The sequence below is a fragment of the Schistocerca piceifrons genome, chromosome 5 (assembly GCF_021461385.2).
Source record: "Schistocerca piceifrons isolate TAMUIC-IGC-003096 chromosome 5, iqSchPice1.1, whole genome shotgun sequence".
Lineage (NCBI taxonomy): Eukaryota > Metazoa > Arthropoda > Insecta > Orthoptera > Acrididae > Schistocerca > Schistocerca piceifrons.
This window is the reverse complement of record NC_060142.1, coordinates 249,630,224-249,774,402: the sequence shown is the minus strand read 5'-3', so window position 1 is coordinate 249,774,402 and position 144,179 is coordinate 249,630,224. Positions and strand designations below refer to the sequence as shown.

At 39.0% G+C, this 144,179-nt stretch overlaps 1 protein-coding gene, 1 non-coding gene and 1 pseudogene across 2 annotated transcripts; all 3 read left to right on the top strand.

Annotated features, from left to right (window-relative positions):
• Positions 1-29,985: 29,985 nt before the first annotated feature.
• Positions 29,986-87,720, top strand: LOC124798037 (transmembrane 9 superfamily member 4). Its single transcript, XM_047261257.1, has 10 exons — positions 29,986-30,135; positions 31,184-31,418; positions 40,238-40,406; positions 40,750-40,905; positions 57,060-57,337; positions 61,622-61,825; positions 68,065-68,222; positions 80,782-81,041; positions 85,341-85,524; positions 86,054-87,720. The coding sequence occupies exons 1-10, from the start codon at positions 30,133-30,135 to the stop codon at positions 86,291-86,293; spliced, it is 1,887 nt and encodes a 628-aa protein (XP_047117213.1). The 5' UTR covers positions 29,986-30,132; the 3' UTR covers positions 86,294-87,720.
• Positions 87,721-113,535: 25,815 nt separating this feature from the next.
• On the top strand, positions 113,536-113,610 carry Trnat-ugu. Its single transcript has one exon. It is a non-coding gene; the product is annotated as a tRNA-Thr (tRNA).
• Positions 113,611-122,361: 8,751 nt separating this feature from the next.
• On the top strand, positions 122,362-122,538 carry LOC124799702 (annotated as a pseudogene).
• The last annotated feature ends 21,641 nt before the right edge of the window (positions 122,539-144,179 follow it).

Sequence of the window (144,179 nt, the reverse complement as noted above, 5' to 3'; positions counted from 1 at the left end):
TCGTTTCTTACTGGTACAGACAGATCCTTTTCAACAGTACTGTGGATTTTGTACACACATTTCATAGGTATCATAACAATTTACAGTCGATTTCTGGAATGAAAGCTTAGAGCTTTGAAGAGAGAAAAGCCTTTATGCAACACGTGTAACAGCTCAAATTTTCCTGTTTTCTTTTTACCAATATAAATTCACCTTTCAGAATTTTTTCGCAAATATAGAAGTATTGGGCTGCTATATATCTTGATTATCGATGATATTCATATTTTTTTTTGCTAGTTATAATGCTGTAGCATAGTACAGTACTGTTGGACGTTGTTATGGAATTTCAACTAATTCAGTTAGTAAGTGCTGTAACCAAGTTAATTCTTTAGCTCTTTCACTTGCTGAAATAATTTCTGCTTCAGTCGTAGCTGTATCTACTACCCTTAGCAACTGACTTGCCATGATATTTCGCCACCAGAGTATTTTGCTTGTTGTATACATTGTTTGCTTGTCACCAGTGAAATCAGCACACTGTAAATTCTCAAATCTTCCTCTCTATCATAAACAATAGGATAATCCAATGTGCTTTTATGATACCACAATATGCCATTTACATTATTCCAGTCTTCAGTAGTTGATTTTTACACCAATCGAGCAGCTTTATTCGCAACAAAAGATATGTCTCGATGAGCTACTATTGAAAGATGCACGAGACATCCAGCTGCTTTGTGACAGGGAACAGAGGACAAATGTACTTTATTTTAATAGTTCTCTTCATGTCCAATGGAAACAGAGATCATATTGGAACCCACAATTTGAAATCCTTCCAATAATTGTTTCACGGATTTTCTTGGCTTGTTATAATTATTCCATCTTTACTTGGCCTTACTTTTATATCAGGGAAACTTCCAGCTGTACCTGTTATTATATCAAACTATTGTTGTAAACTATTTAGAGAAACAGTAGTTTCTTGTCATTACAAACAATTACGTCATACGCAACATGAATTACTATGTAAAGTTAATGTTCATTGTGTCCTGATAAAAAAGACAAGGATCTGCATCACTGTTATGAAAACACACTTTCTTCATAACTTCCACGAAACTTTTGGTCCAGTAACATACTGCTTGCCTGACTCCACAAAACCTCCACTTCAAGAGAAACATTTGACCCGTATTATCTTAGAAACCTTCTGGTTGTTCCAGAAATACTTCATGTTCAAGTACACCAATCAAAAGCATATGCTTTCAGGAATTCTGTAGTTGTTTGTTAAGCCAGTTGATACCTGACTTGCTCCAGAATGAATTACGCCTAATTTGTCTTCAGGAAGCCGACTGCCTATGATATTTGCGTTCTTCTGCTTTGGGTACCAAATTCAACAGTTTCAAATCTGGGACTTCTAACCAAGAAGTATTAGATTCAAAATGATCGCTATGGAAACTACAAGTTGTATCCATCTTAAATTTTACATTATGTCTCAAGACTGCTTTCTTTCAGAAAAAAATCCAGGCAGTGAATCCATATTTGTCAATGATGTAGCCAACATGTTGTCCAAAAACCGCAATGTTTGTGTACAAGAAAATAGCAACATGAACCAAACTTACTGAAATGATCAAGTTTTCCTACTGATCGATTGTACTTCAAGATATAAGAGGTTTTATTTGAAACTGAAGACATTTCAATGAGATTTAAGATGTAGACTAGTTTGTTCATGAACATTTGTTCCAGGAGTGTGACACTTGCTTGAGTCCATACATACTTCGTTTCAAGAGATATGCTCCACCTGTATTGTCTTTGAAACCTTCTGGTTGTGCCAGATATACTTCATCTGCAAATATTCTATTAAAAAGCATCTTGTCTAAGGTATTCTGTTGATTCTTTCTTACAGTCAGTGGATAATTGATTTTCTCCAGAATCAAGTGCGCCTAATTTTTCTTTCAGAAGCAGACTGCCTATAATGTTAACCTTCTCCTGCTTTTGGTGTCACATCTGACCATTTCAGATCTGGAAATTCTTGCTGAGGAATATAAAATTCACCATGAGAAATATTTGTTTGCGCATAACTGTTTTCTACATCAAAACATCGTCTCTAGCATAGATGATGTTCTATGAGGAATTGTGTCTCTAATTTACTGTGTCGTTATATGCAGCTGAAGGTACTCAATTTTGATTACATTCCATATAGCTACTAAATGATAGTAATATAAAGCCTGATGTGACTTCTTTGAAATAAACACAACAGTTTGATAATCCATATGAGAAGAAATGACCCAGACTGTCATATACTTATCTTATTTGCAGATGAATTTTACTTTGGAAATACAGGGTGTTCAAAAAAAGTGTTCAATACTTTGAGAGATGGTAGTGCTCATCAAAACAAGAAAAATAAGTCCAATAAACATGGGTCTGGAAACGCATACTTTCTGGGATAATCCAGTAAACATGGTCCAGAAATGCACATTTGCTGCAATAAACACATGTTTACAGGAGGTGTTCAATGTGGCGTCCGTTCATGGCAATGCACCCCTCTGGCCTCCAGTGTAAGGAATGATGCATCCTTTGAGGTATACACTATTGTTGTGGTACCTGTTGGCACACAGTGAAGATGCGACCCTATAGTGCCTGCACATCGTTGATTGGGGTCGTGTAGACCAATTCCTTCAAGTGTCTCCATACCCAAAGGTCTAGGAGACTGAGGTCTAGGGAATGAGCAGGCCAAGGTGCCCCTGTCCCCCCAATAAATTCAGCAATTCTGAAATGTGTGCACACATTGTGATGAGAGTGTGCTGGTGCGCCATCAAGCATGAACCACATTTGTATTCGTTGCTGCAGTGGCACAGCCTACAGCAAGGTAGGCAATAAATGAATTACAAAGTCCAGATAATGTGCCCTGTTAACCCTTATGGTACCACACATGGCCCTATTAATGTTTTGCCAAGTATGCCTGCCCATACATTGATTGAGAATCGGTATTGATACCCTCTTACCTGAACTTGCCCATACATACCAGTTATGGAAATTCACAACACCATCTCTAGTGAACCCTGCCTCATCGGTAAATAAAATCTTGGATGTGAACAGTGGATCTGCCGCACACTTCTGTAACAGCCATTGACTAAACATCCATTTACAATGATTATCCTATGGCCTAAGACCTTGAATGTGCTGTACATGATATGGGTACAGCAATTGTTCAGGAAGTACCCCTCCAGATAACACAATGAGGCAGGCCATCTATTGCTGCTAATCATCACACACTGGTCCCAGGCGTTTCGTCATTGAACATAGCACATGCTCCTCTATGTCATGTGTGCAGACTGTGTGGAGCCTTCCACTGTCAGTCTTCCAAGGTGCAAGGGTACCTGTGACCCACAGACGCTGGAAAAACATGCTGTACAGCTTATCAGAGGGCACTGTGCACTGTGGATATTTTTCAGCATACACGGTATGAGCTCATAGGCTATGTTCATTTGCTAAACTACAGAAAATATCATATGCGCCATTTCACTTGTCGAGTAGTAGGTTTCTATTGCTAACAAGTGGTGGAAGAGAGAACATATAAATGTTCTACACGAACAGCGCCATAACAGTAAACACATATCTGAATCCGCGTTTCGAGGGAGGTAAAATACATGATACGTACCCAGGGTTGACAATACTGTATAATAACGCACGCAAACATAATGAAAACTATTATAGCTACAAGACAACTCGAACCATACAACTAACTGCATCCCGCCTAATGGTAGGTAGAGTACTGTGAGTAAGACATCATAACATCCTGCCAACACATTTGATGGAGCGCCAAAGCAAAGACTATGCTAATATCTGCATCCAAGCATCGCACACCCCTTCCTATAAAAATATGCTTATCTCGCAAAGCATGCGTTTCCAGACCCATGTTTATTGGGCTTATTTTTCTTATTTTGATGAGTATTACCGCCTCTCAAAGTATTTTACACTATTTGAACGCCTTGTACATAATCAAACAGTCACTCAAATTAAACTTTTCATCATATTGTGTCCTGATATTTTCTAGCAGACACAGTGCCTTTTAAGGTCACTTCACACACAATCTGTCTACACATATCACATCTGTGCAGACAGATCATTGTATCTGGACAGGAGATCTGTGCAGTTATGAGATGTGCGCACTGAGAGTCTGAGGTAAGCTGGCTTTTTGTTCATTTTAGTGTTTCTTGTGGTTGCATACACAGTGAATTCTAAGATGTTTGATGCGTGTCAGTGCTTTATGGAGTTTATTACTGGGTTTATTGAAATTTATAGTGGTGTGCATGTTTGTGGAAAGCTACAACTAAGAATTACAGCAACTGAGTTAAGATGGCGGCTGTTTATAATTCTTTAATAGAGACAACAAGAGCAGTTGTCCCTATAGCAAACACAGAAACAGTAATTCTAAAGAAAAATTGTTGTGGACTTAACCAAAATCACCTTCTTTACATTTTTAAATCTATCTCATTATGACGACCTGAATACATGATTGCAAGCATACTTCCACACAGTACTGTCCTATGCCATAATCTTCTGCAGCAATGTAGATAAAATACAAACAAATGGATTTATTATAAAGAAGAATGCAGTCTGAATATTGTCTTAAGTTGATAAAAGAAGGTCATGCAGCTGTGTCTTCAGGGACATAGTGAAACTTATTTGTCAATATATTTGCTGCTAAATGGGATACATGGTTCATAACGTGTATTAAAGAAAAACTGTACAATTCACCACTACAGTATTAAAAATAATACATTCTATATGTATCCCTATTTCAAAGTTGAGTTTCATAATCTGAAGCAAAAGTTTATAAACAGGATGCTGGTGGACTTCAGGCAGGGACTTTAAAATACCCATACATTCAGAAAAAAAGATAAAAGGTACCTCATTGGCCACGCCTGCAATTTATGAGAATGTATGAAATTCAAAACACATCTAAAATTTAATCTGTAACTTGTCTCATCATCTGACGTGGGTTGCATCATATTTGCTTGGAATCTCACAATAAGAGTGGAGCTAATGTGGGATTTGAAGTCATCTGTCTTTGACATACAAGCAATTATTTTTAGAGTTGAGAAGGTGATGGAAGTTTTTAGGTCTCTGTGGTGGGATACAGGGCAAAATGACGGAGATGACAGGCTAAGAAGGTGGATATGGTGTGAATGTGGCGTTGAGACTCAAGGGTTCTTTGCATTTATATCTGCACAGACAGATCTGTCTTTAGTAAAGTAATTGTAATTACAGCTTAGTGATGCTTATCTGTCGAAAGTACCTTTTTCTCCTTCTGTGTGTTTCGATTTGCATCCGTAGAAGAAACCATTACTTATCATTGCTGTTACCACATTGTAAAAACAAGACAAACGCTTGCACTATTATAGTATTGGGATTGGGACAAACTGTAAACTTGTTGGAACTAGCACAGAAAAATAAATAATTCTGAAAACGGAACATGCAGAAATACGGCAAGCTATATTTTAACATCCATTACATAGAACAGTGCATTTACAATCGGCAGTTAAGGTAATGGCACAGAATATGCAAAGCAGTCATAGAGGTCTATTATAGTCTGTGCACTGCACTTTATTGCATACATATTCACATACGAAATTACTGTTCATATATCCCCAACAACCCCCTTTGAACAAATATTTTTCGTGCTACTTTCGCAAGTCAAACCGTATTGTCTATCTACCAAAATTTCTCCTTGTTCAAGGATTTGATTAGCAGATCAACTAACATCTCTTCTATGTATAAACTGACTACTTCAGTGTTCCCTTGCTCTATGTGATCCCTTATAAAATTGTGCTTTGTATAAATGTCTTTGGTTCTGGAACTAGTAACATTATTTTTGGCTAAATTTATAGTTCCCCTGTTGTCATACAATATCTTGATGGATTCTGTACTGACATTACGCTTTATATCTGTCATTGGAGTTCTGATCCACAATGCTTCTTGGATTATGTGTGACAGAGCCATATACTCAGCTTTTACCATACTCAAGGGTACTGTTTTCTGTCTCCCAAGTGGTGCATGTTAAACTTGGTTTTTAATTGTCTTTTAAATTGTTCACCTATTCTTCATCTTTTGTTAGAAAGAAGAAATCGCCCACCCCTATAGCCATTATTGTGACCTCTTCATTACTTCTTCTATAATAGAGACCAGGATCTGCCTTAGAATATTTCATACTCATCTTTATCAAGGTTTCAGGCAGACATCTGTTCCAACAACAGCCACTCTGTTTCAATCCATAAATATTGTTCTTCAATCGCCAAACCTTCCGTTTTTCTAGACGAGTTTTTCTGTCTTCTGGTGGGATCACATACATTTCTTCATCTAATTTCCCATTTAATTAAGCTGTCCTCACATTCATTTGGTGAATAAGTAAATCTTTTTTTATTGCCAGGGCTAAAAGTTAGCTGTGTAATTCATATATTACAAATGTCTAAAACGTCTATCTGTAGTCTATCCCTTCTTTTTGTGATTATCCCTTGACTACAAGTCGTGCTTTATATTTTGGTGTTGCTTTCTGAGGATTTTTTATACTACACACCCATCGTGATTGCAACAGTTTTTTATTTCTGGCATTTCAACCCATTCAAAAGTTTCGTTTTAATAGAATGACTCTAATTCACTTTCCATAGCTTCTCTCAATTGTTGAGAATTTGTGCCACTCATAACCTCTTCAACTGTTGTAAGTTCATCATTAAAGATTGGGCTTTATATGTTTTACAATTAGGGTATTCTTTAGGCTTAGGTACATGAGAAGAACATCTCAAAACATTTTATTCGTCTTTTTCATCCCCAAGAACTTCATCTTCATAGAATGTATCTATGTGTTCATTGCCATCTTCTTATACCTCTTCTTCATTTACTATTTCTTTTTCAGAATTAGTATTTCTTGAACTTGACAACATTAATGAAGAGACTGTATTCTCTAGATGATCCTGTTTAATTTCGTTTTTATTATTCTCAAGGAATGCAACATCTCTACTAGTCAGTATCTTCTTATTCATAGGGTTCATGAGTCGGCAACTCTTTTAGTCCTCTCAATAGCCTACAAAAGTATATTTCGTAGACTTTTGATCCCATTTTCCCCTCAGTTGTTTTGGGAACCGTACCATACCCTCGCATCCAAAAACATTTAAGTTGCTTAGATTTGGCTTCTTCCCTGCACACACTTTGTAGGGTGTTCTGTTCCTTATCACTTTGGTAGGCGATCGATTGATCAAATACACAGCTGTCGGCACCACTTCTGCCAAGAACATTTAGGTAACCCAGCATCAGTTAACATACCTCTCGCTTTTTCAACAATAGTCCTATTTGCTCTCTCTGCATCTCCATTCTGGGCTGGACTGTGTCTGATGGTGGTTTGGTGTCTAATTCCTACTTCCTTCAAACGTTTCTTGAATTTTTGATTGGTATACACTGTCCCATAATCAGATGTGACAATTTTAAACTTCTTTCCCTTTTCTCTTTCTTCCATATTACAAAAGTACTGAAAAATATCACTCACTTGATCTTTAGAAACATGGTTATAGCTGCCGCCATTGGATAAGCAGCTGCCAGCAGCAAGTCGTATACTCTTAGCTCACTTATTTGTTACATAGTTAAATTCTTAATTTCTTTGCGTGTTTTTGGGTACTTGCATTGTTTAATTCGTAAATTTTGGGCGTATTATAGTATTCACGAGTTGTAGAATCACGTTTTAGTACCTGAATAGCGTAAATTCGCGTAGTCGTCTGTCTTCTGTTTTTGTTTTGAACGGCCAGTCTCGGTTGGTCACAGCCAGTGTGCTCCCTGCCGCCGTTAGATAAGCAGCTGCCAGCAGCGAGTCGTATGCTCTTAGCTCACTTATTTGTTACATAGTTTAATTCTTAATTTCTTTGCATGTTTTTGGGTGCTTGCATTGTTTAATCCATAAATTTCGGGCGTATTATAGTATTTGAGAGTTGTAGCATCCCGTTTTAGTACCTGAATAGCGTAAAATCGGGTAGTTTCCTTCTGCCGCCGAGTAGTGTGTCAGCATTGCGCAAGTAGCAGCATTACTGCATTTACTAGGCAATCTTGTATTTTAATAACCGTTTAAATTTTGTGTCGAATTGTTTGTGCTCTCTGTAGATTAGTTCAGATGTTCTTTGCACAACAGTATTTAGCATGGATAGGGATTGCGACTGCTGTGTTTGGATGCGGACTAAGCTGGCATCCCTTCGCTCCCAGCTTCAGGCAGTGTTGGCTTCGGTCACACAGCTTGAGGCTGTTGCCAATGGGCATCACTATAGGGGTCCGGTTGGGGGTTTGTCAGGGACGGCCAACTCGTCCCATGCATCCCCCGATTGGACTACCGCTGTGGCTGCCCGGGATACTGCCCACACTGAGGTTGACCCCTCACCCGTGGTAGAGTGGGAGGTCGCCTCGAGGTGTGGCAGGGGGTGAAATACATTCCGGAGGGCTGAACAGAAGGCCTCTCCAGTTTGTCTGACGAACCAGTTACAGGCTCTGTCTCTGGCTGATACTGATCTTTGGCTGGACATGGCTGCTTGTCCTGATCCAGAGGTTACCCCTCAGTCTGCAAGATCCGGGCGGTCACAGCAGGTGGCCTTACTGGTAGTTGGAAGTTCCAACGTCAGGCTCGTAATTGGGCCCCTTAGGGATATGGCAGCAAGAGAGGGGAAGAAAACCAAAGTGCACTCCGGGTGCATACCGGGGGAGTCATTCCAGATGTGGAAAGGGTCCTTCTGGATACCATGAAGGGTACAGGGTGCACTGATCCGCAGGTGGTCTCTCACGTCGGCACCAATGATGTGTGTCGCTATGGATCGGAGGAAATCCTCTCTGGCTTCCAGCGGCTATCTGATTTGGTGAAGACTGCCAGTCTCGCTAGCGGGATGAAAGCAGAGCTCACCATGTGCAGCATCGTCGACAGGACTGACTGCAGACCTTTGGTACAGAGCTGAGTGGAGGGTCTAAATCAGAGGCTGAGACGGTTCTGCGACCATGTGGGCTGCAGATTCCTCGACTTGCGCCATAGGGTGGTGGGGTTTCGGGTTCCGTTGGATAGGTCAGGAGTCCACTACACACAGCAGGTGGCTACACGGGTAGAAGGGGTTGCGTGGCGTGGACTGGGCGTTTTTTTTAGGTTAGATGGCATTGGGCAAGTACAGAAAGGGCAACAGCCTCAACGGGTGCAGGGCAAAGTCAGGACATGCGGGGACCAAGCAGCAATCGGTATTGTAATTGTAAACTGTCGAAGCTGCATTGGTAAAGTACTGGAACTTCAAGCGCTGATAGATTGCATGCAACCAGTGGTGGCGTGTTTGTCGTTGTTAGTAGTAGTTTATTCTGTAGTGAAGTAGAAGTGGATAGTTCCTATGAATTAGTATGGATGGAGGTTACACTCAACAACCGAGCTAGGTTAATAATTGGCTCCTTTTACCGACCTCCCGACTCAGCAGCATTAGTGGCAGAACAACTGAGAGAAAATCTGGAATATATTTCACATAAATTTTCTCAGCATGTTATAGTTTTAAGTGGAGATTTCAATTTACCAGATATAGACTGGGACACTCAGATGTTTAGGACGGGTGGTATGGACAGACCATCGACTGACATTATACTGAGTGCACTATCCGAAAATTATCTTGAGCAGTTAAACAGAGAACCGACTAGTGGAGATAACATCTTGGACCTACTGTTAACAAACAGACCCGAACTTTTCGACTCTGTAAGCGCAGAATAGGCAATCAGTGATCATAAGGCCGTTGCAGCATCCCTGAATATGGAAGTAAATAGGAATATTAAAAAAAGGGAGGAACGTTTATCCGTTTAACAAGAGTAATAGAAGGCAGATTTCAGACTACCTAACAGATCAAAAGCAAAATTTCTGTTCCGACACAGACAATGTCGAGTGTTTATGGAAAAAGATCAAGGCAATCGTAAAATGCGTTTTAGATAGGTACGTGCCGAGTAAAAGTGTGAGGGACGGGAAAAACCCACCGTGATTCAACAACAAAGTTAGGAAACTACTGCGAAAGCAAAGAGAACTTCACTGCAAGTTTAAACGCAGCCAAAACCTCTCAGACAAACAGAAGCTAAACGATGTCTAAGTTAGCGTAAGGAGGGCTATGCGAGAAGCGTTCAGTGAATTCGAAAGTAAAATTCTATGTACCGACTTGACAGAAAATGCTAGAAAGTTCTGGTCTTACGTTAAATCAGTAAGTGGCTCGAAACAGCATATCCAGACACTCTGGGATGATGATTGCATTGAAATAGATGATGACACGCGTAAAGCTGAAATACTAAACACCTTTTCCCAAAGCTGTTTCACAGAGGAAGACCTCACTGCAGTTCCTTCTCTAAATCCTCGCACAAACGAAAAAATGGCTGACATCGAAATAAGTGTCCAAGGAACAGAAAACCAACTGAAATCACTCTACAGAGGAAAGTCGACTGGACCTGATGGGATACCAATTCGATTCTACACTGAGTATGCGAAAGAACTTGCCCCCCTTCTAACAGCTGTGTACCAAAAGCCTCTAAAGGAACGGAAGGTTCCAAATGATTGGAAAAGAGCACAGGTAGACCTATATCTCTGACATCGATCTGTTGTAGAATTTTAGAACATGTTTTTTGCTCACGTATCATGCCATTTCTGGAAACCCAGCAGACCAGCTGTGTGGCTGGATTGAAGAGTTTTTAGCAAACAGAACACAGCATGTTGTTCTCGTGGAGAGACGTCTACAGGCGTTAACGTAACCTCTGACATACCACAGGGGAGTGTTACAGAACCATTGATTTTCACAATATATATAAATGACCTAGTAGATAGCGTCGGAAGTTCCATGTGACTTTTTGCGGATGATGCTATAGTATACAGAGAAGTTGCAGCATTAGAAAATTGTAGCGAAATGCAGGAAGATCTGCAGCGGATAGGCACTTTGTGCTGGGAGTGGCAACTGACCCTTAACATAGACAGATGTAATGTATTGTGAATACATAGAAAGAAGGATCCTTTATTGTATGATTATATGATAACGGAAAAAACACTGGTAGCAGTTACTTCTGTAAAAGATCTGGGAGTATGCGTGCGGAACGATTTGAAGTGGAATGATCACATAAAATTAATTGTTGGTAAGGCAGGTGCCAGGTTGAGATTCATTGGGAGAGTCCTTATAAAATGTAGTCCATCAACAAACGAGGTGGTTTAAAAAACTCTCGTTCGATCTATACTTGATTATTGCTCATCAGTGTGGGATACGTACCAGGTCGGAATGACAGAGGAGATAGAGAAGATCTAAAGAAGAGCGGCGCGTTTCGTCACAGGGTTATTTGGTAAGCTTGATAGCGTTACGGAGATGTTTAGCAAACTCAAGTGGCAGACTCTGCAAGAGAGGCACTCTGAATCGCGGTGCAGCTTGCTGTCCAGGTTTCGAGAGAGTGCGTTTCTGGATGAGGTATCGAATATATTGCTTCCCCCTACTTATACCTTCCGAGGAGATCACGAATGTAAAATTATAGAGATTCGAGCGCGCACGGAGGCTTTCCAGCAGTCGTTCTTCCCGCAAACCATATGCGACTGGAACAGAAAAGGAAGGTAATGACAGTGGCACGTAAAGTTCCCTCCGCCACACACCGTTGGGTGGCTAGGAGAGTCTAAATGTAGATGTAGATGCAGAAAATAATGGCTTCCTCCTATAGATTCACAGTCGATCGGACCACAAACATCTGCTTTTATTAATTGCAAGATGTCTGTACTTTTGCTTTGCTAGACTTAAAGTGTAGTCTAGTCTGTTTCCCTGTACAAATATTTCACGTATTTTTTTACATTTACCACAATCTTCCAGTCTTGTCATCACATCCATTAGTAACGACATGCCTTTTCTGTTTAGGTGCCCAAATCTTTTGTGTCATAATAAACTTTTTGCAGAATGCACAGAATTTACAACTTCATCTACATCTTTAGCAGTATCTAACTTCAAAATTCTCCTTACATTTGTCGCCATAGCTATAACTTCCCTGTATTGATTAACTATTTTTGCTCCATTATATCGAAGGTTACTCTGTTTCCCTTCCTGAATATCTCACAGATAACAAGTTAGTTGCGACATCTTTTACATAGTAAACGTCATGTGCCATAATACTTTGTTGTTCTCCATTTACAGTTATCTTAAGATCAACTTTCCCAGCAAGCTCACACCGTAACTTGGAACCATCCACTGTGTTTTATCAGTAACATCATAAAAGGCAGCAGCCTTTTCAGTAGTTGCAGGGGCAACAGTCGGGATGAATGACTGATCTGGCCTTGTAACACTAACCAAAACAGCCTTGCTGTACTGGTACTGCGGATGGCTAACAGCAAGGGGAAACTACAGCCGTAATTTTTCCCAAGGGCATGCAGCTTTACAGCTTTACTGTATGGTTAAATGATGATGACGTCCTCTTGGGTAAAATATTCCAGAGGTAAAATAGTCCCCCATTCAGATCTCCGGGCGGGGACTACTCAGGAGGACGTTGTTATCAAGAGAAAGGAAACTGGCATTCTACGGATCGGAGCATGGAACATCAGATTCCTTAATCGGACAGGTAGGTTAGAAAATTTAAAAAGGGAAATGGATAGGTTAAAGTTACATATAGTGGGAATTAGTGAAGTTCGGTGGCAGGAGGAACCGGACTTCTAGTCAGGTGAATACAAAATCAAATAGGGGTAATGCAGGAGTAGGTTTAATAATGAACAGGGAAAAAGGAGTGCGGGTAAGCTACTACAAACAGCATAGTGAACGCATTATTGTGGCAAAGACAGACACGAAGCCCAACCCTACAACAGTAGTACAAGTTTATATGCGAACTAGCTCTGCCGATGGCGAAGAGATTGGTGAAATTTATGATGAGATAAAAGAAATTATTCAGATAGTGAAGGGAGACGAAAATTTAATACTCATGGGTGACTGGAATTCGATAGTAGGAAAAGGGAGAGAAGGAAACGTAGTAGGTGAATATGGATTGGGGGGGGGGGGGGGGGGGGAAGAAATGAAAGAGGAAGCCATCTGGTAGAAATTTGCACAGAGCATACGTTAATCATAGCTAACATTTGGTTCAAGAATCATAAAAGAAGGTTGTACACATGGAAGAAGCCTGGAGATACTGACGGGTTTCAGATAGATTATATAATGGTAAGACAGAGATTAAGGAACCTGACTTTAAATTGTAAGACATTTCCAGGGCAGATGTGGACTCTGACCACAATCTATTGGTTATGAACTGTAGATTAAAACTGAAGAAACTGCAAAAAGGTGGGAATTTAAGGAGAGGGTACCTGGATTTACTGACAAAACCAGAGGTTGTTCAGAGCTTCAGGGAGAGCATAAGGGAACAATTGACAAGAATAGGGGACAGAAATACAGTAGAAGAAGAATGGGTAGCTTTGAGGGATGAAGTAGTGAAGGCAGCAGAGGATCAAGTAGGTAAAAAGACGAGGGCTAATGGAAATCCTTGGGTGACGGAAGAAATATTGAATTTAATTGATGAAAGGAGAAAATATAAAAATGCAGTAAACGAAACGGGCAAAAAGGAATACAAACGTCTCAAAAATGAGATCGACAGGAAGTGCAAAATGGCTAAGCAGGCATGGCTAGAGGACAAATGTAAGGATGTAGAGGCTTATCTCACTAGGGGTAAGATAGATACTGCAAACAGGAAAATTAAAGAGACCTTTGGAGAAAAGAGAACCACTTGCATGAATATCGAGAGCTCAGGTGGAAATATTGGAACACGTGAGGCAATACTGACCCTACGGCTTATCTTAGAAGCTAGATTAAGGAAAGGGAAACCTATGTTTATAGCATTTGTAGACTTAGAGAATGCTGTTGACGATGTTGACTGGAATACTCTCTTTCAAATTCTGAAGGTGGCAGGGGTAAAATACAGGAACCGAAAGGCTATTTACAATTTGTACAGAAAGCAGATGGCAGTTACATGAGTCGAGGGACATGACAGGGAAGCAGTGGTTGGGAAGGGAGTGAGACAGGGTTGTAGCCTCTCCCCAATGTTATTCAATCTGTATATTGAGCAAGCAGTAAAGGAAACAAAAGAAAAATTCGGAGTTGGAATTAAAATCCATGGAGAAGAAATAAAAAACTTTGAGGTTCGCTGATGACATTGTAATTCTGTCAGATAGAGCAAAGCACCTGGAAGAGCAGCTGAACGGAATGGACTGTATCTTGAAAGGAATATATAAGATGAATATCTACAAAAACAAAACGAGGATAATGGAATGTAGTCGAATTAAATCGGGTGATGCTGCGGGAATTAGATTAGGAAATGAGACGCTTAAAGTAGTGAAAGAGTTTTGCTATTTGGGGAGAAAAATAACTGATGATGGTTGCAGTAGAGAGGATATAGCATGTAGACTGGCAATGGCAAGGAAAGCGTTTCTGAAGAAGAGAAATTTGTCAACATCGAGTATAGATTTAAGTGTCAGGAAGTCGTTTCTGAAAGTATTTGTATGGAGTGAGGCCATGTATGGAAGTGAAACGTGGACTATAAATAGTTTACACAAGAAGAGAATAGAAGCTTTCGAAATGTGGTGCTACAGAAGAATACTGAAGATTAGATGGGTAGATCACATAACTAATGAGGAGGTATTGAGTAGAATTGGAGAGAAGAGAAATTTGTGGCACAACTTGACTAGAAGAAGGGATTGGTTGGTAGGGCATATTCTGAGGCATCAAGGGATCACCAATTTAGTATTGGAGGGCAGCGTGGAGGGTAAAAATCGTAGAGGGAGACCAAGAGATGAATACTCTAAACAAATTCATAAGGATGTAGGTTGCAGTAGGTACTGGGAGATGAAGAACCTTGTAACCTCCCCACAAAATTTAATAAATAATAATAATAATACGATTCTATTTTTTGCGTAACCTCAGAACAAAATTGGTTCCCATTTATAACCTCCCTACAGAAATTCATTCACATTTAACCTCCACACAAAATTTGTTTCCCATTTAATGTACCCACAAAATTCTTTTCTCATCTAATGTAAGCTCGAAACAGAAAAATTCCTAAACCTCGTAATAAAAAAATAAATTCAGTAACCTGGTAAATTTTGGACGACAGCAGTGCTGCGTCATGGCCCTATAAGATCATTCTGAATAAAAAACAAAAATTATTACCTTAATAAAGTCTGCAACTATCTGCTCTTACAATAGCTTTTTCCGGCACAGCTCTGTGCAATGCGGCCTATAGATTTGTCATTTATGAAAGGAAGCAACTGATTTTTCTTTTGCAACAATCGGAATGATCATGGATTGGAGAAATTAGTAAATTCTTTAAATTGAAATGAATGCTTGTTAGAAATTACTTCATATGACAAAGATTATTATTAGGATATTTTTAAAGGATTTACATGGGAGTTCACATAACATTACTAGATATGCGCGAGGCTGCTTTTACCTTATACTATAATGCTCAGGCTCCGCCATCGCTGCACCACGACCGGCCCAGCCAACACGATACACCAGACTGCTCGCTAGCAACAACTTACTGCTACACAGTTCCTACTGCATACAACACTGCTCTTTCGTCTCAGATTCTCTTATAGCTTACATATTGCAGGCAGCGCATACCTCTTACATAACCCTCCACTGGGGGGGGGGGGGGACAAAAATTTGGCAGCGATGGTGAGTCAATTGGACTTGCCATGAGCAACAATTTTTTCTAAAATCTACTTAATTAAGTTGACAGTCACAGAGTATATACATATATATATATAAGTGCAGAACATGAAATGAAATAGAGTGCACATGCACTGAGTACAGAACACATCAAGAAATTGCACTGTAGAACTCTTTAGCATTTTTACATAACATATCATGGAGTGAAATAAAGTGCACACGCACTGTAGAAGTCTTTAGCATTTTTACATAACATATCATGGAGTGAAATAAAGTGCACATGCACTGTAGAAGTCTTTAGCATTTTTTACATAACATATCATGGAGTGAAATAAAGTGCACACACACTGTAGAAGTCTTTAGCATTTTTACATAACATATCATGGAGTGAAATAAAGTGCACACGCACTGTGGAAGACTTTAGCATTTTTACATAACATATCATGGAGTGAAATAAAGTGCACACGTACTGTAGAAGTCTTTAGCATTTTTACAAGAACTAGGAAAGGAATGGGAAGGATTGCATCATGGTTGTAGCACAGTAGGTTGCACGTAGCTGCACTGAAAGTCCATATCTTTCTACAGAAGCACATCACCAAGTGAGACTATCTGAAGTTCTCTTCCCTGAAGTATTAATCAGTGTAGCCAAGACACTGAAATGTCGTATTAATATTCAATGTTATCATTTTGGTAGTACATTAGGTACACCAAACAGTGAGACCATAATAACGTCTCCATCGTTCAAGGTGGTGGACAGCATGATGTGCCAACACCACACTCCTGCAGAATTGATACTTTTTCACCAACGTAGAATTAGTGCAAAATGCAAATATAGTGCTCCATGATCATAAGGATGGACAGGACAAACGGCTATTGCAGTAATTTCTGGTAATTATATCAGAAGGTGAAGGACATTAAGTCTTATGCTAGTCATCATTGAGAATTGCACTAATCTATCAACCGATTTTAGTAATTGGTGGCACTCATCACCTAGTTACTAAACATTTCTGTACTATGTATGAAGTATTACAGAACAGTATTCATAAGTCATCTGATGACACCAAATATTGGCACTCATTGGCCAGTTACAGATCATATTTATGCATTGTTCAGAAGTCATCATTCAAAGCAAGAGTTAATTAATGGCATAGTGTTTACATAATTCATCTAATTATAGTAATCATTGGCACTCATTGGCCAGTTACTAAACATATAGCAAGTATTGAATATTACAAAACATTTTTCGTCATTCAAGTGACATAAGAGATATTTAAAATAATTATTGGCACTCATTGGCCAGTTACAAAGTATTCTTATATTTTTATAAAACATTATTCAGTATTATTCAGAAGTCATTATTCAAAATGTGAGTTAATTATTGGCATAGCATTTATAGAGTATAACAAAAATATTATTTACAGAAATTATTGGCATAGTATTTATGCATTATTATAAAACATCATTCAGTGTTACTCAGAACTCATCATTCAAGTGACATAGGACATATTTAAAATACAACACACTATAACTATTACTCAAGGTCTGTGGTTAGAAAACATCATTCAGTATTACTCAGAACTCATCATTCCAGTGACATGAGACATATTTAAAATGTAACACACTGTAACTATTACTCAAGATCTGTGGTTAGAAAACATCATTCAGTATTACTCAGAACTCTCTTAAACTGGTAGCATTATTTGGGACTGGTAATACATTTTTCTTTTTTGTCCTAGCAATGCATTGCGTTGGGATCGATAATTAATTGCTGGGGTATGAAAATATTTGCTTTTGACTTATTGCTGCAAATAATGATTAGTAACATCATTCATCATGAGTCAGCTGTAGCAAGATTATGAAACAAGTGGAGTATATGTGATCACATTCATGAATGACACACATAAATGTGTAAAAAATGCAAGTACTAGAACAGGTTTAATGACTAACTGCTTATAGCACATTAATTTCATGAATAGCTTCTCCTAGAAAAAAATACAAAATGGATTATTAAGCTGAAAGAAGAAACGCATATTATGCTGAAAAGTAGTGAACTTCGAATTAACAGGTAATGAAACGAGTACTCAATATGTATGTACTCTAGCTGTCCTTTCCAAAACATTCAGTCATTATACCATGTGACATAAGACATACTGTCAAAATGAACTGCAACAAATACTTAAGTAACTACATAGCATTTCTTAACTAATAGTAAATATATAAACTTCTCTCATCTGCAAAGAAAAACTTCATTATTCATATTACCATAACTTCATTACTATCATCACCTGCAAAGAAAAACTTCATTCTTCATATTAGCATATTCTTCATATAACTATTCATCATCATTCATTATCATCTGCAAGACACTTCATTATTCATTATTCATATTACCATTTACTTCATACAACTATTCATAGTATAGAGTTTCTTATTTCTAGCATATCTCATCACTAAAACTAAGATGTGAGGGACCGATGACCTTTGCAGTTTGGTCCCTTTAATCTTTAAACGAACCAACCAACTAAGATGTGTAGTTCTGTCTGACAGCCTGCATCAATCGCCTCGTATTCTGAAAGAAAAAATTAGTTAAGACTGCTATCATACGATGTGTATAGTATATTCTTGTTAGTGTTTTTAATTCTGATCCATTTACTCTTCGTGACGAGGTATTCCATCTTCTTTCGTTCATTCCGAAGGTGAAATTCCCATTTCATAGTAATCCACTGTGGTTTGTTTAATTTATTTCTGTTACACGTTATTGCTTTCTGAAAATGATGAATAGGCATTAATATCTTGCATTTAAATCATATACCCATTAAATAAAAACTGGTTTCTAGTGATATAATTAAGCATACAACATAGCATGACAGAAAACGTTTTATGTCGAAAACATGGACAGTGTTGAGGTGCAAAAATGTACACAGAGCATCATAATGTAGTAGCAAAAAAAAATGTAAAATAGTCACGATGTTGAGATATCGTAAGGCAAAATGTCAAAGTCAACTGGTGTTTGTTACATCTTAAACATTTCATAGTGCATACAAACAAAACAGGAAAACAATCATACATACATGAAAAATGGAAAATGTGCACGGTCTGATATATAACGACAAGAAATGACTTTCTTTGTGTTCAGCTTGTATGTTGTGTAGTTGATAGAGGCGAGAGTTGAAGACTTTAATGGAGAAAGAATTTGATAAAATTAATATGTCACTAGATAAAATTGCATAATTGGTCATAAAATATGTAAGTTTATCTGGAAAAATGTGCACGGTCTTATGTGTAACGACAAGAAAAGCGACCTGCTAACCTTACCTTGCCGGGCACTTGCCAAGAAAAAAATACGATAATCATCAGTAAGTATTCATATATAAATATAATTGCATAAGTGGTCATATAAAAATCAGGAAATGGCATTACAGTGTGATAAATCATAAAGTATGTTCATTCAATAAAGGGTTTAATATTGGAGACACGGTGATTGCCTTTGCTTTTCCTGGTTCTCAAAGTTTTGACGTGTACTACATTGGGGTGAGGAATGCTGCGAATTCGATATGGACCAGCGTATAGAAGCCCCAATTTACTGCATCTATTCTTTCCTCTGTTGGATAGATAGTGTGTACGTACTAATATCTTCTGTCCAATGTGAAAGTCACAGCGTGTACAAACCTGTTTTTGCTGTCTTCTCCAGCGCTCTGCGGCACGTTTGATGTTGTTCAGCGCAATGTCAATTATTTCATGGTATCGTAGTCGACGAGATGTAGGAAAGGATACTAATTCTTTAATTTTGTTAGGTGGTTCAACATTTTTCATTATAACAGTCGGAGATAGCATAGCGGATTCATTTGGTATGGAGTTAATTACATACTGGAATGAGAGTATGTGTGTGTCCCAATCAATATGTCTTTTATGGCAGTATATTCTACACAGTTTACCAATTTCTTTCATTAGACGTTCACAAGGGTTCGAAGAAGCGTGATACTTGGATATATAGATCGGAGAAGTGTTTCTAGCCCGTAACATATGTGTCCATATAGCAGATCGAAACTGTGGTCCATTGTCTGAAATTACTTTCAATATGTTTTCAAAATGTTTTATAAATGCTTTCGAAACAGATTTAGCAGTAGCTTTGCGTAACGGAGTGAAGGTAACAAATTTCGAAGTGAGTTCAACTGCGACAAAGATGTAGCAAAAACCACTATTAGTTCTAGGAATCGGACCAAAAATGTCTACAGCGGCCATGTGTCTCAATTTAACAGGTACAATGGGATGTAAAGGAGGAATATGTGAAGTCGTATCTGACTTAGCTTTCTGGCAGATTTTACATGACGCTAAAACTCGTCGAATACGTTTCTCCATGTTGGCAAAATAACAGTTCTGTCTCAGTATAAGAAAACATTTTCTGGCTCCGTAAATGTGCGTAACTTAAATGAGTATACCAAATTAATTTGTTAACAAGCTCGTCGGGAATGCATAATAACCAACTGTTGCTGTCAGGGTGAGAGCGACGAAACAGAATATTATTGCGTACAGTGTAATGGTTTCTAACGGTAACATTATTCCTATCTTGCCAAAGGTGTTTAATTTCTTTCCATACGTTGTCTTTACTCTGCTCTTGTGCTATGTCTCGTAATGACGAAAAAATGAAATTTTCAAATGCAACTTGTTGAATATACATGACGCTGAAATTTGCTTTGCAGAAGTTGGTTGCGATGTCTTACTGATTGTTACTGAGAGAACGGGATAGTGCGTCTACTACAATATTTTGTGTACCGGGAATGTGAACAATTGTAAAATTAAATTCCTGTAAATAAAGTTTCCATCTGCTTAACCTGTCGTGTGTAAATTTTGCTGAAAGTAAAAACTGTATCGCTCTATGATCTGTGTAAACGGTCGTATGTCTTCCATAAAGAAAATGCCGAAATCTCGTAAACGTCCATACAACACATAATGTTTCAAAAGTTCTGTGACAGAATAACTGCGTTCAGCAGGTGACAGAATGCGACTCGCAAAGGCGATGTTTTTAATTACTGTAGTACCATCGTCTCCAATTTCCTGAAAAATGTGTACGCCTAAAGCGGTGTTAGAACTGTCGGTGGCAATGGAAAAATTTCTAGTAAGATCTGGATGTGATAAAATTGGTGCATTCAACAAAGCTTGTTTCAGATTGACAAATTCAGAATGTGCCTGGCTATCCCAGGACCAAATAGTGTTTTTACCCATCAATTGACATAATCTAGGGGTGTCTAAAGCAGAGTAACGAATAAATTTACGAAAAAAGTTAATTGAACCCAAAAAGCTGCTTAGTTGTTTCTTCGTCGTAGGTACAGTAATGTCACGTAAAGCTTGAAGTTTTTCCGGATCAGGTGCAATGCCTTCTGCTGAAATTACATGTCCAAGAAATTTTATAGAAGTTTTGCCAAAGTGCGATTTACTGAGATTAACTGTGAGTCCTTGTGCACGAAAAGTTCGTAACAGTTGTTCAAGAATCAGATTGTGTTCAGACCAGTTAGCTTCTGCAATAAGAATGTCGTCTACATACGTTGTGATTCTGCCTTTAAGTTCTGTCGGGAGTATAGTATTCAAACCGCGAATAAATGCTGCTGAAGAAATAGTTAAACCGAACGGTAATTTACAAAATTGATAACAGTCACCAAAACAGAGAAAAGCTGTGTACTTTCTGCAGTCACGATGAAGCTGAATTTGCCAAAATCCCGATTTCAAATCTAACGTGGAATAAACAGCAGTACCATGAAATTTCTGTAGAAGTTCTTCTAGTGTTTGAGGGTGATCTGTTTCATTAATAATAATGTCACTGATGTGGCGCGAATCAAGTACGAGACGAAGTGAACCATCCTTTTTTTAGCAATATGGAGCGGGTTTATGTACGGACTAACTGCTGGTTCAATAATTCCTTGGTCAAGCATAGCTTGCAATTCTTTCTTAACTTGTTCTCTGTGAATATACGGAATGGGATAATGTTTGGCTTTAAACGTGTCGTGCTGTTTAACTTGAAATTCATACATAAAACCGGACATAGTACCAGGGACGTTGTCAAAAACTGGAGCTTGCTGTAAAAGAATTTTGCCTAGTTGCGTGCGTTCGTCGTCTGTATTTGCACTGCTCTGTTTAACTTTATCAGAAATCATTTGTATAACGTCATAGTCGGCTTCGACTGGCGTATTATAGTTGTGTACGTACGTATCTGTGAACAATGTGGAATGACAGTCTGTGTTACGTGATGCGGAAATGACCTCAGTACGATTAATTGTTTGTTCTTCTGCAGATAAAGAGTGCTGAAATTCTAAAGCCAGTTGTACATTTTCATCCTTTAACATTAAATAGGAGTTTTGAAAGTCAATAATTGCGTCGTGTTCTACCAGAAAATTCGTACCTAAAATAACGTCTGTTGTCAATAAGGGAACAATCCAAAAATTTGAGTGAAATGTATGACCTGCAATACAAAATGATAAATGTGTCTGTAATTTTACATCTACTCCTTTATCAGATACTGCTCCTTTTACTTTAGTTTTGCCTAATGGTAACGTAGGATAGGTATTCTCTTTGTTACATTCGTTGAAAGTTTCCTCATTTATAACTGACATAGGTGATCCAGAATCGATTACTGCTGAAAATTTGGATGATCCAATCTTTACTTCAATGACAGGGTGGGAAATGGTTTTTTGAATAACTGGTCTTCCCTGCAAAAGAGTGTCTCGGATGTCGTCAAAAGTAATAACATTTTCGTGAACAAGAATCTGCATGTCAAAAGTATTGCTTGCGTTGCTGGAAGATGCAACCTGTACTGTATCTAGTCAAATTCTATCTGACGTGCTGTTATTTGCGGGAGGATGCTGTGGCATTTCGACTATTTGAACTGTTCTGTTATTTCGTCCTGACGTATTACGTTCGGGATGATATCTACTGTCTGGTTCATTCATGATAATCTGTTGTTGCGGATGATTTTGCTGCTGGTAAGACCGACTGTTATTAAACGTACGCTGAAAATTGTGCTCATTACTTTTACGTCTGTCATGATAGTCATTTCTATACGGTGCATTGCGATATGAGTTGAAATGGTGTGTTTTCTGCACGTACTGATTTCCTTGTTGCTGTGCGTTACTATTTGGGGGACTCAACGCTATACGTATAGGCGGCGAAACATTAAAGCTTGGTTGACCTTGCAGACTGCATTGTTGGTTTGGTATGCTAACCGGTTGGTTTTGTTGCTGTTGTTGGGAAAAACCTCTATTGTTACCAAAATGTGGTTCCTGTTGCTGATAATTTTGACGATACTGATAATTAAAATTTTGTCTGTTATTAAAGTTCTGGTGGTTGTCGTTCCTGAAGCGTCTATTACCTTTGCTATTGAAATAGCGTGGCTGATCGTAATTGCTGTATGCTTGTTGACCTTGGTCATTACATGAAAAATTTTTGTTTATGAAGGAATAATCTGATTGCTGAACTTCCAAAAGCTGTAACAGATCTCTGAATGCCGAAATATTTTCTTTCTGCTGACCCGTTAAAAGTGATACTCCTAATGATCGTGGTAATTTAGAAATACATAATTGAATAAGTGCAGATTCACTGTATGTTTCACTTAAGTACTGGTTTTGTTGGACCATGTGTTCAAAAAATTGCGTGTCAGTGGAAAAATTTGAGTTCTCATAATTCGGTAAACTAATTAGTTGATCCTTGATTCCGCGCTATGTCGTCTTCGACCAATACTCTGACAGAAAAGCATTCTGAAATTCTTCTACCGAATAGCATTGTCTTGCGATTGGTCTCATACGAGTTGCCGGTTTGCCTTCCAAAAAACTGCAAATAAATTCAAGTTTGTGTGTTACGGGCCAAGTCGGTGGGAAAACAAAGCTAAAATGTTGTATCCAACCCAATGGGTGAATCTGTGTTCTGTCATTTTTAAATACCTTAAATTTTCTCACGGATAGAAAGTGCTTGTAATCAAAATTATCGTCTCTGTATGTCTGAATAGGTTCAGCATTGTATGATAATCTGTTTGTCTGCGACTGTTCGGAATCTAACTCACGTACTCTTTGTAAATTACCTAAATTATACTTGCTGGGTGAGTCTGACAAATGTTCGCAAAGTGGCGTATGCTGTGATGTGTTAAAGGCTGAAATATTTTTCATCTCCGTCACTTCGTGCTGTAACGACGACAATTTTCTACGTAATGTATTATTGGACGAACCTATCTCACTGATCATCTGCTGTAAATTTTGGAATTCGGGTGTTTGATTAAACGAAACTGGTGACGTATCGTCTGATTTGGTGTCATTATTACTTTCGATAACGTCAACACGACTGGAGAATTCATCATATTTTTCAGTCAGTGCTTTTACCTGATCATCGTTTTTAGTATCACAAGCATTAATTTATTTTTGTATTTCACGTTTGGTTTTGTTCAGTTTATTAACGTCTGCTTTGATCGCATCCGGATCCTGTATTAGTTCCAACTTTTGAAGTCTGTTGGTCACTGTCTGAAAGTCCACTGTGTGTGTGCGTCTGTCTTTGTTTTAAGATCAGAGATGTCATCATGTAATTCGGTATTCAACTGTTTGATAGTATTAATTTCGTCTGATACTGTAGCAATATTGTTGTCTACGTATGTTTTTGCTTTTGTAAACAATTTACGCTTATCTTCCTGTCTTTGTGCAGTAAATTTTTTCCATGACTTGTCGTTTTACTTTATTCTGTTCCTGTATAAATTTACGGTAACGCGTTTCACTGTTTTCTAGGTGGTGATTAAAAAGTTCGTCAATTTGGCTGTTCTGTTGGTCAAATTTCGTATCTACTTTCGCGTCCAGTGTGTGTGAAAGTTCTGCTGACATTAATTTAAACTCGTCGTGTAACTGTGTTGCGTTTTCAGAGCATTGTTTAGCGACTGCACTAATTTTGTCTCTAAGTATTTTAGTTGTGGCTGCATGTGTATTATTTAATTCTTGTGCCACAGATCTAATTTCTTCACTACTGTTCCTAGCACAAGCCGTAATTTCCTCAGGTAACTGTTCTTTAGTATCATGACATTGCACCGCAATGGCTCTAATCGGTTCACTAAGCTGTTTGGAATTGTTATCTACTTTTTCATTAAGTTGTTTAAAGTTGTTGTCTTGTCTTTCATTAATTTGTTGTTTGAGATTTTCATTAAGTTGTTTGTTCGATTCATTGAGTCATTTGTAATTGTCATCTTGTTCTTTCTTCGACTGTTTGAAATTGTTGTCTATATTTTCATTAAGTTGTAGCAATACTGCCATAACTTGATCCCAGCCAAAATTAGCGACTCTATTTTCTATGCTGTGTGTTGGTGTAACTGCATTTGTCACGTTTTCTGTAACCATTTGGTCATTCTGTAATTCTTGAAAAGGTTTGCCAATTGAATGTGCACTATTGGTCACTACACCGGAATCAAATAAATCTGACATTTTCTGAGTACATTGTTCACCTTCTTTAGAAACAATTATCTGTTCGCTACGTGAATTTTGCAAATTAGGTGTGTCAAACTGAGCAGCATTCATTGTATCGGAACGTGCCACGTCATCAATTGTTACATTTACTCTGGACATAATTGAATTTGTTTGCTCATCATTAGAATTAAAATCATTACTAGTGATCGGTACGCATTGATTGTCTGTACATGGAGGACTAACATTAAGACACCGAGTGCCGCAAGTATTATCGGTCAAATTGTTCGAGTCAGCTATTTCACTCATTGCACATCGCGATGTACTGTTAAGAGTTTTTCGCGGCACTTTTCACAAATCAAAATTGAGCACAAAAATGAAACAAAGGCAAAGCAAAAATGGAACAAACACAATTACAACAAAGAGCAATAAATTGCCGATGATCTGTGAAAGAAAGCGTGCCAAATTAGTAAATGCGTTGTGCCAGATGCAAACTACATTTAAGTAAATAAGAGCAGATATATGACTACTTCTCAGAGATTCACAAAGAAATACGATCCTGGCCGGTTGTCGCCAAGTGTAACCTTCCCACAAAATTTAATAAATAATAATAATAATACGATTCTATTTTTTGCGTAACCTCAGAACAAAATTGGTTCCCATTTATAACCTCCCTACAGAAATTCATTCACATTTAACCTCCACACAAAATTTGTTTCCCATTTAATGTACCCACAAAATTCTTTTCTCATCTAATGTAAGCTCAAAACAGAAAAATTCCTAAACCTCGTAATAAAAAAATAAATTCAGTAACCTGCTAAATTTTGGACGACGGCAGTGCTGCGTCATGGCCCTATAAGATCATTCTGAATAAAAAACAAAAATTATTACCTTAATAAAGTCTGCAACTATCTGCTCTTACAATAGCTTTTTGCGGCACAGCTCTGTGCATTGCTGCCCTATAGATTTGTCATTTATGAAAGGAAGCAACTAATTTTTCTTTTGCAACAATGGGAATGATCATGGATTGGAGAAATTAGTAAATTCTTTAAATTGAAATGAATGCTTGTTAGAAATTACTTTATATGACAAAGATTATTATTAGGACATTTTTAAAGGATTTACATGGGAGTTCACATAACATTACTAGATATGCGCGAGGCTGCTTTTACCTTATACTATAATGCTCAGGCTCCGCCATCGCTGCACCACGACCGGCCCAGCCAACACGATACACCAGACTGCTCGCTAGCAACAACTTACTGCTACACAGTTCCTACTGCATACAACACTGCTCTTTGGTCTAAGATTCTCTTATAGCTTACATATCGCAGGCAGCGCATACCTCTTACAACCTTGCACAGGATAGAGTAGCTGGAGAGCTGCATCAAACCAGTCTCTGCACTGAAGACCACAACAACAACAACAAAAGCAACAACAGGATAGGATAGAGGGCTTGTCTGCTTGAGTTTTGTCTCTAATAATATGTACTGATGCTCCTGAATCTAATCTCCATTCTGGTTCTATATTACTCATTACTCCAAAAGAGTAATAAATGGAGAGTGCCTTAGGTTGATCAGCATTTCTCCTCTCTGGACTATTTGCGTCATAGCTTTTTTCCTTTGTACTTGGCCTTTGGTGGCAGTGGGATACGATGTGACCCATCTTCTGACAGTTTTAGCTCTTGGCTGGTTTTTCCTTTTTCTTCTTGAAATAAGTGCTGTAGCTGTTTCCTTCTCTGAAGTTAAGATACGCTGACGTATTTTTCACGACCTGGAGGATCTTCACTTTTATTGTGTCCCTCGTAACTGATATGCCTACACTTTCTAAGCCTATAATCATGTGTGCATATTTTTCGGGCAGCCCTGCTAACAATAATGTGAATACCCGTCCATCGGCAATATCGAACCCAATGTTCCTTAATTGATTCGATGTGGATGTTATCTGTTGAGATACTCGTCCACATTCTCGCAGTTATCCAGTCAAGATGTGACTTCTGGTAAAGGAAGACATGGAATTCGGTGGGCGCAAGGTCCGGGCTGTATGGCAGATGGTCCAATACATCCCATTTGAATTGTTTGAGTAGTGGTATGGTTACGAGCGCTGTGTGAGGCCGAACGTTGTCATGAAGCAAGTGGACTCCACTTGTCAGCATTCCCCTGCGTTTGTTTTGAAGACGTTTCAAAGTCTGGCAATATGCAGCAGCATTAATTGTCGTTCCAGGAGGCATAAATTCCAACAGAAGACTGCCTTGTCCGTCCCAAAAAACAAAAGCCATGATTTTCTTCGCTAAAATCGACACTTTGCATTTCTTGGCTTTTGGTGAATTCGAATGGCGCAATTACATTGATTGTTCTTGGATTCAGGTGTGTGGTGATAAACCCACGTCTTGTCACCTGTCGCAATTTGATCAAGGAACGCATCACCTGCTTCAGCATAGCGTGTGAGGAAGTTGAGTGCAAAGCTCATCCTTTTCTATTTGTGTTCTTCCGTTAACAGTTTTGGAACGCAGCCGCACACAATTTCCTGTACCCTAACTTGACAGTCACAACGTCATAAAGAGTTGTCATTGACACGTTCGGTATGATCTGAAGCAATTCTTTTAATGTGAGACGTCTATTCGCGCAAATTGCTTCCTCCGTTCTCCGAAGAAGGGTATCAGAGATCACAGATGGCCGACCTGTTCTTTGTTCGTCATGAACTTCGGTCCTACCTTCAGAGAAATGACGACACCATTTCGTTACATTTTGTCGATTCATAATGTTCCCATAAACCGAAACAATTTCTTTGTGAATATCCGCTGGTCGCTGACCTTTTGTATGTAGAAAACGTATGACGCAGCGCACTTCGCATTTATCGGGATTCTGAATCGGCGCAGCCATTTTAAACACGACCTACTCCAAACGGAAGCAACGTTCAACTGCCGAACGACCGCGAGGAGAAAGCTAACGGTTCAAGGTTAACACCAGTGTTGCCAACTTGCTCTCCAAAACTCTTCTGTTGCTCTGGCGTACAGTGTATCTTTACTTTCCGAAATACCCTCGTATATATAGTTCACTAGATCAATCAATAATACCACTTTTGATCTCGCGTTCCGGTCCTTATCTGCGTAATTTTGCCCAGTGGACTTCAGTGTACCATTCACTATATCCAGTAAATCATCCAAGCATAAGTATGGTTCCACAGCAAATTGCCATATAGTGTAGTTCTTACGACCTACAAGTCTCTCTATCTGCAGTATTTGTGTCACACTCATTTTCACAATTACTTTTAGTGTTAGTAAAGACAGTATTAAACTACGCCGCAATAGGCTCGTTCCGATAGCTGTCACTACGCACTTCCAGGACTGTTTCGACGACATTTCCTTCTATATGTCAGAATACTTCATGCAGCGCATTCACTGGTGGTAATTCTGAGTACGGAAAATGCATGAATAACGCAAGCAATATTTTAAAATCCATTACATAGAACAACGCATTTACAATCGGTAGTTGAGGTAACTTTGCCACATACACTTTCACATATGAAATTACTGTTCATATATCCTTAACAAAACTGATGCTGGCTATGTTGGCGACATGCTGAGCACACCCTGTTCACCCCATAGATATTCCTACTATACACAAAGCAAAGAAAAGATTCGCATTCTGGGCCACGTAGGTCAATGGGGATCGACCGACTGCCACGTCATATTCTGCCAGTGGCGTCATTTGGATGCAATATGGAGGGGTGTGGCGCCAACACACCACTGTACCAGACGTAACGACTATTCTCACTATGGAGCCGCTGGATCTCACTCCAGTAGCTCTGAATTAGAGCCTCGAGGCTGAGTGTACCTCATTCCAGTCCTGCAACTGAGGAAAAATTCCTCTCATTGCCGGAAATAGAACCTGGATACTCCACACAGCTGCTAGACATGCTAACCACTAAGTTATGGAGGCGAACTGTTTCAACCATATGACCGACTGCTACTATTTTATTTCAGTTAATGTAGTGTCTTCTATTTCATCCTAATGTAAATGATACAGGAATTGTCATGTGTGGAGAGAAAGGAAGAGGTAGGTAGATAGACAGATAGCCAGATAGATAGAAAGAGAGAGACGGAGAGAGAGAGAGTTTACAATTTGTAGCTAGAAATATTTATCAAATTAAAAAAAAAAATCAATATGCCTCTCCACTCCACATACAATACTCCGCCTTTTACACTATATTGTGCTAACATCAATGTAACTCGAACATAGACAAATATAATATGAGCAAAATGTGTATGTATTAGAACTTAATAAGTTCATCCCGAATTTCACAGGCACTACGCATTTCACAATTCTGGCACAAGGAAATTTCATCCGTCTTGAAATTTGGTTGGTAGCGTTTTATCCGATTTCTTTTTCGAAAGTTATACTGCTATTGTCGTAAACAATGCAACTTAAATAATAAACATCAATAAACTGTTAGAAACTGCTATAGATCCTTGTACCACGACGTGAAAATGACAACTCGAAAGAATGTGATCAAAAACATATTTCATTCATTATAAAATTGGTCTCTTTCATATAAAATTGAAACAATGTAATTTGGACGGAACTGATAAACAGATGTAACTACACTGGCTTAAGTAAAAACACTATGGGTCATCATGCAATTCAGATATGAAAAAGAATTTAAAAAAATCTCACAACTGTGATTCTGCGTTGTCTATGAAGTTAATTTTTAACTATGAACTAAAATAAAATGTCTTGTCAGTTCCTGAAGAATAATTTATATAGTCACTCTGTGATATACCCTGCCTTGTATGATTTAGTAGACCTAATTACAACAAATAAGTTATAAATATTCTAACCTTTTCTGTGATGTTTTTAACTATCTATCGATTGCAATATATCGCTTATACAAACGTCAGTGATGGGGGTCGGTGTATGTATATCTCTTCCAAGCTATTCGCCTGTGTGTATACGAAATATACATGCGAACGTAATCAGTGTTTTGGTCATGAGGTTGTAGCAGTAGTTTTATGACACGGTGGCAATTAAAGTTGGTGTGAATATTTGTTAATTATGGTTAGTGGATCTCGTATGTTCTACTGTCGTAATGATACAGATTAGCTGCAGCGTTACCTCATGGAAGTTGTTATCCGTATTCTACGATATTTGCTTGTTCCACTGTGATATTTTCATTTCACTAGACAGGGAACCGGTGGATACGTAGCCATGTACTCAGCTTATCCTATGACTGGTTAAATCATATTTGTCAACATAGTGATAGTTTGTTGGAGCAAGTGTGAGATATCAATGACAGGACGTTACCGCATAGCATACCGTTTACTAAAATGTGAGAGATTCAACCAATAGAAGTTTTAAAGATGGATAATTTGGCATTTTACTTGAGTATATATATGTTAGGTGCCGTGAAAGCCGGCAACCCTTTGTCTTGCCTTAGCATGTTTGCTTACAGCTCTTCTCACCGTTTTATGAAAGTTATACGATGTGTGGTTTTTTTTTTTTTTTTCCAGAATTTGTACACTTAAGTAGTCAACAGATTCCTTGACGGGATACAGTATTTCATGCAATAGTTTTTCTCGTAGTACAGCGTGAAAGACGTAATTTTGATTTTGATTTGCTCTTCTTTGTTGTAAACTTCACGTATTATCGTTGAGGTTAAGAAAGTATTCGTAATTAATTCGCGTTAGTTGGAATTTTTTGTAGGGGCATTTACGAAGTTCCATGTGCTCGACATGTGGCATTTTTCTCGATAACTGTTCCCCCCTGCCTCACCCCTCACTGCAGAGGCAACCTGGCCGTGTAGAAATAAACTTTTTAAAAAAAAAAAAATGCTGTAGAAGCGAGCAAAGGTCGTTCATAACGTTCATTGTTGTATTACACTATTTTTATCCTATTCCTCTTGACACTTGCGTATTTCATATATTGTTTTTGCTTCTTATGGTGGCTGTTACAAAAAAAGTGTAATTACTGGAAAGTGGTAATAAATAAATTAGTATGACAGTGTTTTGGTCATGGGCTTGGCCTTTATTGCTATTTGTTTTTTGGTTGTATTTATAGTTCATCTTGGCTTTTGTTGCTTTGTGTTTATGTTGATTCATTTCTCTAGTTACAGGTAATGGTGAGAAGTTATCTGACATTGGTTTCGGTACTAGTGTGCTGTCATGTTGGAGAAGCATTTTACATACCAGGTGTTGCACCTGTGGAATTCAAGAAGGGATCTCGGATAGATGTTAAGGCAGTGAAAATGACCAGTACTCACACACAGTTACCATATGAATATTATTCTTTGGATTTTTGTCGCCCAAAGAATGGGACCATTGTATACAAATCAGAAAATTTAGGTAAGCCACTTTAATTTACAAATTGTTTTGCAGGACTTTTAGAGCAATATGTTTCTTCTGCAGTTACTTTGTTGTGTAAATCTTGTACTTAAGGTGTCGGTAATCTTTTGTAAGTCTCTCTGCCTGCCTTCTTGTAATTTATAATTATTAAGTTTCCTTTACTTTGATTGAAATTTTGTATGTGTGTATCACATAGCTCCTGCTATGCTCTTAAATGCAGGTAGCCTAATACTTGCACTGGGAGCAACGTGGTTTTCCAATATGTTGACTTTATTTTTTCATGTACTGCAATGCTGATAAATTAGTTTTATAGTTCATTAGACAGAACCAAAAGTCAGTATAATCAGCACTTATTGCAAAGTATGGTAAGAAAATATCAACATGAAAATGGCTGTGCAAAGTATAGGATTAAAGATAGAGTGAAAAGGAAGCAAAAGGAAACCTACAAACCCACAGGGGAGGTGGGGTGACAAGACTGAAAAAAAGGCTAACAAATACCAGTGATTATTGCTGGTATTTGTTTTATGAGCATATGTGGAATCTGTGGATTCAGGAAGGCTATGCTCAATGTCATGCATCATTTCAAGTGCCCCAAGGGGCTGCCACCTAAAAGGACAGTCACATGGTTCACTCAGCTATACAGGATCATAAAGCCATGTCACATACCTCGAATCAGGAAATGGGTTTGTTTGCAGCAAGGCAAATATCCACATAGACATCACCACATTATTGGAAGCACCACATACTGTTAGTACAGTGTCCGTTTTATAGCTTCTGTTGATGTGTCAGTGGAATGTGGTGGGCCAACAGGGGTTTCCCACTGGCAACACTGACACTGGAGTAGCATCACATTATCTTTACAGGTGAGCACTGGCTGTGCATACAGCATCACAAAAACTCTGTGAAGAAAGCATAGTGCCCCTGTAACTAAAATATAAAAGTTAAAAATAAACACATACAAGTAGACCAGTACACTTTCTCTGTTGCAGTTCCACAAAATTCTGTTAGCTGAGAGTTATGAAGAAAACTCTGTGATAACTAGTTTACATTATCTCCACAAGGACTTAATGAGTTAGTGATGTGGCTAACACCCTCAACTGGCATAGGAAAATGCTGGGTTCAACCTCGGGTTGGCCATCCAGATAATGGTTTTCAAAGGTCATCCAATTCACTCCATGCAAATGCTGGGATCGTTTCTTAAAAGAGCCGTCGCCACTTCCTTTCCTCTCCAATAATATGAAATCAGAGCCAAGCTTTGTCTTTAACAGTCTTAACTGTGGACAGGACATAAAACGCTAACCTTTCTTCTTGTTGTGTCTCGATGTTAGAAGAACAGATCCAAGCAAGTCATTTTTGTGAACAGTGGTGAGCAGCCAGCCGATACTGCACGCCAACACTGTAGCACAGTCTGTAGGAGTGGACACTTCCAGCTGCCTTGTGGCACACGATATTGATCATTTGCAACATTTAAAAAAATACTGGCAGTCCGTCATAGCAGCTTCTTTAAATTCATTCATCCTGTTGGCAGGAGGGGGGGGGGGGGGGGGAGACAAGATAGGTTTTGGCATTACAGGATGGAACATTCCCTTGTGAGTAGTATAGGATACCGAGAGGGTATTTTAACTCTTATTTCATTCTTTAATCATTGGCTTGATGACTGGCAAGTGAAAGCCCTAAGGCTCCTGATAATTTTTGTCTTGTCCTTGACTCTTGACCAGCATTCACTGCCACACTGCCTGCAGCCCATCAATCGGGAACTGCTGATCTACAATACAATCACCTCTTCTTACAACAACTGATATTTGGTCTACAAATATTACATTTCTGAACTGTTAAGGGTGGTGGTTGAGCCCTGTCCTTGTGTCCTACATGTCATTATTTTTCAGCAAGATGATATTGGATTTTGTCACCCATGCTTTCCTGACCAGCATTGACGAACAGAGTATTCGACTTTTGCCTCGGCCATCAGTTCTCCAGATCTCTCACCCAGTGAAAGCATCTGGTAAAGGATTATCAAGATACTGGTGCACCAGCACTCACTACCCATTGTAATCAATCACATGGGGTGCAGAGTTGCGGCAGCAATGTCGTTCCTCTATTGGCCACCTAAACTCGGTTCAGTTCAATGTCCCGCCAGATTAGGGCCATTGTTGCTGCTTGAGGTGTCAGTTCTGTGTGCTGAATTTTGCAGGATGTACATCCCCAATTTCCGTACAAATTTAGTTGTGCACTTTTTATATTACACTGCAGACCCACAGTACGTAAAATTTATTGTTTTACTGTCCTCCATGAAGTTGCATTTTCAGTAGTAGTGTAGGTGTTGTTAGTGGGACTGATTTCAATAGAAATTGGGATGTGGTGTATAGTTGGCACCAAAGCAGAAGAATATGAATTTGTAGTGCCTCATCTTTCAAGCTGTAACCATCATGTTTCCGTAGGGCTATAAGCATATTTTCTGTTGTCCTCTGCTCAGAGACTAGTTGGAGAACCTGCACCAAAGACTGATTAAAGATTCTCTCATTCTCTAAAAACCCAAAGGGAGTTGCGGAAAGCAGGTAACATGATGATAGTATTCAGTGATCACCATATTGGAAATAAAAAATGGGCGGGGGGGGGGGGGGGGCAGGAGACAATATCTTGGAATTTCAGAAATTTAACCAGTTACCCAAAACACACAAATAATTAGATAAATGGAAAATATGTATTTAATTTGTGTTGCAGTCCATTGGCATATATAAAGCAACATTTCCTAGTGCACATTGCCAGTGTACTGTATTGATGATTAGTTGATTAGTTGTGTAGAAATACACATACATTTAAGTATATATAAAGCAGTCAGTTTAAATATATGACCTTTATAATGTTTTTTTTTTTGTTCTTGTCCTTGTAACATTTCATCCCTAAGATAATTTTTTCTTCGCTTTACACTCCAAAGACAGAGATTTCCACTGGCTAATAGAAAATAATGTATTTTATAATTCACAACAAGAAAATAAAATACAAAGATTAGTTTAAAAAGTTTTAATTGCTTTATCTGAAAAATATTACTCAAAGCAGAGTTTGAGTGCCTTGCAGCAAACACAAAACATGGGAAGAAACGGCAGCTATTCAAATGTGTGAGACAATCAACTGGAGGAAAATTCTCAGAGTTCTGGTGGTTGTCAACCATCCATAAACTGCCTGCAGCTGCAGCTTGGACAGCTCACTGTTGTCACAAACAAGTGGGTGGAGTCAGTGATACTGCCCAAACATCAGTTTTGCTGTATGTATTTGCATGACAGTTTCAGACTGTCACTTCAGCAGTCCTTTGTGGTTGATTCTTTATCCATTGTCAAGTTGTCCAAAAAAACAGCAGTCATTAAGATGCTTGGAAGAAGTGGGATTTACATCCCCGTTGAATCAAACTTTTGTTTAGATTATTCTGTGTTTTCCTTATGTTGAACCTACAGTCACTCATCAAGCCACTTCATGGTGTGTGTGATGAAGGTTGCTTTGTGCACCTCTATCACTTTCTCTCCTATTATAGTCGTGAATGGTTTTCAGGAAGAATGATTGTTGGTAAACCTCTGTGAGCTTGAATCTCTCTGATTTAACGTTCATGGTCTTTTCTTGAGATATACGTAGAGGGAAGTAATATATTGGCTGATTTGTTTAGTAATTTTAACAGGAAACTACACCGTGAAGCAGGACACCTCTTTTACACCATCTATCATTGTGCTTTCAGCGATGGGGAATACTTCAAACCTATTTTTGAGGCATAAAGGGCACCCATGTGGCAAATACCCACCTCTGCCTTCCACCCAGAGATTTGCGACCCCTCTGCTGTTGGCCACTCACTGTCAGGAGAGTGTTGACCAGCCAGTATGAGAAAATGGAAAGGCAGTCTGGTATTGGAAGTGCTTTGTATAAATGGAAACTACTGCTATGCATAGTGCTTCTGGTGGTTGTAATGGTGGTGGTTCCTTCACCCTGTGTCCTGGTGTTAAATTAGTGCACTTAGAATCAGTAATGAATAGTGCCTGGATTTTAATGATAAGTCATAGTTTTTTTTCTTGAATGTTACAGTGAATTTTGCAACAGTTTCTGCATGAATCCAGGAATTGTAGGCCTAGTGTAGAAAAAAGTTCTTTTTATTGTGCATATAAAGTCATATTTTGGCCAAAATTATATGCGTTTTGCAGTGGTCCAGGTGATATTGTCACAAATTAACACAAACACAATTACGATAAAGCTTTATGTATCAGAACTTTAGTACAAAAGCAGCGTAACAGACTAGTTAGTTTGCTGAACTTAAGACATTTTTATGGGTGTTGACAGAACGATCTCAGCTCTAACAAAAGTGCCTTCTGACATAATAAACATCGCACATGTGGTCATACTATTCCGTTTGAATATAAGCTCCTTCTGGTTCAACTTGCCAAAAGTAAAGTTCTCCAATAGCATGAAGTTGCAAGATTTTGTTCACGATTTTGGAGAGTTTTTCAGCACTAACCAAATGGGGAAACATTATTTTGTAATCTGTGTGAAGTTAAGGTTAAGGCAGAAAAGCACTTTATGTGCAACAACACTAATATTACCAACCACAGCAGCTGTGTGAAGAGAAGTTCTGGAAATGACAGCAGACAATTGCTATATTTGAGTGGACAGGTCGAACTTCAACTGTGAAATTATTCTTCAAGGACTTGTGTGAGATGATGGTGTCTTGTTACATCTCATTGGAGAAGCTGAAGAATCTACACTTCAGCCAGTTCTTCGAGAAGAGCACAACAGATAAAGTTCCAGGTGAATCTACGCTGAGAAAGAACTGTTTACCTGTTTGGTATGATGAGGAGCTCAACAAATATAAACTAATGTTACTGACCACAAGGTTTGGATGTCCATAGTTGAAACAACTGATGTGAATGGGTTTTATGTTGCAAATGTTGTTCGTGGTGTTTTAAAAGTTGGCAGACCTGGAGTAATGTTCCTTCTAATGTGTGAAGATCTTGAGAGAGTTGCCATTTTGTTTGACAACTCTATGAAGCTGCTGTGGCCAGCTGTTGTGAAAAGAATCAGTGTTTTGCTGCTACTAAGAGATGGCTAAAGCAGCAAAGGGGCTTCAGAGTCTCTACTCCAGTTTGATTTTTCATTGCACATGCATGCAAAATTGCAGATGATGTGTGGTCAGATTACTGTGATGTGGACAGATTAATTTCCTGTGGCAAGAAAATCTAAGAGAATGCTCCACTACATGTGCAGAAATGAAAGGAGAAGTACCTTCACTGTCCTTCCCCCCTCAGCCTGTTCTTAGATTATGGGCCTCTTGGCTTAATGCAACTGAGTATTACTGCATCAGCTTCAACAAAATAAAGATAACCATTTGTGAAATTGATAGCGATGAATTGGGTACTATCAAAACTGTGAAAGCACCCTTTACAGATACTTGTATGAAAACTTGGCATACATCAATGTCAACTTTTCAGTATTATCAAAAGCCACTGCACAACTGGAAGCCACTGGTACTCAATTGTGTCACACCCTGGTTGTTGTGCAACATGTGTAGAATGAGCTGGGTTGAGCTCTTGGTCATGGGGCTCAGAAAGTGAGCGACAAATTGCAAAATGTTCGCCAGTGGGATCCTGGATACTGTGTGCAGTATTAGTGACAGGCCTTCTGGAAAAGCCAGTACTTGAAGGCAGTGAATCAAAGCAAGCCTGCAGTGATCTCACCACCTTCAGATACACTCCTGTGATGTGGAGAGGAGCTTTTCTAAATACAAAGCTATCCTCTGCATCAACTGTAGATCTTTGAAAATAAAAAATTTGGAAATGCGCAATGTGATCCAGTGCAACATTGCAGAAAGTAAAGATGGGCACAATGTCGTAACGATTTTGAAATATTTTCAAACAGGTGATGTGCAGCAGTAAAAACATGGTCTTATTGTGTGGATAGGTGTTATTGTTTTCACTGTACTTCGTGTTTTTTGAGACACATGCAGATATTTCAAAAATAAATTGCAGTTTCAAACACTGCAAAAAGTAAGTACTATACTAACAATTAGTTCACAAGTAAATTTTGTATTATATGAGATATAAAAAATTCAACAAGAATGTTTTTAAATAAACTTACATTGTCATATTTTATTTGTAACGTCATATTTGTACAAATTTTAGGTTATAGATGCTTGCATATTTTGCTATTTTTTTCAGTCATTAAAATCTGGGTCCTAGTAATGAATGTATGGGACTTCGGGGTTACATTTAGCTCTTGTCTACAGTAGTGGGCCTGTAAATGAGCACATGCAGTGCTGAACCCAATTTTATGTCAAAATTGACTGCTTTTGTCGTGCCAAAAGTGCCACTGTGTGTGAGAATGTAGTATACCAACTTTCTTTAATTATTATTAAATAAATAATTAAATTTTTCAATCACATTACAAACCTTAGCTGCTGTGGCTGATCAAATAACTTCATACATAGGTTGCATGATGATTCATCATGAGTCTCACGTGGCCACAGTCTTTCCTGAATGATAATTTTGTGGGTCTGTCTTTCCAAATTGGATTTTACATTTCAACATGAGAATGCTGTGGACACACATGCTCCACTTTGCCTCCTTTTGCGAAAGTTAAATGTAAAACAGTTATTAAAAAGATAGTTTATCAGGGAAATGGAACTCTAGACACAACTGTAGCCGACCTTGTGGAATTGCCTGTTCCTTCTGCAATCCCTCGGCCATTGTACTCCACTTCTTCTTAGGTCTTTATGTGCTCTGTTAAAAACTTTTGGGTCGACAGAAGCGTCCGATCCAACGCGTCGGCTTTGACCCGTGACGTAAGGGTGTTGTAGTGTGTGACGTCATGACGGTGCGGAGTTTGGTTTGAGTGTGGCTGTCTCCAGTTCTGTTTTATCTTATTTTATTTACTTTTCTGATCTGTTCGTTCTATCCCGTGAGATTTTTTTTAAAAAAAGACAAAAAACACTAATCAGCTACTGAAGCATCTTTATCTTCTATGGGTTGCAGGGGTTACGACCCCTGGGGAGGTGGGTGGGTATTCATGCATGGCTGTCTTCACTTACACGTTGTAGCTACGCAAGGCGTCTAAATTTGTTTATATTTAGTTTGCCCCCACCCAAAACACCCCATTTCCCGCGCTTGTCCCGTTAGTGTCATTAGGCTTCTTGTGGAAAGTGTGTGTGTTTGTTTTTGTTTCCGCCAAATTTGTGACGTCATGGGTCAAAGCAGACGGGTGGGATCGGACGCTTCCATATTTCCAAACTTTTGCTGTTAGGTGCAATCAATTTTTTGTCTTCCTTTAATTTGCATGGCAGTTGGAGTGGACTAATCAAGGGCTGAGTAGGAAAATCATAGGGAACTCATGGCTAGGGAGGCACAACAGGAATGAAATCGGTTTAATTTATTTATTGATATATATATTTTACTGTATGTAGGAAATGCTGCCTGCTGAAAGCTCCCCTTCAAGCGAGGTTTTGCTTCTGCATGGATCAGCTGATGCCTGATAAGCAGAAACCCAATTTGATTTATTGTTTGATATTTGTGAAGGAAAGTAAACTACCACAGAAAACATTTTTTTAATTTTTTATTGTTTATTATTTTTAAATTTTTAAAATTGTTTTATTATTATTGTTGTTATATTTTCAGAGTACCTTCTTTAATTTATTTGTATTTGGGTTGACAATACACCCCTCTCCCATGCCCCATCCTTTGGTTCCTCTGTAGGCCTACTTAACCACCAGTATCATCAGAAGAAAATACTTGATGTATTTTGTGATGGACGTTTGGTTAGTGGTGTATTTCATATTCAAGTAATTTGTGCCATAAACATTTTGTTACATTTGACAATACCTGTAAGTTAACATTTGAGTAAAGTTTTCCAAGGAAATGCTACACCTTGCGGCAACGTGTCTCATTGATAATTTTTCTTGATTGATAATTCATGAATAATAAATGCCTAGAATTACTTTTGGAAGAACTTACAGTACTAAATCACATTTTCCCTCTATTGTTAGGTTTGTCAGATGCTCACATGCTGTCAATAGTGGTCTTATGACAAATTGGAAATATTTTTAACATTACAGTGCCAATAAATCACACTTCTTATTTTCTTGCCCTTGGCATTATTTTGTTGTTACTTACGAGGTAATACATGCTTTGATGTTACTTAGAAAAGCCAGTTATGCGAAGCCGTGTTTCCTGTGATCTGTATTTCTGTGGACTACTGAAATGTGCATACCAGTTGTGTGTTACAAGTGGATTATGGAGGTATTAGGGCAGTCTACATGGATTACATCCAGATAGATTTTGTTTTTATAACACAAGCAAATTTCGTCTTGTATGGTGAAGCAATTTGATTACTTTTCCATTATGGAGTGTTGTTTATTTGTATACGTACTGCTGTAAATTGCAAGAAAGAAGTAAGTCATCCAGTGAGTGCACTCATATTGGTGGGTGGTCAACATTTACCATTTATATGAACAGTGTGTTCCTGTTGTAATAATTGTTCATAATCATGCATTCTCTTCCCCAGATGGTATTTGTTGGTAGTACAGTGGTTTATTAACAGTAAATGTTATAACATGACATGTATTAAGGAATTGTGAATGAAATCCATCTGGTGATGTCTTGACCAGAAAACATAAGACTTTTTATTTAAAAAGTAATTGAAGCAGTAAACGAAAGTTGTTCCTGTGTATTGCATAATCAGTTGCAGTCATTGATAAACATTCAGTTGTGGATGAATTGTATATTAAGGTACATTAATGAAGTTAGTTTTCATTGTTTAAACTTGGGGTTAATGGACTTCTTGTATCTGTTTTTCAGGTGAAGTGTTAAGAGGCGATCGAATAGTCAACACACCATATGAAGTTCGGATGGCTGAAAACATTAAATGTCGATTGCTGTGTCATCCTTCTCATGGACCAATGAACTGGGATGCTGAAGCTTCACAAAAGGCTATCAACCGAATACAGCATGAATATTTTGTCCACCTGTTAGTACTGTGTAGTTTCTCATTTAATAAGATTATTCTTTTCGGTATCACAGTACCTCCCTTCACTAATTTTTATAAGTAAATGGTGACTGTTATTGCTGTATTAAAGTTTCACAATCGTAAAATAATAACAGCTGATTTGTCAGATGGATAAGTATTATGTCATTCTGTAAAGGTAATGATGTAGGTGTAGTCAGTATGCACTGGAATTTTAACATTGAGAGAATGTATGCTCAGGAATTGTAGAGTAGAGTTTTATGTTTTAATAACATTCTTAAATATTTTTATATTGGTCTGTGTTTTATAGTGAAATGTTGTTTCCTTAAAAAAAATGTATCAACAGGCTGGTAGATAATCTCCCATGTGCCACAAAGAAAAGAAATCCTGAGACTGGAGAAGTGCAGTACGAGCATGGCTACCGGCTTGGTGGTAGCACACGTGAGGGAGTTTATATTAATAATCATCTGAAGCTAATCCTGCTGTACCACACAGAGAATAAGTAAGTTATATTCTGGTTATATTCTGTTCCTGTTCATTTACAGATAAGTTTCATTTTTTGTTGGGTTTGTTGCTTTATCTGTGCCTTTATTCTGTCATGAAATTATACTTGAGCATTGAATGTTTTAAAAGATGCAATTGAAAACATTTAATTCCCAAAAATCTGGATTGTGTGTTAGTGACACAGCTACTTTGGACATTAAAATAGAACAATTTTGCATGTATTGGCCAAACCATTGAAGCTTTGAGGACAGTTGAATGCTCATCCCCCAGTAGATAGACTTTTTGGCTTGTGAGATAGATATCTTTATATAACACATTCTGAAGTTTTAATGGTGGGTTGAGATCAGTAGTTTCAAAACGTTGTTTACACTTAGTCTAATATAATTTTCATGTTTGGAGTTATGAGTGTTAATTTGGCTTACAGATGCAGTGAAAGGGAGTGCATCACTAAATGAAATTATTTCTGACAAAAATATGAGGGTCATTGATTAATAAGGAGACGAATTGGTCTGGGGAAAATTCTGTTAGTAGGGCAAGTTTGATACTTTTATGGCTTTAAGTTGACATCACTGGGATGAGCCCTGATCAGCTAATATATCAACGTTGTTTTGTTTATAACCTCAAAAGTACATTTCAAGTTGGTGAGTCTGCTTGAAACTTCCACATTAGTTGAACAACATTCTATTATTCGTTTTTTACTTGATGCAGGTGAGAAACCAGTGAATATATACTGTAGAATGTCTAAAGATTATGGTGAAGGTTGTATGAATTGTGCAAATTTTTACAAGTGGGTAGAGCAGTTCAAAAATGGTCGTGACTCAGTAGTGACTGATGAACACCGTTCTGGCCGACCAGTTGCAGTTTCAACTCCCTCACTTGAAAGTCAAATTGATGACATTATTCGTGCTGACCGCCATGTGGCTGTGGAAACTAGTAGTAGTAGTAGTAGTAGTAGTAGTAGTACAGTTCATAACATTATCTGTAACAAGCTCAAGTAATGCAAAACATGTGTAAGATGAGTCCCAGAGGAGTTGACACAGCTACCCAAGGAAACAAGGTTGAGAGTGTGCACAGAGCTAAAGGAATGTTATGAAATAGAAAGTGAGCACTTCCTCAACAAAATTTTAACTTGTGATGAAACTTGGGTTTACTTTTATGAGCCAGAATCTAAAAGACAATGCATGGAGTGGAAGCACACCAACTCTCCTATCAAGAAAAAATTCAAGACCCAATCATCATCAGGAAAAGTCATGTTGATGGTGTTTTGGGATGCTGAAGGTCCAGTTTTTTTGTGACTTATATCGAAGAGCAGCGTACAATGAACAGCCAATACTACTCGATTTGCTTTTAAACAGCGTGAGAGAGAGAGAGAGAGAGAGAGAGAGAGAGAGAGAGAGAGAGATGTTGTGGATCTCAGAGGAGAGGTGTGATTCTCGAGCAAGACAACAAATGTTCTCATTTTGCTCACCTTACCTGTGAAACCATTCCCGTTACAGTCCTGATTTAGCACCTAGTGATTTCCATTTGTTTGGTGCACTGAAAGAGGCATTACGTGGGAAGAGGTTCCAGGACGACAAGGTCGTGAAAAAGTTTGTGGGAAATTGGTTCAAACATCAAGATAGAGAGTTATTTTGTAGCCTGTTGGAACAAGTGCATAAATGTTCAAGGGGATTATGTTGAAAAGTAGGAAAAGTATTGTTTTGTAAAATAAATGCTTTTTTCTCCATACCGATTTGTCTTTCTAATTATTGAATGACCCTCGTATAAGCAGCTTGAAAAGAGCTTCAGCTTTTGTCATTCCTCCTCGCACACAACTATTACATACACAAAGGGTTTTAAATGGACTAGAGATAGTATTCAGTTGTCATTTCAATTTGAACTTGATTGATTTTAAAGTGAAGAATAATTTTATGAATTTTAAAACTTCATTGAGGTTTAAGAAACTCACAGTAACTGTCAGTTTCCAAGGCTCATAAAAGCACTAAGACACTAACTGTTCTTTCACACGTCAAACATAAGCTTATTTATTACAGACTGTACATTCATTGTTTGTGGGCTGATCCGAAAAGATTATTTCTGATCACAAGATTAGGTAGAATGTAACATATGCTCACAGGTTGAGCTTTCACGTGCCATCTTGTGGCAACTATTTGTGCAGTCACACAGACGTTACATAAAATTCTCCACTTAGTGTCTGTCTTAGGTATCTGTGTTCACAGATCTAAGGAGAAATTATTTAACACTGAGACAGGAGTGAAGGAGAATCGATAATGGTACCAAGAGTATGAAAAATACTCTTGGATGAAAGTTTGTAAGTGGCCTCCTTTGTGGGTGAATTCTGCTTCTTTATGTTTTGTTCAGTAGATTTGTTTGGCATGTGTAATTCATAAAACTAAATGTGTCTGGTTATTCCTTATTGAATCACACCGGATGGGCTTTTCTACATAATTCTCAGTTGACTGATTCCAGTGCTAATGGCGTAATCACTTAAATCCTTTCATATACCCGTACAGTAGTAGTTCAGTGTAACTCAGTTGTTGGGTGACACGCTTTACTCACACATTATAGCGTCAACATGGTATATCGAGAGTGAGGCTTGTAATGAGAAACTACACATGGTAAGTTGAGAACAACATGTAATGCAATATTGTACACTTGGTACTATACTGTATTTAATTGTAAAGAACATTAGAAGTAAAACATTTCAGAAACTTGCCAAGTAGAGTACAGCAACTAGACAAACTTCATTCAAACATTGACCAAACAATAACAAGAGTTTCAGTACGGTGTATACAGTACACTGTCAAGTACAGTATGAAAATTTGCATCACTGCCTACAAGCTACAGTATGTCATTATTCTGCTGTTTTCAATAGTCTGTTAGCTTTCTTTGGTAGGTCATTTCATGCAGTTTCCTTAGTGCTTATTGTTTTATACTCATCAGGTACAGCTACTCAATTTGGTTTGATTCGCTTTGTCACTCTGTTCACTTTGTCGCTCTATCCATTCTAACGCTTTGAATGACTTTAAGTGGTGAAGTATGTGTGTAAACACCCACTTCTTTAACGATACGACTTACTTGAGATTGTCAACTGACTTTCCATGCTGGTTAGCTTGCTGCTGCAACCTCCTTTTCTCTTCTTCTCCGAAGTATATTTGCTAGGACCAGGAATTTCTCAAGACTCTTTCTTCTTATAAAATAAGCAGATGTACGCAGTTTCTTTTCCTTCACTTACTGACGTATATTTGAACATCAGACTTTTACAAATCTGTTTCCACATCTCCAAAGCATAGAAACAAAGTAGATTTACAAATAAGGTAGGGTTGGCTTCATAACCATGTTCTTTTTCAATATGAATCTGAATACACGTCTTGTCCTTTCAAAGTCCAAAACAAGCATTAATTAACAATATCTCAACTGTTCTTTTTTTTCCACTACAATCGTCAAAGTTACAAAACAGCACAGAATGCATAAACACTCCTTGTTCTTTCACTACAGCTTCCATGGCGCGACTGGCAAACACTTGCTGGTGCCGTTCGACAGCCACACCTATATCATCTCACGATAAACTTCAAACCTGCACACACAGAAAGGTGATGCGCAGTAAATAGGCTCTCTCTCACTTATATTTAAAATATTGTGTCTTCGAGATGGCCGAGTGGTTCTGGAATTTATGCGGAAATTCTCAAAGCACTACACTATGTAATCACTTTACTTATGTTATCCAGTACTTCACGTGTACTGGGAAGATCATGTATACTTTCATCTTCATCACCCTCACCCTTGACTGCTTCATTCCTTTCATTTCAAACACCATAAAAAATTTCCTTGTCATCTGTGGTTTCTGAAATTGGTTCTTCGTTGTGGTTCAAGTCTTAAAGATCTGCAGAACATCACATGCAGACTGGATATCATTGCTGTTGAAATCTGTCACTACACCATTCATCTTTTGTATTTTCTTCAATGGAACGCTTCTTCCAGCAATTCCTAACAGTGGTTGGACCGATGCTTTTGATGCTTTGCCATGCCAGGCCTACTGAATATGCAACACTCTCAAGATTTGCAGATTTGAAGAACATTTCCGTTACCCCATTTGAATTTACTGTTGAAGTGGGCAGTTCATGGCCATAAATGCTCATATGATGCCCTGTAATCAAAACGTCCTGGGTTCGAATCCCACCACTGCCGAAATTTTGATTAATAATCAGCATTGACGTCCAAAGACTTCCGGCATAAGAAGTCATCCTCATTCTGCCAACGGCCTTGTCAAAGAGAGCGGAGCAACGGACAGAGGCTGAGGCACACTCTTGTCCTAAGGGTGGGAAACAGTCCCTAAAGGCGAAAGAATCAGCAATGATCAACAGTATGAGGATGCAGAAGGCAACAGAAACAACTGCATTAAAGACATGTAATTTGTATCCACAGGACATGGGGGCCTGTAATTGAAAAAGTGTCATTATCATCTCTATATTGGCAAAAGATTCTGGAATAGTCCCCCATTCTGATCTCCAGGAGAGGACTGCTGATGGGGAAGTGACCATGAGAAAAAGGTTGAATCTTCAACAAAAGGATAGTGTTCGAAGAGTCAGGGTGCAGAATGTCGGAAGCTTGAATGTGGGAGGGAAACAAGAAAATCTGAAAAGGGAAATGCAAAGACTCAATGTACATATAGGAGGGGTAAGTGAAATGAAATGGAAAGAAGACAAGGATTTTTGGTCAGATGAGTATAGGATAATATCAACAGCAGCAGAAAATGGTATAACAGGAGTAGTAGGATTTGTTATGAATAGGAAAGTAGGGCAGACAGTGTGTTGTTGTGAACAGTTCAGGCAAATGAACACCGACAATGATAGTTCAGATATACTTGCTGGCGTTAAAAACTGAAGATGAAGAGAGAGAGAAAATATGAGGATATTGAAGGGTTGATACAGCATGTAAAGGGAGATGAAAATCTAATAGTCATGGCGGACTGGAATGCAGTTGTAGGGGAAGGAGTAGGAAAAAAGGTTACAGGAGAATATGGGCTTGGGACAAGGAATGACAAAGGAGAAAGACTAATTGAGTTCTGTAACAAATTTTGACAATGTTCACTGGAATACTCTCAAATTCTGAAGGCGGCAGGTGTAAAATACAGGGAGCGAAAGGCTATTTACAATTTGTACAGAAACCAGATGGCAGTTGTAAGAGTTGAGGGACATGAAAGGGAAGCACTGGTTGGGAAGGGAGTGAGACAGGGTTGTAGCCCCTCCCCGATGTTGTTCAATCTGTATATTGAGCAAGCAGTAAAAGAAACAAAAGAAAAATTCAGAGTAGTTATTAAAATCCATGGAGAAGAAATAAAAACTTTGAGATTCGCCGATGACATTGTAATTCTGTCAGAGACAGCAAAGGACTTGGAAGAGCAGTTGAACGGAATGGACAGTGTCTTGAAAGGAGGATATAAGATGAACATCAATAAAAGCAAAACGAGGATAATGGAATGTAGTCGAATTAAGTCGGGTGATGCTGAGGGAATTAGATTAGGAAATGAGACACTTAAAGTAGTAAAGGAGTTTCGCTGTTTGGGGAGCAAAATAACTGATGATGGTCGAAGTAGAGAGGATATAAAATGTAGACTGGCAATGGCAAGGAAAGCGTTTCTGAAGAACAGAAATTTGTTAACATCGAGTATAGATTTAAGTGTCAGGAAGTCGTTTCTGAAAGTAATTGTATGGAGTGTAGCCATGTACGGAAGTGAAACATGGACGATAAATAGTTTGGACAAGAAGAGAATAGAAGCTTTCGAAATGTGGTGCTACAGAAGAATGCTGAAGATTAGATGGGTAGATCACATAACTAATGAGGAGGTATTGAATAGAATTGGGGAGAAGAGGAGTTTGTGGCACAACTTGACTAGAAGAAGGGATCGGTTGGTAGGACATGTTCTGAGGCATCAAGGGATCACCAATTTAGTATTGGAGGGCAGAGTGGAGGGTAAAAATCGTAGAGGGAGACCAAGAGATGAATACACTAAGCAGATTCAGAAGGATGTAGGTTGCAGTACGTACCGGGAGATGAAGAAGCTTGCACAGGATAGAGTAGCATGGAGAGCTGCATCAAACCAGTCTCAGGACTGAAGACCACAACAACAACAAATTTCAGCTAGTAATAGGGAATACTCTGTTCAAGAGTCACAAGAGGAGGAGGTATACTTCAAAAAGACCACATGATACGGGAAGATTTCAGTTAGATTACACCATGGTCAGACAGAGATTCTGAAATAGATACTGGATTCTAAGACGTGCAGACATAGATTCAGATCACAATATAGTAGTGATGAAGAGTAGGTTGAAATTCAATAAATTAGTCAGAAAGAATCAATACACAAAGAAATGGGATATGGAAATACTAAGGAATGATGAGATACGCTTGAAGTTCACTAAGGCTATTGATAGAGCAATAAGGAATAGCTCACTAGGCAGTACAGTTGAAGAGGAATGGACATCATCAAAAAAGGGTCATCACAGAAGTTGGGAAGAAAAACATAGGTACAAAGAAGGTAACTGCGAAGAAACCATGGATAACAGACGTAGTACTCCAGCTGATCAATGAGAACAGGAAGTACAAAAATGTTCTGGGAGACTCAGGAGTACAGAAATACAAGTCATTGAGGAATGACATAAATAGGAAGTGCAGGGAAGCTAAGACGAAATGGCTGCCTGAAAAATGTGAAGAAATCGAAACAGAAATGATTGTCGGAAGGACAGACTCAGCGTACAGGAATGTCAAAACAGCCTTCGGTGGCATTAAAAGCTAGAGTGGCAATGGGAGTTCCAATGCTATAAATGTAGAGGAGAGAGTGGATAGGTGGAAAGAAGACACTGAAAGCCTCTATGCAGGGAAAGATTTGTCTGATGTGATAGAAGAAGAAACAGGAGTCGATTTAGAAGAGATTGGGGGATCAAGTATTAGAATCAGAATTTAAAAGTGTTGTGTCTAGACAAGACAGCCTAGACACAATGAGAGGAAGCCGAAAGGCACGCGCTTAAACTCAAGCAGGCTGGCGTGAGGTCTGAAACAGGATACGTAATGAATGCTATAAAGAAAATTACATAGCTTCTGGAATACTTAACTTTAACCCACATTTGTAGAACATCACTCTTGATGATACATTAATAGAATCTCAATATCAATTGAATACGGTGCCTTGCTAGGTCGTAGCAAAGGTAGCTGAAGGCTATGCTAACTATCGTCTCGGCTAATGAGAGCGTATTTGTCAGTGAACCGTTCCTTGCAAAGTCGGCTGTACAACTGGGGCGAGTGCTAGTACGTCTCTCTAGACCTGCCGTGTGGTGGCGCTCGGTCTGCTATCACTGACAGTGGCGACACGCGGGTCCGACGTATACTAATGGACCGCGGCCGATTTAAAGGCTACCACCTAGCAAGTGTGGTGTCTGGCAGTGACACCACAAAAAGAGCTTTGGATGACTTAAGATCAAATAAGGCAGGAGGGATAGATAACATTCCATCAAAATTTCTAAAATCATTCGGGGAAGTTGCAACAAAATGACTATTCACATTGTTGTGTAGAATGTATGAGCCCAGCGACATACCATCTGACTTTCGAAAAATATCTACACAATTCTGAAGACTGCAAGAGGTGACAAGTGTGGGAATTATCGTAAAATCAGCTTAACAACTCATGCATCCAAGTTGCTGACAAGAATAATATACAAAAGAATGGAAAAGAAAATTGAGGATGTGCTAGATGATGATCAGTTTGGCTTTAGAAAAGGTAAAGGGACGAAAGAGGCAATTCTGACATTGTGGTTGATAATGGAAGCAAGACGAAAGAAAAATAAAGACACATTCATAGGATTTGTCGACCTGGAAAAAGCAGTCAACAGTGTAAAATGGTCAAAGATGTTCTAAATTCTGAGAAAAATATGGGTAAGCTATAGGGAGAGATGGGTAATGTACAATATGTACAAGAGCCAAGAGGGAATAATAAGAGTGAACAATCAAGAACAAAGTGCTCAGATTAAAAAGGGTTTAAGACAAGGATGTGTAGCCTTTTGCCCCTACTGTTCAATCTGTACATCGAGGAAGCAATGATGGAAATAAAAGAAAGTTTCAGGAATGGAATTAAAACTCAAGGTGAAAGGATATCAATGATACAATTTACTGATGACATAGCTGTCCTGAGTGAAAGTGAAGGAGAATTACATGATCTGCTGAATGGAATGAACAGTCTAATGAGTACAGAATGTAGACTGAGAGTAAATCGAAGAAAGACGAAAGTAATGAGAAGTAGCAGAAACGAGAACAGCGAGCAATTTAAGATCAGGATTTATGGTCATGAAGTAGATGAAGTTAAGGAATTCTGATACCTAGGCAGTAAAATAACCAATGATGGACAGAGCAAGAGGACAGCAAAAGCAGACTAGCAATGGCAAAAATGGAATTCCTGGCCAAGAGGTCTACTAGTATCAGACATAGGCCTTAATTTGAGGAAGAGATTTCTGTGAAGTCTGGAGTACAGCATTCTATGGTAGTGAAACATGGACTGCAGGAAAACCGGAACAGAAGAGAATCGGAGCATTTGAGATGTGGTGATACAGACAAATGTTGAAAATTAGGTGGACTGGTAAGGCAAGGAATGAGGAGGTTTTGCGCAGAATCGGAGAGGAAAGGAATATGTGGAAAATCAGAGAAGGGATAGGATGATAGGACATCTCTTAAGACATCAGGGAATGACTAGAGGGAGCTGTAGAGGGCAAAAACTGTAGAGGAAGACAAAGATTGGAATACAGCCAGGACGTAGGTTGCAAGTGCCACTCTGAGGTGAAGAGGTTACCACAGGAGAGGTATTAATGGTGGGCCACATCAAACCAGTTAAAAGACTGATGACACCCTCCCATCCCCCACCCCATCCAAAAAAAGTTTTTTTTTTTTTGCAAAAACAAACTTCTGATTATTCTATTTTGTGATAGCAACACATCAGTAGGTGGATGAGCTGGACAGTGATCAGTTATTTGTAGAACTTCTTCTCTCAGCTTAAGTGACCTTTGGTGCTTTCTTACTGACAGAACAAACTCTTCTTGAAACCAGCTGCTGAAACTATCATATGTCATCCGAACATCCTTTGAATGCTTGTAAGTGAATTGTAATGATGACCTGTTTATATGCTTGAAACATCTGGGGCTTTTACTTTCACCTGTATTAAGAGGTTCCGCTTAAGGAGAGTTATTCTCTCTTTATTTGTTTTCAAACCTACGTTATTTCCTGAATTTTTTTTTTTTTACCTTACCTTTCTCTCTGGTTGGAAGCAATCGATAATAAAGTGCCGTTTCATCACAATTACATGCTTGATGGTTATTTAAACTTCATCTGTCATTACTCATTACTTTGTGTAGAGTTTCAGGAAACTGTGAAGCAGGTTCAGTTTGAAAACTATCCAGCAGTAAAAAACTATCCGTCAGGAGCTACAAAATCTTTGTTTCCATGTAAATCAAAGTGAAAATTTTCAGCTTGCCTTTAGTAAAAATGACGTCTAAAGGTGTTCGTCAGGTTCACTGTCTTTTCCTAGTTCAGTCCTTTTTCTGTCCATTTACACATCACTTTCATTCTTTTTACAAAACTTCCAAGTCCGTTCTCTTCTTTTACCCATCCTCAGTGTGTTCCTTCAGCTACACCACACTCATGTGATAAAACTGCTTTAGTTCAACCATTCTCCACATGATCAATAATTTTCAGTTTATCACTCAAAGAATATGCTTTCCATTTCTGTGGCATTGTAACAAGCACACAGAAATATAGACAATGAATAATTTATGATCATCATGATCGTTGTGCTCGTTTCGATTATTGCCAAACACTGTTGCGTAGTCACTTTGTTGACTGAGTCATAATGTTAACCTTGAGATGCATATTCAAAGCTTCTGACTAGCAACAATCTTGATATGTTAAGACAGACCAAAGGCTTAGTTTAATTACATCCATCTATTTTTGATATTGTTGAGAAAGCTTGGAGTTGCAGCAGTAAATTATACTGCAGAAAAGCTATGTGCAGACAGTAATAAGATTTTTTTCAAGTTTATAAAACACATTGAAAGTGCAGAAATCATTCATAAATTATATTTTGTTTTGGGGGACAAACTTTATACCGCGTTGTCTGAATATGCTGTGTATTAGACTGTGGTATATGGGGTTTCTACACACTTTCACAATGAGAAGTTATAATTTTCATTGGGTGTTGTTAAGCATGAACAAAATTTCACAAAAATATAGAGTACATGCGTAACCTATTGAAGCCATGTATTGATGAAAAACATTAATAATTTAACAATAGCTTGGATTAAATTTCTAGAAATACCAACATCCATTTCAGTAAAGGTTGTCAGTCCCTTCTCAAGCAATATGTATAGCTTTCTGAAAGCCTCTTGGCACACTTTCCTGTATGTAGCACTGTTCTTCATGTGAAAAATCAGTATCCTTGCTGGCCAATGAAGATAAGTGGCCCAAATGACTCATCATCTACATCTACATGGATACTCTGCAAATCACATTTAAGTGCCTGGCAAAGGGTTCATCGAACCACCTTCATCAGTTTAGGAAAATGTTAGGTTTAAATGACGTGTTGTTTGATGCATAGAAAGTGTAGAGACCTTTGACAATTCAAAGAACATGGTCACTATGATTAGCAAAAGAAGCCACGAACATTGCAATAAATCTCAGTATATGTGCTTTGCAAGACAGTGTAGTACTATTTAAGACGATAAGCGTAATTAACACATTGTGTATTACACTATACCACATAACGTTATTTACCCAAGTATAAGGCCATCGTGGATAAAAGACACCCCTCCCCTTCAATATTTTTTTTTTTTTTTTTTTTTTTTTTTTTAAAAAAAAGATGCTGCTTGAGAAAATTTTATTTTTAACATACTGTGAATAATCAAAACTCCAAAGTATTTTATTGACATAAAGTATCTGCCTAAAAATTAAATTATACCTGTTCTAAACTTGCACCACGTATTGTTTACAATTTGGCAATACTAGGAGAAATAAAGTAAACAAATAGATGGTTTACATTAATTTTTCTACCATTTTTGGTAACTAACACTAGTCATCTGTAGTATCTCTCTTTCCAATAATCGTCGTCATCCTTACAGCACAGCTGTGAAATATATATCTTCCTTGCCACAAAAATTTGGCTGTTTCTTCCGAATATGTTGCTATTCCTGAGGTTTTAGTTAGAGTGGATCGTGAGAACATAGTTGTTTTTATCCAAATACGTATCTGATTTTGCTTCTGTTCTGGCGTGAAAATGTTAGTGTCTTTTGCTTCCACACGCAGTGTCTATTCCCTGCTCTCCTGATGGCTGCACAGAGCCAGCAGCTGACACACTCCCTTTCATTCCCATCCTACTTCACGGTGAGTGTTGACAACATTGCAGCAAGACACATGTAAGTGTGATTCTAGCCCCTCTCTACACTTCCATCTTCTCCTGCAGAAATGAATACTGTTATTGAGTGTTCATCCAGTTTTAAAGACAATTCGATTCTGGCTACAAATATATTCAGGCAAACTGCAGTTTAAATGTGGCAGATGTTCATAAAAAAACAAAGCATGTGGTACAAATTCCCATAGTGGCAACACAAAGAAATTTGCTGCTTGCTCACTGTTCCCCTCCCTGCAGTCATCCTAGCTATCAGCCAAGCTGGTGTCACTGCACCCTAACCAACCCTTCCAAAATGCTGAACTTGAGAAACTGTGAGAAACAAGCTGCAATATCTTGTAGTGTGCAGGTCATATGTAACAACACCAACCAATACATAAATAAAAGATTGCAACTAAAATTCAGTCCCTTTCTTAAACTTCCACTTGTCCGCTATCTGTTGGTACTGTCTCCATGACGGGTCGTGCTGCTGTAAATTATTCTTGCGTTAACAATTACAGACAGTTTAACATGAAGTACTTCCTCTGTCAGACATTTCATGTTAGATTAATTTTCCTTTTTGTTTCAACTGACTGTCACCATGTTTTAAAGCCAATTGAAAACTGGTAATGTTTCTCCTGGTATTCTAATACATGACCTGCAATCCACTTATGGTCTCTTGCAACCAAATAAAATTTTGATCTGGATTCTGAATCAACTAATGTTTTTCAAAGGACATTTCTCTATTTGATTCTTACCTTTACTTAAAAAGTGGCATTAATGTTTGTATACGATATCCATACATCTATGAGAAAGTTTATTGCTAATATGTTCAAATACAACAACAGTTTGTAAGATAATAGAATTTAAAAGCTATTTACCCTCCTCAATTCTTCAAAATAAATGTGTGTATGACATCATTATCCAAAACTTATCTCCAAATATAAGATTACCCCTATAGACTGTACTAAACAAGGTAAAAATGTTGACGTCAGCAGCAATAGTTTAATTTGTGAATATAAGGTGAACCTGTATTTTTTGTATCATGAATTTGGTGAAAAAACCTCTTCTTATAAATGGATAAATAAGGTAATTATAGAGAAGTGATGTGGAAACTATACCTCCACATTGGTTATGATTTTTCATCACATTGCCAATACTGTTGATCCATTGCACAAGAAAGTAAATTTATCAATGAATAACATCAATAATATTTATGTATCAACAAAATTCCAACCATCAAACTTCATTTCTTGTGTGGAAATTCTAGCCACTGGGTATGAAAATAGTACAAGCCATTATGACATATTGTTTACTGTATGTTTTTAAGTGGAATGGCTGTACAACTTTAAATGGCTATACAACTAGGACTAAATTGTTATGACTCAATGACAACTTGCACTTCATCCTTATGATATTTGAGGCCATGTTCTGTAGGAATATGTGCTAGGAAATGCATTAATTCCATGTAGCTGAAAACCCAAGAGGACCTTGGTGAACTCATTACTCTGCAGTTAGGAAATGTATTGTGATTGTCTTCACAGGCAGCAAGAGAATTTAATTTAAAACCTGTAAATAATTGTCATGTTAGCATATTCAGGAACTACAAAAATGTGTGCCATTATATTAGGTAGTCACTGCAATTTTTAGTGGACTTCAGCCTTATTTGCCCAAAACATCAGAGTTAAGAGTGCTGATTATCTGCTTGATTTAGGCATGGACACCCAAACTGTGTACATTAACTTCAGGATGCCGTCCACATCCATTGAAAGTTGGACACATTTTTGTATAACCTTTCTCACTTGAAACCACTGTCTTATGAAATATTTATCATTGCCATTGAAATACCTCATATGTTACTGATTAAATGTATGTAAAAGTGGCTTCCAGCTTTCACAGTCAGTCTCCAAAAATTTTATGGCCTTGGCTCCACAGCCAATGCCACACTGTGAAAGAGCGCTTACTGTTATGTGGGCACAATGACATAGTACTGATTCTCTTAGCAAAGTATTTATTTTGTAAAATCGAATGTTTGCTTCACATCAGTGTGTGTAATCAGTTTCATTTTGCTGACATCATTACCATCATCTGACGCAATTTACTGAAAGCTGTAATACAGGTGTAGTTGTGTTCAGAAATCTGTCCATGAAGGCAAACATAGTGGCTCTTTCTTCTACTTGATTTGTGTAGTTTTCAGGACGTACACCTGCCTTGACCATCAATTAAAATTCCTTGTCTTTTACAGTACTCATAACATGCTCCTAAAAGCAGAGAGATCACCTTGAAATTCGTGGACACCTTTATAGAGATCCAAACATCTTTTTATGAAGTATCGCTGGTGTAAATGCTAAAACATACTGGAGATAAAGAGAGTTAGATTATAGCAGTACCAGAAATGGAAGATTTCAGCATGCACTGCTTACATATTGTCACTGTACTGTGCCAGAGAAAAGCTGTGTATTAATGCAAAGAGCAACTAGAAGTGGGGACAATAAGTTCTTTGTCAGTAACTCTTACACCAGGGGCGGGCAGGAATCCTGCACGTGTGCGATGCACTTGCACTTGCACGTGTGCAGTTAACAGGTGTTCTGCGTGCACACAGGGTCAAGCTGGCCACCCGCTTCACTCCGCTCCCCACCATATCGTCTCTCCGCTTCTTCCTCTGTAATGCGTTTTGTTTCCTGGCCTGCTTTATTGAATGAAGGAATAAGGTTAGTAGGAGTGCTTGAAAGAAATGGTTCAAATGGCTCTGAGCACTGTGGGACTTAACATCTGAGGTCATCAGTCCCCTAGAATTTAGAACTACTTAAACTTAACTAACCTAAGGACATAACACACATCCACGCCCAAGGCAGGATTCGAACCTGCGACCGTAGCAGTCATGCTGTTCTGGACTGCAGTGCCTAGAACCGCACGGCCACCGCGGCCGGCTGGTTGAAAGAAATCATGGTTTGAAAGAGTACCTATTACCTACGATACGTTTTATTTAATTATCACAGGTGGAGTTTACAATACGTTTAATGTCTGGAACAAAATTTCTACATACAGACAAACGCAAACAGTTACGTAAATTTTCATTACTGATGATTGCTTTTAGCCGAGACTTATTAATTTTCATAACAGAAAAAATCTCTCACAAACGTATGTTGAGCCAAACATTGACATTATCTTCGCGGCTTCACGATGGAGACGAGGGAACTCTTGCTGTGGAAAGTCATGATAAAAATCTATTACACGACTTGCCAAAAGGAACTTGTCTCTCAGACGAGAATTATGCTGTAGAATCTACAGTGCAGATCTGTTAATTCCACTTGCAAACTGGGATGAATATCATCTACAGAAAGAGCAAATTGTCACGAGAACTATTCAAAAGCTTGGGATAAGTATGATATATCCCCAAATCGCTTGAAAAATTCCTCTTTTATTGCACTAAGTATGGGAACATATTGAAATTTATTATAATGGTGTTCAGTATTAAACTTCCGCTGACCTCCGAGAATACTGTTACATATTATACATTTCGAATTTTCACGTTTTTGCACAAAGAAAAAATGATTCTCCCATTCCTTTTTAAAAGATAGCAGATCTCCACTTCTCCGTTTCCTTGATTCATTCTGCATTTTCCGGTTCTTGAAATACAACGTTCACTACGTAGTGGTCGCTTCGCTTCAACGTCTGCAGCTTAGCCTGGTACTGCACTACCACAACCTGCTGGCTGTCGTCACTGTCCCGTTTGATGATTGCACGCGAGCAGCACACGTGCAGCGCTGTGTGCTCATGAGCCGCGTGCAACGTTTGCCCGCCCCTGTCTTACACCATAGCCATTTTACTAATTGATGTGGTGCAATGGTAAGACACTGGAATTGTATTTGGGAGGATGGTGGCTCTAATCCCCATTCAGCTATCCAGATTTAGTTTCTCCCTGATTTCCCTATGTCATTTAGGGTGAACACTGGAATAGTTCCTTTGATAGGGCATGACTGCCCCCAATCCAACCTAGTGATCTGCCTTTAATCACTTCATTGTCAGTGGAAACTTAAACCATACTTTTCCTTCCTACCTTTTCATTTTACATCCATTCCTTAGCCACAGGGGCAGTGTGGAGTTCTCTGTACCTCCTCTGTGTTGGTCATTTCATCATTGGTGAAATGAATTGCATTTGTGGGGTGTATTTTATTACAGTAGGCATTGTGGTGATTGACTTCTGTTAGAGATTGTATAAGGAGAAGCGTGAAACACAATTTGATTGTGCTGTAGAGCTATGTATCCCACTTGTGAGTGTTATATAGTGGGTTAGTGTGGTCTGATGTGTTAAATGTAATGTATTGGTATTCATGTTATTGTAGTGGCATATTCACATTTCTAGTATGTGATAACTTTTCTTCCTTGCTGCTATAAATATTTCGTAGACTCTCTGCTTCCCTCAGTTTCAGAATTCTTTAGTCCAGCAGCTAATTACTACAATGTTGCTGCAACTACATTGATTGACAGTTTCTAATACTGCTGCTACCACCGCCATTGTTTTGTGTGTGTGTGTGTGTGTGTGTGTGTGTGTGTGTGTGTGTGTGTGAGAGAGAGAGAGTGTGAGAGAGAGAGAGAGAGAGAGAGAGAGAGAGAGAGAGAGAGAGAGAGAGAGAGAATATTTTTCTGTAAGAGAATTTACTTATTTAAATCTAAGTATATTGCAGGTCCAAAATTTATATTCTCTACATGTGAATTACTTCAATTTTCAGGGATGTTTATCGTGTCGTTGGGTTTGAAGTAGAAGCTCAAAGTGTTGATCAGTCAGATTTAACAGTTACTGGTGACACATGTATAATTCGTGAGAATCCAAGGCCCCAATTTGTTAATAAACGTGGTGGAACAAAGCTTTTCTTCACATATTCAGTTGAATGGAAAGCATCAGAAATCAGTTGGGCATCCAGATGGGATATATATTTAGGAATGAATGATGTTCAGATCCACTGGTTTTCCATTGTGAATTCTCTGGTTGTCGTCCTTTTTCTGTCTGGTAAGTAAAAAATCGAGTCTTTGGATAATGTGTCTTGTAATGCAGTGTAAAATTATGTTTGTTAAATGATCATTCTTCTAATATGCCTCATGAAGTAAATCAGGAAATGCAAAAAGTATCAAACGATCACAAAGACATCCAAATATTGAGAGTTTTAACACGTGGAACTGCCTCGGTCCAGCATAGATACATTCATTGAATGAATGGGTCTGGAAGTAACACTACTGTCGTCAAGAGATGATAAGGAAATGAGACAATACAAGGGTAATTTAACCCCAGTTTGAGACAAAATGTTTTTTGGACAGACAGAAAACAAATGAAAATAGGAGCACACGTGGAGTTACTGTCTCATCATACTTTTTACTTAAGGATATTGTGTTGTCTCCATTTTAAAATTTCTGTCCATTATAATGTTGCTAAATAACTTGATTTCCAATGGCTGTATTTATCGTGTACACCGTATTGCTCTTGCAGGCACCATTTCACCTATTTACTTCTTATGTTGCTGTAATCTTGACACTTTTCTATCTTCTCTTGAAATCTCAGATGTGGTTGTAGGGGAAAGAGGTTTTACAGTACAAATTTACTGAAAAAATGACTTACTAGATCAAATGTAAATAACATTTCTGGTAGGAATTAATTAATTGCATGAAATTTGTTAGTGACAGACCACTAGATCAATATTTAGTAAAGGTGTGACAGTCACTAACACTTATTCAAAGTAAAAAATGTTTTTTAATACTTAACAACATTTATTTGAACAGTCAGAGAACATTTGACCAGTATCACAATTTCTGCGAATCAAGGTATTTGATATTCGTTGAGAAGAGCAATTAAGCAGTGGAACCCTGCAAATCCAAAATTTTGTGTAGTCAGAACCAAATCTGGGATGGAGGAAAAAATAAATAAAAAGCTTATTTTTAATGTAAAAAAAATGATTTTATTGTACTGTAGAAGTGGACAACTAATTATTGAAATACAGTTTCTCAGGACAAAATGCTTGCATTGGTAACTGCAGTAGGTGTCACGCTTATGAAACAGTACTGTAATTTTCACTTACAGTAATGTGCAAAATTGGTAATCTTATTTTTCCATGAAGAACAGAACCTACTTGATGGTATGATGACGTGCCAGCATCACGTGAATATCATGTTGGTTGGTGTGGCAACAGTGTGCTGTTCTACATAGTATAATGTCAATTCAAGTGCATCTGCACCGTCAGAATATGACACAGTACGTTCAGGGGTGTCTTCTCTTTTATTATCTTTATCTTCTGAGTTGTCATTGGGTTAATCCTGGGCTCTGGAGACAATGGCTTCAACAGACACTTCTTGATAACCGTTATCATAGATTGATACCCTTCTTGAAGGCAATTTTCCCCTGCTTATTCGTACCGTGGGATTTTTGGGCAAACTGATGGATATCATTATTGTCTGATAGCAGAATGGATGGGGTTTCTTCAAACACAGTATTTGGCCACAGTTTCTTCAACAACATTTGTATTAAATCTTTGTTAGATTCATCCCAAGCCTCAAATAGCCAACAGATAACATTCTTTACTGTTGTTTTTGTAATTTTTTTCTAAGATGGAACAGTTCTCTCTTTCAATTAGAAATTGTAGAGGATTTTTCTGGTATCCAACTTAAGGTTCTGTGACACACCTTAATCCATTGGTTGCAAGATAGAGCTTACATTTGACGGCATTTCTGAGGGGTGTAATGAGCATTTTCAGTCAAAAGTAGAGCTTGAAGTGGCAATCAGTTTTCTGCACTGAATTTTCTAACAAAGGGGATAAATTGTTTCTCGAACCTCTTGCTAAACAGAATGCCAGTCGTCCAAGCTTTACTTTGATTTTTGTAATAAACAGGGAGAGCTTTCATATTCATATCTTTTTAGGTCTCCTGGTTTTGCGGACTTTCCAATTACCATGAGCAATAATTTGCTTGTTGCTGTGGCGTTTCTACAGGCTAAAACAGTAATGTGTTGTTTATTCATTTTGAAACCTGTTTCAGACGACTTTTTTTTTTTTTTTTTTTTTTTGAAGCAAGACTTTTTGCAGGAAGTCCTTTGAAGTTCAGTCCAGTTTTTTCAGCATTCTAGACTAGATGTGGCAAGTAATTTTCTGATGATATCAAGTCCACACACTTATCTGAGAATGCATCCTTGGTGGCAATATCGGTTGCTAATTTTTCTCCACTTATCATTGTCATATCCTATCTCTTCGTCCAGTGGTCTAACCACCCATTGTTGGCAGTAGATATTGGCTCACCATTAACAAGGAACACCTTTTTGCCTTTCTGAGTAAACCACAAGAAAATCCCTGTGTCAGTTTTATCATATGACAACACGGTGGAGTTGTGGTGGTGTTCCAAAGTTTTTGCACCATTTGTGTTGCAGAAGCTTTCAATTGTCCTGAGGTTTATTTTATCCAGCCACTGATGGTGGCTTTCCAAACACCAAATTCAATAGCCAATTTTGTAGGTCTTTCCCTAATGTCAAGTAGCTTAAGCACTTGCAGTTTTTTCTTTTAATGTTAAGGAACTATGTTTTCGTTTGTTTGACATTGTACTGTGTGGTTGGGATAACACTTGTTTTATATGTGCCATATTAATTTATGGGTGATAAGAGTGAACACAGTACTGTGTAAGTCAATCCAAATTATTCTGAATACTGTACTTGAATATCTATTAACAGCAGCGAAACTATTGTTATTTAGCTCCTCTGAACAAGTTAGCAACACTAGATGTGATCGGCTATGTAGTTGTGTTGTTGGAGAGTATTGTGCGTGGTATTTGCAACATTGCCACTTCCTCACATCGCTATGCTAGGTTACTTTGTTGCTGTTTATATAATTTTTTCCCCTCAAACAATCGTAACATTTCTGAATCCGAACATGTGACACGCTCAATTAGTTTAATTAGTTTGGAATACTGGGGCTCTACTGTAATGTTAATTCAGTCAGTACTGAGTCTGTGAATTATTAGTTTTAAATGTGGGAGGCAGATTTTAGGTTGCCAGTTTCATGCCAGTGTGCTGTGAGGTATTAAAATTTATTTTAGAATGTTACAATGCATTATACAAGATCAGTGGTCAACCTCTTCGGCCTCTTTAATGAAATTAAGTTAGCAGTACCAATTCATAGAGGATTGTGATATTGATGATTCTCCTGGAAACCTGACAATTCATAGAGGATTGTGATATTGATGATTCTCCTGGAAACCTGACAAGGACCACATTTACCCCAGTAGTTATGTTAAAATCATTCTCATTAGCTACACAGTCATCAGGACAACTGACTTTTTCATGAGGCATAACAGTCGGGAAGTTCTTTGCTTCCTTTCAACATAAATATGAGTCCAAGAGGTGTATATTTTTCTGTTTAGGTTGTAATATTTATTAAGATCTCTTCCTAGTTACACAACTAGTTGTGGCTTAAAAAGGCAGTTTTGAGAGTTAACTGAGAGATGGTGCCATTTACATACCTATGGCACCTTGGTGTGGGTAAACACCCTTTTTAAACAAAAACTGTGTGTATGAGTAGGAAAGGATCTCAAAAATATTGTGGTGTGTGTCTCATTCAGTACGCTTGGCTGTGGTGTCCACTACAAGAAAGATCCAAGAGAGGTCATTTTACTGCTGATACACCAGCCCTAAGCTATCTGCAATGCAGGCAACAACTAAGCTGGAGAAATCTGTGATAATTCCAGAGGTACAAGAATCTAAATGGTCCAAAGGATGGGATGTAGAGAAACATCTTCCATCATAATGCAGTTCCTCTCCTATGAACCAGTTTTGCTTATACCTAATTGGAGTCACTGTGTTAAACAACTGTGAACGAGAGACTTTTGTACTTTGTGAGGGACCTAGTTCAAAGTTATTTGTTTGTGATGATTTCATTATCTTGTGTTCATGTTCCAGCCTTGTTTTAATAATGTCAGTTGCATCTCAAGGGCACATACGAACTGAGCAAGTGGTCATTACATCCAGGTTTTAAATTATGTATAAAAAACATTGTGTGTGGTTTGACTGTGTTTGTAACAGTTTAAATGGCAGTTAACTCTCATGGCCATGCACTGTTCTCTGTTTTAATAATAAGTTTTGGTCATTAACTGGGCGCAGGGTCAAGGTGCATCTGATAGAAAAGTATACTCGAAACAAACGAGAAAGTATAAACTATATTTTGACTGCATTTTATAATCGCTCTGTAATTTTTGTAATGTGTAATGTGAGTCTTTACTGATTTGGTGTCGAAGCTAAAGTCTGAAATGTATCTTTGTATTGCAGGCATATTAACAATGATTATGGTACGGACATTACGGCGAGACATTGCTAGATATAATGCTGATGAGGGACCTGATGAAACTATTGAAGAGACTGGATGGAAACTAGTCCATGGTGATGTGTTTAGACCACCACGTTACTCAAGATTGTTTGCAGCAGTCATTGGAAGTGGGATCCAGATATTTTTCATGGCACTGATAACAATATGTAAGTTAGTACTACATTTCATGTTAGTTTGAGTTTAAATAATGTTGTGAGATGCGTATAGTTTTTTTGTAAATTAATGGCCAAATAAATTGCTACAACTTCTTCAGTTTGTGATTTAGTATTAATCACAAAACTGAAAGTTGTTACAAACCAGTTGTTACATATGCTTGAAGCACGAAGTTTGCTCATCTAGCATCTGAAAAACAGGGATTCAGTATGATCTGAAGTAAGTTTACTGTTGCTCAGTAAGCACAGTAACAAAAGATCATTCAAATACTTAAATGAAAGCTTTGTCAGGTTCAGTGTTATATTCTTAGTATTCTTTACACAAAAGTCTCCTAGTTAATAACCGTTAAATTGATAATGAAAGTTGTTGTGTATGACTTTGTACATGATGGTAAGGAGAGGCGGGCTCCAGAGTGTTGTGGCAACTGTTGTAGGAAAGCTGGACAGAAGCAGAAATGATGAGTGAAAAATTTAACACCGTAAACAGAGGATTTCCGTAAACTTGTATTTCTTCAAGCGAATGAAGACTCGTTACAAATAATGCAGCACGAAGTAGAGTCCTGCCATGTTAGTGTCAACAAGGAGGCGGCTCTCTGAATTAAAGCAAGAATGATGGTTCTGGAGTCGTGACTAAGTCTCTTCTACATAGCATCAGATGTTGGAGATGCTCTGAGCACGAGTCGGCTGTATGGCTGCCGCAAGCCGTCTATATTGCAGTGGCAGAAACCACCTGTGGTACTGAGCCGCTGAAGGCATGGCTCAGGGAGCATGCTCCAATGGATATGCCTGATCCTGCATGATCGCTATTGGCATCTAATGGAAACTTCCAATTCCATTGCCAACAATGATACTCGTGGTGTGGTATTGATACACGATACCACAAAAGTTACTGCTCCATATTTATTCATTAGACAATGCATATCTGTTGTATCAGAAGACATATTGTCTGCTGTGTTATGAGCAGATGTGATCATCAGAGCTCTCACATTGTGAGTGTACATTTCTTTTTGTGGCTGTTGTCTTGATTAATTGTCCGAAGGAGTATGGAGATGAGACATAGTCCATATTCATGCTCATGTAGAACTTTTATCATCTATTTGTTAAAATAAGTTTATCACCTTCAAAATCATATATCTGAAAATCAATTTGTCTGTAAATTTGCATATTCCCAGCTAAAATTGTTAAGATTTCAAAAATGGAAGGTAGTATTAGATTTACCATGCTGGGTACTAGTGGTTCACAGGAACTTTCTGTAACCCTTCAGACTTGCATCACCTTATGAAAATCATTTGTTGTGTACAGTCTAGTTGGGTCTTTACTGAGTGTTTGAATACTAATACCAAAACCTACAATTAGGCTAATCTCTTGTTTTTCAGAAATGCACATTTATGTGCTAGAAGCAAACTATTGTTATTAAATGTAGGAATATACAGCACTCGGAAATTAAAGAAAAACATTTCATGTATTAGTTGAAAATCCTGAGTATAGTGCTGACGATGGGAGAAGTAAAGGTAACCCCAACTTATATCGGAGCTGTAGCATGATAACAGGCACAAAACAAAATCTAGGATGTTGTGCTTGTTGCCTAGGACAATTCAGTTACTGTACCAGTTGGTTCAAGTCGTATACAGTTACTGGGAGAACAGAAAGAAGAAAGTTTTCTGTACATTTACCTATACATAACTTCAGTAGTATGACACATCAAAATTTTGAGTAAGCATTAACCAGAACACAGTTTATTTACACGTTTATATCTCATCTTAATGTAGAACAATGAAAACAAACAATTACTGATAAAATTATTTAATTGGATAGATAAAAAAATGTACTCACCAAGTGGCGGCAGAACACACACACACAAGACTGTGGCTCATTCTTCAGGCAGATGGGTTGAAGGGGAAGGAAGAAGGGTGAACAAAAAGGACTGGAGAGGTCTAGGAACAGGGGTAGATTTTGGGAAGTCTCCCCTGATCCCCGTTCTGGGTGACTTTCCCAAAATGTACCCCTTTTTGTAGACCTCTCCAGTCCTTTTCCTTCACCCTTCTTCCTTCCCCTTCAACCGTTCTGCCTGAAGGAGCCACTGGCTCCAAAAGCTTGCCAATCACAACAGTCTTTTATGTGTGTGTTCTACCGCTGATTGGTGAGTAGATTTTTTATCTATCCAATTAAATAATTTAATCTTAATGTAGGTTCCATATAATGTATTGACCTCTACAGTGGTAACTTAAAATTACATTGAACTTCAGAGTCATAAATTAGTCACCTTCAACCCTTCATGCTTTGCATGGTTGTTTAATGATGGAAGAAAACTTTTTTTTTTTTTTTCCTCCAATGGTTTTTGAGTGTGTGATAATCTCCTTCTCAGGATTGTACCACTTCACATCAAAGAAGAGTTTGGAGTTTGTGAAATGGAAGACACGTGTTCTTTAGATGCTCACTGTACTTTTCATTGGATTCTGTGGCGTAGTCGGAGGAAAATATCATTAATTCATTCACTCAATTATTTCAGATCTAATAGTGGAAATTACATGTACAAAATGTGGAAAATCTGGGATGGAGTAACAAAAATATGAAAAGGTTTAGTGGCATTGTATTCTGTGGGTGGGTGGGTGGTAATGCCTTGTGCAACTGTGTGTGAGGTGAGCAGTGATTTTTACTGAAGTTGATAGTGGGGATACAGGAAGGTTAGCAGAGAAGGGATGGTGAAAAATGCTAGTGCTGCCTGTGGGAGTATGGAAGGATGTAGTTGGGACAGGATGGTGGGCTACTAGTTGCAGTATCGGGTAGCTGTGCTGGAGGGCAAGGGGAGAGGGAGTGAAGGGGAGAGTAGAGAAGTGGAAAGGACTATTTAGGTGCACTTGCGGGAGTGGGAGCAGGGAAGAGTATAGGCAGGTGGAGGCCAGGGACTAGTGAACGTTGAATCCAAGGGGTTACAGAAATGTAGGATACTTTGTAGGGATAGTTCCCACTTGTACAGTTGACAAAAGCTTATGTAGGTGGGGAGAATCCAGATGGCACAGGCTGTGAAGCAGCTGTTGAAGTCAAGTATGGGTGACATGCTCTGTAACTGGGTGGTCCAGCTGTCTCTTGGCCACAGTTTGGCGGCAGTTATTTTTGTGGACAGACATTTTGTGAGCGGTCATGCCCCCATACAACATGGCACACCGATTACAGCTAAGTTGATGGACCATATAGTAGCTTTCACAGGTGGCCTGCCTTTGATACAATAGAAGATGGCAGGACTGGAGTGGGTGGTAGTGGGAGGATGTATGGGACAGGTCTTAATCTAGGTCTATTGCAGGGATATGAGCAGGGGTGGAACAGGGACAGACAAGGATATTGCATAGGTTTGGTGGCTGGCAGCATACCAATGTGTGATGGATGGGGAGGATATTTCTCATTTCAGAGCATGACAACAGGGTTGTAGAGTTATGTGATAGATGGTGGCATTTTTATTTTTGCTTAAACCTGGAATTGAGAATCTTGTGATTTTTACACAAAATTCATAAATGTAAAAGGGAAGAGTTTGTGTTATTGTTAAAAATAAGCTTAAGTAGTGCTTAAGACAGAAGCATAAGGGCTATAATAACATCATCAGAATTCAGGAAGTTGGGCACTTGATCATATTGTAGAAGTCATGAAGACAGATGAAAATAGATTGAAGCTGAGAGTTACATGGTAAAAGTCGTTTGTTGTATACTGAAGACTGTGCTGATATTCTGGTGGTGGACAGGAGGCAGGAATGTCAACATTGAGAGAGGGCCAACAGAAATAATGTAGGGACTGAAGGAAAAGAGAACCTAAGTTCAAAATGTAGGGCTTGTTCTGGTTCTTGTCAGATTGCGTACTTGTTAAAGAAGACAAAACTATGGCGAAAAGGGGATTCTATATGAATCAAACATTGTTAGTTATTTAGATGTAGAATTTGACATTTGTGCACAGTGCATCAGTATTTCAAATCAGAAAACCTTCATTTCTTTGAAGAATCGAACTCCCATATATAAAACAGCTTACATTATAAATAAGTTAATGTGTCACATGTTTTTCTTTAAGCATGTTAAGCGAGAAAAAGTTTGGGGAAGATTTGACATTGTGCTTAAAGTTTGTTGGTAGCTTCTAAGAGCTCACATTATGAAACACTAGATGAATATAAACAGGGTAATTTGCACTCCGTTTTAAGCAAAAGCTAGTTTTTCCACATCTCCATGTTTTACATGTCTCCTGAACTGTGTGACGTACAATGATACAGTATTGCAGATACATTGAGTGATAATATATGTAGATATTGTTTGCAAATATAGTGAGTAGTAAAGAAGAAATAAATTAAACCTTCATGTCTAATGCTGATGTTACATGAACAGCAAACATGTAGTAAGCGATAAACATTATCCCTTTCATCAATTTTTTTTTTTTTTTTTTTTTTTTTTTTTTTTTTTTTTTTTTTTTTTTTTTTTTTTTTTTGGGTGGTGGGGTGAGAAAAAGTTTCATAGGGATTTGAAAGTGTGTGTAAAATTTGTTGGAAGCCACTTAATTGCTATCATTCTCAAATAATGGGTGAATGAAGTCTGGGTATCTGTGTGCCATGCATTATGCTGCCTCAAGACAAAGACACAGTTTTGAACTGTAATATTCATCTTATTGTGTTGAATTGTTAACATAATACTATACTGCTTAATGAGTAGATTATGAAAACTTTTTAAATTCAGTCAATATTTAGACGAAATTGAAAACTGAATTTGCCACTACGTTTCAGCTTGTATCAGGTTCCAGCATAGTGTTTTAGCATTACAGATTGTGGTGGCCCGGTGTAATGTTAAGCTATCTCTATACAGCTTAAGCATTTTCGTGGCCTTAATTGTTGAAGAATGCTGGTTCTGCTTTCTTGCAGCGCCGATGTCTTCTGCTAGCACCAGACGCTTCTCTGAAGATTTCACTGCTAGGAAGGGGACATTTTCACTCTCTCTCCTCTCTCTTCTTATTTAAAAAATACGCTACTATTGATGACCTAAGCCCACACATTACCGGACACCCACAATCAGTTAATTACACATTTTTGAACACAATTAATACATAAGCTTTTATCATGGCTGACTATCCACACCCAGTCCATGTACTCTCAACAGCAGTTCAACGTATAATAAACAGTCACTATTTCGAGTCTCTCCGTTTGTTTTTTTAACAATACAATACTACATTACTCTTTGCAGCAGGCCATGGAGCTTCTGGGCCGTATTTGCTTATTCTTGACAGGTCGCGTTGAACATTTGCCAGCCCCGACGAATTATTTCCCTGCCAGTTTCGCATGCACAAACAATAAATGGGTGCAGTATCCCATGCTCATCCTTACGCCCTGCTTTAAAATAACGCGTGTTCGAAACGGCTGGAACACAAGTGTCTCTAGACTTTCGTAAAATTCTGGGGGCACTACAAGATGTATCTGTACCCCAGTCTTACTGCTATGGAGTATGGCTACAAGAGATATAGAAGTGATGTTACGAATACAGAAAATAGATATAGTTCATTACATATAATGACATTGTGAACAAGTGAACGTTTGCCTTGAGAAATTAAGTGAATTACGTGTTATTTTCACTGACCTACGTGAAACATGCCGCCACACTGGGAGATAACACTGTTCTTGGGGTGTGTGTGTGTGTGTGTGTGTGTGTGAGTGAGTGAGTATTGAGAGAATATAATTGCAATTTTCATAAATGATTTCCTTTTCTTGTTAATGTTTGAGGTAATCATATCTTAAAGTCAGAGATGGCTTATGATTAAATACATAACAATTCTTTTCTTCTGCATTGGATTTATACATAATAGTTTGTCAATTAAGTTTAAAATATGATTAGTTATTTATTTGCATATTTTTTGTCGTTGAAACATTCTGTTCTTTGAATTGTGAATGAGATGGTGTTTACAATAATACTATTGTACACAAGGTTAGTTAACCTGATTCATGGTGTTCCTCGCACAGAATGTTTATTTCTTGGTTTTGTTTGCAGAACTTGAATAAGCGAAACATTCACATCCTGAGATGTATGAGACTGAAGTCTTTCCAAATATGAGATGATTAAGTGTGCCTCCAGCAGACAGTGATATAGTAATTATTTTTGTCTTTTGACTGTGTGTGTTTCATCAGTGTTAAACGGACTTAAACTGTATTGACTTTTTTATGTTACATTGTGCATACATACATCTGTGCTTATTATTCCATTGTGTTGTTTTTTCAGTCTTTGCAATGCTGGGCATGCTTTCACCGGCATCTCGGGGAGCCCTCATGACTGCAGCAATTTTTCTCTACGTCTTTATGGGTCTGATTGCTGGTTATTTTTCTGCAAGGTTATATAAGACAATGAAAGGAAGAGAATGGAAGAGGGCAGCTTTTCTGGTAGGTTATTTGTTGGGACATTTGTGCATTTTGTATTGTGCCGCATTTACACCACTGTAATTCATAACAAGGATGTATTAGGGAATTGATTTTTTCTTTCAGGTATATATGAGGATTCCTTGTTATAAGTGCGACAGGAGACATATAGAACAATTTTTTACTTGATGGGAAAACTCTGTGATTAATATGTAAATTTATACTCACAGGTTATGCTAAATCAGTAATTCCAGTCATTAGCACTACAGCTTACAAAAAGTGATATTGTTTTTTATTTGTCATAAACATTCATATGTTGTCCAGTTGTGTATGGTGTATTGTGAAACATTCATCCACATGAAGGGCAACTAAACATACATTACATTTGAAACAGGTTTCCCCCATGATCTCTTCGTTCATAACATATTTTGCTCCTTCTAGAGCAATCAGTTTTTGTCCAAGTTGGCATTATTTTCACTGGAAAATTCTCCAGCTTGCTGCTTGAAGCCTGAAGCCTTAGTGGATTTTCTACATTACTTTATTGTCCCTTACAAGTGTAGAATGGAAAAGTGCATTCTTCAAGAGCTGCTCCGCCACAATGAACCAGTGTGTCATGGACATTGTCTTGGGTGCTGGGTTCAGTATGTGGCAGATTATGCTTGCATTTAACATTGGTGTGTCCAGGGATATAAATACATCTTCTGATACTCCTTGAAAATCTTCACGTAAGTGGATATGAGGACAGATGATCACATTTGTCAATTGCATCCATTTCTTGGTTGTAGTCGATAAAACAGTTAGGTCTTAACCTTTTGTCCAGCATCTCCAAATACTCTGGTCTGTCATTAAATGTTGACATTAGGTGAACGTTTTTCCAAGCAACCCATTTCACTGCAAGAATATTGTTTGATAAAGGAAATGTTAGTTCCTCTTTCCTCAGTTTAGTTCTATTGAGCACGGGTGGCGTATTTTTTCTTGTTGGTCTTAGAGCATGAGTGAGTTGTTGTGCCTAGCAAATCCCTGAACAGGTTGGTAGAGCTACACTGGTTGTCCATGTTAATTGTTCCATGTTCCCCAGAGTCTCTCACAGTTCCTCTCTTCCAGCATGTATCTTCCGATTAGAACAGTATCCATTCTCTGAAGAGAAGAGCATACTTTATATATCTTTATGCCAAATCAGATTCTCTTTGATGGATTACATAGAACATCTGAGATTACTAAAATGCTCCAGTGCCTGTAAGCTGACTTCCATGCAGAACAGAGTTTATACAGTATGTTGCCACAGCCATTTGATTACAAGTCAGTCTTTTTTTTTTTTTAAGTTCATAACACTTTTACAAACTGACCTAGCTTGCCATACATCAAGTGCTGCTGTCTTAGGGACAGTACAGTTCATCCTGGTAATTATACATGAAGTAGCCAGTAGTAGGCCAGTGTATGTGACACGAGCTATAGTTACAGAAGTATGGGTCAGTACCTTAGTTTGGGGGAGGGAGGGAATTTTTGTTGTAAAATAGCTTCACCTAATGTCCATCAGTTATCCTTAATTTACTTAAAAACTCATTCACATTATCAAACTTTACTTGTTTAAGGCTTATGCTGGCTGGTTCCACATAACTTCAAGAATAACCTTTTTTTCCTAGTTTTAATATTGTTGCCTTACACATTGCAAGTTGCACCAGAAAATATACTTTGATGTAATTGTGTAGATAAAAAATCTGCTCAACAAGCAGTGGCAGCAGAAAACACACACAAAGGTATTGAAATTTGCAAGCTTTTGGAACCAGTGGCTCCTCCTCTTGACAAAGTGTGAAGGGGAAGGAAGAAGGGTGAAGAAAAATAACTGCAGGAAACTGGGAGAGTTTGGAAAAGTTGCCCAGAACCCCAGAGCAGGGGAAACTTACCAGTCAAGAAGGAAAGAGTGATTGATGGGGACTGCACTAGATGAGTTTTGAAAACCTGAGAGTTCTCAGCTCAAAAGTTCAGTATTTCCATTTGCCACCTGTATCTCACCATCACCTTTATGTGGGGAATAGTGATCTATCATTTTTATAAAAAAAAATGTTGTCTCTATGCCAAGCTGAGAATTTTTGATGTTGCAATACCAGAGAAGGAAAGTTGCTACTCACCTTATAGCAGAGATGCTGAGTCACGATAGGCACAGCGCAGCAAATAGATTCACACAACTGTAGCTTTCGGCCATTAAGGCCTTTGTCAGCAGTACACACACACACACACACACACACACACACACACACACAAATGCAACTTGCCCACACGTCTGCAGTCTCAGAGAGCTGAAACTACACTTAATGGCCGAAAGCTATAATTGTGTGAATCTTTTTGCTGTGCCTATCGCAACTCAGCATCTCTGTCATATGGGGAGTAGCAACTTTCCTTCTCTGGTATTGTTACATTCCATCCTGGATTATCCATTGTTTAATTTTTTATTTTGCTGTTATATAATGTGAAAGTACACTCAGGAGCATATGAGTTACATAAGGTTGCAGCATCAGTGAGAGCTGTTGCCACAATGGCGTTTAGCATGTCACGTTACTGGGTTATTGTCGGACGTTGTATAGGCCACTGGTTCAACAGTTGCATGCATGATTGATAAGGAAAGAAGTATCAATGGATCTGAGCCTGGTCATAAGTGGTTATCCAAAGTGTGGTGCACACCTTCTCTGACACCGTGCAGATATGGAGCTTTTCATGTTCCACCTTATCAGTGGTGTACTTTGAGTAGCTTGACTAGAGGAAAACCTCTGTTTTGAAAAACTGTGTGTCTGACAAGAGTAACTGTTTATTATTGCAGATTATAATAGCAGATAGATGTGCCACAGTGCAACAATTGGGCTAGTTCACCAAAACTGGTGAGCAGCCATGCTGTCCAGAAAATTCTCCTCATTAAGGGCATAGAAGGGGAACTGTATACTGTTGTTTCATCTAACATGCTCCTTATCTTGGACATGGTGCATCATTACCTGTTACTCGTTAATATTAAAATCCAGCTCTTTTTATTATTACAACCTGTTTTGACCTCTAGACCATTCTCAAGTGATTAGTAATTAGTTATGCAGTATATCCAAGATAAGGAGCACTGTTGGACAAAATAACATGTCATTTGTCCAGCCTGATATGAAGGGTGCTTTTTCGTTACAACAGATTGTAAACTTCTTTTGTGATAACCATTTCCTGATTACTTGAAATTGGCCTAGGGGCTGAAATTAATTGTGACAGTAAATATGGTTTTATGTAACAACAGCTGCTGTTTAATGCAATTCCTTTACACATTTGCTCACAGCATGTCACAGGACACAGGAACACCATGGTTGGTCTCTCAGGAAGTTCGAGAACAGGCCACGTGGCCTAATGGTCACTCCGATGGCAATGTGTTGTATCAGAACATTGAAAACCACACAAGGCAGCAGGTTTGTTTTATAGGGAGGGGGAGATGGTTACATTAGATGAAAAAGCCTCCTAACACATCTGCCATAGTTTGTTACAAACAAATGATACGGAAACCTACTATTCAGAAGTACAGTCATATTCACTTACTTGCCTGCAGCACCTTGCGTGTGACTAGTACCTTTAGAAAGAATACACACCACATCGTCACTACTGAATTGTGAGATTATCTTTGAGGAACATTCCACCTCCAAAAGGGTGCTTGTGTGCCCTGTTGAGTCAATTATGTGTAGCACACCTAGGACACCAATGAGCTAGTTGTGCACTTCGTGGGACTAACTCTGTTCAGTCTCCACCAGTAGTGGGCACTAGTTGGAGCGATCATAAACCAGGGTTGTACCCAAAATCTTTTGGTATCTTGCCAACGAGGGACATAGTTTTGTTGTTTCTGAGCCTCATACTTGATTCCACACTTAAAGGACCTTGAAGGCAGTGAATATCTTGATATGACTTATTTATAGATGTCCATGAACCATTGACCTTGGCGTTGGTGGGGAGGCTTGCGTGCCTCAGCGATACAGATAGCCGTACCGTAGGTGCAGCCACAACGGAGGGGTATCTGTTGAGAGGCCAGACAAACGTGTGGTTCCTGAAGAAGGGCAGCAGCCTTTTCAGTAGTTGCAAGGGCAACAGTCTAGATGATTGACTGATCTGCCCTTGTAACACTAACCAAAATGGCCTTGCTGTTCTGGTACTGCGAACGGCTGAAAGCAAGGGGAACTTACGGCCGTAATTTTTCCCGAGGGCATGCAGCTTTACTGTATGGTTAAATGATGATGGCGTCCTCTCGGGTAAAATATTCCAGAGGTAAAATAATCCCCCATTCGGATCTCCGGGCGGGGACTGCTCAAGAGGATGTCGTTATCAGGAGAAAGAAAACTGGCGTTCTACGGATCGGAGCGTGGAATGTCAGATCCCTTAATTGGGCAGGTAGGTTAGAAAATTTAAAAAGGGAAATCAATAGGTTAAAGTTAGATATAGTGGGAATTAGTGAAGTTCGGTGGCAGGAGGAACAAGACTTTTGGTCAGGTGAATACAGGGTTACAAATACAAAATCAAATAGGGGTAATGCAGGAGTAGGTTTAATAATGAATAGGAAAATAGAAATGCGGGTAAGCTACTACGAACAGCATAGTGAACACATTATTGTGGCCAAGATAGATACAAAGCCCACGCCTACTACAGTAGTACAAGTTTATATGCCAACTAGCTCTGCAGATGACGAAGAAATTGAAGAAATGTATAATGAAATAAAAGAAATTATTCAGATTGTGAAGGAAGGGAGACGAAAATTTAATAGTCATGGGTGACTGGAATTCGGCAGTAGGAAAAGGGAGAGAAGGAAACGTAGTGGGTGAATGTGGATTGGGGGTAAGAAATGAGAGGAAGCCACCTGGTAGAATTTTGCACAGAGCACAACTTAATCATAGCTAACACTTGGTTCAAGAACCATGAAAGAAGGTTGTATACATGGAAGAAGCCTGGAGATACTGACGGGTTTCAGATAGATTATATAATGGTAAGACAGAGATTTAGAAACCAGGTTTTAACTTGTAAGACATTTCCAGGGGCAAATGTGGATTCTGACCACAATCTATTGGTTATGACCTGTAGATTAAAACTGAAGAAACTGCAAAAAGGTGGAAATTTAAGGAGATGGGACCTGGATAAACTGACTAAACCAGAGGTTGTAGAGAGTTTCAGGGAGAGCATAAGGGAACAATTGACAGGAATGGGGGAAAGAAATGCAGTAGAAGAAGAATGGGTAGCTTGGAGGGATGAAGTAGTGAAGGCAGGAGAGGATCAAGTAGGTAAAAAGACGAGGGCTAGTAGAAATCCTTGGGTAACAGAAGAAATACTGAATTTAATTGATGAAAGGAGAAAATATAAAAATGCAGTAAATGAAGCAGGCAAAAAGGAATACAAACGTCTCAAAAATGAGATCGACAGGAAGTGCAAAATGGCTAAGCAGGCACGGCTAGAGGACAAATGTAAGGATGTAGAGGCTTATCTCACTAGGGGTAAGATAGATACAGCCTACAGGAAAATTAAAGAGACCTTCAGAAAAAAGAGAACCACGTGTATGAATATCAAAAGCTCAGATGGAAACCCAGTTCTAAGCAAAGAAGGTAAAGCAGAAAGGTGGAAGGAGTATATAGAGGGTCTATACAAGGGCGATGTACTTGGGGACAATATTATGGAAATGGAAGAGGATTTGGGTGAAGATGAAATCGGAGATACAATACTGCGTGAAGAGCTTGACAGAGCACTGAAAGACCTGAGTCGAAACAAGGCCTCAGGAGTAGACAACATTCCATTAGAACTACTGACAGCCTTGGGAGAGCCAGTCCTGACAAAACTCTACCATCTGGTGAGCAAGATATATGAAACAGGTGAAATACCCTCAGGCTTCAAGATGAATAGAATAATTCCAATCCCAAAGAAAGCAGGTGTTGACAAATGTGAAAATTACCGAACTATCAGTTTAATAAGTCACGGATGCAAAATACTAACGCGGATTCTGTACAGATGAAGCCGACCTCGGGGAAGATCAGTTTGGATTCCGTAGAAATGTTGGAACACGTGAGGCAATACTGACCCTACGACTTATCTTAGAAGCTAGATTAAGGAAAGGCAAACCTACATTTCTACCATTTGTAGATTTAGAGAAAGCTTTTGACAATGTTGACTGGAATATGCTCTTTCAAATTCTGAAGGTGGCAGGGGTAAAATACAGGAACCGAAAGGCTATTTACAATTTGTACAGAAAGCCGATGGCAGTTATATGAGTCGAGGGACATGAAAGGGAAGCAGTGGTTTGCAAGGGAGTGAGACAGGGTTGTAGCCTATCCCCTATGTTATTCAATCTGTATATTGAGTAAGCAGTGAAGGAAACAAAAAAAAAATGGAGTAGGTATTAAAATCCATGGAGAAGAAATAAAAACGTTGAGGTTCGCCGATGACATTGTAATTCTGTCAGAGACAGCAAAGGACTTGGAAGAGCAGTTGAATGGAATGGATAGTGTCTTGAAAGGAGGGTATAAGATGAACATCAACTAAAGCATACGAGGATAATGGAATGTAGTCGAATTACGTCGGTTGATGCTGAGGGAATTAGATTAGGAAATGAGACACTTAAAGTAGTAAAGGAGTTTTGCTATTTGGGGAGCAAAGTAACTGATGATGGTCGAAGTAGAGAGGATATAAAATGCAGACTGGCAATGGCAAGGAAAGCATTTCTGAAGAAGAGAAATTTGTTAACATCGAGTACAGATTTAAGTATCAGGAAGTCTTTTCTAACAGTATTTCTATGAAGTGTAGCCATGTATGGATATGAAACATGGACGATAAATAGTTTAGACCAGAAGAGAATAGAAGCTTTTGAAATGTGGTGCTACAGAAGAATGCTGAAGATTAGATGGGTAGATCACATAACTAATGAGGAGGTATTGAATAGGATTGGGGAGAAGAGAACATAACTAATGAGGAGGTATTGAATAGGATTGGGGAGAAGAGAAGTTTGTGGCACAACTTGATTAGAAGAAGGGATTGGTTGGTAGGACATGTGTTGAGGCATCAAGGGATCACAAATTTAGCAGTGGAGGGCAGCGTGGAGGGTAAAAATCGTAGAGGGAGACCAAGAGGTGAATACACTAAGCAGATTCAGAAGGATGTAGATTGCAGTAGGTACTGGGAGATGAAGAAGCTTGCACAGGGTAGAGTAGCATGGAGAGCTGCATCAAACCAGTCTCAGGACTGAAGACCACATCAACAACAACAGGATAGGATACAGGGCTTGTCTGCCTGAGTTTTATAAAGTTTTCATGAGATTTTGGCTAGATTATGGATGCACAGCATATGGATTATAGACACGTACTTACCTACAGACCATTGATTCTGACCACGTTCTTCAGGACGAGCCCTATACCAAGTCTCTGTGCTCAAGCTAGAGGCTACCACTTACCATCAAGCTGCAAATGGTGGGCCAGTCAGCAAATGGTGGGCCAGTCATGTAAGATTCTCTCTGTTTCAGTCTTGAGCATACCAAACCATTGTTAGCCCTGCTATGTAAGAAATTTTCTCAAATTGTCTCTGAGCAATGAGACCCTTTGGGTTCTATGTGAAGCTTGAACTAGATACTTTGTGTGGGTCAAGTAGCAAACCATATTCCGTATTGTGACTGACTGCCACCCAACTTACAGGAGCAGCATTGAGTAATTTTTAGAGTTAGTGAGGTAAAAGAGAAAGTGCACTCTGGCACATGTTTTTAGGACAATTTTTTTTAAGAAATTATATGAGCACCAGTACATTATAGCTGTATTTACAGACAAGTCTCGGCTCAGTGGTATTTCCTGATTGTGTTCTCAAGCTCCCGTAACTACATGAATTTCTGCGATTATGCAATTAACCGTAGCCTCGAGGGCATTGGAGCAGATGAGAAGCATTTGGATTGAAATATTCCTCATCCGCTCCCTCTTCTTTAGTGGTCTACTGTTTCTACAATACTATACTCAGCAGACAATACAGCAGAATGTACAGAACTGCCTTTCTCACATACAGAGTCTTGGGAAGGAGGTGTAGTCCTGCTGGCTGCCAGGGTACACGGTAATTCATAGCAATGAATTGGCAGATGTAGCAGCAAAGGAGAGACACAATGGTAATACGGTGGTTCATAGATCATCCCCCTGACATGTGATGAACTCACTTCTGGGGGACAGAGTCATGTCTAGTTGGGAAAAGAATGGTTGGAGTGATGGACAATAAACTGCTGTTAGCAAAATCAGCAAACATGGCTGTAGCTTATTTCCTTACAACCATGCAGAAGGGATGAGGTCCTTCTCACCTGTCTACAGAATGCATAATGCGTGGCTTCTTACTCCAACGATAGGACCTTCCAGTGTGTGGTGATTGTGGTGTACAAATACAGTGTGCCACATTTTAGTTGACTACTTTTACCTTCTGACATTAGGGTAGTGTCTGATGTATTTGTAGACCTAAGTTTTATTTTTGTTGACAATGAGACAAATGTGGCACGACTTTGAAGAGTCTGTGAAATGTCCAACAAAGTCTAGGGAGGAGTTATTAATGTGTTACTTGGGTAGCTGACTCATCCATATTTTCTGTAAGTCATCAGCAAGCTACAACCTCTGACAATAAAATTCGGTGAATGAAGTCAGAACGGTCAATCAGGCAACACTGGCAACTCACAGCGCTGCACCTGCATAGCCCCCGGTGTTGGTAACCTGCCCCCAGCGTAGTTCAGTTGAGCACCCTGTGTGTTCCATGTTAGACCTGTTGGACGAAGTGCTTCTTTAGTGCGTTGGTTCTGAACTGAGAACAGGACAATGAATGAACAAAGGATCAATTTAAAGTTTTGTTTTAAGCTTGGTAAGACACTGAAAGAAATGCATGCAATGCTGGTACATGTTTATAGGGATCAAGCACTGTCCATAAAGTGTGTGTAAGAGTGGTTCACTCGTTTTCAAGGAGACTGGGAAAGTGTTTCTGACAATCCACATAGTGGAAGACCAGCGACTGCTGTCAGTGACGAAAACATTGAGAAAGTGAAGACATTAATCATGAACGACAGCTGATTAACTGTGCGCATGATATCAGATGAACTACAGGTGAACTGTGAGTCTGTGTGACAAATCCTTACCCAGGAGTTAGGGAAGAGAAAAATGTGTTGTCTTCTGCCACATCACTTGACTGATGATCAGAAGCAGTCACGTTTAGAGGCTTCACAGGATTTTGGTGAAATGATGGATGCGACACCCAATTTCTTGAACCGTATTCACTAAGGATGAAACCTGGTGTCTCCGGTACGACTCTGAAACGAAGCGGTGAAGCATAGAATGGCGTTCTCCAACATCACCTCGTTTGAAAAAGGTCAGAGCTGAAAAATCACGCATCAAAACAATGCTCATCACCTTTTTCGGTAGTCAAGGGATTATCCACAAGGAATTTCTACCTGAGGAAACAATACTGAACGCTGCACAGTACGTTGAAATTTTGACCCGTTTCATGCGACGTCTCCGCAGGATACGACCCCAATATGCACAACAAAGTTCCTGTTTTTTGTTCACAACACCACTTGCCCACACACAGCCAATATCATCACTCAAACTCGCTTTGAAAGGAAAGAGATTTGGTGATATTCCTGGCACCCAACGAAACGTGACACGGCTGTTGAACACCATCACAAAGGAGGACTTCATGCAAAGTTTCCAGGACATGAAGTGCAGAGCTCAGTGGTGCATAGTTGTAGGAGGTGACTATTTCGAAGGACAGTAAGGTAACTGTAGTTCATAGGTCATCTACGTTAATGTTACAGGACTGTTCACCGAACTTTGTCGGAGGCTGTACATATCCCTTTCTTATTTTTTAGTCATTTTTTCATATTATCCATGTTTTCAAAAGAAAATTTTAGAACATGTAGCTGAAATTGCAGCATCTTACAGGTTGTGGCAATGTGCATGTTGCCACAAGTAATTTTGGGAGGCAGTGAGTACAATTGTAAGCAAAACTTATTTAACCCTTTTTTTAATGTTACATTACTCGAAAAGTGTCTCCAATTCCATTTTTAATGTTAGTATGTTGTAAAAAGTCAGAGGTGTTGTATTATTAATTTATATTAGATTTTTTCCATTCCCTACACTTTACCTAAGTAATACTTGACTATGTAGTATTTATTTTTTAAGTTACACTGTTATTCCCTTTTGAATACATTACCTGAATTAGCCGTTGTTCTCATGGTCATTTATTGCACAATTTTATTCCCTCGCAGAAAATGCTGTTTATATAACATAATAAACTGTGGCTTTCTGTGCTCTGTGCGTATTGAGAGTAAAATCTCTGTTTTTAGAATTGTCTTCAGTCTTAATTGAACTGGCCATCACCCTTCAGAAAGACTTTGAGAACTTGTATACATGAGGTCTGCTAAGTGAACCTGGAACAATAAAACATTTTACCAAGACAGTTCTTTACCTTACCGTGTACACTTCAGTAATTGCTCCTCCTTCACCAACTACGACCATTATTGAGTACTGTACTGCAATGACACTTAACTCGCATTCAGAAGAATGGCAGTTAAATCTATGCCTGGCCATACAGGTTTAGGATTTTTGGTACTTTCTCTAAATTGCTTAAGGCAAATGTCACGATGATGCAGTTGAAAAGGACACTGACCTAGTTCTTGTAGTCTCTCCTCAGTAACACCACTCTTGATCACGGCTGTGCTGAAAGTTTAGATGAGGGCGGGACTGTGAATGCATAAAAATGTACAAATCACCACCATTTAGTTTGCATTAACACAAACATTTATTCCTTGCAAAGTTTGATTAGGAATAACAGTGACCTGTTTGTTAACAGTGAAAAATTGTTAGTTCACTGAACAAGACCAGCGCCTACATTACCTAACAATCTGTCTAGTGGCAGAGTTAATTATTCTATTGTGGCACAAAATACAGTACACATTTGCTTGAAAATGTTACATTTTGCACTTAGTACTCTGTTGTTGTAATTTATTATAGTGAATTACCCCTCAGTAGTTAATCTAATTCTGTTAGTGAGCATCACTTTGTCCAACAAGCTCTTGTTTCGATGGAAATAATATTCCATACTCCTGCTAATTATAACATAATTCACTTAAAATGTTCATTAATATAGGTTACAGTAATAACTTGAAAATTATTAAATATTAAAGTTCTTAGTTCCATAGATGACAGTGCGCATATTTTTGCGCCTGACATAGGTTTTACTTCTGGACTTTCTAACTGCGAACTACCAATTTTGGGTGACAACGGATTACTGAAAGATGGGTGTAAGAATAAATTGTTACTTCATAAAGTACATTCTGCTTTGAAAATCAGCTAAGCTAGATTTTAGATTTTACTCTCTACCCCCCCCCCCCCCCCCCCACCCCCCCTCCCTCTCCCTCTCTTTTTTACTTCTAAATAAGATGTCAAATACCAGTTGTCATCAGTGTTGCTTTTAAAATACTTAAGCAGTTCTTTAATAAAAATGATTTACTGACAAAAAAGTCTTTTACCCACTATTTCACCAGTGTAGGCGTTAAATTTCCAAAACTGCTGAAACGTGTGTTTCTTTATTTCCCATTAAGGAACCAGATACCAGTTTTCATAGGTCTTCCTTAAAAATTGTCTTAATAACAACATACTTTCAAAAAACCTTTCATTTCCTATTTCACCCCCCATAAACATGGAAATTTAAAAAATCCCTTTTTAAACAACTGTTGCAGGATAAGATAAACACCTTCTGCAAATTTAAAGTTTCTATCCTTAGTGGTCTGGGCTGGGGACGATGTTTGAGTGAGTGAGTGAGTGAGTGAGTGAGTCAGTCAGTCGGGACATTGCCTTTTACTTATAGAGATTAGGGTAAATTACATGAAATTATTAATGAGTTAGTTAATTGATGAATGTTATCTGTCATTTTGTACATAAAAATTAAAGTAACAAAAAATTAGTCGAAGTTCTGACTCTAACAATGGTTATGATGAAATCTGGGCTGGTTATGAACTTGAATGCTAATTATCTCTTCAGTCAATTAGTTTTTGATAATTCAGAGTATTTTATCAACAGATCTTCTGTTGATGTGGGTCACCTTTCTCAAATGTATTGGTTAACTCACAGGTTTTACATATTGTGAACTGTAATGCTGTCATCAATTAATTATATTTTCAGGTTGTGTGTGTCTAAGTGAAAACTAATTACATCACTGTAAACAGGACAAACAAAATGATAGCCTGAACAATTGGGTGTAAATAAGATCTTGAGATTTAAATGTATTGAAGACAAGATAAAAATTGGCAAAAAATTGGTTTTTTATGGGGGTAGAAAAAACATAAGATGGGAAGAATGAGTCGTACTATGTCACGTGACAGTAGGACTTTTCTTTCCCCTTCTTTTGCTGTCCCAACTTGTTCTGTCTCTAATAAGTGTCTTGGTGCAGTCATTAAATCCTAATCTTTACTCTTTCTTTTTACACTGCGACGAATTTGCCTTTTTTTGTGCTCACTGGTTTCTTGTACATTACGTTTTCTGTACTGATAGTGTAAGTATCAGCTTTCAGCACAAACTGTTTTGTTCTGTTTCAGACTGCCACTTTTTATCCAGCAATTGTTTTTGGAGTTTGTTTCTTCTTAAACTTTTTTATCTGGGGGAAACATTCCAGTGGTGCAGTACCATTCTCCACAATGGTGTCACTGTTATGTATGTGGTTTGGCATTTCCTTACCACTTGTATACTTGGGTTATTACTTTGGGTTTCGCAAACAGCCTTTCCAGCATCCAGTACGGACAAATCAGATTCCACGTCAAGTCCCAGATCAACTTTGGTACATGAATCCTTTCCTGTGGTGAGTGATCAATGACAAATGATTTTTTTAGTGACGAGTAAATACTTATTTTGCCATTTTGCCTATGTTTTGAGTAATATGTAATGTATCTTATTTCATTCAGTGCATTTGCATACATTTGGGGGTAAACTTTCAACTGTCTTGCGTATGTCTTAGTGTTATGGAATAGAGGTGTTAACAGAATAGTAAATTAAAAAGTTCTGGTTAGCTCTAAAGGTAATAAAATGCATTTAAAAATGAGGGTAATCCCAAAGTAAGGTCTCCTATTTTTTTATAAGTACACAGATCTGTTTATTTCTACAATGGTTTACATCAGCTTACAGCTTGAAAATTTAGCTATTTTTTGACATAATCACCAATTCTGTCAATGCAATTTTTTAGACGCTGTGGCAGTTTTTGTATGTCCATGTCATACCAACTCACCGCCATGCTGTTCAGGAAGTTATGAACTTCTTCTTTCACCTCGTCGTCGGAGCTGAATCGCTTTCCGGCCAAATGTTCTTTTAACTTAAGGAACAGGTGATAGTCACTGGGTGCCAAGTCAAGACTATAGGGTGGGTGGGTGATTATGTTCCACTGAAACTGTTGCAGGAGAGCAACGGTTTGCTGAGTGATGTGTGGGCGAGCATTGTCAAGGAGAATGTGTATGCCTTTGCTCAACATTCCTCTTCTCCGGTTGTGAATTACACGTTTGAGTTTTTTCAGAGTCTCACAGTACCTGTCAGCATTAATTGTGCTCCCAATGGGCATAAAGTCGACCAACAATACCCCTTTCTGATCCCAAAAAACGGTTGTCATGACTTTACCGGCATACTGTGTTTGTTTGAATTTCCGCGGCTTTGGCGAAGAAGGATGCCGCGACTGGCGTGATTGTTGCTTGGTCCCGGGTGTAAAGTTGTATGCCCAGGTTTCGTCACCCGTGACAATTGAGTCCAGAAAGTTGCCCTGTTCGGCTGCAAGGCAGTGAAGAAATGCGCGGGAAGCATCAACTCATTGCTGCATGTGGTCCTCAGTCAGCATGCGTGGCACCAATCTTGCACATACCTTCCGGTAGTTCAATGTTTCCCTTACAATTCTGTGAGTGGTGCTTCAGGAAACCTCAGGAACCAACATGCAGAGATCATCCTGATCCGCTGATCTTCATGCATGCTTTGCTCAACCTTCAACACTGTCTCCTCAGAAATTGATGGTCTCCTGCTCCTTTGTTCGCCTTGAATTTCGGTCTGACCAACTACAAACTCTCTACGTGTACTTACGAACATTTTTGACATCCATGCACAACTCACCATACACTTCAGTCAATTGGCGATGGATTTCAATCGATGCAGTGCCCTTTGCGTTCAAAAACCAAATAACTGTGTGCAATTCGCACTTGGCGGTGACCTCCAACGGGTGTTCCATTCTCAATGGCTGCCAAGCCAAGACTGAGCACCTCAGCACGGCGTGTGCATGTTAACACAAAGCGTGTGAAGCACTCTTCATAACAGTGTGATCAACTGCCACACAAACAGAGTTCTATGCTTACAAAAAAAATAGGAAACCTTACTTTTGGGATTACCCTCATAATTAAAATTGTGAGAATTTCTCATTTCTGATTTTATGGGTCCTTGCATTTGATTTCAGTTATTTCCTGGATGTCAATATGATACCACATGTTATTATCTTCAGGCTTATGCATTCATGGAACCCTTGCTTGTATTTTTATGTTATCCACTGATCCTCCATTAGCTCATTATCTGCACTATTTCTTATTGCAGACACTCCAACAAAGAATGCCTAGATCCACTTAATAAAATCAGTTCATATGTCTGTCTACTCGGATGTGCCTATTTACTTGCTGTCTTGCCTCTTTTCATTGTCAGTGATAGTTATTAGCAGAGTAATGACTGCAGCAGCTTCATTAAATCTATGACTGATTCTATATGTTAGAGAGGTTGACATCTTTGTGACCACTTTACATACTCGGCATGTACAGATAAAATTTAATGTGTGTGGTATTATTTGTGAGTGTATTCCATCAATGGGTTTCTTTTACCATGCTTTGAAAGTTAGTTACTTAATCTAAATACTGTTTGTGCGGTACTTCACTTAGCAACTTACTCATGTTTGTTCTCCAGGCAGTTGAGCCAGGACCATTTAATCCAAAAGGTCACTCTGGCAGTTTTAAGAAAGTAATGCAAATTGCTGTTTACCAGAAAACTTACCTTCCTGTCACACTGAAAGTATTCTGATAGAACTCATGTGTCGTAATGTACGTCCCCTCAAATAACTTCCGGAAGGTTGCACTAGTGTACCCTTATAATATTGCTCAGGCTTATTTCATATACACAGACAGCCACTGCCAGGATCTCAAAATGGCCCTCATGCATTATTTCTTTCCTTTGTGGGTTGGGAAGACATTACTTGCAGCAATAAGTGAATTGCTAGTTGGACATAGACGTTTGTATTTAGGCATTTGCAAGAAATGGTTGCATCAGCAGGCATGACATGATGAAACAAGATGTCACCCACGTCATGTCAGCAGATATGAAATGATGAAATAAGGTATCACCCAGATATACTTCGAGCACTAAGTTCAAAATGCATGTTCGAGCATAAGGTCTGTGACTAGTGCCCTCTCTTCTTTCTGTTGTGGCTAGATGTTATTTGTTGGCACCAATTTAATCAGTAAAAAGTAAAGAGGTGCAGGCAGTTATGGTTCCAGAAGAGCGTGTTTTGTCCTGAAGAGGATTGGCCATCAATAGTGAAAGAATGATGAGAGTGGTGAAAAGCAAGATATAGCTGAAGAAAGCTGCTTTTACATGGAACTTAATGGTGATTGTGTTAGATGTGAACAGTAGATGACTAGTGGAATGTGATATTTTCTGACAAATCAGTATTTTCCACAGTGACTGATGTGTCTGTTGTGATCTCAGATATATCTCCGAATAATTTTGCAGCGGCTTTATGTCGGTGACAGTTTGGTGCTGGAAGTGTTCCCTTAGTGTTGAGACACTTAAAGATAAATGGCAGACTTAATGCTGCTCATTATACTCATATTAAGGATAATGTTATGATCTCATCTTTGTGACAAATATACCTTGAGGGATTAATCTGTTTCCAGCAGCCTCCAATACATTTAACAGGTGCAGTGCAGGAGTGGTTTGGAGAAGAGAATGAGATTTTTCTTCTCAGATAGCCTCCTCCTGCACCGAACCTCAGCCCATTGAAAACATACGGTTGCAAATGAAATGGACCATGCAAGAAAACTAGCCTGACTTCGTGCCAAGGACCTCTGTCAATGTGTGATGCATGGGAGATGTGGCAGAAAATGGAGGACTTATTACTCAGCTCAAAGACTTTGTCAGATGCAGATGGTAATTGAAGTGGAAGGACTGTGAACAGGACGTTAAGTGGTACAGAAACCACAAGTGCTATTTTGAAGGCTGGTAAAATCTTATTGTGAACTGTGAAGTTCATTGTATTAATTTTTGGTTTTCTATAAACAAACAAATTAACACAGTAGAACAAAAAATAATCACTAAAATTGTGGTTTGGTCTGACTCTTGCAATTGTACAGTTGTTATTGACCAAATGATTAGGCTGCCGAACTGGAAAGTCATTATACTGAGTTGTGTGATATCCAAATATAGCTTGCTGTTTTCAGAGGGGTGCATGCTTCATGATGAGTATCAGAAAGTTGTTACTCTTGCAGTTACACTCACAAGTGTCCATAATCTTCATGAGCAGTCCTATAAACTCTGTAATGTTACTGGCTCCTGCATAACACAGCTGGTAATCAATTTTCAGCCATTGCTACTTTATGTACTATGAAGTTTAATTCCGTTTAAAATATTTTTATGTATTTTGTGGACTCATCTGTAAATGGTTTGCAATATTTAAACACAAATTAATTTATTAACCTGTAAATGTACTCATTTCACATGATTATAATATATTATTGAAGTGGCCCATGGAATGTGTGACTAATACACCAACTATTCAGCCATCCAACCAGCTAGCCAACCAACCAATGAAACCTGCTTCAGCTAACTTGAGTTTGGTTTCCTAGAATTTTCTGAAGTCATTCAATGTGAACACTGTCATGTTTGCCAGTCTCTTAATAGATATCACACCTATTCATGTCCAGCTGAATTTCAGTCTCCCCCTCCCCTCCTCCTCCATAAATGACTGTGAAGTCAGTGTGCTGTTCCACAACAGAAAACGGCTTTTAATTAGAATGAGAGTCTTGTTAGTGATTAGAATTGAAGTTTGGAGTATTCATAAATAAGCAACTTTTTGTTATTCCTTTGTTTTCAGCACTTTAATGGCAGGTGTACTGCCATTTGGAGCTGTATTTATTGAGCTGTTTTTCATATTCTCTGCAATTTGGGAAAATCAATTCTATTATCTGTTTGGTTTCCTGTTCCTTGTGTTCATTATCTTGGTGATATCATGCTCCCAGATATCAATTGTAATGGTGTACTTCCAGCTGTGTGGTGAGGTAAGCAGTGCATTTTTCTTTTAAGAAAATCAGTAAAGTATTAGTTTATTACCTGATACCTAAACTGCAGGAAAACACAGGAAAGAATTTAATATAAGCGGGAACACTAGTTAAAACTATATTCACTGTCAATAAATGTGTATGTTGATTCAGAGTATGTACTCTGATAGAGCCACTGTAGTTAGAGATTTAACCTTTCAGAATTGTATGCTGTGTAACTGTCATAGTATAGTATGCTGTTTAAGAAGAAATTACATGTTCAAAATCGTGGGTGCGTGGATTGTCATGCCAATTTTTTAAATTACTTGTGTTGTATTTAATACAGAGTAACACACACACACACACACACACACACACACACACACACACACACACACACGTGGACAGTGTCTTATGATCTCCAGATATTTTTATGTACACACGCTGCAAGTCAGTTGGTTTTCTGTTAGTTGGTTCTGTCTGTTGGTTTACTGTACAGCCCGCTAAAGACTTTTATTTGTAACTGGTGCATTTTCTTTTCTTTTTTCAGGATTACCATTGGTGGTGGAGAAGTTTTGTAGTTTCAGGAGGATCAGCAATATATGTCTTTGCATATTCAGTATTTTATTTTGTCACCAAGCTGGAAATAACAGAGTTCATTCCCACATTGTTATATTTCGGCTACACAGCTATTATGGTGATAACATTTTGGCTTCTTACTGGAACTATCGGTTTTTTTGCAGCATATGCATTTATTCGGAAGATTTATGCTGCTGTGAAGATTGACTGATATTTTGAATTTGTTGTGCAGCAGATCTCACGGACTGTGGTTATTTATGAAAGTGGGGACCATTGGCAGTTGGAGAATCCCTCATGTCATCTTTACTGTTGTAGTTAAAGGTTGTAATTCTGCAGTTTTGTTTGAAATCAACACTCTCTAAGCAGTACTGAGAGCTGTGGTTGCAGCAGTGAAAGAAATTGTAAAGCTTGGTAACCTAATAGTCTCAGTACTGTCAGTCACACAATACCAAAAAAAAGGAAAAAGAAAAAAGTTTTAATATGTGATTATCATATATTTAAATGTGCAAATATATTTTAATAAAGTTCTTCATTAGTGAGAGCTTGCTGCATATGTTACCACTGGACAGGAATGTGGTGATAAGAGAGCTGCATCCTGTGTTCTCTCTATGATGAGAATTTATATCAGTAATATTGTGCTGTACTGGCTGTTTTCTCAGATGTATAGTTTGCAAATGAATGTGTAAAAGTGTTTGCATGTTCTTTATTGACCATGATATTGTTTAGTAGTAATATCTTGTATTTACTAGCAATGAACACAGTTTCTTAAAAATATATTTTTATGTGATATAAAAAGTGTAAAAACATAATATATCTCTGAATGCTCTACTTTGACATATACCAATTTTATTTAACAATTATGAGTTAATGTGTATTGTGTACCTTATTCTGTATGATGTCTTATAAAGATTTGTTCAGTGAAGTTGTGGTTTACAGATGTATTGTCCTACTGGAGTCTCTTGTGTGCTTATTGGATTACAGTAGTTCAGGAAAGTGCTTCATTTGTGTGTTGTAATATTCAATACTGAAAAAATTATAATCACAGATGGAGCTTTAATTGTGTGCCCGTCTCTTAATGTTGAAAGCGTATACAGTTGGAGTAAAGATCATTTTATATTTCCAAATTTGCAAGTGTAATTAAGTTTGAAAGTAAGTGGAAGTAACTGTGTGTGTGTGTGTGTGTGTGTGTGTGTGTGTGTGTGTGTGTGTGTGTGTGTGTGTGTGTGAGAGAGAGAGAGAGAGAGAGAGAGAGAGAGAGAGAGAGAGAGAGAGAGAGTTTAATATAGATTATATTGCCATTTTGTACTTCTCTCAGCCATTGCACAATTTAATGAATCTGTGTGTTATGGAGCATTATATCAATAAGTGAAAGTTGTTTGTTATTTTGTTTGTAACAGGCATTTTTAAATTATTTTGCTGCCTGAATAAATGTGCATGACCTGTGATAGTTTTATGTATTGTATTTATTTATTGACCATGGAAACAAGTACTAGGAATTGATTATTAGTATAGGACAAAGAGTGGAAGGACTGTCCAGTTATACTGATTCAGGTACTGCCGATGACACTTCAATCGCAGAAGTTTCAGTATTAAATGTAAAACAAATGAATTACCAATAAACAAACTGCATATCCTCAAGACTAATTCATTATTGTTGTGGTTTTTTTTAGTACTCTTTGTGTTCTTTCAAGAGTTGTGTTGAACCACACAGTCATAGGTCAGTCAATTGCTTAACAGTGTTTAAGCAACTGCAAGGCATATATATGCATCAGTAATTAAAACTATGCATTACAAGCAGTGTTGGCAGCTATAAGAAATTGATGCAACTTTGACAAGCACTGCTTTAGAGTTCTAAATTAAACATCAAATTTGAATAATGCAAAATGCCTCTAATTCTAGAACCGTTAACTTGCTGTAAGATTTACATAATCATTGGATATAGACTGTACTTAGTGACAAATAAAAGGTTGCTGCTTTCGTATTGAGATAAATGAGGAAAGCTTTATACTGTCTAAAGTCTGTCATTATGGTAACAATGATGATAAATGCTCATTAGTCTGCATACAATAAAGGTTTAATGTTTTACTGTTGTAAAGAAAGTAATAGTCATTCTTCCTGAATATAGTCCAAATTTGAATGAGTGTGTTTGATGATTTGCTGCTGATTGTTGTAAAACATTATTTTGTAAATAATTTAGGAGTAAAAGGGGCAACTCGCCGAACAATGGCAGACTTGGGTCATCAAAAAAGAAGGAAAACTTTGCTAGCTTCTGGATGGATCCTTTTACGGGCTAGAATGCATGTAGTGGCCCTGGTGTTTGCAAGTGCGCCCACATGTTCTAACTTGTCATAGAATTCATCTGAAAGCAAGCAAAGTTTTCATTCGTTTTTTGTGCCCGTCAGTGACTCTACATGCCCACCATTCAGTGAATTCACCTATTTACTTCTAAATTATTTGCATTCTGTTGAACTTTCGTTACCATATAACATTATTTTGTGATAGGTTCATAATGCTTTATGAAAATTTTCTGCAATTTGTAACCAACATTTCATTATATAACTGTTCCGTGACAGTTATTTGTAAGGGGCATTCAAATGAAAGCTGGTCACTAGTGTAAAGTAAAGGTAACGATTTTATTAACTCAAAAATGTAATTGTACACAGTACACATACTAAAAAATAGTCGCCAAAACTGTTCAGACATTTATCCCATTGCGACACTAGCCAGTAGATTCCATCCTTGAAGAAGCTAGTAGGCTGCTGTCGGGTCCAGGCCTGGATGGGAGTGGGTACCGATGCTGATAACCAGTAACCGATGGATCTCGTCCACAGTGATTATGCAGTTCTCCAAGACTAAAGCATTCACGTCTGCAACCATTTCTGGTGTTATAACACAATGAGCCTGTCCAGGACGACCATAGTCTTCCAGTGACTCGCGCCCCTGTAGGAATTTTTTGTGCCATTCCACAAAACGAATGACTCGGACTGTACTCACCACACAGATCCTTCATCCATCTATACATTTCACGGCCTCCTACTCCCTCCGCCGCCAAAAATCGAATCACTCCTCGTTGTTCCTGCTTACTCGCCAGTATGTTCGGTAGTGGACAATAACTTGTGTGACCACCTTCTCTTTGGCGTGAAACCACACTGGTGCTATGCAACATCGAACGGTGCACATGGCGCCACTGTGCCTGCAGTTACGTGGTGCCACTTTACGTGTAAGGCAAAGGTAGATGCACTGACCCGGTTTCATTTGAATGAACCTCATATAATAATTGTGCTTGAAAGTTTTTGAAATAATTAATTTATTTCACATATTAAATTTTAATTGGTATGAGTGCATTTATGATTACAACCACATGTACTCCATAAGCCACTGTACAGAGTGTTGCAGTGTGTGCTTTGTACCATTATTAACTACTCTGTGTCCTACTTGTTTCATGTGTGCAGTGAGCAAAATGTGGATTTAATGAGCTCCTATATGCTTATTAATATACCTTATGTTATCCTCATGGTTCCTATCCAGAATAAACAATGAAGATAGAGTGATTGCACAGTATATCACAAATCTGGTTCTCTAAATTTATCTAAGAGGATTTTGTGAGAACATTACCATTCTTCCAGCTATTTCAATTTTAGTCTTTGTTACCATTTGATATGGTTTCGTATTATGATCCTAACAGAATATTGCAAATTCTTTAAACATCTTCCATCAGGCAAGTTTGGTAATGAGTCAAAAGATGGAAAGAGTATTGTAGATCAGGTAGCACTATTGTTAAATTTAAAAGGTAAACTGCAGTTTCCTGCAATTTTTCCAACTAATCCATGTCTTCCATACTACCAATTTTACATATTTATTCCATTTCACATTGTGTTGTAGTATTACTCCCAGATTTATAAATAATGTAACAGGCATTAGAAGACAAAATGATAAAGATGTCCAGATGAACTAAACTATCTTGGTGGCTTAAATTTCTTGTGGAAGTATGAAACATTTTGACATTATTTGTTCACATTTTATGCACGAACCTTCAGTCCCCTTCAAGTACTCACCATTTGCACTAATACACTTGTGTAATCTGTTATTCAGTTTTTCAAAACATTGTTTAAATTCATCTTTAGTTATGCTTGACAGCAGCTCAGCAATATGAGCAAAACACATTACTTTCATGCATCTTCCCATTCTAGAAAACAGAGTGACATGGGGCAATGTCGGGTGAGTGTTGGGGGTGAGGAATAGGTGTCACCATTTTTGGTCAAGAACTGTTGTACACAGGGTTGTGTGAGCAGGGGTGTTGTCATGATGGAAAAACCACTCACCTAACTGCCACAAATCGGGCTGCTTCTGTAACACACTGTTACATAATCTTTTCAAAATTTCCAAGTAGATTGCCTGGTTAACTGTCTGACTCTGCAGAGCAAACTCTCAATGGTCGACGCCTCACATAAGAACATCAAATCAGCATTGTTTTAATGTTTGATTTCACCTGACGAGCTTTCTTGGGGCGAGGTGAACTTGAAGTCATCGACTGGCTTGATTGTTGCTTCGGTTCAGGATCTGAAGCATAGCATCAAGTTTTGTAACCTGTGATAATTTTTGGAAAAAAAAAGGTTGGATCATTTTGGGACTCTTTTCAGAGCAGAGCATGCTTCCATGCGACCTCATTTTTGTTCAGCAATCATTGCACGAATTTCTCAGCCATGCTTATCATTCCTTGTTGTGTTTGGGTACACCTCTTTATTGTGTCACAAGGTTCAGTGCTTGGCGCACTTCCGTTCTTAGTCTACATAAATGATTTACCTAGGACATTCAAGGACCATTCAAAAAGTGTAATGTTTTCTGATGACATTATTGATAAAGGGCTCAAATACATCCATACTAGACACAGCCAGGAGAATAATGGAACAAGCAGTTCACAGACATTTTATCTCTTACACATGTTGTTATGCACTCCCACACAAATCAAAATTACTTACAGGTACAAGAAGTGAAGATCAAAAAGATTACTCTGGATGACGCTCATGTGTGAATTACTTGGGCATCCAGATATATAACAGATTGAGATAGCACTAGCATATAGATAAAATTACAAAACGCGCACGCGCGCGCGCGCGCACGCACACACACACACACACACAGTTCTGCCTGCTTTGCGGTTATAAGTCTCTCTCATTGTGTTGACCTGCAGTCAGGATCACTAGCATGCTTTCATTCTATACAGTCTTATGGCATAATCTACAAGGCAATGCTGCAAAGACAAAAAAGATTATTTAGTCTACAGGAGTGTGCAATAAGCAAATTATGTGAAATTGACAACCGAACATCTTACAGAAGCCGCTTCAAGGGTGTAGAGATTTTTAAATTTGCATGCCAATAGATATACTTTCGAATGATATTTTGGGTCATTACAAGAGTAGGATGAAATGTGCAATTCACAACCACACTATTGGAACAAAGTCATTTTCATATGGACATTGTATCTCTTCAGGGATTCACAGTGGTTACTGGTAGATAAAACCAAAGCAAAAGAATACCTCAGCAGCCACTCCTTCAATTTATAAAAAAAATGTTGTACTTGAGTATGTAAACTCCACACAACTAGTAATTGTATTAAAAGAGGTCTTGAATTTGCCAGTATATAGACAGTGGAGAGTAAACTGTACATTGCTTTGCTTGAATTGCCATCTGCTGTGGCCAAGCGGTTCTAGGTACTTCTGTCCGGAACCGCGCTGCTGCTACAGTCGCAGGTTCGAATCCTGCTTCGCGCATGTATGTGTGTGATGTCCTTAGGTTGGTTAGGTTTAAGTAGTTCTAAGTCTAGGGGACTGATGACCTCAGATGTTAAGTCCTACAGTGCTTGGAGCCATTTGCACATTTTTTTGTTTTTGTTTGAATTAGTAAATAAAAATGGGAGCTGAGAAACATAGGCTACTTGTGTATAGTACTCTAGCAAATCATGATCGGAGGTAATCTATTCAGACTGCTAATGAAGAGAACTACTTACAGATTACTTTACATATCAGGAGAAAAATAGCTGCTTTGAAAGGGGGGGGGGGGATGTGTCTTACTACTCACCTGTGGTTTTTTAATGCAGTTCTTCAAACAAAGCATTTTTGTAATTTTAGACAGACTGCTATAACCTGTTTTTAAACTGGGAAATAAAAGATATCTATTTGTATTAAACATTAGAGTTTTGCAGAATTTAAATCCCTGAGGCCACGTATTCTGATAAGTTATGGTAATAGTGGATGATGAAGTTTCTTTCTTCTTTGATACCGAATATTTGGAGATTTTCAGTTTTCTGCCTTATGTCACCCGCAACCTGTTACACACTTTTGCACCAAAGCATAAAATTCCATTCTGAACACTAGATAGTGGTGCATAGCCTATAATGAAATTGTTTTTAGTTCTAGTATTGTTTGTGAGTTCATAAGAAATTCACTGTTATAAATCACAGACCCATTAAGGAATATACACTGGTGTCCAAAATTAAAGCAACAAACGACAATTTTGCAAGGTTGCAATTATTTTTCCACAAAACATTGTAAACAGGCAGTAAAGTAGAAACAATGTAAAGAACACACAGTGTAAACAACTGCAACATGGATAATGGTAGACAAAAATGTTCATTTCTTCCAACTTAAAAGATTTGCAGACATTCTGGAACTGGTTAATTTGCTCAGCATGGTGTTGTTACCACATCTGGCTGCAATACAGGCCTGACAAAGTCAGGGCATGCTATGAGTGATGTCATCAGTTTCATGTTGAGGCAATAACACCCATTCTTACTGCAGAGCTGCCTGTAAGTCTTTGAGAGTGGTTGGTGGATGCTGACATAATGCAACCTGTATCCCTAGCGCATCCCAGACATGCTCTATGAGATTAAAATTGGGAGAGTTTGCAGGCCATGCAGTGCACGTAGTATCTTCCATTTCTAACACCTGTGCCCTATGAGGTCAAACGTTATCGTCCATCAACACAAAGTCTGGGCCCACACCACCTCGTAACAACCGCACGTGAGGTCTCAAGATCTCGTTGCAATACCTGACAGCAGTTAAACCATGCCGATTCAGTGGTCAACATAATCCATGTCCACACCATTAAGGATCCTCTTCACATTTTTTTGTCTTTCCACCATGCTTGGATTCCAAAATTGTGTTGCACGGTCCCTCCAGATGGGAATGCGTTGAGAATCTTACTCCAGACCAAATCAGGACTCATCTGCGAAAATAACTCTGGCTCAGTGTTCAACTGTCCAGGTGGCATGTTGATGACTCCACTCTAGATGTTTCCTTCTGTAAAGACGCATCAGAGGTACACAAACAGAAGGTCTCTGACAATGAAGGCTACTCTGCCGAAGCCTTCCGTATACCATTTGTCTCGATACAACCTGTCCAGTGGATGCTGAGAGATCAGATGCCAGTTTCCGTGCAGTACTGTGGTGGTATCACTGCGCCCTCTTTTTGATGTCGTACAGGGGATAGGCAAAATAATGTGAACAGTGGTAATAATGGGATGGTTGTGTTTGGCAGTCAACAACGCAGGTAAGGCACGTGCTGCACTCTACTGTACGTGTGTGGTACAGACTAGGCATCAGTGCAGGTTGTTTGAGTTTTGCACACTTCATATTTGTATTCAGAGGTCGAGGTTGAGGTCCAATGAAGGACATAAACGAGTTCCAAAGAGGGCACATTATGGGGGTCCGATTAGCTGGAGCATCAGTAACCAAGACAGCCAACTTACTGAATGTTTCAAGAGCAACTGTTTCAAACAGTCATGACAGCCTACACAAAGCATGGAAAGACATCATCTTGTAAACCTAATAGTGGGCGCAAATCAAAACTAAATGACAGAGATTGTCATACGCTAATGCGAATTGTGTTAAAACAACAAAAAGCTGTGCCAGCTAAAATGGCTGCAGAGCTCAATAGCCGTCTTCGAGACCCAGTATCGGCACTGTCTGCCGAGAACTCTGTAAGGTGAATATTCATGGACGAGCTGCTATACTGAAATCAGTGATGACAACTAATGCAAAGGAGTGTAAAACATGGTGTCAGAAGCATAAATCCTGGACAGCTGATCAGTGGAAACATGTCGTATTGTCCAATGCGTCAGCATTTTCATTATTTCAAACATCGGGCCAGGTTTACGTCTGGATAATGCCAAAAGAATCCTACAGTCCTGATTGCTTGATTCCAATGGTAAGGCATGGAGGTGAAAGTGTGATGGTGTGAGCAGCCGTATTCTGCTGGTCCTATCTTTAATCTCAAAGGCCGTGTCACAGCCAATGATTATGTGAACATTTTAGGTGATCAGGTGCGCCTCATGATTCACATTCTGTTCCCCAACAATGGTGCCATATTGCAGGACAATAATGCACCCATTCACACAGCCAGGACAGTACAATCGTGGTATGAGGATCATGTAACTGGACTGCAGCGTCTTTCCTGGCCAGCAAAGTCCGGATTCGAACATTATCAAACCCCTGTGGGTGGTATCGGAGCGCAGACTCTGGAGCAGATTTCTGCCTTCCTCATCACCACAGGAGTTAGTAGAGGTTCAGATCGAAGAGTGGCATAACATTATACTGGAGACTATACAATCATTATATGCCAGAATACCAAGAACAATCGCAGCTGTATTACGGGCAAATGAGGGTCCAACCCCTTATTGATAAACCATTCCCTAGTAAGTGCAGGTGTTCACATAATTTTGCCCATCCCCATAATGGTCGGCCCTGCCCCAGTCTTCAGGACACTGTTTTGGTCTCTATAAATTGTCGACACATCCAAGAAATAACAGAACAATTCACATGAAGCCTTCAGGTCACATCAGTTTGCGACTGTCTTGCTTCCATTCTTCTTATGGTGCTCCACAATAGTGTCTCTGGTAGGCATCTTCCTTGTGCCATACTGCATTGCCTGTGACTGTATACACAGTGACTGTGGATGTGGAGCTATCCGACAAACCCTACCTCATTTGATAGGTACCTTGACAATATCGGCATGTTGTCCATGGATAGGAATGCCATCTTCCATACAGAACACGATTATACAGACATCTGTTGGCATTTTATATGATTGTACTGTGAGTCTGACACAACATGGGAAAATAGCAGTGTGTTGCTTTAATTTTGGACACCATTGTATGTTTTGGCATGTAAGTGTAAGAATATCCAGGTCCCTGGAAAAGCTGCTGCAAGATGTTCAGCGAATAACTTTATATAGTTTGCTTACTGCACACTTCTGTAGGCCACATTTACAGGTGCTAGTTGTATTGACATTGTAATTATGCAGTGAGACTGAACCGAGTAAACATATTGTAGAAATCCTTTCTGCAGGTCAAGACAGTGAGAGACATTTCTAACTGCAAAACAGGCAGAACTGAGCTTTTTGATTAATTGAACTATGTGCTGGTGCTACCTCAATTTATTATCAATGTGGATGCACAGGAAGAACCTCATCCAGTGTATACTCATTGATCTTTACTTCTTGTTCTTGTAAGGCATTTTGATTTGTTTGGAAGTGCCTAATATATTTCTTTCCTTCTCATCCCATCTAGTAAGTCTTCCCTGACTGGATGACTTTTCCAAACTCTGCTCCGTTCCCTAAACCTATCCAGCCCTCTTCATTCACCCCTCTTCTTTATCCTTCAACCCTTTCGCTGGAAGAAGGAGCCACTGGCTCCGAAAGCTTGCATACCTACTACTTTTTTAATATGTGTCTTCTTCTGCAGCCGCTTAGTGAGTAGATTTTTTATCTATCCAATTACCTAATATGTTCCTTTGTAAGATTAAGGGTTGAGCTGTTAGCTGTGAACTATTTGTAAGCCTGTTTCATTACTGTTCTGCCGGCCACGGTGGCTGAGCAGTTCTAGGTGCTTCAGTCCGGAACCACGCGACTGCTACAGTCACAGGTTCGAGTTCTGCCTCGGGCATGGATATGTGTGATGTCCTTAGGTTATTTAGGTTTAAGTAGTTCTAAGTTCTAGGAGACTGATGACCTCACATGTTAAGTCCCATAGTCCTCAGAGCCATTACTGCTCAGGTTCTCTGTCAAATGGATGTACTGGGTGATCAAAAAGTCAGTATAAATTTGAAAACTTAATAAACCACTGAATAATGTAGACAGAGAGGTAAAAATTGACACACATGCTTGGAATGACATGGGGTTTTATTAGAACCAAAAATAAAAACGAAAGTTCACAAAATGTTCGACAGATGACGCTGGACAGCAAAATTCAGTGACTGCGCATGACAATCGTGTATAAAAGGAGCTGTAATGAGAGAGAGAATCAGATGCGCCAGCAGTCGCAGCATGTTAACGTTACCTGAAAAGGTGCTTTTAGTGAAGCTGTCCTCCCCCCCCCCCCCCCCCCCCCCCCTTGAACCATGGACCTTGCCGTTGGTGGGGAGGCTTGCGTGCCTCAATGATACAGATAGCCGTACCGTAGGTGCAACCACAATGGAGGGGTATCTGTTGAGAGGCCAGACAAACATGTGGTTCCTGAAGAGGGGCAACAGCTTTTTCAGTAGTTGCAGGGGCAACAGTCTGGATGATTGACTGATCTGGCCTTGTAACACTAACCAAAATGGCCTTGCTGTTCTGGTACTGCGAATGGCTGAAAGCAAGGGGAAACTACAGCCGTAATTTTTCCCGAGGGCATGCAGGTTTACTGTATGATTAAATGATGATGGCGTCCTCATGGATAAAATATTCCGGAGGTAAAATAGTCCCCCATTCGGATCTCTGGGCGGGGATACTCAAGAGGACATCATTATCAGCAGAAAGAAAACTGGCGCTCTACGGATCGGAGCGTGGAATGCCAGATCCCTTAATCGGGCAGGTAGGTTAGAAAATTTAAAAAGGGAAAGGGATAGGTTAAAGTTAGATATATTGGGAATTAGTGAAGTTCGGTGGAAGGAGGAACAAGACTTTTGGTCAGGTGAATACAGGGTTATAAATACAAAATCAAATAAGGGTAATGCAGGTGTAGATTTAATAATGAATAAAAAAATAGGAGTACGGGTAAGCTACTACAAATAGCATAGTGAACGCATTATTGTGGCCAACATAGATACGAAGCCCACGCCTACTACAGTAGTACAAGTTTATATGCCAACTAGCTCTGCAGATGACGAAGAAATTGATGAAATGTATGATGAGATAAAAGAAATTATTCAGATTGTGAAGGGAGACGAAAATTTAATAGTCATGGGTGACTGGAATTCGGCAGTAGGAAAAGGGAGAGAAGGAAACGTAGTAGGTGAATATTGATTGGGGGTAAGAAATGAATGAGGAAGCCGCGTGGTAGAATTTTGTGCAGAGCATAACTTAATCATAGCTAACACTTGGTTCAAGAATCATGAAAGAAGGTTGTATACATGGAAGAACCCTGGAGATACTAAAAGGTATCAGATAGATTATTTAATGGTAAGACAGAGATTTAGGAACAAGATTTTAAATTGTAAGACATTTCCAGGGGCAGATGTGGACTCTGACCACAATCTATTGGTTATGAACAGTAGACTAGAACTGAAGAAACTGCAAAAAGGTGGCAATTTAAGGAGATGGGGCCTGGATAAACTGAAAGAACCAGAGGTTGTACAGAGTTTCAGGGAGAGCATAAGCGAACAATTAACAGTAATGGGGGAAAGGAATACAGTAGAAGAAGAATGGGTAGCTTTGAGGGATGAAATAGTGAAGGCAGCAGAGGATCAAATAGGTAAAAAGACGAGGGCTAGTAAAAATCCTTGGGTGACAGAAGAAATACTGAATTTAATTGATGAAAGGAGAAAATATAAAAATTCAGTAAATGAAGCAGGCAAAAAGGAATACAAACGTCTCAAAAATGAGATCGACAGGAAGTGCAAAATGACTAAGCAGGCATGGCTAGAGGACAAATGTAAGGATGTAGAGGCTTATCTCACTAGGGGTAAGATAGATACTGCTTACAGGAAAATTAGAGAGACCTTTGGAGAAAGGAGAACCACTTGCATGAATTTCAAGAGTTTTGATGGAAACCCAGTTCTAAGCAAAGAAGGTAAAGCAGCAAGGTGGAAGGAGTATATAGAGGATCTATACAAGGGCGATGTACTTGAGGACAATATTATGGAAATGGAAGAGGATGTAGATGAAGATGAAATGGGAGATATGATACTGCGTAAAGAGTTTGACAGAGCACTGAAAGACCTAAGTCGAAACAAGGCCCCAGGAGTGGACAACATTCCATTAGAACTACTGACAGCCTTGGGAGAGCCAGTCCTGACAAAACTCTACCATCTGGTGAGCAAGATGTATGAGACAGGCGAAATATCCTCAGACTTCAAGAAGAATATAATAATTCCAATCCCTAAGGAAGCAGGTGTTGACAGATGTTAAAATTACCAAACTATCAGTTTAATAAGTCACGGATGCAAATACTAACGCAAATTCTTTACAGACGAATGGAAAAACTGATAGAAGCCGACCTCAGGGAAGATCAGTTTGGATTCCGTAGAAATATTGGAACACGTGAGGCAATACTGACCCTACGGCTTATCTTAGAAGCTAGATTAAGGAAAGGGAAACCTATGTTTCTAGCATTTGTAGACTTAGAGAATGCTGTTGACAATGTTGACTGGAATACTCTCTTTCAAATTCTGAAGGTGGCAGAGGTAAAATACAGGAACCGAAAGGCTATTTACAATTTGTACAGAAAGCAGATGGCAGTTACATGAGTCGAGGGACATGACAGGGAAGCAGTGGTTGGGAAGGGAGTGAGACAGGGTTGTAGCCTATCCCCTATGTTATTCAATCTGTCTATTGAGCAAGCAATAAAGGAAACAAAAGAAAAGTTCGGAGTAGGTATTAAAATCCATGGAGAAGAAATAAAAACATTGAGGTTCGCCGATGACATTGTAATTCTGTCAGAGACAGTAAAGTACTTGGAAGAGCAGCTGAATGGAATGGATGGTGTCTTGAAAGGAGGGTACAAGATGAACATCAACAAAAGCAAAACGAGGATAATGGAATGTAGTTGAATTAAGTCGGGTGATGCTGAGGGAATTAGATTAGGAAATGAGACACTTAAAGTAGTAAAGGAGTTTTGCTGTTTGGGGAGCAAAATAACTGACGATGGTCGAAGTAGAGAGGATATAAAATGTAGACTAGCAATGGCAAGGAAAGCCTCTCTGAAGAAGAAAAATTTGTTAACATTGAGCATAGATTTAAATGTCAGGAAGTCGTTTCTGAAAGTATTTGTATGGAGTGTAGCCACGTATGGAAGTGAAACGTGGACGATAAATAGTTTGGAAAAGAAGAGAATAGAAGCTTTCGAAATGTGGTGCTACAGAAGAATGCTGAAGATTAGATGGGTAGATCATATAACTAATGAGGAGGTATTGAATAGAATTGGGGAGAAGAGGAGCTTGTGGCACAACTTGACTAGAAGAAGGGATTGCTAGGTAGGACATGTTCTGAGACATCGAGGGATCACCAATTTAGTATTGGAGGGCAGCGTGGAGGGTAAAAATTGTAGAGGGAGACCAAGAGATGAATACACTAAGCAGATTCAGAAGGATGTAGGCTGCAGTAGGTACTGGGAGATGAAGAAGCTTGCACAGGATAGAGTAGCATGGAGAGCTGCATCAAACCAGTCTCAGGACTGAAGACCACAACAACAACAACAAAAACAGTGAAGCTGTATTATCAGAATCAGGAATGTGCTAGTTCAGTGTTACGATCCTATCGCCATAGGAACGGGATTCAAACGGGTAAAGGTCTGTTGATAAATGCAGCTGTGGCAAGAATGATTTCGAAGTTCAAAGCCACGGGTTGTTTAGACGCTAGACCCCGTAGTGGCCGACCGAGCACAAGGCATAATGCTGCTGAGACTGTAGCGGGTTCGTCTATGCATGGGGAAGTCAGCGCTCGTGCAGTCGTACGCCGCACCGGCATTCCACACACTACTGTTTGGTTGGCACTTAGGCGTACCCTCCGATGCTATCCGTACAAAATCCATCGGCATCATGAACTATTACCTGGCAGTTTAGTGAAGCGGAGGGCATTTGCGGTGTGGGCGTTTCAAAAGATGGCGGAAGATGACGATTGGTTGAGTAACTTATTGTGGACCGACGAAGCTCATTTCACGCTACGAGGGTCTGTCAATGCGCACAACTGCAGAATTTGGGCTACCAAAAATCCTAGAACTGTCATGGAAACTGCATTGCACAACGAGAAAGTCACGGTATGGGTTGGATTTACCACATCTACCATTATCGGGCCTTTTTTCTTCGAGGAAATGCGGGTGAGAGATACGCCGATATGTTACAGAATCGCATCATCCCCAGTCTGGCTGATAAATACCTACTGGAATGTATGGTGTTTACGCAGGATGGCGCTCCACCCCATATTGCTAGATGCGTGAAAGATCTCTTGCGCGCGTCGTTTGGTGATGATCTTGTGCTCAGCTGCCACTTTTGTCATGCTTGGCCTTCCAGGTCCCCAGACCTCAGTCCGTGCGATTATTGGCTTTGGGGTTACCTGAAGTCGCAAGTGTATTGTGATCGACCGACATCTCTAGGGATGCTGAAAGACAACATCCGACACCAATGCCTCACCATAACTCCGGACGTGCTTTACAGTGCTGTTCACAACATTATTCCTCGACTACAGCTATTGTTGAGGAATGATGGTGGACATGTTGAGCATTTCCTGTAAAGAACAATATCTTTGCTTTGTCTTACTTTGTTATGCTAATTATTGCTATTCTGATCAGATGAAGTGCCATCTGTCGGACATTTTTTGAACTTTTGTATTTTTTTGGTTCTAATAAAAACCCCATGTCATTCCAAGCATGTGTGTCAATTTGTACCTCTCTACCTACATTATTCCGTGATTTATTCAGTTTTCAAATTTATAATGACTTTTTGATCACCCTGTATTTACGGCCGTTACGTAATATCACTAGCGAACATCACAGTTTCTACAGTCTTCCCGTGTCCCACATAAATCATTTATGCAAGTTGAAAACAGGAGTGACCTAATAACAAATCTTGTCGGGCACCATATCTAATCTTTCTAAACAATAAATTTAGTCTTGTTACTTGGTATGATTTGTAAATATAATCCCTCATTTTCCATTGTTAAAATGTGAGTCTCCATGCAAGGGAAATGCCTTTAACACCACACTATTTTAATTTTTGTAATAGAAATTCATAATATACTCAATCTAGTGGTTTCACAGAACCACAGAAAATGCCAACTGGTTAATTTTTCTTGTTCAACCAGAATTTATTTCATGAGACAATATACTGCTTTCTTAGTATACAAGCCTACACAGACTCAGAACTTGACTTTTGTTAAAGGGGTGGAATTAACAGAGGAGATAGAGAAGATTCAGTGAGGAGCAGCATGTTCCGTCAAGGGCTCTTTTAGTCAGAGCAAGAGTGTTACTGAGATGCTCAATAAATTACAGTGGCAATTACTACAACAGAGGCATTATGTATCATAGAGAGAGTTTCTGTTGAAATTCAGAGTGGAAGTTTGGAGAAGAGTTGAATAACATGTTATTCCTCCCTAATATACCTTTTGAAACTACCACGATTAGAAAACCAGAGGAATTAGAGCTGCTATGGAAATTTTAGACAGTCTTTCTTTCCACACACCATTTGTGAATAGAACAGAGAAGAGGATAATATTAGTACCAGAGCTACCCTTTGCCACAAACCATAAGGGGGCTTGTGAAGTTTAGTTGTAGATGTTACTTTCAGAAAGATGATTTAGTATTATGTTGTAAGCTATCTTCTCCAAATAATTTGAAAATGGGGGAAGGACAAAGATGGGTCTATAGTTAGTCAGTTGCTTACTTCCACTTTTATTAATAAGTATTAATATTGCAACTGCATATTTCAGTATTGAGGAATTTTGTTTACAAAGGTAACTCTAGAGAAAGGGGAGGGTTGCTACCATTTTAACACAAGATTTTAATACTTTTCTTGAAATGCTGACAATCAGAAGAATTATTACTTTTCAGTTGCCTAATGATTTTTTTGGTCTGTTTTACATTTGATTTAACAAAACGGGTTTCTGGTGATGGCCTATTCAATGAGTGTCTTAGTTCTGTAAGTCTAATTGACCTGCTTTTGATGGTCCACTTTTTTTCCCTTTTGTTTCCAGATACTGTTGGCAAGAGTTCACAGAGGTTATTGACCAGTGATTTGAATTTTGAATTTAACATTATCTGTGCCACTGCTACTGCCATCCTGGAGTTAAAAGTCATTTGCACTACCAGATTTAGTCATTTTATGGTTAACTATGCTCCAAATTACCTTTATGTTGTTGTTTTAATTTTGAAGTGATTTGTGTATGGCACATGCTTGTTTGCATTTTTGATAGCACAGTGAGCAGTTTTCCAATACTGCTGCTAGCTTCCAATCAGTGCTTCATTAGATCTAGTTATCTGCTCTAAAGAAAGCTGTGCCTTCTTTACACAAGATACTTTCTCTCAGCTTGCATTGTAATTTTCCATGATATGTAAAGGAAAACTGAATTCATATGTTACATAAGTAATGTTAGGAAAAAATTAAATTTTTTATCTATTGTTTGTCCTTGTTATGTTAATTTCCAATTATCGTCCAGTAAATGCTATCTGACTAGTGCAACTGAGTCAATGTTTACAAGTATGTGAAATTACATTTTTCCCCTGTTAGCTAAACATAAGTGATGGGGTGTTTCATTGTTACTATTTGACCATTGTGGACATATAAACTGTTAGTTATGGGTTTATCATCTGTTTCATGAAAGACAGTTGGATTAAGAATGAAATTATCATTTGATGTTGTGCTACCTTGTTTTTGACATAGATGTTACTGTGGGGAATAAACTAAAACTGGAGACAGATAACTCCAGGTGCTTTTGATCATTACTATTCTGGATGAAATCAATCTTGAAACTTCCATGTACTATAACTTCCCTGTTATTTCTACTAATTTTTTTAATAACCTTTCTAACTGCTTAATGACATTTAAAACATGTGCTCTTGGTATACGTAGATCAGAACCCCTTGTTTGTATGTTTCAAAGTCCACTACTGATGTACACATACAGCAACACTGCAGGATTTGATTAGGCCTATTTTCTGGGACTTCATTCTGCTATTTGTATAGATAGGTGCACTCCCTTCCTTCTATTATGCTGATTGTAATGTGATATTAATTCTTTGACTGTCAATCCCATCAATGGATTAAGTTCGGCAGATTTGCCAATCCTGTCATTGCACTGGATACAGCTTCTGCCGCTTTTAAATATGAAACCAATATGTTGAGGGGCTCAATTGGTCTTCATTTTGTTGTGTGGGAAATGTAGATCTTAATGTAGCCAGTGGTAGCCAAGTTGCACAATCACGTCCTCTCCAACTACTGCAAAACTTAATCGCATCGTTAGTTTACCATGTATCTTAAGACAGAGGAGATCCATGAAAGCATCCTGCTTTGTACGTCAAAGTTATTGTAGTAGACAGAAGAACACAGCATAACTGGCATGGCGGCATAAACATACCCATGTGAGTGTCTCAAGCCATGCTTTCCTGTGTAGGGCGTTAACATCATAATGTCACAAGCCTTCCTACATCTATATCACGTGACATCATCTAGCCACACCCTCCAAAACAGTGATAGCTGTCACAGATAAACAGGCAATGTGAGTTACTATTCTATAAGTGCCACATACAGATAATGTTCATTTGATGTATAATCTGTGCTTGACATCTAAAAACATGACTGGACTCTCAAGTTATGTGCTACAATGATATTGCCACATCTATATTGTAATATATCTATATTGTTGTATAACTATACCAAATGCATGTAATCTGCTGCAAGAACATAGTAAGCAGGCACTTGATAGTTCATTATAGTTGTCAACGAGACAATGCAAAACAATGAACTGGATCAATCACAATTTCAGGATGGAAGGAAGAATTTTGATGAGATCTTTAATGTGTTTTATCACTTAAACTGAACTGCATATTTTCATCTGTAATGCTCAAATTATGGCCAAAGAAAAAGATGGACCAGGTTCCGCATGGAGAGCAAAGTTTAATACTCAAAAATACTGCTGTTGCACCAAAATAAAATTATTTATGAAAGTACACAAAGATTTCAAGTACAAAGCACATGTGTCATTACTGTCACAGCTTAATTGTTTTTTAAGATTAAAAAAATACCCATGGCTAGCATATTGGCATTACTGATACAAACAACAGGTTAAGCTACACTTGCCAGTGGCTAAAGTTCAGTACCTGTACCACACTTAAAAATAAACACGGTACGATAAACTCTCAGTTTAATATTTCCACATCTAAAGTGCCTGTATTTCTTACCAAAATTCATGTGCCACAGTTATTGGCACTACTGATATAGCTCACAGCTCAGTCAAAATGCATAGTTTGATCTCTGTGCCTCTCTTTAAAGAAATCAAAAGTTGCGCGTTTTACTCACCAGATTACATGAAAATTTATTCTACAACATTAAAAAACATGCTGTTCTAACTGACAGTTTAAAGTGCATTTGTCAGTGAGAATAGTCCCACCATTCCACCATATTTTGCAGAAACCAAAAAACTGCATGTATTATTTATTGAAACATACATGCCCCTAGTCATCTAATTTGGAGGTTAAAGTGCACTTGTCAAGGACTGATATAAGCTGTCGCTCAGCAGAAACTACATGAGACTTCAACGAAATACCATACTGAACAGTAGTAACACACATCCATGTAGGTAAAAAACAAGGTATGCAATGCTTTCAAGCAACCATTCCAACCACTTTTCAAAGTCACCGCAACAGAACAGCATTCCATTTAAGTAAAGAACTTTATCCTGCAGTACAAAATGTTTGTCACAGTCTGCTTATGTTGCTAACTTTTATTATTGCACAGTGGAGACTACATGACTTTTCACTCCATACATGCCAATTTTACAACAAAATTGTAACAAACAACCCCATACTTCATTATGTTGCAGCCAAATGGTAATGAATTTCTCCATACACCTCCAAGTTACATCCAGATTGTATCAAATTGACCCATACGTCATCATTATATAGTAAAATTATAACAAACTTCCTATACAGCACCTTGTTCCAGGAAAATTGTAATGAACTGTCCCATGCATATCCATACCACAGCAAAGTTGTAACAAAGTGCCCCACATATTTTCATGGTACATTAAAAATATAACAAATTGCTCCATGTACAAAACATTTGTCATATTCTGCTGATAATGCTAACATATTCTATCACACAATGGAAACTAACATGCTAAATAGGCAAGACTGTGATAGTTGACACAAGAAATAGGCATTCAGAACTGATATAGTATCTGACACCAGAAGCTGACAGTGTGTATGTGCAGTGGGAATCAACTACTGGAACTTAAAACTGTACTGTAACCTCTGAAACTGACACTGTATGTGCCATAACTTGGAGGTGGGTGTCAGGTACCAGCGCAAGTAGTTTTGTCAGTGACATTTAAGTGTCAATCCACATGATAAGAAATTATTCCATACATTGCACAGGGGAGAATACAAGACACTTTGACCTATACGCCACAATTTTAAAACAAAATTGTACCAAACTGCCTCATACTTCAACATGTTACAGCGCAATGTTGTAAGAAATTGCATTGCGCATCATTATGCCGCAGCAAAAGTGTAACAAATTGCCACATACATCAACATGTTACAGCAAATTTGTAAGAAATTATCCTATACATTGCATATTGGTGTCAGCTACTCTGTTTCAAATTCTATTCTAACACAAGAAGCTGACAGTGTATGTGCTATAATCTGACAGTGGGCATCAACCCCTGGATCTCAAGCATAAAAAAACTGTAACAAATTATCTCCCATACACCAACATTGTTATATGAAATTATAACAAACTGTGCAATGCATTACCATTGTTATACAAAATTATAGCAAATTGCCCAATACATCACCAAATAAGAAAGCTGATGTTTTCTGGCAAGTTGTGATTTATTCCAACAAGCAAAAGTGATTAGTCAGCAATTTGAGATGCCAACGAAGTCAAGACTTCCTCCATTAAGCAAAATGCTTGGTCAGGTTCATGCCATCATGCAGTCAAAGTCAATGACAAACATGTGACATCATGATGACATTGTAGTGAAGGGTGCATGGCTTGTGATGTTTTAGACTGGGTTCTGACCTATGCATGTGACATCTTACATCTGACTAAGGATTTTGCTTGATGTAAATCCCTGCAATCTATTGACATCTTTGAGGTGCTGAGCATTGTTCATGGATGTTACTGTGTTAATGTACCTCGTTATCTTCATCAGATGCTACCGGGGATGCCATCAAGTGCTACCTGGGACTTCCCCACAAGTGGAGCAGGTCCAATATTTACACCTGCGGCCTTCCACCTCCATGGTCAGTTCCAGGAATTTCCTCTGCAGTCTGCACTCACTGGACACATTCTTAGGCATTCCACCTGGTGTGCCTGTCACCATGCTGGCATTTCATTTTTGGTACAGTGCAGTTCTGGGTGTTCCCCCTGTGGCCTGCACTCACTGGACGTGATCTTCAGTCCGATGCAGCTGATGGTCTGTATGGGCTTCATTTCTCATCTCTGCACACTCAGTTCTTGTTTATGTGGAGTTGCTTCTGCTCCCCCCTCCCTGCGTTTTCAGCAATTCCAGTGCAAAATCCTAGACTACTTTGTTGGTACCCAGTGTCACAATTTGTGAGATTTTCTGTCACCTTTATATCTATTGATTCTCTTATGACACTGTCCTAGTACATGGGGTTTTGTGGCAGGGCCCTCATTTCATCATAATTCCTGGAATGATTTAGTTCCTGACAGTGCTCGTCAATGACTGATTTAGTTGCCTGTCTTAGCTGGGTGTCCTGATGATCACTGGATCTAAGATCCACTGTCCTGGTTGTCTGGCCACTGTATGCTAGGCCACATTGGCAAGATATGTATTAAATTCCTGGTTTTTGTAGTCATAGGTCATCTTCCACATTCCCCTGATCTTGCTAGGTGAACACAACACTCAGTTGTTGTTATGCTTGCTGAGAATCATGCTGATTTTGGCAGAAATAGACCTCATGTAGGGCAGATATGCCATAGTCTTTATTTCATCTCTTTCTTCTTTTATTTCATGTGGCAGAGTGGCTGGTTGGAGTGCCTTCTGAATCTCTTTGGCTGTGAATCCATTCTTGCAGAACACTGGCCATAGATGCTCTATTTCTGTTGCTAAACTGTTTGGGTCTGATAAGGTGTGCATCTGCACACCTTGTCTCCTTTGACCACATGAGTAAGAAAGCATAGCAGATAGAGGACATTCGCACCATGGTTAACCTAAGCGGCAAACAGTTTGATGACATCACTCTGAAAGTACTTAACAGGGGTCTCAACTTCACCACAACTCCTAGAAATGTGCCTATTTTGTCAAACATCTCAAGTGGTGAGAGGCTTGAAATCAAGAAGCTCTGGGAAGACAGTTGCTTCATACTGTTGTCAGCAGACAAAGTTAACTCCACAATCATTTCAAAGCAGGCTGATTATCATGAGTAATGCATCAACTACTGGAGGATCCTGTTGCATGCAGACTTTTGCACCTATGGTCAAATTAGACAAGAAGAGCAGTGATCTCTTGAAGGAAATGGATGTGCCTGATAGGACAATGAAACAACTATAATTGAGAGGGCCAGTTCCACGTGGACGATATGGGCTGCTGAAATTTCAAGAAGTGCTACTATGCCAAACTGTCAACAGTATTGTCAATCAACATATACGAGGTGCATTCAAGTTCTAAGGCCTCCGATTTTTTTTTCTCCGGGCTGGAAAGAGACAGAAACATGCGCATTGTTTTAAAATGAGGCCGCATTCATTGTCAATATGTCCCAGAGATGGCAGCACCGTACGGCAGATGGAATTTTACCGCCAGCGGCGAGAATGAGAACTTTTTTAAATACTTAAAATGGTGATGGTTTCCTTACTTGAACAGCGTGCAATCATTCGTTTTCTGAATTTGCGTGGTGTGAAACCAATTGAAATTCATCGACAGTTGAAGGAGACATGTGGTGATGGAGTTATGGATGTGTCGAAAGTGCGTTCGTGGGTGCGACAGTTTAATGAAGGCAGAACATCGTATGACAACAAACCGAAACAACCTCGGGCTCGCACAAGCCGGTCTGATGACATGATTGAGAAAGTGGAGAGAATTGTTTTGGGGGATCGCCGAATGACTGTTGAACAGATCGCCTCCAAAATTGGCATTTCTGTGGGTTCTGTGCACACAATCCTGCATGACGACCCGAAAATGCGAAAAGTGTCATCCAGGTGGGTGCCACGAATGCTGACGGACGACCACATGGCTGCCCGTGTGGCATGTTGCCAAGCAATGTTGACACGCAACGACTGCATGAATGGGACTTTCTTTTCGTCGGTTGTGACAATGGATGAGACGTGGATGCCATTTTTCAATCCAGAAACAAAGCGCCAGTCAGCTCAATGGAAGCACACAGATTCACCGCCACCAAAAAAATTTCGGGTAACCGCCAGTGCTGAAAAAATGATGGTGTCCATGTTCTGGGACAGCGAGGGCGTAATCCTTACCCATTGCATTCCAAAGGGCACTAAGGTAACAGGTGCATCCTACGAAAATGTTTTGAAGAACAAATTCCTTCCTGCACTGCAACAAAAACGTCCGGGAAGGGCTGCGCGTGTGCTGTTTCACCAAGACAACGCACCCGCACATCGAGCTAACGTTACGCAACAGTTTCTTCATGATAACAACTTTGAAGTGATTCCTCATGCTCCCTACTCACCTGACCTGGCTCCTAGTGACTTTTGGCTTTTTCCAACAATGAAAGACACTCTCCGTGGCCGCACATTCACCAGCCGTGCTGCTATTGCCTCAGCGATTTTCCAGTGGTCAAAACAGACTCCTAAAGAAGCCTTCGCCACTGCCATGGAATCATGGCGTCAGCGTTGTGAAAAATGTGTACGTCTGCAGGGCGATTACGTTGAGAAGTAACGCCAGTTTCATCGATTTCGGGTGAGTAGTTAATTAGAAAAAAAATCGGAGGCCTTAGAACTTGAATGCACCTCGTACAACAGCCAAGTACTTAAAGAAACTACTGTTCCCATAAGTGGGCAAGTGTTCTTGCCACATTTGCAATTTGGAGGATTTCTTACAATGCCACAAGCAACTACATATAACAGAATCTGATATTATGGTCAGTTTTGATGTGGTATCCGTGTCCACCAGTTGCTGTCACATCTTTTAATGAAGCAATTGTGTAACAATTGAATTCACGATATCCAGTGATTTATGGCGCTATACAACAAGTTCGCTTGTTTGGATAGAAGCGTATGGGTCCTAAGATGGCATAATGAAATGCCAAAACTGGTAGCCTTGTGAATAAAATAAAATAATATCTTAAAGTACATGGCTGTTAGTGAATTTTATTGACATTAACAATTACTTAACCAGCTGGCCATGGTGAACCAACAGAGACATCAAGAGTGTTTTCTGTCCACCTAGCAAGATCAGAGGACTGTTGTGGAAGGTGAGAGATGACCTAGTGCTATGAAAACCAGGAATTTATCATAAACCTTTCCAGTGTGGCATGTCACATTGGCCAAACAACCAGGACAGTGGATATCAGACACAAAGAATGTCAGAGGCACATCTGACTAAGACATACAACTAAAACTGCCATTGCCAAGCACTGTATGGAGATCAGTCTTTCCAAGAATTATGATGAAACATGGTTCTGGCACAGACTCCCAGATACTGGGATAATGTTGTAAGAGAATTGATAGAGATAAAGGTGACAGAAAACCTCATGAACCATGACACTGGTACCAACATGGTATATCCTGGGATGCTGCATGGGATTGGATGAAAATGAAATGGGTGCAGCAGAAGCACTCCACAAAAACAAAACTGTAAGTGTGGACATGGGAAATGAATCCTAGGCAGAGCATCGGGCATACCAGACTGAAGATGGAATGCCTAAGCTCACATCTAGTGGGTTCATACCACAAAGGTAACATCCAGAACCACACTGGACTGAAATGGAATGCTAACACAGTGACAGGTGCACTGGAATGGAGATGGAAAGCCTAAGAATGCATCTGGTGGGTGCAGACCACGGAGGAAATGCCTGTAACTGACCATGGAGGGGAACGCCACTGTCAGGAAGACGCGCATAAACTGTCAGCTGCTGGTATTAGAATAAAATGTTATGTCCCGTCCCAGTAACTGTCACCCACTGCCATGTTATGGCACACGCACGGTGTTAGTTTCTAGTGTTGGAATACTATTTGAGATCAAGTGGCTCATGCCCACTGGTGATGTGTGTGTGTGTGTGGGGGGGGGGGGGGGGGGGGCAACTTGTTACAATTTTGAGCAGTGTATCGATGTATGGGGCAATTTGTCACAATTTTATTATTTAACATGATGATGTTTCGGGTATTTTGTTACAATTTTACTATAACATAGTGATGTATGGAACAGTTTGTTACAATATTGGTTGATGCTTATCTGTAACAGAGAATACTATTGGTGATCCAGTAGCTGACACCTACTGTTAAGCTGTGGCACATGTGCTGTTGGCTTTTGGTGTTACAGTACCAGTGCAGTTTTAAGATTCTTTATTTGACATCCAATGCACATAAACACAGTCAACTGTTAGTGTTACAATACTGTTTTAAGGTCTGGTAGCTGACACCCACTGTGCATACACACCGTCAGCTTCTGGTATTAGAATACTACTGAAGTTCTGAATGCCTATTTTTGTGTCAACCATCATTACCGTGCCCGTTTGGCTATCTAGTTTCCATTGTGCTATAGCATATGTTAGGATTATCTGTGGAAATTACAAACATTTCGACATCGGGCAATTTGTTACAATTTTGCTGTAACATGGTGATAAATGGAGCAGTTGGAAGAAATTTTGATGTAACATGGCACTGTATGGAGCCGTTTGTTACAATCCTCTTATTACTTAGCTCAACAAGTGCACTTTAACCTGTAAGTTAGATCAGTAGTGCAACGTATGTTTTGATAAATCATATAGGCAATTTTTTGATTTTGTTAAAATGTAGTACAATAATGAAACTATTCTCATCGACAGTTACACTTTAAGCTGTAAGTTAGATTAGCAGTAGTATCCATGCATATTTTGTGACGTTATAGAACAAATCTTTACATCTTTTGACAATTAATACACACCCTTTTTGATTTATTTAAAGCTTGATTGTAGCTTGACATTTAATTTGTGTCAATAGTGCCAGTGTGCTAGAGAAACTTATTTTTTTAATCTTATAGAGTAATTAAGCAATGACAGTAATACCACATGTGTTTTGTACACCAAATCTTTGCATATTTTGATAAATAAGGCAGATAATATTATCTTGGTGCAAAGATGTAATTCTTGTTCATGATCAGAGACCTCTAACTGTATCTGTGTAAAAAAAAAAAAAAAAAGAAGGCGTGAGCTCCCACCTGCCAATGAATAAGCAGCAGCCAACAGCAAGTCGTACTCTTAGCTCACTTATTTGTTTCATAGTTTAATTCCTAATTTCTTTGTGTGTTTTTGGGTACTTGTATAGTTTAATTAATAAATTTTGGGCGTATTATAGTATTTGAGAGTTGTAGCATCATGTTTAAGTACCAGAATAGTGTAAATTCGTGCAGTCGTCAGTCATCTGTTTTTGTTTTGAACGTCCAGTGTCGATTGGTCACAGCCAGTGAGTTCCCTGCCACCATAGGATAAGCAGCAGCCAGCAGCAAGTCGTACTCTTAGCTCACTTATTTGTTTCATAGTTTAATTCTTAATTTCTTTGCGTGTTTTTGGGTACTTGCATAGTTTAATTCACAAGTTTCAGGCATATTATAGTATTTGAGAGTTGTAGCATCGCGTTTTAGTACGTGTATAGTGTAAATTCGCATAGTCATCAGTCATATGTTTGTTTTGAATGGCTTATGAGATAAAAGAGAGGAAAAAAATTGTTAGGGGTGGATAGGGACTGCACCTGTTGTGTAGAGATTCAGAGGGAATTGGCCACTGTCCGTAAACAGCTGGAAGCTGTGTTGGCCGTGGTCGACAGGCTCCAGGCTGTTGCCCTGGGCTGCGGTGACATTGGGACACCTGAGGCGAGTGCTTTGGGGCCTCTGGAACCTGTAGCATTGCCTGGGATCTCTGATCCCACTGCGCCCTCGGATTAGGACGTCCCTGCCGGTCGACACTTGCCTGACGGTGATTGGCGAACTGTGGCGGAGTCGCGAATCCCTGGGCAGAAGGCGAAAGTTGGTGCTGGCCCCAAGGCTGTACCCTTATGCCTCCGTAACAGGTTTGAGTTGCTGCCCACTGCTGAAAGCACTTCTGAGCCAGCAAGGGCGGCCTCGCCTGTTGTGGCAGTGGCCGGTCTACCTGAGAGGTCCGGCAAGCGCCGAGGGTGGGATTACTTGTCATTGGGAGCTCCAATATTAGGCGGGTGATGGAGTCCCTTAGGGATATGGCAGCTTGGGATGGGAAGAGAGCCAATGTGAACTCTGTGTGCATACTGGAGGGAGTCATCCAAGATGTGGAAAGGGTCCTTCCAGATGCCATGAATGGTACAGGGTGCATCCAACTGCAGGTGGTGGCTCACGTCGGCACTGATGATGTTTGTTGCTATGTCTCAGAAGAGATTCTCTCTGGTTTCCGGCGGCTATCTGAGTGGACCTTTGGTGCAGAGCCGAGTGGAGGGTCTGAATCAGAGGCTCAGATGGTTCTGTGACTGTGTAGGCTGCAGATTCCTCGACTTGCGCCATAGGGTATTGGGGTTTTGGGTTCCGCTAAATAGGTCAGGTGTCCACCACACACAGGATGTGGCTACATAGGTAACAGGGGCTGTGTGGTGTTGACTGGGCGGTTTTTTAGGTTAGACAGTCCTGGGAAACTATGTATGATGGTAGTATCTGTTCCCAAAAGAACAGTTACCGTGGATGACCATGCAGCTTTGCTAGAAATGAAATGATAATTAAATGGACACCCTAGCTGCAAACAGGCGTTGATGTACTTCATTGGGGACATGTTGAGAATGTGTATCCCGACCGGGACTCGAACCCGGGATCTCCTGCTTACATGGCAGACACTCTATCCATCTGAGCCACCGCGGGCACGGAGGATAGTGCGTCTGCAGGGACTTATCCCTTGCACGCTCCCCGTGAGATCCACATTCCCAACGTGTCCACACCACTACATTCGTAGTGCGCCTAATAGATGTTTGCCCATCATACTCATTACTCGTGGCAGATTAATCTACCATCTGAGTATGATGGGCAAACATCTATTAGGCGCACTACGAATGTAGTGGTGTGGACACGTTGGGAATGTGGATCTCACGGGGAGCGTGCAAGGGATAAGTCCCTGCAGACGCACTATCCTCTGTGCCCGCGGTGGCTCAGATGGATAGAGTGTCTGCCATGTAAGCAGGAGATCCCGGGTTCGAGTCCCGGTCGGGGCACACATTTTCAACATGTCCACAATGAAGTACATCAACGCCTGTTTGCAGCTAGGGTGTCCATTTAATTATCATTTCAAGTCTTGGGAAAGATCAAAAAGGGCTCCTGTCTCAAAGGGTACAGGGCAAAGAAACGATGAGAATCGACCAGGCAGCAGTCGGTATTGTAGTTGTAAATTGTCGTAGCTGTGTTGGAAAAGTACCAGAGCTTCAAGCACTGATAGAAAGTACTGAAGCTGAAATCATTATAGGAACAGAGAGCTGGCTAAAGCCAGCTGAAATTTTTACAGAGGCACAAACCGTGTTCAGAAAGGATGGATTAAATAAAGTAGGTGGTGGTGTGTTTGTGTCTGTTGGTGGTAGTTTATCTTGTAGTGAAGTTGAAATAGATAGTTCCTGCGAATTGTTGATAGCAGTTTATCTTGTAGTGAAGTTGAAATAGATAGTTCCTACGGGTAGAGGTTATACTCAACAGCCATAGCAACATAATAATTGGCTCCTTTTTCCGCCCCCCCCCCCCCCCTCCCCCGACTCAGATGATATAATAGCTGAACGCTTCAAAGAAAACTTGAATCTCATTACAAATAATTACCCCACTCATACAGTTATAATTCGTGGAGACTTCAATCTACCCTCGATTTGTTGGCGAAAATACATGTTCAAAGTTGGTGGTAGACAGAAAACATCTTCCGAAATCGTACTAACTGCTTTTTCAGAGAATTACTTTGAACAGTTAGTTCATGAGCCCACACAAATTGTGAATGGTTGTGGAGAAACACTTGACCTCTTCGCCACAAATAATCCTGATCCAATAGAGAGCGTCATGACGGATACAGGGATTAGTGAACACAAGGCCATTGTAGCGAGGCTCAAAACCATATCAACCAAAAGCACTAAAAATAAACGCAAAATATATCTATTTAAAACAGTAGATAAAAAAATTCGCTTGATGCCTTCCTAAGAGAGGGTCTCCATTCCTTCCAAGCTAATTTTATAAGTGTAGAGCAGATATGGCTCAAATTCAAAGATACAGTATCGACAGCAATAGATCGATTCATACTGCATAAGTTAATAAGAGACGGGACTGATCCACCATGGTACACAAAACGTGTCAGAACACTGTTGCAGAAGCAATGAAATAAGCATGCCAAATTCAGAAGAACGCAATATCCCCAAGACTGACTAAGTTTCACGGAAGCTCGAAATTTAGTGCGAATGTCAATGCGAGATGCTTTTAATAGTTTCCACAACGAAATATTGTCTCAAAATATGGTAGAAAACCCAAAGAGATTCTGGTCGTATGTAAAGTACACCAGTGGTAAAAAACAGTCAATATCATCACTGCGTGGTAGCAATGGAAATGTTACTGATGATGGTGCCACTAAAATGGAGTTACTAAATACAGTTTTCCGTAATTCCTTCATGAAAGAAGTCGAAGTAAATATTCCAGAATTCAAAACCAGAACAGCTGTTAGCATGAGTGACATAAAAGTAGATACCTTAGGTGTTGCGAAACAACTCAAATCACTTAAGAAAGGCAAGTCTTCCAGTCCAGATGGTATACCGATCAGGTTCCTCTCAGAGTAAGAAGACACAATAGCACCTTTCTTAGCAATCATATACAACCGCTCAGTTGACAAAAGGTCCGTTCTTAAAAACTGGAAAGTAGCACAGGTCACACCAATATTCAAGAAAGGAAATTGGAGTAACCCATTGAATTACAGACCCATATCACTGACCTAAATTTGCAGTGGGATTTTGGAGCATATACTGTACTCGAACATTATGAATCACCTTGAAGAAAATGACTTATTGGTACATAACCAACACGGATTCAGAAAATATCGTTCTTGTGCAACACAGCTAGCTCTTTGTTCCCATGAAGTAATGAGTGTTGTCGACAAGGGATCTCAGATCGATTCCATATTCCTAGATTTCCAGAAGGCTTTTGATACCATTCCTCACAAGCGACTATTAATCAAATTGCGTGCATATGGAGTATCTTCTCAGTTGTGTGACTGGATTCATGATTTCCTCTCAGAGAGGTCACAGTTCGTAGTGATGGATGGTAAATCATCGAGTAGAACAGAAGTGATATCTGGTATTCCGCAAGGTAGTGTCATAGGCTCTCTACTGTTCCTGCTTTATATAAATGATCCAGGTGATAATCTGAGCCATCCTCCTTAGACTGTTTGCAGATGACACTGTAATTTACTGTCTAGTAAAATCACCAGACAATCAATTCCAATTACAAAATGATCTAGAGAGAACTTCTGTATGGTGCGAAGAGTGGCAATTAGCACTAAACAAAGAAAAGTGCAAGATCATCCACATGGGTACTAAAAGAAATCTGATAAATTTTGGGTATACGATAAATCGCAAAAATCTAAGGGCTGTCAATTCGTCTAAATACCTAGGAATTACAATTATGAGCAACTTGAATTGGAAAGACCACATAGATAATATTGAGGGGAAGGCGAAACAAAGACTGCACTTTGTTGGCAGAACACTTAGAAGATGCGACAAACCCACTAAAGAGATAGTCTACATTACACTTGTCCCTCCTCTGCTGGATTATTGCTGCGCGGTATGGGATCGTTACCAGGTAGGATTGACGGAGGACATCGAAAAAGTGCAGAGAAGGGCAGCTCATTTTGTATTATTGTGCAATAGGGGTGAGAGTGTCACTGATATGATACGTGAGTTGGGGTGGCAGTCACAGAAACAAAGGTGGTTTTCTTTGCAGCAAGATCTATTTCTGAAATTTCAGTCACCAACTTTCTCTTCCGAATGTATAAATATTTTGTTGACACACACCTACGTAGGGAGAAATGAACATCATAATAAAATAAGAGAAATCAGAGCTCAAACAGAAAGATTTAGGTGTTCCTTTTTCCCACAAGCCATTCGAGAGAGAAATGGTAGAGAAGTAGTATGAAAATGGTTCGATGAACCCTCTGCCAGGCACTTAAGTGGGAATTGCAGAGTAGCCATGTAGATGTAGATGTAGATGTAATCGAAATCTTTTGCATTTTGATAAATAATTTTATTTTGGTGTGAAGATCATATTTTTAACATATCGAACATTTCTTTCTATGTGGAACCTGGTCCATCTCTTTTGCCACATTAAGTGTTTACATCTCATATTTGGGGCATTACAAAATTATTCTTGCAAATTATGAAAATATGTAGTTTTAGTGATTCAACACAGTAAATATCTCATCAAAATGCCTTCTTCTCTCCTAAAACAGTGATCTGTCAAGTTTGCTTTGGTACATAGTGTCATTTAGGCCTAAGGCAAACTGTCAATTGTCTGCTTACCATGTTATTTTAGTAGATCATATGTATTTGGTGCAGTTATATAACAATTAGGGTGTGAAAATATCATTGTGGCATTTACTTCGAGAGTCCACAATCATGTTTTCAGGTGTCAAGTGTAGATCATCCATTAACTGCACAGTTCCTGTATCTGAAAGTTGTGAACAGCATTTCAGGTTGTCTGTTTGTTTGTGCCAACTAACACTGCAGCATTGTATTTAAGTCAACATGTGTTTAGTACAGTTATGGGCTTGGTCAGGTTCATTTTGGTACATGGCATCATTTAGAGCCAAGACAAATATCAACCGCTGCTCAGTCCATAATTCAATCAACACTAGTGTCATGTGTAGTTTGACAAATAAACAGATGTTTTAGACATGCAAATATTGTAAGTTACACCAATATTGTCAATTTCTTCACATATTTGTGATAAATAATCAAATATTTTTTAACATAGCTCAAATTTCAGGTTGTTTGGTTACATCTGAACATGGTGCAAAATCCAAATTGTTAAGATATTTTTGGACATAGTGCAAAATTGCATATTTTTGAACATGTTGCAAAATTGTAGTATTCTGATACCTTTGAGCATGGTCCAAAAAATTGAGTTAACAGATTTTTTTTAACCTTGTGTCAAAATTCAAATTGTTTGGATACTTCTGGAGGTGGCATAAAATTCAGATAATTTGATTACTTTTGAACATAATGCTATTTAATGCATTTTAGGTGAAGCTTACATATTTTGATAAATAATACTGTGTGTTCTCATACTTTTTAACATTGTGCAAACTACTGATTGGATAGTTTTTTGCGTGGCCAAAATGTTGGGTATGGAGCTAAATTGTGATCAGCTGCTTCATTTTAATGTCCAGTAAATTATTGCACTGTGGTTGTCTGTTTTATAGAGGTATGGCTTGATGGCTTCATAGGAATGGGCACAACTTGTACACTTTGATGATGATGTCAGAGATGAAGGGGGGGGGGGGGGGGGTGGCATAGCTTTAGGGTCTCACTTATTTATGTTTGCTCTGGAGTAAGTGTGTTGGGTTCACCATAACTATTCTACTCATGGTGATGCTATACTGTTTTGTTCACTCACAATGTCCTCACCAACTGAACAAACTATGGATAAGTACATCCATACACAGATAGTTCGTCCACAATGCTCTAAACAAGTGATCTCTTGTTCTGGGCCGGATGAACTCGAGTGATTTCAGGCCAGTGTTTAGTGTCCAATCACTGCCAGCATTAGTGATCTAGCAATACAGTATCTGTCTGTGCTGGGGCATGTCAAACCAGTCAGTGGATTTGTAGCCCAGCAGTGGGTTTTATGTGTCTGAAAAGTTCAGTCCTGTTTTATTTTACTACACATTTATTGTATATAAATTGTAATTAAACATTGAGGGTAAAGTAATGTGATATATGCAGTCAGAACATAAATGTTACAATAGTCTTAGTCTGCGTGCATATAAATTTGTATGATGCACCTAACATTCTCATCTGAAAATTATAAGCTAGGCTTCATGGAAAAAGAATAAATACGTAAATAAGTTGAAGAAGGCAATAATGGAAGACAGTGAGTTATGAGAGAATGGCTTTTCTGCAGTCTTTATGAGTATTTGTTCCATGGTACAGCAACGATCAGAATACTGTCGAAGGGAGAATGTCTCAGAAGAGAAGGGATCTATGCTCCATAACTGAATGCCTTGCTTTGCTCTTTCCCAGCAATTTCTTACAGAAACATATATACTGAAACATCTGTAAATTAAACTTGCTTTTCTTACATTCACACTTTTTAAAAAGTGTTTTATGAACATGTCAGGGGTTGGCCCACTTGCATGATGTACAGTGCACTTGCAGTTATCCGTGAATAGAACCTTGGCTGCCCCCCTCCCTCATTTTTCCTCTGATGTCAGAATTGAATACATGTACCAGGATAATGGTTTGGGGGGGTACTGGTTCTATCCTGTGTTCTTGTCTTGTGTTCTTATGTATTTATTGGAATCTGAATGACAATCAGTGGGGGTGGGAGGTTATTGAATTGAAGCACATTCATAAACTACATTTAATCAGGACAGTGCACACAGTTGCCAGTTCAAGGGGAACCAAATGTGTTATAAAAGTCAGTAAATTACTCAACAGACAGTATTTTTCAGTACAGGTATTTCATTCATTCCATGCAAGTGTCGATTCATGACGTCTTCATCCAGGCATGAGTTGATTGTAGTATGCATCTGTTTTAGCAAACTAATAATTTCTCTCAGGCGATAAAATTTTATTGATTACAAAATACAGGTTTTTGAAGTTTATTCATAATTGAAATGTTTAATTAGTAATTGCATGCCAAAATTTATTTGTTTAATATAATGGTGTTTTGAATTTTGTATGCATAAAAAAAGTGAATTTATGTACAGCTTTTACTCTGAGATAAGTTATCACTTAGAGTGCTAAAAGTGCACATGTACAGTTTGCTAACCTAGGTGGTGAATTTTATTTTGTGACCTAATGGAGAGTAAATCCAGTTTCATTTTAAACTTTATGTGAGATAGACACATAATGTTATTACAAAACAGTCGTTTAGCCCATTAAGGAAAACTGAAAACTGTGCACTCGATTTGAAATACATTACACGCCAGAGCGTGATCGAGCTGTCCAGTAAATCGAGTACAATAGTTGCAAATGTGTTTGGACTTAATGCACGAACTTGGAAATTAATTTTGAGACAAGTGCTGATTTTGACAAAAAATGAACCGAAAGTTTATACAAAATATCAATGTCCAGTTTTAATTGAGACGTGTATCACCTTGTTGATTATGTTGCCTAGCAACACTGTAAAGCAGCTTAATTAATTCATTAGAACGATTTGTGACGTAGTAAGGCCCGTTACACACATAAAATGTTACACGAAGTTTGCTGACTGCATGAGAGTGTTTTTTTATTTCCATAAATGCCAATAAACTGGCAGTTTCAAAAGTTAAATAATTAACTGTTGTGTAACTTCATTGATTGTCCTACACCACTACAGAACTTATTGTATCGTGTCTCTTCACAAGAGATCTCAATAAACTGGGATAAACAAGAAGAAGAAAAAGATTAAAGAAGAGGCATTGGTATAGCTCTGAGTACCTATACCTTCAGAATGGGTGATGCAGTCAAAATCAAGAAGGTCTGTGAATGAGGATGGGACTGAAACCAAGGAAGAGAAGCCAAAATTTGCCTATCTGCTTTATCCTGGTCCAGTATCCAGAAACATTGGTGGCTTTCTATGGAAACATGGCATCCAGTGTAGTTTGCTCTCTTCAGCTATGATAATGTAATGTTAAAGACAATCTAGGTCTACAAAATCCAAGTGTGATCTTTATAATGTTAAGAACAATCTAGTTCTCTGAAACTGGATGTTTATCACATTCCATATGAATGTGGCATATCTTACATTGGGCAGAGTATCAGAACACTTGAGGAGAGGTGCAAGAAACATTGACCCCACAACTGACTACAATAACCAAGCAAGTCAGCTGTTACTGAGGATGGCCTTGAATATAAACATGAAATGAAATATGTTGAGACCAGTATCATGGTGAAAATGCCAAGTTTCTGGGACAGCATAATTAAGGAGTCTACCAAAATAAAGATGTCAGGAGATCTAATAAACAGGTATGGAGGTTTCAATTTACGTAACATGAGAGGACCAGCACTCATTTTATTAAAATGTCACCAGTACTAGAATAAGGGCGATACAGTTGCAGTTTTAATTTATTCAAAATGGTGGACCCACCCCCACCCCTGCCACTTTCCCCCTGCCACTTACTGTAGATATAGTAATGTTGCATTGATCATCACTGGAAGATGTCATGGGTTTTCCCCATTGCCTCCCCCTACACTCTCTCCCTTCCCCACCTCCCCCTCCCCCTGAAACTCTCAGAAAAAAACTGGTGGAAAAAATTGTTCAGTCTGTGCTGAGCTGTTGGACTGGAAGGATCTTGTTATTTTTTCTTTATTTTGGGTGTTATCCTGCTGGAAATGGCGGGAAAAACCCAGTCTGCACTGAGCAGTTGGTGCGGAAGAACAAAGGATAGTTTCTTCATTATTTTGGGGTGTTATCCTGTTGGAAAATTCCTAAAAAATTTTCTTGTGCCTGCGTTCACCTTGACATGTAGAGAGCAACTGGCCTAGTTTCACGTCACCACCACCAGAGGGCACTGGGAAAAACAGCCTCCCTTCCCCCACCTAGAAATTGGTGGGAATGCACTGTTCTTTTGTTGGTGTTTCAGGTGGTTGGGAACATTTACGTTCCCTAGGTGTCCACCAGTCCTTCCTGGAAGGATGCAATGTCTTTGTTCTGCATGGTACAGGTTTCTATAAGCCAGAAGGTAACACTCATTTCATTTTGGGACATATGTGTGGTGGCCTTTGAGAGAGACTGGAAGCACTTCGTTCTTTGCCATAGTTTCAGGTAGTTGGCAGCATTTGAATGTGCAAGTGTCCCATCACTGTTGAATGAAGAAAGGATGTTTTCGCTATTAATATAGCACTAGAAAGTTGCTCCAGCCGGTCTAGACAATAGCCCTATGTGGAAAGGATGGGTGGCAATAATAATATGACAGCAAACTATCATTGAAGTGCAGGGGAGTAGCCTCCTGCAATCTACAAGTAAATAGCTGCTGGGAGGGACTATAAATCCATGCTCCCTATGCACAGAAGTCATGTAGTAACAGCACTGGGGAATGAAACACACTTATACCTATTTACAAGTTGCAGGTCATGTCCTGACTATCAGAAATGTGGGAAATACATCGTGTGATAGTTTTTACAAGTGTAGTGCTCATTATCTTACTTGAGCATCGCCTCTCAAGATGAAAAATCTGGCTTGTCGCCTTCAGTCTAGTCCAGTGCCATCTACTGAGTGTATTTTGTACCTGAAAAGGTGGCCAACTGGAACCCTTCTTTGTAACTGCTGGTCACAACAGGGTAGGTCACAGCTTTTAGTCGGCCAAGTCCTTGTTATCTGACGTGTTCCACATCATTACGAAATGTCGTATTTATGATCTATGGAACAAGTACTAGCCTAATCTAATCTAATCTAATCTTGTGACCAAGGTTGAAGCTGGCAGCAGAGTGGCATCGCTAACTCCTAACATACTGCCATACAAACAGGTGTGGCTTGGATGTAAGGTTCTAACTGCAATTCCTCACAAAACTTACATTCTTCAGTTTAAAATATCTATTTTACATAATCCAAGATGGGGACATTGTTGTCCATACACCTCAAAATTTTCACATGAAGCGTAGTTTCCTCCCTTTTATGCACATTATTTTTGGGGACAGAGGAAATTGGAGTGTACACACATTTCCACAATGCTAAAATATCATTACATGTTGACTCCCAGTGTGAATATCCTGTAAACAGTATGGCATAGGTTATATTTCCTTTAAGTATTCTCTCGTCCAGGAAAAAAAATCTGTTCTTATCAGCTTAATATCTGTTACATTCTGCATCACAGGACTAGAATATTAAACTCATTTTTGGCTCATGGCAGAGTGCTAAAAGCATGCTTTACCTCACTTTCAAACTCTCGTAAAGTAGTCAAATACATTTTGCATAAAGATCATGAAAATAAGACATGAGAAATTAGTGCTCACGTGGAGGTATATAGATATGCTTTTTCTCCCTCACTTTATTTGTAAATGGAATAGGAAAGTAAATATTTTTTTTTAGTGATACAGGGTACACTCCACCATTTACCATATGATGACATGTGAAGTAAGCATACAGATGTAGATGTAAATTTAGTCTTCCTATCAAGAAATCAGTCCATCCATTTAGAGGCACACAAAACTCACAGAAGAATGTTGTGTCTTATTTATTGAGAAAACAAAAGATGGAATATCTGCTGATTGTCTCTCAATAAAACCTGTTTATGGGTTTATAGTTCTATTAATGTGCAATATATTTAGTTAAATTCAGATCAAGTACTAGCCCTACCATAGGTCTTCCCACTTGATTGCAGACAACTCCATACCTGCGAGCATCTTACATAGAAAACAAATATACCACAAGCTGCTGTACAATGCATGGTGGAGGATTCATTGCACCAGTATTATCGATTACGTTATATATCGGTACTTTAATAGGAGGAATTCTATTCACTCTACAGACATAGTATAACATTCCCATAGTCAGGATCATGGTGTACATTACACACATATTGATATAGGTGCAGTGGGAATATTAAAAAATCAATCTAAAGCAGAAATGGTTGATGTTGAAATGGACCATTAGTTTGCACTGTTGCACTGGCCTTCTGCAGTTGACTATTATCTTATGGATTCAGATACTCAGAATGGATATGTGCAACTACATAATGTTCGGGAGAAGCATTTACGTCTTCCTCTTCTAAAAATAACCTGGTTTTCACACTTTGAATACTAACTATGGAAACGGGAGTTTGATACTGCTAATGCTAGCAATATGGGAGTACATTTCAAAAATCAGTGAGCGTTGTATGTGGCATGGACTGTAGTTTTAATGGAACATTTGTTAATTGTGGAAGAGACTATCACACATGGCATTATTGTACTTAAATAGTCCTGACAGTCTTTTGGGACCTATGTTACATGCATTCCATTTCACTGCACCGCTGGATTACTGAGTGTTTTTTCTTCCTAAGCAAATTACAGCACACACAGTATTGCTGAAGTAGCATTGACTTATGTTTGGAGACTATGTGACAGTATTTTACAAATAATTGTTTTTCAATGCTTTGAATTCTACATTTATTGCGTCCAAAATGTGTTGGTGTAAATATACCACCTTGCATTGAACTTTCATTGATCTTACAAAGATTGGGTGAATGAAACCACAAACAGCACATCTACATCTCAATGCTCCCATAATTTAAGCAAGATAATACCAAAGATCTACTCTCATTCCACTACCACACATACCAATTCCTGCAGGCCACATATGTACATGACACTTTGATGCTTTAGGAATATTCTCTGCAGTGATCTTGCACTTTTAACACCAAGCATGGTAAGTAATGATTTACTCACACTGCTACCAATGGAGATAGGAATGCCAAGACAGAAGGTGTTGCACTTAACCATCAACTGCTATTTGATATATGTGTCAGTTTGCCACACATACTTCACCCACCCTACTTGAACAAGTCTCACCTTTGTACCTCACCACATATTCTCAACTTCCACTATAACTCTGAAGTTGTTGTCAGGTGCTATACTGACATTAACATACATGGATCCATCCGTGGTTAAATGATACATGATGGTAAACAGAAACATTGAATTGGCAGCTCAACACTACATATTCAATGTCCAACAATCATGGGAGCCCACATCAGTTTGTGTTATGTGACTGATCCACAAAGCAAAAGCATGATGTGGATACTGCTAGAATCATGTAGGTTGGCATACTCCATTCGAATATACAACAGAAAAAAATTTCTGGAAAAGATGACCCGTTTCTCCTGGAAACATAAGGGTGGATTAGGGTATGTATGGAAGTATATAGACAACCATTTGTTTTACTCAATCAGCATGTGAGATGGTGTTGGAAGGGTAATCGATAATACTGGTTCTATGAATCCTCCACCATGCATTGTACAGTAGCTCAGTAGCTTGTAGCATGTTTGTTTTATATGTAAGATGTTTGCAGGTGATGGAGTTGTCTGCAAGCAAATGGGAAGACCTATGGTGGGGCCAGTACTTGATCTTAATAACTAAATATATTGCACATTAATACAACTATAAATCCCATAAACAGTAATTGGAAGTGTTAACTGCAGTAAGATGCCTGGCCATAACCAGTAAGGCTCAAATTCATGGGTTTTTAAGGGGGTGTAATCCACCCAATAAGAAGTGACAATGTAGGAGGCAAGTGGCCTCCATTCCCATTGACTGTCACTTAGAGACTGTGGTGCTACAATTTGGATCAAGGTATAAGAGGCACTAAGATAACTGCTGTCACTGGAGGAAACATCGACATTGATTTGGTATGGCTTGTACTTGTTCGTTAATTGTTTCTTGATGTCCGATAGTCAGATAAGCGAGTAGGTATTCAGTTTGCTTCTAAATAAATAATTACACTATGCAGTACCTATCATGTGCACATACTCTGTTCTGGATGGAATGCTGTATCATGGTCGGTCCAGTCCCAAAGAGCGCATGGATTAAACCCTGAATCTTCCCCTGCTCTTGCAGTAACTCTGAGTTGTGCCTGGCTGTGCAAAGCTGTTGCACCAATGTAAATGGTTCAGTGAGTAGTTTGTGTGTTGGAAGCTCTATGATAGTGTTAGAATTGTATTAAGGAGGTATCTCCCAACTGAAAAACTGGTGATGTATTTCGCATGAACCACTATGCTATCAATGATAAGTGATACCATCACATATCTAGCATCATTCAAATATGATAAAGGAGATTAGGGCACATACAGGGACATATTTATATACAAGCATTTAATATTGATTTTCTTTGTTCAGTCTTCTTATAGGAAAAGTGCAGCAGCATGCCTTTCTTGGCGTTTAAAATCTGTATCTGGCATCGGGATCATGAGGAAATTAGTGAATATACAGTGACAGAGAGACATTTGTTTTTACTCAATCATTAGACATGTGAGTGGAAAAGGTACAAGGAAATCGAAAATACTGCTATGACATAGTCCACACAAGGTAGTACCTTGCGGAATATGTATTTAGATTTAGGCTTCTGTGTGTAGCAGTATTAGGGCAAGTCAAGTGAAGTTAGCACCCCTTTTCGAGAAATATACATTTTTTTCGTAGTTCTTGATAGATGTGCCATAGTTCTAGACTTTTTTGTACAAAATTTCAATAGTTCTGCAGGATTTAGCGAAGAAAACAACAATACTCGAAAAAATTTTGGTATGGAAACCATTCTTTTTCAGTTTTCGCAAAAAGTAAATTCGCACAACAGTTCTGAGGACAGTTCTGAACAGAACCCACAAGAGCTTTATCGGAAATCCCAATAACATTTTTTTGTGGCGATAATAGTTTATGAGATAAATTGCTTTAATGTGGGACACACTTTCTCTACATATTCGTACAACAGTTCTGATGACAGTTCTGGACACCACGTGAAGAGTTCTATCGAAAATCCTAGTAGCATTTTTTTGTACAGGTAATAGTTTATGAGGTAATTACCACTTAATTAGGAACCCCATAAAGCTCCTACCCCTTTTCTTCAGAAATATATTTTTTTCAGCGTTCTTGATAGATATGTCATGGTTCTACAGTTCTTTAACAAAATTTGAATAGCTCTGCTGAATTTAGCGAAAAAAAACAACAATACTCGAAAAAATTTTCGTATCGAAACCATTCTTTGTCAATTTTCGCAAATAGTAAATTCGTACAACAGTTGTGAGGGCAGTTCTGAACAGAACACCAAGAGTTCTATCGAAAATCCTAATAACATCTTTATGTGGCGATGATAGCTTATACGATAATTGCTTTAATGTTAGACCCAATTCCTCCACAGAAAAGATAAATTCGTACAACAGTTTTGATGAACAGTTCCGGATAACACCCCAAGACTTCTATCGATAATCGTAATAACATTGTTTTGTGGTGATCATAGTTTGCATGATAACTGATTAATTGTGGGACTTACTTTCTCTACAAGAAAAAAAGAAATTCGTACAACAGTTCTAATGACAGCTCTGGATAGCATTGTAAGAGTAGTATCGAAAATGCTAGAAATATATTTTGTGCAGGTAATTGTTTACGAAGTAACTGCATTTAATAAGGAATGCTTGTGAGCATTTCCCGTGAAGTTTGCACCCCTTTTACGAGAAACATATATTTTTTTTCATAGTTCTAGAGTTCCCTGCTCAAAACACGAATAGTTCTATAGAATTTCAGGAAGTACACAATAACTCGGCAAAATTTTGGTATAGTAAAGAATTATTTGTCAGTTTGTAAAAAAATAAATTTGTATAACAGTTCTGTTGGTAGTTCTAGATAGCACCCGAAGAGTTGTATGGAAAATGTTAAGAACATTTTTGTGGCGATAATAGTTTATGCGATAATTGTTTTAATCTGATACTCACTTCCTCTACGAAAACAAAATTCCTAGAACAGTTGTGATGACAGTTGTGAATAGCACCCACAGAGTTCTACCGAAAACTATAATAACATTTTTTGGGTGACGATAACATTATATGAGATAATTACTTTAATGTGGGACTCACTATTGTTATTAAAAGTAATAAATTCTTACAAAAGTTCTGATGGCATTTCTTAATAGGACCCTAAGAGTTCTACTGTTATAACATTTTTTGTGGGGATAACAATTAATGAGATAATATCATTTACGAGAGACTCACTTGGTCTACATTATAATAAATTGGCCCAACCTTTTTGTTGGCAGTTCTGGAAAGAGTTCTTTTAAGAACCCTCATAACATTTTTATGGTGCCAATGGTTTATGAAATAGATGCGTGTTCACTCTGCAGTGGGTGTCCGCCGATGTGAAACTTGCTGGCAGATAAAAACTGTGTGCCGGATCCGGTCTTTAACCCCAGGCTGTGACGAAGTAATATCTTCACAAAATCCTTGCTTCCAGGAGTGCCACTTTTGCAATTTTTGTCGGACAACTTGTGTTAAGTTTGAAAGGCAAGCCGGAAGTTCATCTGTGAGGACGGATCGTGAATTCTCACTTTTATTTTGGAATTATGTGAGACATAAACAGCGTTACAATGCGCAGTGCAGTACACAAGAAGCTCTTTTATTCGGACTAGATAGGACCGGATGTAATCCGGATTACCGAAAGTCCGGATAATGCGAAAATATTCTACTAAATACGAAAAGTCTAAATGTTCAGCAATGGACAAATGCCGGTACAGCTTCTTAACACTGACTGTAGTAACTGTAGGTGGAAGCGTGGGATGTGCACGCTTAGATGATTCAAAGAGAGAAGGCTCGTCAGTGCAAAACAAACAAATGGCTGAGAAAACGGATACACTCACACGCGCGACTAACGAGATGGTGTTACACCTGTCGAGGAGCGCACTAGAGGTCCATTGAGCTGTGGTGGGAGAACTGTTGGCATGGTTACACTGAAACACCCGCCTTACAGTCCTGACCTGGCTCCATGTGACTGTCATCTCTTTGGGAAACTGGAACATTCTCTTCGTGGAACAAGGTTTGAAGATGATGACTCCGTTGTGCACACTGCCAAGCAGTGGCTCCAACAGGTTGGTCCAGAATTTTACCATGTGGGTATTCAGGCTCTGGTTCCAAGATGGCGTAAGGCAGTTGAGAGGGGTGGAAACTATGTGGAGAAATGAAAATATTGTTCCTAAAGGATGTATCTACACACTAAAACTTTCAAACATGTAGAATAAAAGATGGATTTTAAAAAAATAGTGTGCATTTCTGTAGAGTAACCCTTGTACTTCATGGACCCCAATACACAGTTATATTAATTTACAATACTTGAGGAACAATGTCATTCACACACTCTGACCTCCTTCATCACTCGGTGCAAGACTAAATTACCGGCCTAGTGATAAGCAGCCTATGTACTCCACTGACTACATATTTTCGGGTTATAAGAAAAAAAGAGAAAATGACCAAGGTACACAAAATATGAATCTGGATAAGCTAGAAATCCGGATTAGTGAGGGCCAAATAAATGAGGTTCTTGTTTACAAATTTCAAACTCTTTATTAACGTTAATAATGTATCCTCTCAACATAATAACACCTCTATCAGTTATGTACTGAATTAGTATTTTAACATACTTGTTAGTTCGTTTGTACAATATATTCATTTAAATATACTTATATTTGTATACATTGTAAAGACTTTTGACTCTCGCTGTAGTGTAACTCATCAAACTTACACACTTCCTTTCTAACTAGAATGTTTGCAACAATATTAACGATAGCAGTTTCAAATTTACTCGTTACACTCAGCACGTTTGTTTTTTTGTATCCTGGAGTCCGTGATGTTGCCGCCTAACTTTCATCCATGAGGGTCCTAGGCATATTTTTAGCTGTTAGTGGGTCCTGAATGTTGCCAGAGCTCAAAAAATTACTGTTTTACGTAATAAAATTCTTCTGGTTTTTCCTTATTCTAAAAATATACACTCTGTGTACAGTACGTCGTCATTCTCGTGCTTAAATGTTATTTTGTTTAATTTGGACGCCGCAATTTCCATAGAAACTCGTTTACGTAATATCTTTGAAGAACCTGTCGACTGTCGTATGTGCAGGAAAAATGTTTACATGGCATAAAACAAAATCAGAATGCGTTTCAACAGATGCATTTGGGAACGCTTGCCGAAATCTATTTTTGTTGCCGTTTCAGCTTTTCACATTGGTGGGATGGATGTCTTAAGATGTTTTACTGATGGAGTAAAAAGCAGATTAAAAACAATGAGCAGACCAGGCATCAAAAGTAGGAACAACATGAAAATTGTGCTGCTATGAGCGGACAGGCAACATGTCACAGAAATTGAAAAAAGTGCTGAAAGCATGAAAAAGGAGGCAAGAATAACAAAGAAAAGAAGTGAAACTAAAGAAAATGAAAAGGACACGAAATGAATCAACAAGATTATGGAGCGGGGATGGTTTGAAATCTCGTCATTGAGAAGAACATGACGTACATATCTTTAGTTTAAATTTTCTGTAATCAACGTGTTTGCATACAGAGATATTGTTACCACTATCTCATCCACTATTAAATCTATGTAAACAAAGTTATGGATGAATAATAATATAGTGCTTGCCTACACAGTGAACCACATTATTCAACAATGGATTAAATATTTTAAGCTGGAGTATGTCATATTATGTTCTTAAATTATTAGGAGAAAAAATTGCGTCTTAAAATACATTTTTTTTCAAAAATAATCAAAACATGAAACTGGTAAATAGTACTGGTTTACTGTTTCAACAAGATAATAATTCAAAGAGTAAAATTTGTTATTTACCTTTTATTTGTAATAGTGTGTAAGTACATTGAACCTAAAATAACAATTACATGTAATTCGGTATGTAAGAAAAACATCAATATTCACTGCACAATGTATTCCACAGATTTACAATTTTTTTTCATCTGGAGCTCACAATACACTAATTGTTTGATAAAAGTTTCATTCCTGAATCTATTGACAGTCTTGCATTATTGAATTTCAAAGTACCAATAAAAACTACAGGCCGTGATATACAGATCCCTTAACAGCTCTTCTTCAGGAAACACTAAAACACAGAAGGAAATACATTAGTAAGGAATTCAGTAATAAATAAGCATAGAATTATGGGATGTGAAACAACTAAGAAAAATAGGTACAAAAATATCTACATGAAATTTAAGGCATAAAATGCTCATATTCTAGTAACTAAAACAGGAAGGTTGTGGTTCCAGAAACAAAGATACTAAGAATTAACCTAAGAGCCGTATTTGTAATATTTAGATACCAAGTTTTTGCAGCTGCTTGCCTTATAAAGCAAAGTTTCTTTGTAGGAACTACTTGTTTCGTCTTCTCAGTCTTGTAGCTGCCATTTGAAGCTTTTCCTGTCTTGACATACATGAACAGGTGTGGAGAAATTATCGTTTCTTTTGAAACTCTCTGTACATCTTTATACAGGTCATTGTACTGCTTCGAAGACACATGCCATGTAGTGTTTGATGGAGCTCTTATTATGAATGGCACCAACGAGAGCGAGAGTGTATTCTTGATTGTTGACTACAATTTCTTTCGAGATCGTTTGCAACACACATTTCTTGCTTTGGTTCAGAGGAAACTGATCTTCAGTTAGTGAACAAGTTGTTATACTAGTATCCATCGTCAAGTAGCATCAAAATTCCTTTTCTTCGACTGCTTCTCCTTTACATTTTTTTATTTTATGATAGTCTTTAGAGTTCCATTTGTTGCATCTGCAGCCTCTTGCATGAAGTTATAACCAAGTCTGAAAATCACATACGTATCAACGGAAATATAGTGTAGTTTCACATAGCGTGAATTTAGGCATGTCGGACATGATGTCTTTTTGTTGCAAATCGGGATATCTTTTAATATTGTAATATTGTAATTCCCAGACATTCGACTCTGCATGCAGAGACGATATTTTTCGAGAGATTACTCCTTTTTTAGGAACGGTATCACATATAAAATATCAAATCTCTGCTTAAAATGCTGGGAGTTCATGATTTTTTTGTCCAAAACATCTAAAGCCAGATCCAAAAATGGATGGCTCACTATTTGAATGGTACTTCTGAAATCATCGTTGAGTGATATTGCTTGCATGAATAAGCTCACCAAAGAATCGAAACAGCACGTTCCCTTCAAGTTGTAGGTAGCAGATTTGAATTTGCTTGGGGACCCATTTGGGAAAAGTGGCAAATTAATGTCTATGAATTTCTTAGTCGAATTCCAGTTTGGGCAATCATCTAAGTAGTTTTCCTTGCTCTTAGTTTGCATGCTTGATGTGACGATGATTTCATTTTGAAGCTTTTTCAGCATTGCACTCTTCTCCATTTTCTTGTTATAGGTCTCTCGGTTTTCTTCTCTTTTCGAACCACAGGATGAAATTTCAATGACATCCCTTGTGAAGTATGATTTGCGCTAGTCTTTTGTGGAATGAAATATCTCTTTAGAGTCCAAATTCGGCAGTAAATTATCATCTGAAGAGCGCTGAAAACACACGCTATCACTTTTGACTGAGAGACTGTTGTTCTCCGCATTCATAACAAGTGAGCTCGAAGTAGGAGAAAATCTGTATTCAAAACTATTAAAAATTTTACTTAACTTTGTCTCATTGCCATATTCATGTTGGGTCTCACTTCTTAAGGTATTGTTCAGTGTGGTCTCCGAATTAGCGAGTAGAAGATTGCTTTTGGTTTTTTTTATCTTCAGCTTCTTATTTTTTCCTCTCCAGTTTTCTTCTTCATGGTAAGGCAGTGATGCTTCAGTTGGTTTGTGCTTCACAGCTTGCTTTGGATCTTGTTTTTCCATCATAAGTGCCACTAACAGTTTTGTTTCCTCACACAGCCAGTTCAAATGTTGAAAAATGAATTTGTCTACTCGTAAGGGTTGCTTGTCAAAGCCCATTGTCTTTAATTTTGAAAATTGTCCTTCAGTCGCTGCTGACAAACGAATAGATAAAGGAATATGGAAAGAAGGACACATCACAGCTGTCCACAGTGGTATGTAGTACATCAACTCTTTAAACATCTCTGCAGCATTAGGAATGTTGTACGGATTCACATCAAAGAGAATGTCATCCTTAGTCTGATTCGCGATGACTTTAGCTTCATTGTAGATATGTTTTGCCCTATCAATCTACGCATTGGTAGTAGATTCCTTAGAGTTCAAAATTGATTCCAAAAGACATTCGTCATTCTTTTCAACATTATCAGTTTTCTTGTCATCATCTTTCTTTTCTTCAATATATGAATGACGTGGACCACCTCTGATAATGTTATCAAGGTGGCGCTGATGTTCCATCGATGAATATTCTTGACCACACTCGTCAGTACCAAGATGTTCACTCAACGCAACAACCAAAAGTGAGCGCAAACCACTTTCGATATCACGAAAATCTGTCATACTGTAAATATAACCCAAACGCGAAGATAAAGTTGTTTGACTTGTGATTTACCTCTTGAGAAGCATTTCCACCTCGATATCATGACCATAAAATGGTTTAAATCTATTCTCAAACAACACGAGGGTAGAATTACTCTTTCATGCTAAACAATATGACTATAATACCTATTCAAATAATCTGTTTAAGTCCGAGTAATTGGCTATTGCTCTAGAAATGGCAACCAACAAAGCCTTACCAAAATCAGTTACCATGATTTTTGGTCTGGAAGCTCCAGATCTGACGATTTACATAAAGAAAAATGACAAGAATGGTGCATCATGCCTAGAGGATATCATCAATAAGCTGGGCAACTGATTGATGATCGATTGACGATATTTGAATCTTTACTAGTGATGTTTACTTTGGAGATGCACATGTACTGAACAGGTATATGTACTTTGACTTAATTTCCACACAGTCAGCCCTATTTGACATATCTCCAAATCATGAAATAACTCGAAATGCGACACCACCTGTATCATCTACCGAATCGTATACACTACTATTGATTTGATGTCAATATTTGTGCAACTGACTTTGATCTTTCAGCCAATGTATACAGAAGAATGGGTCCAATCTGACTGCGTGAATTTCGTACCGATGGGTTGTATGTTTTGCAATTTGCAGGTTTTCAACAGTTTTACTAGTTGTTATACCAAATCGCTTGTCCCTTTCCTCTTCTTTAGCCTTTCCCAAGACATCATCATTTGGTAAATTTGGAGGAATCATGTCTCCAAAAGACATATTTTTCGCTTCATCATTTCGCCAAAGAGCTGCAGGCATCCTGCTATCAACCAATTTAGCAGCTCCCTATTGTCTTCTCGTGCCACGAAGTTGTCTTCTTTTCAGATGATTACTATCGTCTGAAAAGTTTGAAAGTCCGCCGTTTAGAATAATATCATTTTTGTATCCCGCCTGGGAGGCGGCGCGTGGGTAGGAACGGAAAAAGGTAATACAAGTAGGTACTGCAAGAAAGTGGTTTACTGGTGCAAAAACAAGGTGATAACGATTACATAACTTTGTACGTAGGTGCGATGCTGAAGCGAAGTGTCCTGGCTGGCTGCACCTGATGAAATGAGCAGAATCTGTAGTGATGCTCACCGGCTAGAGGGCGCTGTCGTCGGTCGTCGGTGGTAGTGCCAACCTTTGAGACTATATGACATCGTTACTGTCGATGTTGTTCTTTTGGCTTCTTCAGAGCAATCCCTTCGAAAGTGGCTCCGCATTCTGTACATCTTCCTTTGATCTTCAAGAAGTACTTTGAACTTGAACTATCACACACTTTCGCGTATTTGAAAGAAAAGGCACATGGGATTTTGTGATGTTTATAAATTTTATCAGCCATCAAATCGATCCATTTCCCTATTTCCAGTCTTGAAGGCTTTCCAAGTTTCCCGTTTGCTGGTTTTGTGGCAGACCATTTTTCTGCTGACATTAGTAGGTCAAATTGCTTTGTCATGTCCTTATTGCACGAAGAACCAAAAACATTCCACAATTCATCTTTTCTGTCGTCATTTTTTTCTTCAACGAAACATTCCAGTCTTAAGATGTTCCTAACAAAAATAAGAAGATCACAACGATCTTCTTTAATTGTTGTGAAAATATGTTTTGAAGACATTTTCGAGCTGATGTCGGCCATGGCATCGGAAGACCTGATGAGACGGAGTGAATTAATAGCCTCTATCATCGATCATTTTAAATTCCTCCATCTTGAGAAGACGTTTCAGTTCTGGTAGATTGTACGTTTTTATGGGTCTTACGGTTCATAAATATCACTTACACAACAGCATCGACGGCACAACAGGCACTGACTGCACAAGAGCTCTGATTGAACGGTCATAATGATTATTCGCATGAGCGTGAGTAGTATTGTCATGTGTACTCATTAGGGGAAAATCAAGAAGTGAAATCCAGCGCTGGCCGAAGTGGCCGAGCGGTTCTAGGCGCTACAGTCTGGAACCGCGCGACCGCTACAGTCGCAGGTTCGAATCCTGCCTCGGGCATGGATGTGTGTGATGTCCTTAGGTTAGTTAGGTTTAAGTAGTTCTAAGTTCTAGGGGACTGATGACCTCAGCAGTTAAGTCTCATAGTGCTCAGAGCCATTTTTTTGAAATGCAGTGCTGACGGGCGCCTTCACACGATGCGGCGAGCGCCACCTAAAAAATGCAGCTGTTGTTGTCATTAGCTTTGATGCTACCACAAGAAGCTTTGATGTAACTGCTACGCTGACGTCACTTGCCGATTGTTTAAAAGCGGCAGTTCATGTGTTAATAGTTTCCAGATGTAGTGCCAAAACTTTTGCATTGTTGCTGTGTTTTGTTTATTATTTTTTGGTCTTGAGAGGTCTCAGGGACATATAGTTTTTATTATCATTCCATCAGGCGCAGGTGTTCAGATTGATACACGTCGAAATTTTCTCTACATTAGTTTTCAACAATTGGCAATATTGGCACCGTCTCGTTAATAGCCTCCCTTCTTCTAATGCTTTTCATTGTTGTGTGATTCTGTAAATTACTTGTCACCAATTGGCAGGACTGGCGCCTTCTCATTATAGCTTCCTTTCTCTGTATGCTTTTCATTGTTGGATGATTCAGCATAGACGCTAGTGCTCTGTTGATGAGATATGAGCCAACTGCTCATTTTTATCCACTGCACCCTTTTGTATTTCATTTCAACAATTAATTTATTTGTTTATCAACATAGTAAGCAGTACAGAGCTAATCCAGAATGTAAAATGCACTTAAACTCATTTTGAAATGTTTAATAGTCAGTGCCTGCTGTCTGAACGTCAAATATCAAATTAATACACTGCTCCTGATAGCGTTATTTTATAGGAATTTTATTATTTTAAGTGGGATGTACTAGATCATGTTGAAGAAATCCAAAGCATGTAAGCATATTGTTCAAAGAGGATAATATTTATCGAAATTTACCTGTACCAATAGGCGCAGCCAAAGCAGCCTTTGTGATGCTGTAACTGCCTCATAGATGATGATACTTTGTCTATTGTAGTTTTGTATTCAAATCAGCATTTTCAGTGCGTCAAAAGCTTTATTTTGGCGTGAGAGAGGGGTAAAATCAATCTATGTTATTGAATTGTTTTTAACTGTTGTTAACAAAAGTAACAGATAAAGCCTGGAAGACCTGTGTGAACTGATGGGGATGGCATTGAAAAATGTCGCCTCGTAATGAGCATAAAACGTTTCAAATTTATTGTGAGGTGCCTTAGATTTTACAGTCGCGCTATTTGTGTTGAAAGTAGACTATTAGACAAGCTAACAGCAATTCGGGAAATATTTACTGTGTTTGTACACAGCTACAAGAAATCTTATGCCCTTGGAGAAAATTTTACAGTAGACAAGAAGCTGGAAGGATTCTGTGGAAGGTGCAGTTTTTGCCAGTATGTACCTATCAAAACAAATAAATATGGATTTAAAATCTATGCTTTTGTGGATTCTTAAGTATTTTACCTGTACAATTTGGAAATATACGCTGTGTAGCAACCAGAAGGATTGTACCAACTGAGCAATAAACATTTCGATGTTGTTCTGTGACTGTGTAAACCTATATATCAGTCAGGTCAAAATATGAAAGCACAACTGGTTTACTAGTATTGGATTGATAATAGAGCCATGAAGGGAGAATTTTTCTTTTGTTGGCACGATGAAGAAAAACAAACGTGAGATTTCTCTAGAGTTTGCTATCAGTAAAGGATGAGATGCCCACAGTTCCTTTTTTGGCTTCCACAAGACTGAACTCTAGTTTCCTCCATACCTAAAAAGGGGAAGTGTGTGATCCCGGCACGCGTTTGCATGGAGATAATTCGATAGATGCTGACACTGGAGATAAACGGAAGTGATCCATTGTAAATTTTACAGTAGTGTCAAGTGTTGTATTTTCACAATGCATAAGCTGAATGCTTTCTACAATGCTACAAGAAATGTGCGCCGTTGGTCCACGGTTATATTTTTGTAATGATCAATATAGTTGGAATCTATGCACAAGTGATTTATTGTGCCAACAGTAAGAATTGTATCAGAAGGAAAGGGTTCCTGAAGTAGCTATCTTATACACTGTTGTTTTCTTCACTAAATTCTGCAGATCTATTCAAATTTTGTACAAAGAACTCTAGAACTATGGCATATCTATCAAGAACTCTGAAAAAAATATACATTTCTGAAAAAAGGGTACCAACTTCACAGGAAGTGAAAAGATTCTCTCCTTAAATTGCAATTATCTCGTTAACTATTAGCTGCACAAAAAAATGTTATTACGATTTTCGATAGAACTCTTGGAGTTCTGTTCAGAACTGTCCCCAGAACTGTTGCATGAATTAACATTTTGCGGAAACTGAGAAAGAACATTTTCGATACGAAATTTTTTTCGAGTATTGTTGTTTTCTTCGTTAAATTCTGCAGAACTATTGAAATTTTGTATAAAGAACTCTAGAACTATGGCACATCTATCAAAAACTATAAAAAAATGTACATTTCTCGAAAAAAGGGTACTAACTTCACACGACTGTTAGGACACCAGTAAGCAGTAGTAAAGCAATGTATGTTCTGAGATAGTTTGTTTGTGCATGTTGCCTACATTCAGGGGCAAGTATGGACCCAGGTGTAAACTTTTTGTTCCCTTTTGATCGACAGGTCCTAAACCTATTGCTCTGCTATGACGATTAAGACCCCCTGGGGATAACCCTTTTTTTGCATTGACAGCTCCTTAATCTCTTGTTCCTCAACCCGCCCCTCTCCTCCACCCACCCCTCAGGAAACCTCCAACCTTCCCCCCCTCCTCCTCACTGATACAGGTACACTTTCAGACTTGAGTTATTGGAATAGCCGCCTCCTACAATTTGACTGACTATTTAATTAAATGGTTCATTAAATTTCGGGCATGTAGCCGCGCAAATGAAATTTCCTCCACTGATATTTCGGCCACGTATCGTCTGGCCATCCTCAGATTGAGTCACAAGACTGCCAACAAGATGACAAGTATGGCCTTATATGCTCCACCGTGACAGTACTGCGCATGTGTGTCACAGATGCTGGTCAGCAGCAAAGAAATGTGCTTACACATGCACTGCCTGTGGCGAAGGCATACATACATTCGATTCGCTTATCGATGTATGATCAGCTGTGGTGACACCATGATGACTTCTGTGCAGTTTCATTACCCCATGCTTTGTCCAAATTAAAACCATTATCTCTGTTTACTAAATTATTAGCTAATCTAATCTCTATAGCTTCCTTGACAGATTCCCAAAAGGAAGAGGTGGATGTTAAAACCTTCACATCACTGTGATTCATGGAATGGCCTTCATCAATACAATATTCAGTCACAGCTGACTTGTCTGGCTGTAACAAACGTGTGTATCTTTGATGCTCCACACACCTCTCATGAATAGTGCATGTTGTTTAACCTAAGTATGACTTCTCATAATTTCTGCAAGGAATCTGATACACACCCTCTTTATGAAGCTGTAAATCGTCCTTCACAGAGCTGAGTGAAGTTGCAATCTTCATGTGGGGCTGGAAGATCACCTTAACACAGTGTTTGTCAAGAATACAGCCTATCATCGAGGAAAGAGCACCCACATAGGGCAAAAACACACTAGATCTGAAGAAATTACTATCTTCTTGCCCATCATATACCTGCATTCTAGGTTTTGCATTGAATGCTCTATGAATTTGTTGTGGAGAAAATCCATTCGATTTAAAAATGCTCCCGAGGTATTTGAGCTCTACTTGCAAATCATCTTTATCGTATATATAGTGCGCCCTATGCACTAAGGTCTTAAGGAAGGGTGATGGCAGCTACTGGCATGTAGATAAAGATTTGTGTGTGTTGGTTTCTGATATATGGCATGTCCTGATGTGCCATCAACTTTACAGCGAACGACAACATCCAAACAGGGGAGGCAGCCGTCTTTTCTATTTCCGTAGTAATTTTGATACTAGCATGGGTAGAATTAAAATGCTCAAGAAGTCGATGTAATTCATCCATCCCGTGTGGCCAGATCACAAATGTGTCATCCACGTACCTCCAGAAGACCGTTGGTTTAAAACTTGCTGAGTGTAATGCCTTTTCCATGAATAAATTAGCTACCAGAGGGGAGAGGGGGCTTCCCACAGCAACGCCATCAATCTGCTCACAAAATTCACCATTAAACTGAAAATAAGATGATTAAAGCACATGTTCAAATAAGGCCACAATGTTCTTATCAAAACGTTCGCCGATAACAGATAAAGAGACCTTTAAAGGTACCTTGGTGTATAATGATACCATGTAAAAACTAACAAGCTCATCCATACTATTTAGCCTGACATTGCTAAGTCTCTGAATAAAATCCATAGAATTACGAATGTGGTGACTACATTTTCCTACAAATGGTTTTAATAAGAAAGCTAAACATTTGGCAGAAAAATACGTTGGTGAACCAATAGTGCTCGTTATAGATCTCATAGAGAAGTCCTCTAGACGCTCATCCTTATCCATCTTGTGAACTTTAGGAAGACCATAAAATCTCGGTGGTACTGCAGATTGCACTTTTAAATTTCTTATGACTTCCTTTGGTAGTGACGAAGCCTTCAGCAAGGCAGAAGTCCTTATTGTCACCTTGTTAGTAGGATCTTTTTTAGTCTTCTGGTATGCACCTGAACTAAGTAGACTACATATCTTTTCCTTGTAGACTTCCTGAGGCAAAAGGACGGTAGCATTACCTTTATCAGCACGCAGGACAACTGTGTCAGTATCTTCACAAAGCTTTCATATCACATATCTTTCTTCCTTGGAAACATTGCTTCTTTGTGGACGATATTTCGTAATTGCTCGACAGGTTTCTCGTCTGATTTCTTCAGCAGAATCCTCTGATAGTGGTTGGACAGCTTCTTCAATGACAATGATGAAAGATGATACCGGCAAAGTCTTTGGAGTAGGTGCAAAATTTAGCCCTTTACTTAAGATAGATAACATAGCTTCGTCCAGATCCTTACCCATCAAATTTATGACAGGACGTCGAATATAGAGTCCACCTGAGAAGGCTGGTCTAGTCGGCTGTAATTGGCAATTTGTCTTTCTGTAGTCACTTTGCGAATCCAGACAGACATAGCCCATGTCGTGCCATCAATCCAATCCCACGAGTCAGGAGATAAAACAGCTGCTACCTTGAAATGCAGATGATACAGGTATTCAGAAACAATGTCCAACGTCCAAGCAGTAAAACGAATTCTTTCTTTGACAATAGCAGAACCAGCCCTATGTAAAATTCGATTTACTGCAGCGTTCTTAACAAAATGAAGCAACCTGGCTGGGTTCACGAAGTCACCCCACCTGTCTACCTTCTCCAATATGCCTGGCTCTCCATCCTACCCTTTAACGGTCCCAACGCAGCCTCCAAACCCACCTTGACCAGTTCACCACTTTGTGCAACCAGTGGTTCCTTTGTCTCAACTCTTCCAAAACGCCGGCCGCGGTGGTCTAGCGGTTCTAGGCGCTCAGTCCGGAACCGCGCGACTGCTACGGTCACAGGTTCGAATCCTGCCTCGGGCATGGATGTGTGTGACGTCCTTAGGTTAGTTGGGTTTAAGTAGTTCTAAGTTCTAGGGGACTGATGACCACAGATGTTAAGTCCCATAGTGCTCAGAGCCATTCTTCCAAAACCAAAATATGCCTCACCACCTATCCTTCCATCTCCATGATTTCTACCTCGCCATTTATGGTCGTCCCATACAGCTCACCTCCACCATAAGATACCTTGGCCTCACTTTCGACCGTCACATCACCTGGACCCCTCACCTCTTGACCATCCAGCAGAAAGCCCATTCCCACCTCTGCCTCCTGAAACTCCTGTCTGGCTGGACACAGGGATTGCACCCTTCCACCCTCCTCCACACCTACAAATCCCTCATCTGTCCTATCCCCTGTTATGCCAGCGTTGCCTGGGTCTCAGCACCCACCCACTTTTACAAGGCCCTCCAAATCCTCGAATGCCATGCGCTCCACCTTGCCTTCGGTATCCACCTTCCTTCCTCAACACAGCTCCTGTATGACCTCATCCCCCCACCTCTTCCTTTTCCTCCAACATCTCCACATCCTTTACACTGACCGCAGGCTTGATCCTCCCCACCCCCTGGTTTCCTCCTTCCTCTCCACCCCCCAACCATTGCCACACCTCTACCACTGTATCCCTCCCTCTCTCCACGTCGCCTTCATCAGGGCAATTTACAGCCCCTCCCCCCTCCCCCCCAGATGTTGAACTTTGCTGTGATATCTACCCTTCTTTCCAACTGTAACCTGGCCTTGTACCCCCCCCTCTCCAGGCCCCCTTTTTTTCCTCTCCCCTCCTTCTCCGAGAGCTGATTTTTCTCCTTACCTCCCTTAGTCCCTGCACCCCCTCCTCGACTGCTTCCCTCCCACGTCCTTCCCTCCCTGGCCCTCTTCGGCGCACCCCCTGCCCATCTCCCCCACATCTGTTCCCCTCCCTCCCTTCTTCCCTCTTCCCTCGTCTGTGTGCCCCTGGCCGATCCTCTGTGTTTGCTCATCGTCATCAGTGTACTACGTCAGTGTTGTGTTTGGTGTTGTTCTCCTGTGTGTCAAGAGCTGTGATTTTATCAGTGATTGTTATGTGCTACGCCGTTCGTCGATACCTTTATGATCCAGAGTGTGGTTTTGTTTCGTGTGCGCTCGATTTTACAGAAAGAGCACGTGTTACGACACGAATTTCTCAGGTACATTTGTTCGGGAATTAGTGTGACAGTCATCCTTTCGCTCACAGGGCCCATTTTACAGTCCCCTCCCCCTTTTTGTTTGTTCTGTTCCGTAATGTTCCCCATTTTTTAATATCTATGTACGCCATATTTTCTCCATTCTGTTATTTTAAATGTCTTCTTTGCATAATTATTGCCTTCCGGCTGAAGAGCAGTGCATATGCTGCTGCCAACCAGCCCCAGATGGGGCATTGAAATACAATAAAGGAAAAAAAAAGCTTGTCTTCAGTCTTGTGACTCACTCTGAGGATGGCCGGACGATACGCGGCCGAAATATCAGTGGAGGAAATTTTATTTTCTCGGCTGCATGCCCGAAACGTAATGGACAATTCATTACGCCGCGGGAAGTTGAAAATCTACTTTTAATTAAATAGATCAATTAATTTACCCCTCCCCCTGGCAAACCCCGAACCCTCCCCTCCCCTCTTCCGCTCCCCTTCCTGGCAATTGGCGGCTGCTTTATGGTGGAGAGGGAGGACCTAACGACTGGAAATTCATTATATAGCAGAAGGTATATTGTTTATTTCTAAAAAATTTGTTTGCAGGGGTTGGATCTATCTTGCTCATCATTCTCTACTGTTTGAGAAGATGCAGGTCTTGTAAAATACACCGAAAAGAAGTAATTGAATCGATCGGCTTTTTTGTCCTGATCACGCAAGGAATACCGTCACATGCAATTATACCGTTAAAAATCTTTCGATTGCGAAGCGTGTACCGTCCACTGGCCCGCACAGACTGCTCGGAGTAGGGGTGCACCGTGTCAGTCAGCGGCCGCGCCTCGCGCTGGTGTCCAAGAGGTGACCGCTTGGGCCCTGTGAGCGAAAGGATGACTGTCACACTAATTCCTGAACAAATGTACCCGAGAAATTCGTGTCGAAACACGTGTCTTTCTCTGTTTCTCCTCCTACAGCGTCCTACTGCTGAGCCTGCACGTGCTGCTGGTCGCGGTTGGACCGAACTGCAAACAAAGTAGTGTTTACCCCGTAAGCCCCTGCAGAATACCGACGCATACAAGAACTCCTTGCAAGGCAAATTCCTGTCTGAGAATGGATTCCACCATGGACTCTAAACTGCCCCTACCCTACTGGTGCACTTTCTTGTGTTGCATTTCACGAAATGTTTTGGAAATTATTACATCTGGTGTTGCAGAATGTTGTCACAAACTTGAAGATGTCACAGGAATTAAATGTACCACTTGTAATGGTACTTGAATTACGTAACCATTACGGCACCTCACCTCAACCTCTCGATACCAGCAATATTCTACTGTGTTTCTGTAAAATAGTTAATATATTTCTGTGACAACATTCAGATTTGATTTAATTAATGTAGAGGTACTTCGATACATCGATATGTATATATTGCAATGATATTATTCTTACGTGTATTCTTTCCGTTGTCACTATGATCTTTGACGTACTTGTAACTTATTGGGCGCGTAAGCGGTTATTGGAGAGTCAAGCTTTGGTCGTTATGTTAAAAAAGACGCAAATTGTAGTCAATTTATGAAATGTGAACTTTAACGGTGAGGAAGATATTTTCAAGTATATTTTATATTGTGAAGTGATGTTTTGGAACGAGTTACGTGATATTGCAACAAAAGTAATAAAAAAGAAGTGTAACTTAAATTCGGAGTGCTGATTACTTTTTTACATCACCATTGTCCTAACTTGCAAAATTTTAATCTTCAAGAATGGTTTATGAAACACATCTATAAAACTTTTGAATATCGCAGAATAACACCTAGGCCTCTTTGCATCCGAGCTTGGAATCATCACTACCTAGATTTTCGACGATTGAGCCATGAGTTCACAACGAGACCAACGTGGGAAACACGAAAAGATGAGTGCCTACTTTATCCGTTATTTCAAGAAATGACTTTATTAACTGTGCTCTAATGACACCTGCCACATAATATAACTTTGTTGTTGCCCGAAAATGCAATATTTAGCAGCGTGAGCAACACTACAATCATAATGAATTTTTGACCTTTGTTGTGGTAGGGTTGTTAGACACTCCACAGAGAGAGAGCTTTGAAGATGACATGAGAATATTTAAACAATTTTATCCGAGGAATTCCAACACCGCCACACTTGAACACGTACTCTCGTGACACACTTGTGATACCATCAGTGAGACACTTCACGCGTTTTTATGAGAAATACCCCTGCCTTTGAGCAAGAGTTGCGTCAGGAGTTCTAAATACAATTGAATATGTCTCTAAATGCACTTTCAATAAGATCGCTGCATATCAGTTTTCTTCAATTTTGTGATGTATACCGCCACTGACATTAAAAACAGATTAATGCACACTTGTGAAACCTCTCAGTCTTCCTCCTCTATTCCGGAATATTTGCGTGTATAAACAAATTAGGTAAACTGTTTAGCGCCTCAATACATTTGCAAATGTTGCTTTAAACAATTTGTTTCAAATACACTCTCACACAAAACGCTGCACTGCCTACCCAGGTGCCCATGGAACGGAAATACATTGCGGCAAAATAAACTCGAAACAAAAAACCTCGCTAAAATAAATGACCGCAAATTCACTGCGTCGAAACTCTGAAGACGATGCTGCATCACAGTAGTTTGCTACTCGATGCATGGTCGTAACTCGGGGACCTGCTACGTGTCGGCGCGACGGCAGCGGCCGCAGATCAGCACAGAGTGAAGTCCACACCGGAAGCAGGGATTTTCCGGCCGAATCCACAAGCGCACGAAAACTGTAGCTGGCCAGACAGCACCAACTTGTCATGTGAGCTCACACCATCTCAAGACACGAAATTCAAATCAAAGCCAATAATATATTCATACATATTCTTCATTTAATCAGTTTGCGGGAGATGAGGTTCCTCCAC

Bases quoted from the DNA above. Each gene is read 5' to 3' on its own strand.
- LOC124798037 (XM_047261257.1), top strand. The intron at 40,906-57,059 runs GTAAGTTATATT...TTCAATTTTCAG, and splicing joins CTGTACCACACAGAGAATAA to GGATGTTTATCGTGTCGTTG. The intron at 57,338-61,621 runs GTAAGTAAAAAA...TTTGTATTGCAG, and splicing joins TGTCGTCCTTTTTCTGTCTG to GCATATTAACAATGATTATG.